Source organism: Phocoena sinus, chromosome 19 (assembly GCF_008692025.1).
Source record: "Phocoena sinus isolate mPhoSin1 chromosome 19, mPhoSin1.pri, whole genome shotgun sequence".
Classification (NCBI taxonomy): Eukaryota; Metazoa; Chordata; class Mammalia; order Artiodactyla; family Phocoenidae; genus Phocoena; species Phocoena sinus.
The window spans coordinates 10,359,685-10,479,804 of record NC_045781.1 but is presented as its reverse complement, the minus strand read 5'-3'; the positions used below and the strand labels follow the sequence as shown (position 1 = coordinate 10,479,804).

The following is a 120,120-nucleotide window of genomic DNA, read 5'->3' as shown; positions in this document are numbered from 1 at the left end:
TGCCAAAACCTAAAGGGATGCTGCAAACGCAATTCTATGAGGGAAGTTATTAGTAATAAACACCTATATTAAGAAAATAAAAAGATCTCAAGTAAATAACTGAACTTTACACCAGGATAAACTAGAAAAAGAAGAACAAATTAAGCCCAAAGTTAGCAAAAGGAAGGAAAAAACAAAGAGCAGAAATAAATGAAATAGAGACTAGAAAAAAACAATAGAAAAGATCAATGGAGCTAAGAGCTGTTTCTAAAAGATAAATAAAATTGATTAACTTTTGCTAGATGAAGAAAAAAGAAGTACTCAAATAAAATCAGAAATGAAAGAGGAGACCTTACAACTGATAACCACAGAAATACATAGAATCATAAATGACTAGTATGAATAATTACATGCAAACAAATTGGATAACCCAGAAGAAAAGGATAGATTTCTAGAAACATACAACCTACAAAGACCAAGTGAGAAAGGAATAGAAAATCTAATTAGACTGCTAACAAGTAAGGAGGTTGAATCAGTAATCGAAAACCTCCCAACACAGAAAAGCCCAGGACCAGATGATGGTTTCACTAATGAATTCTACCAAACATTAATGAAGAATGAACACCAGTATTTCTCAAACTCTTCCAAAACTTAAAAAGCAAGGATCACTCCCAAACTCATTTTACAAGCCTAGAAATGCCCTGATACCAAAGCCAGATAAGGACACTACAAGAAAAGAAAACTACAGGCCAATATCCATGATGAACATAGATGCAAAAATTCTCAACAAAATATCAGCGAACTGAATTCAATGTCATATTAAAAGGATCATACACTATGACCAAGTGGGATTCATCCCTGGGATACAAGGATGGTTGAACATACACAATGTGGGGACTTCCCTGGTGGTCCAGTGGATAGTGCTCCCAATGCAGGGGGCCCAAGTTCAATCTCTGGTCAGGGAACTAGATCCCGCATGCATGCTGCAAGTAAGGAGTCTGCATACCACAACAAAGATCCCGTGTGCCGCAGCTAAGACCCGGCACAGCCAAAATAAATAAATATATTTTAAAAATATGCAATGTGGGGCTTCCTTGGTGGTGCGGTGGTTAAGAACCCACCTGCCAATGCAGGGGACACGGGTTTGAGCCCTGGTCCGGGAAGATCCCACATGCTGTGGAGCAACTAAGCCCGTGCACCACAACTACTGAGCCTGCGCTCTAGAGCCTGCGTGCCACAACTACTGAAGCCCGCGTGCCTAGAGCCTGTGCTCCACAACAAGAGAAGCCATTGCAATGAGAAGCCTGTGCACCACAACGGAGAGTAGCCCCCGCTCACCGCAACTAGAGAAAGCCCGTGCCCAGCAACAAAGACCCAACACAGCCCAAAATAAATAAAATAAATAAATTTATAAAAAAATTAAGGATTTTTAAAAAATGCAATGTGTACCACATTACATCACATTAACAGTATGAAAGATAAAAATCATAGGACCATCTAAAGAGATGCAGAAAAAGCATTTGACAATACAACATCCTTTCATGATAAAAACTCTCAACAAATTGGTATAGATGGAACATATCTCAACATAATAGAAGCCATATACATCATTCCCAGAGCTAACATCATACTCAATGGTGAAAGGTTGAAAGCTTTTCCTCTAAGAACAGGAAAAAAACAAGGGTGCCCTCTCTCACCACTCCTACTCAATATAGTACTGGAAGTCTCAGCAGAACAATCAGAAAATATAAAGAAATTAAAAGGCATCCAAATCAGAGAGGAAGAAATAAAATTGCCTTTGTTTGCAGATGATATGCTTATATATATATAGAAAATCCTAAAGACTACACCCCAAAACTGAACTGATCAACGAATTCTGTAAAGTTGAACAACACAAAATTAATGTGCAAAAATCAGTTGCTTTTTTATACAGTAACAACAAAGTGTCTAAAAAAGAAATAAAATAATTACATTCACAATATCATCAAAACAATAAAATACTTAGGAATAAATTTAACTAAGGAGATGAAAGACTTGTATACTGAAAATGATAAGACTTTGATGGAAGAAATTGAAGACACAGATAAAGAGAAAAATATCCTGTGTACTTGGGCTAGAAGAATTAATATCATTAGAATGTTCCTACTACCCAAAGCCATCTATAGATTCAGTGCAATCCCTATCAAAATTCCAATGGTATATTTCACAGAAATAGAAAAAAGAATTCTAAAACTTTCTGTGGAACCACAAAAGACCCCTAATAGCCAAAGCTATCAGCGGAAAAAAAGAGCAAAGCGAGAATCATCACACTTCCTAATTTCAAACTATACTACAAAGATATAGTAAGTAAAACAGGGTGGTCCTGACATAAAATTAGACACATAGACCAATGGAACAGAATCAAGAGCCCAGAAATAAGACCCTGCATATATAGTCAACTAATACTTGACAAGGGAGTCAAGAACACTCAGTAGGAAAAGTATAGCCTCTTCAAAAAATGGATAACCACGTGCAGAAAAATGAAATTTGACCTCTATCTTAGACCACTCACAAAAGTTATCTTGAAATGGATTAAAGACTTAAATGTAAGACCTGATGCCATAAAACTTCTAAAAGAAAACACAGGGAAAAATTATTTGACATTGGACCAGGCAATTATTTTTTGGATATGACACAAAAAGCACAAGCAACAAAAGCAAAAATCAACAAGTGGGACTACATTAAACTGAAAAGCTTTTGTACAGGAAAAGAAATAATTTTAAAAATGAAAAGGCAACTTATGGAATGGGAGAAAATATTTTCAAAGCATATATCAGATAAGGGGTTAACATCCAGAATATGTAAAGAACTCATACAACTCAATAGCCAAAAAACCCAAACAGTCCATTTTTTTTAAAAGGGCGTAAGAATTAAATAGACATTTTTCCAGGGAAGAAATACAAATGGCTAACAGGTACATAAAAGATGCTCAACATCACTAATCAGCATGGAAATACAAATCAAAATCTCAATAAGATATGACCTCACACCTGTTAGAATGACTATCATCAAGAAGGCAAGAGATAACAAGTGTTGGTGAAGATGTGGAGATAAGGGAACCCTTGTACACCGTTGGTGGGAATGTAAATTGGTGTATCCATTATGGAAAACAATATAGAGTTTCCTCAAAAAATTAAAAATAGAATTACCATATGATACAACAGTTCTACTTCTGGGTATATATTCAAAGTAAATGAAAAGAGGAATTTGAAGAGGTATATGCACTCCCATGTTTATTTCAGCATTATTCACAGTATGGAAACAACCTGAGTGTTTGTCAACAGATGACTGGATAAGGAAGTTGTAGCATATATACAGTGGAATTTATTCAGCCATGAGAAAGAAAGAAACGCTGATATTTGCAACAACGTAGGTGGACTTTGAGGGGATTATGCTAAGTGAGATTAATTCAGACAAAGAGAGATACTGTATGATATCACTTATATGTGGAATCTTAAGGAGAACTCATAAATACAGAGAGTAGAATGATGGATATTAAACGTTAGGGGTTGGGGAAATGGGATACGTTGTGTAACGGTACAAATTTGGAACTAGGAGATAAGTCCTGGAGAGCTAGTGGACAGCATAGTGATTATAGTCAATACTACTGTATTATAAACTTCAAAGTTGCTAAGGGACTAGACCCTAATTGTTCTGGCCACAAAAAAGACATGAAAATTAGGTTAGGCGATAGACGTGTTAGCTAACACTAAGATGGTAATCATACTGCAATAAATAAATGTATCAAATCAACATGTTGTATACCTTAAACTTATACAATGTTATATATCAATTATATTTCCGTTAAAAAGGAATACGAATTACATGGTGTGATTTCTTAATTGGAACTCAAAGAATAACTTCTTTGAAATATTATGTAGGGTGGTATTAAATACTGTAATATTTTCTCCAATTACCTAACCATGCAAGAAACCAAAGCAAAGGAAAAGCGGAGAATTTTGCTGCTTCTCATGTCCCATTGGTTGCACCTCCTTTTTATGGGTTCTTGGTCAAAGGTGACTCCAGGTCCAGGTAGTAAAGAAGATTGTTCATTACAGCTCAGCCCGTCCGTTTTACGATCTCTATTTTTACCTCACGCATAGCACGCCTTTATAATTATTTTCCATTTACTTTTCCATTTATATTTCCAATTTCTGTCAGGGAACAATGAGAAAAAGGAAACGCAAGCCAAGTTCTACAAGCGCCCCAAGACTCCACCTGCTGATTCAAAATAAAATTGCAGACAGGCGGGAAGCTCAGCCCTACAGAGGATTCTGGGACGTGTAGTCTCGACGCTTCCCGTGATTGGGGCACTTCCGCTCCAGGAAAGCGCGGATGTGTTAATCGAGCCGCTGGGGAAATAGAAGAGTACAATCCAGTGCTGTGCGTGTTTGGAGGCATTTCGGATACCGGAGGGCGAGAATACGAAGCCGCCCCTTTCGTGGATTCTGGGAAATTGGATTCAGGCCGTCGATGTTGGAGTCGGCACTTTCGCCACGGGGGGCGGGGCAGCGGCTCTTGTTCCTCTCGGGGATGCTGGGAAATGTAGTCCAGGAGCTCCGCGTAGTCGGAGGTATTTCCGCTTCAGGAGGTTGCGATTGCGGCCTTCGGTTCTCTCTGGGAGGTGAGTGATCTTCGGGAGCCTGCGGTTTCTTTTAACTTTTCTGATCTGGTCCTGGGATCAGCCGGGCTTGGTCCTCGGTCACAGGGCAGAAGAGCCTTGACCTGCGGCAGAGGGCGGGGTGGAGGGGCGGGGGCGGCCGCTTGCCTTCCCCTCGCCCGATTCTCTGCGTTTGCGGCGGTTCGCAAGTCCTCGGATTGTAGGCGGACAGAAATCGGCAGTTTGTCTCCCGGGCTCCTTGCCGTCCAACCCGCCTCCCCCCAGTACCTTCCTTCCACACGCTCTGTTACTTCCTAGCGACATAAGGTTGGATGAGAATTTAACCTTTCTGTGCCTTGGTTTCCTTTTCTGTAAAAAGGGATATTACGAGTACCTGCCTTACACAAGATAAATGTTTGGGACAGATCAGGCGTGTGGCAAGGTGTCAGCTGTTAATGATATGATCATCAGAAAAGCATCGCTTTCGGTGGAAACTCCTCGAAGTGCCACTGGCACTTCTTTCTGATCCCTGCCGGAAAGGAGGCTGTGCCTGGACGACTTCTGACCCGTTTTTAAAGAAACAGTGGGTCACCCACAGATACCCGCTGTAGTTTTCTCAGGACCACAAAATCGTTGTGTCTCCCAGCCTCCTTTCCTTCTCCTGCCCTGGTGTCTGAAAAGGGGGGCTGTCGAAAAGAGAGGAGTGAGCCCAGGGCTTCTGGTAGCAGAGCCCCACCGTGGCAGGACTTAGAATCTTCCTTTTCTGTTCCAGTGGTAGAAGGTATTTTATTCATTAGTAAATATTTCTGCTACAAAAGCGTTCAGTTACTGTTAAATAATTATGAAAATATGTAGATCGTGTACAAGGCATGAGTGGTAATCAAAATAGTTAAACATTGAGTCCTAAGTCTCATCCTAAGGGCTTTATAAAAATTAGTGCATTTAACCTTCACAAGGCCCTATGAAGTGAATACTTTTATTACCTCTATTTTACAGATGAGGAAATGGAGATAGAGCATAAGTTACTTAAGAGCAGTGGGATTTGAGTCTAGGGCTTGCGTTCCTTATATCCTTGGATATCCTTGGTCCCCGAGTTTAAAATCCCAAAATTGGAATTAGGAAACAAAATAGAAAAACAGTCTATTGAAATATTCAACCATAGGAAACTGGCTGCAGAGGAGGTATTTGGCATCAAATTGTGGAGGTAGGTTGGAATTTTATTGTAGAGGATTTGAAAGCAGGGTTAGTGAGTTTGGGTGTCTTTATAAGAATTTGAGGGCTTCCCTGGTGGTGCAGTGGTTATGAATCCGCCTACCAATGCAGAGGACATGGGTTTGAGCCCTGGTCCGGGAGGATCCCACATGCTGTGGAGCAACTAAGCCCATGCGCCATGACTACTGAGCCTGCGCTTTGGAGCCCGCAAGCCACAACTACTGAGCCCACGTGCCTAGAGCCCATGCTGTGCAACAGGAGAAGCCACCACAATGAGAACCCCGCACACCGCAGTGGAGAGTAGCCCCAGCTCACCGCAACTAGAGAAAGCACACGCGCAGCAACAAAGACCCAACGCAGCCGAAAATAAAATAAATAATAAAAGTAAATACATTAAAAAAAATTGAAAGCATTCTCATTTAATCTTATTTTAAATATTCATAGTTTATATTCCAATTATAGAAGAAATGCACATTCATTGTAGAGAATTCAGAAAATGTAGAGATATGATGTAATAAAAAACATTAAGAATTACCAATATAGATGTATATGTTGTAACGTATAGGATATGTATGACATATATAGGAGATAGACATATAGGATATAGATGATTATTAACATTTCAGTGCATTCTGTTTGTCAGTTTTTCAGTGTGTATTTATGTTATACAAATTGTTTATCAGATTATTCATATCCTTAAGTCTTTTTTTGTAAATTTATTTTATTTATTTATTTTTGGCTGTGTTGGGTCTTCGTTGCTGTGCACAGTCTTTCTCTAGTTGCGGTTCGCGGGCTTCCCATTGCGGTGGTTTCTCTTATTGTGGAGCATGGGCTCTAGGCGCACGGGCTTCAGTAGTTGTTGCGCATAGGCTCAGTAGTTGTGGCTCGTGGGCTCTAGAGCGCAGACTCAGTAGTTGTGGCTCACGGGCTTAGTTTCTCCGTGACATGTGCTATCTTCGCGGACCAGGGCTTGAACCCGTGTCCCCTGCCTTGGCAGGCAGATTCTTAACCACTGTGCCACCAGGGAAGCCCCATATCCTTAACTCTTAATTCTGGAAATTTCCAGACAACCCAAAGTATAATATCAATATAATAAATTCCTGTGTAACAGTCACCCTGCTTCAGTCCTTACTAATCTTGTTGCATCTCCCTCTCCCCATGCACACATTTTTCCCATTGAGTATTTTAAAGCAAACCCAGATGTTGAGTTAGTAGGACTTAAAAATTAATTATAATAAGTTGTTTATATACGAAGACCAAGGGAGGGGAGATTGTATTAGTTTGCTAAGGCTGCTGGAATAAACTATTACAGCCTGAGTGGCTTAAACAATAGAAATTAATTTTCTTACAGTTCTGGAGCTGGGAGTCCAAGATCAAGGTATCAGCAGGTTTCGTTTCTTCTGAGGCCTCTCTCCTTGGCTTGTAGATGGCCACCTTCTTGCTGTGTCCTCCCGGTCTTTCCTTTGTGTGTGTGTGCGTGCCCCTGCTGTCCCTGTTTGTGTCCAAATTTCCTCTTAGAAGGACACCAGTCAGATTGATTTAGGGCCCACCCTAATGACCTCATTTTAACTTAGTCACCTCTTTAAATGCCCATCTCCAAATACAATCATATTCTGAGGTCCTGGAGATTAGGAGTTTAACTTATGAGTTTGGGGCTGGGAGGGGTGGGTCACAATTTAGCCCATAACAGGTATTAAAAGCAACTCTAAGATTTTTCACACATGGCAACTAGGAGAATGTTATTTATATGAGAAAGTTAGAAAGAGTTGCAGTTATGGAAGGAAAATGATGAATTTCCTTTGCTCCTTTGGAGTTGCACTTGCCACAGAGCATGTAACTCTCAGTTTCATCTGTCTCTCTTGTTAGGCTACAGGGTCCTCTGATTCATGGATCTGGTCATATTCTTCTCGGAGTGCCCAGCACGGGGTCGGCAGAGAGGAGTTGTTCAGTAAGTGTGATTCATGCAGCTGCCCAAAAGGGCTACAGCCTGTGATTAGAGAACAAAAATAGAACGACAATCTATAACCATATGCCTTGTCTGATACCTCACTTACTTCTGGGGAGATGTAGAATCCACCAACTTTTCCGGAGCTTTCAAAAGTTAATGTATGATCATGCCTAGTACCGTCATGCTCTAAAACAAATTTCCTAGAAAACAAATGAATTCTTTTAAAAAATTGAAGTCTAGTTGATTTACAGTGTCATGTTAGTTTCAGGTGTACAGCACAGTGATTCAGTTATACGTGTGTATATATACATTTAAAAAGAATCCATCTTTTTTTTCTTTTTTTAATTGAAGTATAGTTGATATACAATGTTGTGTTAGTTTCTGGTGTACAGCAAGGTTAATCAGTTATACATATATGTATATATTCTTTTTCATATTCTTTTCCATTATAGGTTATTACTAGAAACTGAGTGTGGTCCCCTGAGCTGTACAGTAGGTCCTTGTTGGTGATATATTTTATACATAGTAGCATGAATATATTTATCCCAAACTCCTAATTTTCCCCCCCCTTCCCCTTTGGTAACCATAAGTTTGTTTTCCAATCGATCTTAATGTTCAATTTTTTTGTTTAATATGCAGGGAATCAGCAACCCACCTCCACAGATTCTGATTTAATTAGTTTTAGATAAGGTCTGAGCTTTTTTGTTTTTAAATACATTTATTTATTTATTTTTGGCTGTGTGGGGTCTTCGTTGCTGCGCGCGGGATTTCTCTAGTTGCGGCAAGCAGGGGCTACTCTTTATTGCGGTGCACGGGCTTCTCATTGCGGTGGCTTCTCGTGTTGTGCAGCACGGGCTCTAGGCACGCAGGCTCAGTAGTTGTGGCTCACGGGCTCTAGAGCGCAAGCTCAGTAGTTGTGGCGCACGGGCTTAGTTTCTCCTTGGCATGTGGGATCTTCCTGGACCAGGGCTCGAACCCGTGTACCCTGTATTGGCAGGTGGATTCTTAACCACTGCTCCACCAGGGAGGTCCCAAGAGGGCTGTTTTTGACTGATGCTACTCAAATTGTGATCCAGGGACCAACAGTATCATCACCTGGCATCTTAGTAGAAATGTAGATTCTTCGTCCCCATCCTTGATCTCCTGATTTAGAATTTCTGGGGGTGAGACAGAAGACCCTCTCTCTTGGCAGGGTCCCTGCCTGGTTGATTCATGGAACATTAAAATTTGCGACACACTGGTAGTGAGAACTGACTCAGGACTTTTTAACAAAAATATTTTCTGTTTCCCTCTGGCTAAATTACTCATCTTTCAGATATCAGATACCTGCATGGTTCTGTCTGCCTTAGTTCAGACCTTAGTTCTGCTCAAAGGTGAGAAAAGCCTTCCATGACAAAAACTTACTCTGTACCAGCCCCTCCTTCCATCTCTTCCTACACCTTTACCCTGCCTTATTCTTAAAAGCATCTCTCACTATCAGTGTGTTACTGCCCTGGTACCCCATTATGCTATCAGCTCCATGAGATCAAGGTCTTTGCCTGCTTTGTTTACTGCTGTATCTTTCACATCTAGGCTCCTTGGCAAGCACAGAGCAGGCTCTCAGTAATTATATTTTGAATGAATGATTCGGGAGATAAATCACGAGGCCCTGATCTACATGGTGCGTCTTTCAGTTCTTCGTTCCAGCAGTCATTCTGTGAATCTTTGTTGAGTTCCTGGCAAGTGCCTGCAGCAGCGTTCTAACTGTCGGGGACACAGCAAGAAACAAAACTCCCCGTGGGACAGATGTGATGAATATAAATGAGCAAAATACCTAGTAGGATGTTAAAGAGTGATACGTGCTAAAGAGAAAAGAATTAAGCAGGGATGGGAGGGGTCAGAAGTGTTGGGATGTCATTAGGAGATTGAAATTCTCTTTAGGGAGGAACTGTCTGAGGAGGTGACATTCAAATAAAGAAGGACGTGATTCTTGGTGTGGCCCTGGTAACAGTCTCTCTGGCCCCAGCCCCTTCCCCCTCAGATCTCCCGTTTGCTGGGAGAGTGATCTGTTTCCAACACCAAAGGAATCTTCTGACTCTCCCGTCCTTTGCTGCTTTCCTGCTGACTTGCCGATAAACTGGGACGCCCGTCATTATGGTTTGAATCCTGCCTTCCTGCCCAGCTTTTTCTGCCTCTTGTTTGTGTTCACTTATAGTCGTAACATTTGTTCTCTTGAGGTTTTTCAGAGATTCTGCTTCTCTCTGGCTAATAGAACTCAGTCATCCTCCAGGGCTCAGATCAAGCCACATTGATGTAGAACCTGCTCCAAACAAGTGTGGTCCCCAAGGCCCATAACTTGTGCTTCTAAAGTACCCAGTTCACTACCCTGGTACTTAGCAATGTGCAGGGTGATTGCTGGTTTCCTAATCACTGGACTGTGAACTTGAGTAGTCATATCTTTTAGTCTGATTTCCATAAATGTTCATTGAATTAATACACTCATTTTTAAATGAAGAGTTAACAAGTTATCCTCTCTAGTGCTAATCATGCAGGCAATTAAATAGTTGTCATTCTCAGTGTTTTGATGGACACGCTCTGTGGATTTTGTAACAGGAGTCTCTTTAGACATTGACTTTGAAGGGTGGGAAGCACCTTCCTAAGGCAGTATTAAAAATCCAGAGGCCCTTTTCCTTCCAAAGATGACCTTGATCTTGCAAATATTGTGGAAGACCTAGAAGAAAAGCTTGGAAATAAAACCCCCGCTCTCCCAATCCTCCCAAGTGGGAGCAGCCTCAGAATTTTGCCTCTCAAAGAGACCTTTGACCAATTAGTCTAGTCTTTTTATGTGCCTCTGCTGGAATGAACCTGTATGGGGGGGGCTCATGTGTCAGGACACTGACATTGACACTGACTGCTGTGTGATCACTGTGTTACAGGCACTGCTTTAGGTGCTTGGGATGTAAAGCTGAGTTACTATTAATCCCCAGACAGTGATTTACTGATTATCCCCTTTCCACAGAGGTAGCGGAAAGATCTCCCTGTAAAGTACTTCTTACTGAGCAGAAGTCACTGGACAAATATAGAGTCAGAACAAGGTGAATTACAAATCCTGAAAGGATATCTCTTCTAAGATTGGAAAGTGTTCTTCTATCTGGAGTAGGACTAGCTAATAATAATAAACTAATAAGTAATTAATGAACCAATAATTAACTAATACTGATCTCTTAAGCTGGATCTCTTACTCTCAATTTGCACACTCCCCAGAATCAATCATACTCTGACAGCTACGAGAACTTGTATTAGGGCCACTGTGTGTGGTTGGGCAGGTCGTTCACTGCATCAGGGCTCTCGGTTGAAGGCATAAGTGGCGTCTGGAATCCTGCCCACGTCTGCTCATCAAGCCGTGTGCGGTTGCAGCCACCCCAAGGAAGAGCTTCCTTGACTATTTCATGTAAAGCAGCCCTAGTGAATGTTTAAGCTGCCAGATACTGTTCCACATGTTTTATGGAGAGTCACTTAGACTGACTAACCTTCCTATGTATTATTATAATTATATTACTATATTATACATAATTATATGAATATATTATCTATATAATATATAATTATAATATATTGTATTATAATTATAATAATTATTGTTATTATTATAACCATCCGTAATTTATAGATCAGACCTTGGGTCTAAGTAGTAACAAGTTGGAGGTGGCAGGATTCAAATACTGGGGGTCTGATTCCAGAGCCTACACCCTTCCCAACCCTGTTCTCATCTCCTTCAAGCAGATCATCTGGCTTCAGAGTTCTTTCCCTGTTTCTATGTCAGTCTTTTATCCCTAGCTGTCAAGCTCTCATTTCTCTTTGCATGAGACCTCAGACTCCCATCTGTTTATTTTTTTCTTTAGAAGCAGCAGAGAGACAAGATCTAGAAGACTGGCTTCTTTGTGAGAGCTGGATTCAGGTTCCGCCCCTGCCCCTTGACCTCACCAAGCCTCAGCTTCCTCATCTGTTACGTGGGAACAACAGTCATCATCGTCATCATTTATTGAGAACTTGGTAAAATGCCAGGTACAATGCCAAGGGCATTTAGCTCATTCATCCACCACAGTAACCCTAGGACTGACCTTTTTTTTTTTCTCTCCTTGTTATAGTTGAGGAGAGGCACAGAGGTGGAGGTGATCAGACTGGAGTCACACGGCTAGTACACCCCTAGCTTCTGCACAGGTATGTGGGAGGTACCTGAGTGGAACAATGCGTGCCAAGTGCTTCTCAAGGTCCCTAACACATACTTAGTGCTTATGTAATGTTAAACATTGCCGTTTTTGTTGTTTTCATCATTGCTATGATTAGCTTGTTCATTTAAGTGGCATGTTGACTAACTGACTGTTAAATCACAGGATTCTATTCATTTTTCTTCATCTCCATGATGATAGTGTTTTTAAGGCCCTACTGTTAACAAAGTCAAATTGTCAAGGTCTGGGGCTACCCTGGTGGCGCAGTGGTTGAGAGTCCACCTGCCAATGCAGGGGACACAGGTTCGTGCCCCGGTCCAGGAAGATCCCATCCGCGGCTGGGCCCGTGAGCCATGGCCGCTGAGCCTGCGCATACGGAGCCTGTGCTCCGCAACGGGAGAGGCCACAGCAGTGAGAGGCCCGCGTACCGCAAAAAAAAAAAAAAAAAATCGTCAAGGTCTTACATCTTTGAAAAAGCTGTCATCCACAATATCAGATTCATAGAGAAAGTAGAATAGTGGTTACTCGGGACCGAGAGGAAGGGGAATGGAGAGTTAGTGTTTAGTAGGTACAGAGTTTCAGTTTGGGATGGTGAAAAAGTTGTGGAGATGGTTAGTGGTGCTGATTCACAACAATATGAATGCACCTAACGAGCTCTACACCTAAAAAATGTTGAAATGGAAAATTTTATGTGATGTGTATTTTACACAGGAAAAAAAAAAATCAACGTAATCTTAAATATTACTGCAAAGGCATCAAATTGAATATGGCAAACCAAGAGAGAATAACAGATATTGCAGAGGTTAAAGGTGATTTTCATACAACAAAGCAACAGCCTTTTCAGGCTCCATTAAAGCTATTGGTGAGGACAAGTTTTATGTAACTGAATATTACCTGCTTTCTGATGCTACTGAGAAATAAGGTGCCCTGAAAGTGTTCTTTGAACTTTCTGCCTACTTATTTAATTCTTACAACAATCCTATGAGACAGCTGTTGTTAATCCCTCTATTTTTACAGATGGGAGAATTGAAGCACAGAGATAATAATAGTTTGTCTAAGATTTCACAGCTAATATATCACAGTTTCATGAACCTAGACATTTGGCCCCAGAAATTACTCTCTTAACCTGGGTACTTTACTCTCAATTTCCACCCTCCCCAGAATCAGAATCATACCCTGAGAGCTACACGAACTTGTATGAGGGCCTGTGTGTGGTTGGGTGGCTTGTTCACTGCCCAGGGGCTCTTGGCTGAAGGGGTGAGTAGCATCTGGAATCCAGCCCAGGCTTTGCTCATCAGGCCACCCTGAGGAAGCGGCACTGTTGCTGCTTCACAGTAAGCAGCCATATGGGTCAGTGACACCCTTGGCCAGACTCTGACGGCTTTTTTCTCCTTCCCCCATCGTGCCTGCCCAAGACTCAGCGCTTCCCCAGAAGGAGGAGGACAAAATGACCAAGCTCAAGGTGAGTTGGGCTTGCCCTTCTAGGTGTTAACTTGTCACCTCATTTCTCAGTGATAAGACACATCCTATTTCTCTTTCTTGGGAAAGATTAAAGAGAACAGTAGGCATTTGGAAAACTCTTCCCAAGAAGAGGGCCGAATGATCCCTACTTTTTATTTTTGTTTGATTTATTTTTGTTGTTTTATCACCTTTTGTAATTTCACAAATAAGAGTAGAACAGAAAAAGTCAATTGCAACTAAAAAAATCTCTCACGTTATTACTGTTTCCCTTACAAAACAACTGTCTTCATTTTCCCATGTTCTTTTCCTCATATGCGTTCATAACTGTATATTTGTAATTCCTGTAGCATAAACTTCTCAAATTATACCTTTTCTAATTGATATTATATATCCCACATCTTTAATGGCAATATCATATTCCCTTGAATTTGTGTGCATTGTGTGTGTGGTGGGGTGTGTGTGTCTCGTAACTTTTCCCCATTCATGGACATTTAGGTAGTTTAGAATTTTTATCATTTTAAAGAGCACTGAAGGGGCTTCCCTGGTGGCACAGTGGTAAAGAATCCACCTGCCAGTGCAGGGTACACGGGTCCGATCCCTGGTCTGGGACGATCCCACATGCCGCGGAGCAACTAAGCCCGTGCGCCACAACTAACTACTGAGCCTGTGCTCTAGAGCCCGTGAGTCTCAACTGCTGAGCCTGCATACCAAAACTACTGAACCCCGTGTGCCTAGAGTCTGTGCTCCGCAATAAGAAGCCATCGCCGTGAGAAGCCCGTGCACTGCAACAAAGAGTAGTCCCTGCTCGCCGCAACTAGAGAAAGCCTGCACGCAGCAATGAAGACCCAACACAGCCAAAAAGAAATAAATAAAAATAACTTTTAAAAACAAAACAAAACACTGTAATAACAGTTTTCCTAATACAACCAATTTCCTCAAAAGGGAATTTGGAAGAATTTGCTATTCTTTGGTCTTAATGTTCTAGGTACTCTAAATTGACAAAGTACATTTGCTATGCAGTACCTTGGGTATTTTGTATGTAGAATATTCCAGAATGGCAGAGTGCACCAGGATCTAACTAACACTTCACACAGAGGAAATATTATTAGATATTTTCATTTAAGAAAGCTAGATTGTTTCTTACCCATGTCTGAATCATATCATGTGCATGTTTTATTTATTGATTTATATTTTTTATTCACATATTAATGAATTTTTTCAAAGTACTAATGTACTTAATTTTAAAAGTACAAAAAGACCTGTACAGAGACTTTTCATTTCTTAACTGCATTTAGTCTCAGACCAACCTTATGAGGCCAGACTTGGTCTCCTCTGCATTTTAATGACAAAGAAACAGGATTGTAGAATTTCAGAAAACTGCTCAAGTTCACATAGGAAACCAAAGATCCACCTGATCCAAAAAAGACTCGTAGGATTTTTACTTGGATAAAGAGAGTGAGACAAGGGAAAAGAATTCCGCACCTGGGACTTAGCCTATTCTGTGGGGTGCCTAGTTGTCCTGGTGGGTGGAAGACTCCATAGATGATACTGTCCCTACCATAGATCACTCTCGGTGGCCCCTTCTTCTCCAGGACCTCTGTTGCTCATATAAGGCACTGGATGTGCAGGGCTCTGGCACTGAACACAGTCTTTGTACGAAAAATTTTAAAAATGCTGTATACGAGTAATTCTTAATTGTGGGCGATCTTACCCTCAGGTTACATCTGGAAACATTTTTAGTGTCACAGCTTGGGAGTGCTACTGATATCTAGTGTGTAGAAGCCAGGGATGCTGCTAAACATCCTACAGTGAACTCAGCAGCCCCCTGCCCCACCCCCAACAAAGAGTCATCTGTCCTCAAATGTCAGGAGTGCCAAGGATGAGAAAGCATGCTGTACCCAAAGCTGTACAAGAACAATAGAAGAATGTGGGTAAAAATATTTATAATACACACCCCCAAAAAAAAAAGCTTAAAATCTCTAATAGGAATTTTACAGAATCCTAAGATAAAACCCCAATTGGAGTATGAGCAAAGAACATTAACAGGCAAGGTTCTGAAGAAAAAAATGAAGATAGCTAGTAAATATGTGAAAATATGATGAGTTTATTATCAAATAAGTACAGATAATCCAAATAAGTTGTTTTTTACTGATAAAATTGCCTAGGATTTAAAAATATGGTTATACTCAATGTGTATGGTTTAGAGAATCAGGGATACTTATATACTCTTGGAGGAGGATAAAATAAGGGAAAAGTTGAAAAGAAAATCTGCTGTTGTACATAATTATTTTGAAGCTGCCTATTCTTTGACATTGCAGTTTTCACTCTTTGGAACTTATCCTAAGAAAATAATTGGACGGGAAGCACAAATCTATGTAAAAAGTTGTTCTTCTCCGCATTTATTGTGAAAAGAAGAAAATCTAAAACATAAATGCGTTATGGGGAATGTTTATGTTACGGTAAAATTGACTCTGGTCTCTCAGAATCTGGAACCACTTCGTACACATCGTCCCCACTTTCCTCAGTGCTGCCCTTTCATCAGGGGACCTGCATTGCAAGGTTCAGGTGGAGTGTGTTTGATGTCTTAGGAGGTGGTGACCTTCAAGGACGTGGCCGTGGTCTTCACGGAGGAGGAGCTGGGGCTGCTGGACTCTGCCCAGAAGAAGCTGTACCAGGAAGTGATGCTGGAGAACTTCCAGAACCTGGTCTCAGTGGGTGAGGAAGGGCACTCTGGGACAGAACATCGCATCAGCCCCTGTGGTATTTATTTACATGTCCTTGAATGGGCAGGGCTTTGGAGCTCTTGAACTGGTTTCCTGTTTTCTAATCAGCATGAGACTCAGAGATGGCGTTTTCTAGTCTTTCTCCCCAGGCCAAAGTGTGTTTGTAAACGAACTGTTAATTGACCACGTGACTGCTGTATGTTTTCTGCCTTTTCAAATTGTGGTCGTCTCCAATTAGTAGGTCATGACACTCTTTAGGGAATCGAAATAAAATAGGGTAGAAGATACCAGAGCCCTTGGCAATAACTGCATGTTGCAGTAAAAACTGTGGCCCATTGCCAAGAATAGTGTGAGAAATGGTGAAAAGGGTGCGATGAAAATAATGTTTTCCCAGAATTTATGCTTATGTCTACCTATCCTCGGTTTTTGCATAAAATGTATTTCCTCCCATGAGTCATAATTAAAAGAGTTTGGAAAACACTGATTTTGATGTCCTGAAGACAGTGCAGTGGGAACCACAATTTCTCTTAATTTGGGCATCTAACATATTGATTTTAAATGTTTTTCCTTGCCTTTTTTGCAGGGCATCAATCATTCACACCAGATGTAATATCCCAGTTAAAGAGAGAAGAAAAGCTTTGGATGATAAAGATAGCAACCCAGAGCCGTCGCTCCGTGGGTGAGAGCCATGTGACCCTGAGTCTGTCCTGCTTCTTGTTGCCTCCACAGCTGTGACTCTGGTCCAAGTCAGCACCTAGACTGTGGATTACTGCCTCAGTCTTTGTAATTCTCTCTCTTCTGCTTTGCTCATTCACAGTTAATTCTCCACTCAGAGTGACTCTTTTTTTTTTTTTTTTATAAATTTATTTATTTATTTTTGGCAGTGTTGGGTCGTCGTTTCTGTGCGAGGGCTTTCTCTAGTTGCGGCGAGCGGGGTCCACTCTTCATCGCGGTGCGCGGGCCTTTCACTGTCTCGGCCTCTCTTGTTGCAGAGCACAGGCTCCAGACGCGCAGGCTCAGTAGTTGTGGCTCACGGGCCCAGTTGCTCCGCGGCATGTGGGATCTTCCCAGACCAGGGCTCGAACCCGTGTTCCCTGCATTAGCAGGCAGGTTCCCAACCACTAGCGCCACCAGGGAAGCCCTCAGAGTGACTCTTTTAAATTCAAATCTTGTCATTTCTCTGCTCAGAACCTCTTGTAGCTTCTTACTGATTCAGAAGAAAATCCCATCATTGAAAGTGGCTTATGATATCCCATATGCCCACCAGTTTTTGCCATGATTTTTTTTTTTTGGCCACACCGTGTGGCTTGTGAGATCTTAGTTCCCTGATCAGGGCTCGAGCCTGGGCCCTTGGCAGTGAGAGTGTGGTGTCATAACCACTGGACCGCCAGGGAATTCCTTGATTTTGTGATCATCACGATTTTCTCATCAGTAACATCCACGTAGGTTAGCCCTGCATCTAGTGAAGCCTTTCAGCTTCCCAACAACATGGCTGTTTCCACTTTCTTTCCTGTTATGGGTAACTTACTTGAAAACCTCTTTTACTTTTGTAACATGGCTCTAACTCTCACAGAGATGTAAAACTGGGATTTATTTATCCATTCAACATGTACTTATTGAACACTGACTGTATCAGACAGGGTTCTGGGAGTGGTGATAAACCAGTGAATAATACAAAATGCTTGTCCTCATGGGTATCACATTGAAGTGGGAGATGACATAAAATGAAAAAGATCAAGGATGTATGTAGTATGTCAGATAGGAATATGTGCTGTGTAAAAACAAAACAGGGTAAGGCAAATGGAGATTGCCAGGTGCGTAGAATGGATAGGGAGAATTTACTATATGATATTATATGGTAAAAGATGCCTCACAGGGGCTTCCCTGGTGGCACAGTGGTTGAGAGTCCGCCTGCCGATGCAGGGGACACAGGTTCGTGCCCCGGTCTGGGAAGATCCCACATGCCGCTGAGCGGCTGAGCCCGTGAGCCATGGCCGCTGAGCCTGCGCATCCGGAGCCTGTGCTCCACAACGAGAGAGGCCACAACAGTGAGAGGCCCGCGTATTGCAAAAAAAAAAAAAAAAGAGGCCTCACAGATAAGGTGTTATTTGAAAAGACACCTGAAAAGAAGTTAGTAGCAAGTTATATGGCTAATCGGTGGAATAGAGTTCCAAGGAGAATGTGTAACTCTTCCGGTCCACTGTTGATTTCAAGACTCTGTATTATGCCCTATTTATTTCCTCCTCGCAAGTTCTAGCTCTATTGTAAAAGATAACCTTCTAATTTTTCACTTTGTTTTTTAACCCCTGGTGGTTGTAGGAACTTTACTGTTATGAGGTTTTAGAATAATGTATGTTATTACAGTAACATACTAATTCCAAAACTTGGCTTTGATTTTTTTTCCAGCTAACCCTTTCAGTGTTGCGAAGAACTGGCTCTGTGGCCAGGGAAAGTAAAGTTTACAGCCCATTTGTAAGGATAGTTCCCAGGAGGAGGCAAAGAACCACTCTCTGCTTATACTCTGAACTTTAGGGCCTTAGGTGATAAGGTATTTCTCCCAGACATGTATCTTTCCAACTTATTTATTGCCTCAAAGTCTCCTTCCATTGGAGTAAACTTCCATTAAAATAAAGCAGAGGTTTTTCAACATTGCCTGGGGACATCCTCTGATAATCTGTCTAAGGGTCTTACTAGACATTTTGAGCATTTTGGTCAGATGTGCATGCAGTAGGCAGAATTATGTGGAAGCTGTTTATTAGCCACCTGCTAGAGCAAAGAAGATAAGGCTTTGAGTAAGGTACAGCTTTGTCTTTGTAAACATTCCCTAGGAGGTATTTTTCTTGCTCTGTAGCCATCATATTTCTAATTTATATCTCACCTATGAAACTTACTATGATTCTAAATGGATTCCACTAATGTGTAGTGAATGACAGCCTGGTGGGCCGCCTCTTGGTGTCTGGAGGCATGTAAATCAGAGAACATGATACATGATGTTAAAGAAAAACAGAAGCTTTTCAAGGTTCAGTAAAGCCTTAGGGTGTGGGCCTAAGTTTATAACCTTGACATCTCTGAGCAAAGCATTCACATGCCCCATCTCTAAATTCTATTTATCCATTTAGGAGACAAGAATCTAAATGGCATGGAGACTCTTCAGGAAGTTGGATTAAGGTATCTGCCACATGAAGAGCTTTTCTGCTCACAAATATGGCAACAGGTTACAAAGGAATTAACCAGGTGTCAAGATTCCATGGGAAATATTCAAGGAACTGGCTCTCAGATGGAAAAACAAGGTGGCACACTCAGTAAAGATGAGGAGTTTGGTAAAGACTTCAATCAGACTTCACATCTTCAAGTTCACCGCAGAGACCACACTGGAGAAAAACCCTACAAAGGGGTAGAGTGTGAGAAAGGTTTCATACGGGACTCTCACCTTCAAATGAACCAGACAGCCCACGTAGGAGAGAAGCCCTACAAGTGTGAAAAATGTGAAAATGCCTTCCGTCGGCTTTCAAGTCTTCAAGCCCATCAGAGAGTCCACAGTAGAACAAGATTGAACAAATATGATATGTTGTGTAAGAGTTTCAATCAGAGGTCATATCTTCGTCATCATCAGAGGGTCCCCACTGGAGAGGATCCACACAGATTTGAGGAGTGTGGGAGGAGTGTCGGGAAAAGCTCACATTGTCAAGCTCCTCCCATAGCCCACACATTGGAGAAACCCTATAAATGTGAGGAGTGTGGACTGGGCTTCAGTCAGCGCTCCTATCTTCACATCCATCAGAGAGCCCACACAGGAAAGAAACCTTATAAATGTGAAGAGTGTGGGAAGGGCTTCAGTTGGCGTTCGCGCCTACAGGCTCATCAGCGAATCCACACTGGGGAGAAACCCTACAAATGTGAGGCATGTGGCAAGGGCTTTAGTTACAGCTCACACCTGAACATCCACTGTAGAATCCACACAGGCGAGAAACCCTTTAAGTGTGAGGAGTGTGGGAAAGGCTTCAGTGTGGGTTCCCATCTCCAAGCCCATCAGATAAGCCACACGGGAGAGAAACCATACAAATGTGAGGAGTGTGGCAAGGGCTTCTGTCGGGCCTCAAATCTTCTGGACCATCAGAGAGGCCATAGTGGTGAGAAACCATATCAGTGCGATGCATGTGGAAAGGGCTTTAGTCGTAGCTCGGATTTTAACATTCATTTTAGAGTCCATACAGGAGAAAAACCCTATAAGTGCGAGGAGTGTGGGAAAGGTTTCAGTCAGGCCTCAAATCTTCTGGCCCATCAAAGAGGCCACACTGGAGAAAAACCATACAAATGTGGTACATGTGGGAAGGGCTTCAGCCGGAGTTCAGATCTTAATGTTCATTGTCGAATCCACACGGGAGAGAAACCCTATAAATGTGAGAAGTGCGGGAAGGCCTTCAGTCAGTTCTCAAGCCTTCAAGTGCATCAAAGAGTCCATACCGGAGAGAAACCATACCAGTGTGCAGAGTGTGGGAAAGGCTTCAGTGTGGGCTCACAGCTTCAGGCCCATCAGAGGTGTCACACTGGAGAGAAACCGTACCAGTGTGAGGAGTGTGGGAAGGGCTTCTGTCGGGCCTCAAATTTTCTGGCTCACCGTGGAGTCCACACAGGAGAGAAACCATACCGATGCGATGTGTGCAGTAAGCGCTTCAGACAGAGATCATACCTTCAAGCCCACCAGAGGGTCCACACTGGAGAGAAACCATATAAGTGTGAGGAATGTGGTAAGGTCTTCAGTTGGAGCTCATACCTTCAAGCCCATCAGAGAGTCCACACTGGGGAAAAACCATACAAATGTGAGGAGTGTGGGAAAGGCTTCAGTTGGAGCTCAAGTCTTATAATTCATCAGCGAGTCCATGCTGGGGATGAGGGTGACAAGGACTGTCCCTCATCAGAGAATACGTACCGCAAAGAAGCTCTATAAAATTACATGGTTTAATACCTCAAATGGGTGCTGAAATAGTCCTGCTGTAGAAGACAAAACATCTGTTTGATAAAAGAGTATTTCTGCCAGAGCTCGACATGTCTGTGTGGTTGGGCGACCACACGGCAGAGAAGCCTCATAAGAGTGGAGACATAAGCACTTCATTCAGAGCCTTGACATTTAGCAGATATGACAGAGAAGAGAGGCTTAAGAAGGATGAGCCTGAGCTGAAGGTAACCAAAAGTACTAAGACGGAAATGCCCAAATCTCTTCCACCAGAATAGAAGCTCTCGGAGGGCTGGGACTTTGTTGACGGCCAAGTCCACTCTGCCTCTTCAGCGCTGAACACACTGCAGGTCTCCAGTAATGTTAAATGAATAAAAGGGAGAACAGTCACTTTTGAAATTTTCTTTCAGTTCCTCTCTAAAAATTTCTATTAAATTGTAGAAGGAGGAATTCTTCAAGGCTTGGAGGATTAAATAAGACACTTGGGCTCATTTCCCCAACCCTGCAGGTCCTGTGAACTAGTGCTTATCAAGCTCAAGGTTGTAACCCAGTAGTGGGTCCAGAAGTCAGTTCACCAGGTTGTGGCCAGCACTTTTCTATGCTGACAGTTCTTTATGGAGATGTGATTCGCATGCAGCCACATGCATAAATAAGTTTACAGCTTCATGAATTTTGACAAATGTATCTACTTGTGTAATCATCACCAAGATCAATATATACCATATTTCTATTAAACCAGAATGTTTCCTTGTGTACTATTCTTGTCATTCCCACCTCCAGGGGCAACAAGTATTATGATTTCTATACCATGTATTAATTAGGCCTGTCTGTTCTTGAGCTTCCTGTGTGTTTGGTATGTACTCTTTATGTCTGGATTCTTTTCATCAAATATATGATCATCCTAGGTTCACAGAAGGCAATTGACAGAACTCAGTATCCATGATAAAAATTCTTCAGTGAGATAAGAGGCATCTATGAAGATCCTGTATGCTCATGTTCTTCTTTTATTATTAAGGAATAATTTATATACAGTAAAATCGACTGGTGGATCATTCTGTGTTTTGGCAAATGCTTACTATCATATTACATCACCACAATCAAGATATTTAACAGTTCCACCAGCCCCGGCTTTCTACTTTTTTTTTTCATAACTTTATTTTATTTATTTATTTTTCACTGTATCGGGTCTTCATTGCGTTGCGCTGGCTTCTCATTGCAGTGGTGTCTCTTGTTGCAGAGCATAGGTTCTAGTCGCGTGGGCTTCAGTAGCTGTGGCTTGTGGGCTCACTAGTTGTGGCTCGTGGGCTTTAAGAGTTCGCATGCCACAACTAAGGAGCTGGCGAGCTACAATTAAGGAGCACTCAAGCAGCAACTAAGGAGCCCACATGCCACAACTATGGATCCGGCGAGCTGCCACTAAGGAGCCTGCGAGCTGCAGCTAAGACCCAACACAACCAAATAAATAAATAAATATTTTTTAAAAACTCTGTTGGGGAAGGATAGAAGGTTTGGCAGAGAGCTTTCTTGTAGCCTATAGAATAGCCTTCTGGTGGGGGGGGGTCATGGGTCCTCACTTCTCAATGGGTTTCACTCTGTTACCTGACTTAGAACTGAGTGCCAGTCTGGCACACACTGTGCGAGAATCTTTTCAGTTCTCCTCTTAGATTAGGTGAGTGGAGAGGTGTCATTAATTGGGAAAGGGAGTTCTGTCTGGGTATTTTAGAGAGACTAGAAAGAGGAGGGGATGGGTCCCTTAATTGCATTTTGACAGGCTGTCTTGGGACCTACAGGTTGAAAGTTCAGGGTAAATAAGGCAGTGTGTAAAAGAGCCATTTGGAAGCCACTATCCATTTTGTAATTTTAATAGGGCATCTTTCAGTAGATCATTGTTTATCTGTAGATGATAGGACAAATGAAAATTGCAAGTGTTGCTTTCTTGTAAGGTCTGTGCCTAAACTGAATGAGCACTGAAGTGTGTATCCTGATCGGAATCCATGATATCTGGGGGCCCAGAGGAAACCAAGTTCTAATGAGGGCTATAGTGGTGAGGTTAGCACCCTGGAAAGGATAAGCCAAGAGTAGACCTGTTTACGTATCAGTCATTGTGAGGACAAAATGGTTTGTGTCAGCACATTGGCACAGTGGCCCAGTAAAATCAATTTGATGGTGAGAGAAAGGTCATTCACCCTTTGGTATAGACCTTCATGGGCTGTGCCACCAATAATCACGTTAGGAGGGTAGGGTTTGGGTTAGGGCCAGTGACATGGGGATGTCATGAATTTTGGCCCCAAATATAAGCATCTGGGGCCCAAGATGAGGGTAATACTTGAGCTTATTTGAGAAATGGGAGCAAATTGGACAGATACGACATTTAAATGAGCCACCTCTGGGAGTCAGGGTAGGAGCTGAGATGGGAAATTTTCATTGTAATACATGAGGTCTGAGAGGTAATATATTGCCAATGTGGGAGGCCCTGTCATAGGGGATAAGCCTGAATGTGAAATCTATTTTGAGCCCATCAACTGAATCAAACAGTCTAGGAGTCTGTAGAAATATGAAAAAAAATGACATAATTTTTTGATGGTGTCCTCCAGTGTCAACGTGACTACAATTAGCTCTGTGAATTTTCTCATCCTTTATTCGGGATGTCCCAGTCGTGGGATGGAAAGTGGTAACTCTCCATTGGGCTCCATCACGAATGATGTGGTGCTGCTGACTGAAATAGATGGACTCCCTTTCCACTGGGACTTGGTTATCCCAAGAGGCCCCACGGATGGCCAATGGGGCCAGGAGGGGGCAATGTCTCCTGGATTTGTGGACTTAGGCAAAGGACAGAGGGTGGGAAAAGCCACATTCTCCTGTAGTTTGGATATGCCTGAGGGTTCAAGCCGTATCCTGTAGATACCATTTCCTTTTAATAAGGAGGCTTCACTGCCTGTTCCAAGCCTGTGGGGTGTTGTTTCCTTTCCATAACCTATGGTAAAATAGGCAGCTGCACTTAAGAGACATGGGCTCAGGGCCTATGATGGCTTTTTTCTCAAGTAGGGCCCAATCAGCACTAAGATTTGTCTTTTAAGAGAAATCTACCTCAGCCACTGAGGGTAGTTTGTATCTGAAACACATGGGGAGTTGTTGGCTATCATGTGTGGTCCGAAGACTCCAAGGGGCACAAGACAGTTGCTAGGACTCCCACCATCCCACCAAGGGGTCACCAGGCAGATGTGGCATCGCTTGTTGGATGGTCTTTTCAGATGGGCCTGCTGTTGGGGTGGCCCCCATTCAAATTGAAATGATTTTTCCCGTGACTTTTGTCAATAGATTTTAAAAAGACTATTGTAAATGAATTGTTGCAACCAAATGTTGCAGGCCATGGCCTGACAGTGTGCTGCCAGAATGGAGCTCACGGATTTGGGGTGACTCAGACTCATGTAGGAGACACAATAAAGAATCAATCAAATTACTCTACCTCTCTTGGGCCCATGAAGGTTGTAATACAGTTTTTCTGTTTTGTTTTGTTTTTGCCACGCCGCATGGCTTGCGGGATCTCTGTTCCTCGACCAGGGATTGAACCCCAGCCACAGCAGTGAAAGGACAGAATTCTAACCAGCAGCCCACCAGGGAACTCCTTGTAATACAGTTTTTTTTATTGTAATACAGTTTTAAATTAAAATATTTTATCAACAGTTCTGCTGTGTAGATCTCCAAATGCGCAGCTTTTTGAGCCTTCATCTTGTGCATTCTTCAGAGGATCTGAAGTTCACCAATGGAGTTTGAACTAAACTTTCCAATGATATTATCTAGGTTTGCTGTTCTAACAGAGACAAAACGAACAGCAGTTTAAACAACATACAATAGTTTTCGCTCACGGATTCAGGTTAAGGTAACACTAGCCCCGGTAGGAAACCACCTTACTGCCCAGGAACTCGGCAATATGAACTTTGTCCCCAAGTGATTTGTGTGAACTGTAGTCCAACAGTTCCGAAGTGGCTCAAGTACTTCCGGCGGAAGAGGGTGGGAACTCGGGCTGTGTTCTCCTCTGGCTTTCTGGGAAGTGTAGTTTACAAGTTCCGTAGAGACTCGGACGCTTCCGCACAGGCGCCGCTGGGACAGGGGAATTGTGGGAAGTGTATCCCCAGCGAAGCCTGGGGGCGGGGTTTCAGGCCCTGCCGCTCTGGGCGGTCAGGTAGTCTCCCTCTCTTCTTTCGCGCTGGTGAGTTGCTTCCGCGTTTTGCGACCCGTGGGAATTTCCCTGGGAACCTGTCCAACCCAGCCATCAATTTGGGGGAAAGAGCTGCTTCAGAGAGCAATGGTTTGAGGGCTGGGGCGTGGGCGGTTGTTCCTTTGGGCGGAGTCCTCTGCGTTTGGGGCGGTGTATGGGATCGTTCCTGGCCTGGTTGGAGGGGCACTAGGGCTCTCGCCTTGAGGACCCATCCCCTAGGCCGTGCACCTAATACCCTGCTCTGTCATTTCCCGCAGTAGAACATTGGATGAATTACTTAAATTTCTGTCTCTGATGGTTTCTTGTAAAATTGGGATGACATTACTACTCTTAAAAAACAAAATTCAGGGAATATTCCGAAGGTCCAGTGGTTAGGACTCCGAGCTTTCACTGCCGAGGGCCGGGGTTCAATCCCTGGTGGGCGAGGTAAGATCCCACAAGCCACATGGCGGGGCCAAAAACAAAACAAAATCAAACAAAATTCAACTGTGTAAATTTGAAGATCTAATTGGCTTTATGCAACAGTTGGTGAATTGAGCAGCATCCCATCTAGTAAATAGAAGGGTTGTACAAAATGGAAAGGTTTTTTTTGTTGTTTCAGGCAGAAAAGTAGGGCAAAGGAATTATTAGTAAAAGAAAAGAAAGGATTCTTTTTAGGTCAAGATCTCTTTTTGTGGGGAATGGAATGGCAAGGGCTTTATCGTGAAGATTGCCTCTTCTCTGGGGGATGGAAATGGGCTTTGTAATAGATTACCTCGTTAGTGCTGGCCAGAAAATACCAGCCTGGTTGATTAACATTATATTTCTGTGTAAGGTGGAAACTGCAGTTAAGTCTTGGTTTGCTGTCATGGGGCGGGGTGTAGCAAATGACTCCATTTTGGGCCTTTTTTTTTTTTTTTAGCCGCCTCCGGGCATGCGGGATCTTAGTTCCCCCCACCAGACATCAAACCCTTGCCCCCTGCACTGGAAGCACGGAGTCTTAACCACTGGATCACCAGGGAAGTACCGGGCCTGTTCTTTCTTTTTTAACACTACCTTCCTAATACGGTGGTTTGAGAATTAAACGGGATGGTATGAATAAAAGTCTTGATGGAGAAAATGTTCACATATCGAGGTATGGGGCAGTCATTTTAGCTTATACATGGTTTGGCCTGAACTTTGTGTGAGCCAAAGCAGCCTGACTCATGGCCTGTCAAACACACACAGCACATCTGCTTTAACCATTGAGGTAAAGACTGTCCATCTCAAAGATAAGGATAAATAACTCCCGTCCTGTGGCATCTTCCTGCATCTCTCCTCTACCTGAGTATCTTTCCCAGAACAACATAAAACCGTGTTCATTGCAGCTTCCCATATAATGGCAAATCTAGTACTCATCAGGGATTGTGCCAAAATGCTTATTTAATTCATCCAGGAACACAGCAGTGGTTTGATAAATCGGGTTTATTCGCTGCGGTGAGAGATTACACCCACCTTGGGGAACCATGAGGTGCCACGACGGTAAGAGGGTGTCAGAAAAAAAAATCTATTACAGGATTTGGGCTTCATTTAAGTGTTTTGGGAGAGGGCCTAAGGACGCAGGGTTCACTCCGGATTGGATGCCGCCAGAAAGCAGGAGCAATTTTAAGATTTAGTATCTCAATAAATGTTATATTTGGGGAGAGCAGACTAGAACAAAGATAAAGCTCTAAGTGGTAAAGAAATAGCATCACTCTTTTAGCCAAGAGGAGGATGTTTGGCATTGTGTGGGTGGCACAGTGACCTTGTTTTTGTCTGTCTAAAAATTACGAAGGGGGCCTTCTTTTGTCTCACTTTACCGTGGTCTCAGAGAAACCTCATTTGAGGATGGTAGTCTGTGATTTATGTCCCAAAAGAGAATACTATTGGCCTGTGAGTGCCATGTCAGCTTTCAGATGTCAGGAGTATTTTGTTTTTAATTCTCATTACATTCAACACACCATTATATAGCCATCTTTTGGAAGGAGTTAGATTTTCAGTGGCTGACGTTAGAAAATGACTAGCTTATATTGAGTTTAGAAAAATAGATACAGAACACAAGATTTCATTTAAAAAAAGATGTATGTTGATAGGCATATGTGTTGACATGTTTACAGAGAGAAAAAAATCTAGTTATCTTCAAGGGGAAGGAATCTAGGTGCATCCCCCTCTCCCCCATTTTGCTTTATACAATTTTTAATTGGCTTCCAATAACATGTGTTTTTATTTTTTTTAATTTATTTTATTTATCTTTGGCTGTGTTGGGTCTTTGTTGCTGCGCGCGGGCTTTCTCTAGTTGCATCTAGCGGGGGCTACTCTTCATTTTGGTGCACAAGCTCCTCATTGCGGTGGCTTCTCTTGTTGGGGAGCACAGGCTCTAGGCGCACCGGCTTCAGTAGTTGTGGCGCACGGGCTTAGTTGCTCCGTAGCATGTGGGATCTTCCGGGACCAGGGCTCGGACCTGTGTCCCCTGCACTGGCAGGCGGATTCTTAACCAGTGCGCCACCACAGAAGTCCCAACGTATGTGTTTTTAAATTGCTCATTATAATAAAGATATTTTAACCAGAAAATATAAAGGAAAAAACTCAGTACAAAACATCCTCCATCAATAGAATCCTCCCCAGTGCTCTAGCATTTTGGCTTTGGGAGTCAGAATGACTCCAGTGCCAAGCTCTTCAGCCTTCATTATGCTTGCTTTGAGATAGCAGACAGTTTCTTAACGTCTCTGAAATTTTGTGTTTTCACCTCCAAAGTAGGGATCATAACTTCAATGAAAAGTTTAAATGAGGGAAGAGCACTTTTCCATGAGGACAGGCTTCCACTTTGGCCCTCTCAAGTTGTTTTTCCTGAGAAACCAGTGGTACCACAGGGTCTGGTACCTTCTTCGATCCTCCTGGTCCCTCCCAAATCCTTCTACCTTGCCTATTCTTTGACCTCTCAGTTTTAGCCTCATATTGTCAGATTATATTCAAATCAAACTACTTTCAAGCACCTAGTGTTCCCTAAACAGTCATCCCCCCTTAACTTCTTTCTTTTTTATTTTAAAAAAAAATTTTGGCTGCGCCCTGCGGCATGCGGGATCTTAGTTCCCAACCAGGGATCAAACCCTTGTCAAGGCCCTGGAGTGGGAACGTCCAGTCCTAGGCACTGGACGGCCAAGGAAGTCCCCCACCCTGTTAATTCCTTGAAGATTGCATCTCCTCACTTGTTCCCTTTCCAACAATACTCCTGCCATAATTGGAGGCATTTCGACTTCAGAAAGTCGTGTCTGGAACATTTTCGCTGGAGGACTCGGGGAAACGTAATGCTGACTCTCAGTGTAGGAATCCGCCTTACCACCCCGGAAGTTGGGACTTGGCGGGAATCTTTTCTCTCTGGCATTTTGGGAACCGTAGTCAAGGAGCTTCCCGTAGTCTTCCTGGAAAGTGAGCCTCTGGACTGTTTTCCTCGGCATTCTGGGAGATGTAGTCCAGGCACGGTGTAGACGCTCGCACTTCCGCTCAGGAAGGCGGCTCTGACGAATTCTGGGAAGTGTAGTCCAGAAAGCCCGGTGGACTCGTAGGCACTCCCGTTCCCGGAGTGGGCGGGTTGCCGTGTGTTTTCTGTGGGCCCGTGCGTCTGTTCCGCGTCTCGCTGGCCCTTGCGAGCTTCCTGTGTCTCCGCTTGGGACGCGCAACCACCTGGCAATCGATTTAGGGGAAAAGAATCCTCGGCGGAGAACGCAGGTGCGGAGGGGCGAGGGCGACCGTGTGCGTGCCCCTCGGCGGAGCCTCTGTGCGTTTGGGGCGTTCTGGAAACCCCAAGAGGGCACTGGCTACGCTCGCGTATCCCCTGGATTGGGAATTTCCGCGGCTCTCACCTCGCCCAGTCCGCCTCCCTACACTTTCCACGCGCGCTTCCACTTCCTCGCGTAGGGAGTTAATCTCCCTGTGCCTCCCGTTGCTTTTCTTTAAAATGTTAGGACCTTCCTAGAAGAATTGTTTTGGGAATTGAAAAAGGTGGTACAAATAGAAATTTTAAGTTCCTGGCACGTAGTGAATGATGATCTCTCCTTGGTGTTAATTTCTCGAGGAGCGGTCAGGTCCCCGGGTTAGGGTCAGAAATCCAGCTTCAATGACACTTGCCCTTCTCTCTATCTCTGCGTGACGCTGGATAATCCCGGACCCCTTCTGACTCTTTTGGAGGGGAAGGTTCCGGATTGCTCGGGATTGCTTCTAGATTGCTCGGAGGGAGGGGAAGCTTTAACTTTTATGGGGACAGGGACTCAATCGTGGCACTTCATAGCATTCTTTCTTTCTCCAGCGTGATTTCTCAAAAAGGACCACACGGAGGTAGAGGGAGTGACCCTGAGCTACATGATAGCAAAGCTCCACGTGAGTGGGACTTGACAGTTTTGTTTTACAATGATCTTCACATCAGTCAGAGAATGTGTAGGATGTGTAATTGGACATGAGTATTGATAGTAATTAATCCTTGACTGTTAACTTAAGTGATGAGGGCTTTACACAAATAAATACATTATGTCACGCCATGCCTCCGTGAAGAAATATTGCTCTTTTCCTGTTTTGAAAAATGAGATTGAGACCCAGGGAGCTGAAAGTTATTTGCCCATAGTCACCCACCAAGTAAGAGGCTGAGGTGGGGTTGGAATTCAGGCAGTCTGAGTCCAGAGCTTGAGTTCATAATCTTTTGGATGTGATTCTCCTTAAGCTTTAGGAACTAGGTGGAATCAAGCAGTTTAGTCAGAACCTGATTGTGAGGGACCTTAACATCAAATAAAATGGGCTTGGACTTTTCTATGAGTTTTTCAAAATATCATCAACTATTTTGTTTCACTTGTTACAAATAATATTTCTTATTCTCATAGTACTGTATCATTGTGGAACATTCAGAAATTAAAGAAATTTGAGAGAAAAAAATTGTTTAATTACTTATTAATCCAGGGTGTAAAGTTAGCAACAGTTAAGCTTCTAATGCGTCTCTGTTTAGTGATTCTTTTTGTGTATTTGTTTATAAACATTTTACAGATTTTATTTTATCCTACCTTTCTCAGTGATTTTTCCCTTATGTGTTTTAAGTATGGAGATTTCCAAACACTGACAAGAAAGAATAAACTAATGAACTTCCATGTAATTTAATGATCAGTCTTACTATTTTCATTATTATTGTTATTCCTGTGACTATTTCCTGATTTTTAAGAAAGTTTTATTTTTATATAATTTTAAACCTATAGCAAAGTTGCAAAAGTAGTATAAGGAACTCTCCTATACTTGTTACCCAAATTCACCAGTTGTTTACATTTTGCCTATCGACTCTGTTCCTCCATCAGGAATGTACCTATATTCAGTGACAGCTCATCTTAGCTTTCTGCATGAAGGAAGCCCACGTACCATGAGTAATCAGGAGGTGTCTTGGTAAGAAGGATTTAGGAAAGGCTGACTATAGGATTTTAGCATCACATACTTGGTAATATTAGACTATTATACTAAATGTATTTTTTAATTAATTAATTAATTTATTTATTTTTGGCTGCGTTGGGTCTTTGTTGCTGCACGTGGGCTTTCTTTAGTTGCATCAAGCGGGGGCTACTCTTTGTTGCAGTGCGCGGGATTCTCACTGCGGTGGCTTCTCTTGTTGCAGAGCATGGGCTCTAGGCACGCGGCTTCAGTAGTTGCAGCACGCGGGTTCAGTAGTTGTAGCTCGCAGGCTCTAGAGTGCAGGCTCAGTAGTTGTAGCACACGGGCTAAGTTGCTCCGTGGCATATGGGATCTTCCCGGACCAGAGCTCAAACCCGTGTCCCCTGCGTTGGCAGGCGGATTCTTAAACCACTGCGCCACCAGGGAAGCCCCTATACTAGATATTATACTAGAGAATAGTGTTTATATATTAGATATCTATTAAGTTATTTCTAATCATAGTTAATAGGTAACAGTAGATAATACCAGATAGCATATTAGGTAACATACTGTTATATAATCCACGTCCTGTATTTTGTTCTGTTTTTCATTGGAAGTCTTCATAACTGGTTTTTCCCTCAGTTTAAAGTCCAATTTTATACCCAGCTCACAGATACAGAGAACAGATTGGTGGTTGCCGGAGACAGGGTGTGGCGGGGGTGGGTGAAATGGATGAAAGTGGTTAAAAGGTTCAAACTTGAAAGTATAGAGTAAATAAATCATGGAAATATAATGTACATCATTATGACTCTAGTTAATAATACTGTATTGCTCATTTGAAAGTTTCTAGAAGAGTAGCTCCTAAAATTTCTCATCACACAAAATACATAAATTTGTAATTATGTATGGTGATGTATGTTGACTAGATTTATTGTGGTAATTATTTCACAACATATACAAAACTAGAATGATTATGTCGTACACCTGAAATTAATATTATAACCCAATTATACCTCAATTTAAAAAGCAATAATAAAGCTCATGCACTTGATCATTAAAAAAAATTCCAATTTTATGCCTTGCCTTAAGGTGTATATTTGTTTATAAACATTTTATAAAATTTTTTTCATACTTTTCATAATGTTCTTCTTTGACATGGAATGATTCCACAGCCTTTGTCTTTTTTGTTCTTGATGCTTTTAGGGAGTATAGAGGCAAGTTATTTTGGAGGACCATTTGAGGTTCATCTGATATATTCCATGTTTAGCTTCAGATTACGCATTGTTGGCAGGGATTCCACAGAAGTGGTGAAGTGTCCTTGTCACTGCAACATAGCAGGAGCCAAAGAATATCAGTTTGTCCCTATATTGGTAAACTCAACTTTGTTTACTAGGCTAAGGTAATGTCTGTCAGATTTCTCCATTGTAAAGTTACTCTTGTTTTTCGGAATTAATAAAGTTTTATTATGGGGAGATACATTTATTAGTGGGCATTCTACTAGAAAGAGAAGCTTCTTCTCTCCCACTTATTTATTTAGTCATTTAAATATAAATATTAGTATGGACTCAGGATCCATAAATTAGTATTCTAAATGACATGTAGATTAATAAACATTTATTTTTACCAGCTTGAGGTATATTGTACATATCATAGAATTCACCCACTTGAGATGTACAAATCAATGATTTTTTAGTAACTTTGCTGAGTGGTGCAACCATTGCCATAATAATTTGGAACATTTTCATTTCCCCAGTTGGATTCCTTAGTTAATCCCCATTCTCTCCCCAGATACCCAGGCTACCACTAACCTACTTTCTGTCTCCATAGATTTGCCTATTCTGGACATTTCATATAAATGGAATCATACAATATGTAGACTTTTGTGTCAGTCTTCTTTTGCTTCCCACACATTTGCAAGGGTTCATCCACGTTGTAGCATAATCAGGACTTCATTCCTTTTCATTGGTGCATAATATTCCGTTGTACGGATATGCCACAATTTGTTCTTTCACGCATAGGCCAACATTTTGGATGTTTCCAAATTAGGTTATCATGAATAATGCTGCCGTGAACGTTCATATGCTCATTCACAAGAAGCATCTGCATGGGTGAGCGGCGACCCAGGTCACTCTTTCGTGTCTTTTTTCTGCCTTCCCAGACACTCTGCCAGGTGCAATTCTGACCTCCCAGGATCTGTGTAACTCAGGACTGTGCCCATCCCCAGACACAGGAGGAAACATGACCATGTTCAAGGTGAGTAGGGCCCGCCTTTCTCACTTTTAAAGTTCCATCTCATTACTCAGACTGTTGCACGTTTGTCTTGGGATGACTCAAGCAGAACGAGAGACATGGGAGGGCCTGTTCTCCTCCCAGCTCTTAAGTTGTCCCTTTTGAGTTTTCATTGCATTTGTTTTTATTGTTTATTTTGTGTTATTATTATTTATTTTATAGAGTAGAAAAATGACTAGAAATGAACAACTCTCTCACTTCACTACTTCCCTCCTGACAAACAAGCTGTTTTTATTTTCTCTTACTCTTTTTCTCATGTGCATTCATAACTCTTTTGTATTTATGATGTACATTTAATTTTAAATTGTAGCTTCTTTCCTTTAATATTAGATAACGTTCATTTTTTTAATGGATACAACATATTTGTCATTGAATTGATGTACGTTTTTATTTTTTTGTACCCTTTTATTTATAACTGCTTCCCACTTGTAGCCATTTAGATGGTTTAGGAATTTGACTGTTCTAAGCAACCCTGCAGTGACAGCTTTCCTACATTAAACCTTCCCCCCCCCAAATCAGTTCTGAAAACAGTCTCAGTTTTTTCTCCTTACTGTACCGTGAGCTCAGTATAGAAAGAGTACATTTGATATGTGTCATGTTGGCTGTTTTCTAGGTAGAATATCCAAATACAAGCATGGCGCAGCCCTAACTTGCTTTGCACAAACATATTTGGAGGTTTTCACACAGGAAGAGCTGGATTCTGACTTCCCCAGGCCTGAGTCATGGCTTGTGTATATTTTATTTACTGGTCCTTTTTTGTTCTTTTATGTATTAACCAGTTTGACTAAAGTAGTATGTAACCTTAGCTTAAAATGTCCAGTGATACTAGATTTGCCAGTAACTTGACTTCTGTTTCTGCATTTACTCTTTAGAGCAGCTGCGTGAGGAGATTTTGTCTCATTTTCTTCTTAAACACTTGAAATATGAGACACCTGCTCACGTTGACACAGGAAACCAAGGGTCTGGAATGCTAAGCAGTCTGCTTAAGTGAAAGATAAACAAGAAGAAAGAAAGAGTTCATTTGAGACCTGTGTCTTGTTGTCTGGAGGGCCTTTTGAGTGATGATTTCCACAGTCAGTAGGTGGCGCTGCTCCTCCCCGACCCCTTTCTTGGGTTGCATCTCTTCTCTTTCTGCATCTCTCCTCTACCTGAGTACCGCCGCAGGTACTGAGATGCTCAGCGCTCCAGGCACACAAAGACAGCAGTTAGCACAGTCGTTGTATAAAATCTTTAAATTCCTCTGTGGCAAAAGATACCTTACATGGTATTACCAGAAAAAATAGCAACCTGGGGCAAAAGTATTTACCAAACGGATTCCAAAAAAAGACAAAATCCAGAATAAAGAATCTTATACATAGGACAAAGGAAAAAATATAGCGGAATATGAATGGGGACATGAACAGGTATGTTAAAGAGGACAGATACAGATGGTTAATAAACATCTGGAAAGGTATTAGTATTAATTTATAATCAGATAAGTGGGAATACTAAAGCAAATTGTTCTTCCAAGTCAGATTACAAAAACCGTGGGAAAATTTATAACCTGCTCCTGGCCAATATATGGAGATTCAGGGTACTTGTACTCTCTTCAAAGATTAGGGAAGTAGGAAAAAAAATTGGGAAGAAAATCTGCCATTATATAATTTTATAATTTATATATTTAATATATAATTTAAAATATAATTTAAAATATGCCTATTTTGACATTTTAATTTTCATTTATTTATTTATTTAATTTTGGCCACGTTGGGTCTTCGTTGCTGCGTGCGAGCTTTCTCTAGTTGTGGTGAGTGGGGGCTACTCTTTGTTGCGGTGCACAGGCTTCTCATTGCAGTGGCTTCTCTTGCTGTGGAGCACAGGCTCTAGGCACACGGGCTTCAGTAGTTGTGGCTCACGGGCTCTAGAGCGCAGGCTCAGGAGTTGTGGCGCACGGGCTTAGTTGCTTCGTGGCATGTGGGATCTTCCCGGACCAGGGATCGAACTTGTGTCCCCTGCATTGGCAGCTAGATTCTTAACCACTGCACCACCAGGGAAGTCCTGCAAGTATTTTTAAATAGTGAGGGAAATAAGATCTACAAAAATGATGTTCTTTGCAGGATGGATTATAAAGAGAAAAATATGTAAAATTAAATATGCTTTATTTAGAACAGGTAAATGTAGATAATCAGTTCTCTGGAATAATACACAGCCACGAAATGGGGTGAAATAGGTGTTATAATATGAAGGAATAATAAGAGTAATAGCAAATGTTTATCAGGCGCTTACTCTGTGCCACATACTCTTCCAAATGCCATAGATATTCCCTTGTTTAATCGTTGAAAGAACTCTGTCATGTAAGGACCATTATACAGAGAGGAAACTCAGGCACGTAGGCAAGCTTGTCCAAAGTCACACAGCTAGTAAGGGGAAGGGCCACGCAGACCTTTGGGAATCATGCCAAGGCATGTTGGATCCAGAGCATGACACTGAATGCTGCAATTAAGAGATGTAGTGTGGGCAAGATGGGAACCCATGTCTCTAGGAAGATCCTGGAACCAAGACTCTTCAGTCTGTGGGACTCAGAGAATAGAAATATCGCTACCAGAGCCCTTTACCAAGCAAGAAGTCCTTCAATAGGAAAATCTGGCTTCTAGCAGCATGAGTAGCTTATATGCACTCTAATTCAAGTCTAGCCAGTCAGCTTCCAAGTTTGAAATTCCCCTGACCCCTGGATCGAGGAAACAGACTTGAGAGCCTTGCTTCCTGTCTCCTTGTTGGTTGACCTCGCCATAAAGCTTTTTCTAAAAAAAAAAAAAAAAAAGTGTACCTTGAGGTTACATAGGGTGAACTACATCGATGTCCCACACAGGTTACCAAAAGCTTGTTAGCTTGGCAGACAGTAAAGAAAAGTGGTAGCTTTTCTATCACAACAGGGTTCGTGTGTGTGAGAGGAAGAAGGCCATTGCTGTCAAATATGTTTGGACTAAATTGCGAAATTCTTCTCAGGACAACTGGCAATATTCAACAAAAAGTAAAATGCATGTAGTCCAGGATATATATTTAGGGTTTTGGGAGGCTTACTGGTAAGTAGACCCAATGAGGGCACAAAATAAATACAAGGACGGTTGTCACTGCCACACTTTCGGTGAGGCTGAGGAAAATCAGTGTGTGACATTGGCAGGATGAAAGGAGAAGGTCTGGGAAGTCTACAGATTTGACTGAAGTCCCTCAGAATCTGGGCTCACTTCCCTCCCATCCTCTCCATCTTTTCAGCACTGTCCCTTTTCTTTCTTTCTTTTTTGTTTTTAAAATATTTATTTATTTGGTTGCGTTGGGTCTTAGTTGTGGCAGGCGGGCTCCTTAGTTGTGGCATGCGAACTCTTACTTATGGCATGCATGTGGGATCTAGTTCCTGGACCAGGGATTGAACCTGGGCCCCCTGCATTGGGAGCGTGGAGTCTTAACCACTGTGCTACCAGGGAAGCCCCAGCTGTCCCTTTTCAAGTGGCCATTGGTTTTAAGATTGAGGCTACATGTGTTTGGTGTCGTAGGAGGTGGTGACCTTCAAGGATGTGGCTGTGACCTTCACGGAGGAAGAGCTGGGGCTGCTGGACTCCACCCAGAGGAAGCTGTACCAGGAAGTGATGCTGGAGAACTTCCGGAACCTGGTCTCAGTAGGTGAGGACAGGCACCCTCTCTAACCTAATGTCAGCTCCCCAGTTTGGCCTTGTGTCTTCAGGTGTTGAAGGCTTTGGGGATCTTGAAACGGTCACCTGCATTTGGGCACCTCACTTTTCTACCAGCAGTTTTTTAACGAAATCAAATAAGGTAGAAAAATGCCAGGATTTGTTGGGAAGAATGGAATACATTGCAGCAAAAACTCTTACCAATTGCGTGAGTGATGTAAGAACCGATGGGAGGAGATTTAATAAAGGTGGACATTGGCAATAAATCGGTTTCTGTAATACTTACTACGCATATGTGTCTGGGTCTTGAAATACTGGTAGTTCTTCAAATAGGTCATGTTTTTTGTTTATTGTTTTTTTTAAATACACTGGTTTTGATTCATTGATCAACATTTAATTCAGGAATCTAAATTTCCAGTAAATTGTACCTTTAGTGTGTTCCTTTTAAGTATGTGACTCTGCATGTTCACAGGGTGTCACCCCTTCAAACGTGATATATTCCACTTAGAAAAGGAAAAAAGGCTTTGGGTGGTGAAGACAGCAACCCAAAGAGAAGGGACATCAGCTAAGAACCAGGCAGATAAGAGTCCTTGGAGATGCTCTTCTATGTGTTTTTGCTTTTCTCCAGTCCTTTGCTGTCATCTGGTCCAAATTGCCAGACTCCTTCTTTCACATGCCTTTGTACTGGTTGCCCTGCTCCTACCCTTCCCGTCCTATAGTCTGTTCTCCCCGTCACAGCCAAAAGTGATGCTTAGGAAAGATTGCCATTCCTCTATTCCAAACCTTTTATGGCTTATTTTTCTCAAAGTTAAAACCTCTTCAAGTGGCTTCTGGAGTCCTCCAGGGTCCGCTCATGGGCCCCTGCTGCCTCTCCAATTCCTCTCCTCTGCTCTCCTCTCTCGCTCCATCCCTCCCACCCCTGCCGGCCTCCGCAGTGTTCTCAGACCTGCTGGGGATGCTGTATCGCCCGTGGCTGCCCTAATAAATCACCACAAACTTCATGGCTTAACACAACACATGTTGATCATCTTACACTTCCAGAGGTCAGAGCTGTAACGTGGTTCTCACGGGGCTGAAATCAAGGTGTTGGCACCATTGCGTTTCTCCTTGGGGGCTCTAGGGGATAACCTGCCTTTCCAGCTGCTAGTGGTCACCCAAATCTCTTAGCCTGTGGCTGCCTGCCTCCATCTTCACAGCCAGCGACATCGCTTCTCTCTGCCCCTTGCTGTGTATTTGCACGCCCCTCTCCCGCTCTTCTTCTGCATCCCACTTCTTCTTTGAAGGGCCCTTTTGACTGCATTGAGACCCCACGCCCACCCCATATTAGAGGATCATCTTCCCTTTTAAAGTCAGCTGATCAGCACCTCAATCCCATCTGCAACCTTAATTCCCCTCTGCCACATAACCTAACATATCTTAGGTTCCAAAAATCAGGACGTGAGTTCCTTGGGGGACAGTTACTCTGCCCACTGCCGGGACTTCTGCCTCTTAGCCCTCACCTTGCTCTCTCTCTTCCTTTTACCTCAGATCCTCCTGTTCCTCCCTTACTGCCTTCAGGTCTCCGCTCCGTTCTAACAGCACACGAAAGGCCTCCTCTGACCACCCTGTCTAAAATCCCATCCTCCCTGTACTCTCCTTGTTCTGCCTTTTATTGGGTCTCACAGACTTTGGTTTGCTTGCTTATCACTTCTCTCTCTGCACTGAAGTGTGATCCACAGGAGTGAGGAGTTTTGTCTGTCCTGTTTAGTGCTCTGTCCTCAGTACCCAGAGCATCCTGGTATGTGGCAGGTGTCTGTAAATACTTGTTGACTTAGTGAGCGTGTTGATGGATGGAACAGGAGACCCCCGTGTCTCCGAGGGTCATGGAGATAACTGTTAGTCATGTGCAAACCAGAGTGAATGAAGGAGGTTGCAGAACATTTTTGTCTTTTGATGAATGTCTATCCGATTACTTTCATTTTTTTTCTTATTCGTTTTTTAATTTCATTTTTATTTATTTTATCTTTCCAATTACTTTCTGTTTCAATTACTTTCTTTTTTTAGTTGAAGTATAGTTGACTTACAATGTTGTGCTAATTTCTTTTTTTACAAATTTATGTATTTTATTTATTTATTTTTGGCTGAGTTGGGTCTTCGTTGCTGCACATGGGCTTTCTCTAGTTGCGGCGAGCGGGGGCTACTCTTTGTTGCAGTGCGCAGGTTTCTCATTGCCGTGGCTTCTCTTGTTGAGGAGCACAGGCTCTAGGCTCGTGAGCTTCAGTAGTTGTGGCATGTGGGCTCAGCATTTGTAGCTCACGGGCTCTAGAGCGCAGGCTCAGTAGTTGTGGCGCACGGGCTTAGTTGCTCCACGGCATGTGGGATCTTCCCGGACCAGGGCTCAAACCCATGTCCCCTGCAATGGCAGGCGGATTCTTAACCACTGCACCACCAGGGAAGTCCCCCACATTCTGTTTTCAAAGAGGTAGTCCAAAAGATTCAGAAGGAACTAGTGATGTGCCCTCTTGCTTTCTTTTCACCCCAAGGGATTTTTGCCACCTTTGATTTTCTTTATTAACAGCATGCTTGGTGTACCCTGGTCTCTGGGACAGCTTTTCAGCTTTCCAGCAAAGCTGAGTTCTCTGTCCCTTTGATATTTCAAATAACTTACTTGGAAAAGATGTTTTCCTTGTAGGACTTGGCTTAAGCTCTCATAAAAAAGTCAAACCGAGATTCATTTATTCATTCAACATGCATTTGTAGGGTACTCACTGTACTCCAGGCATGATTCTGGACAGTGATTATAAAGTAGGAACGTGTAAAAATGTGTTCCATGTACAAAGTGTGAAATGCTTCCCGCTTTGATGCATTGCAGTGGGAAAGAGGCATATTAAACAACAAATGATTTAGTGAGTCACGTGGGGAAAAGTGCTGTGTAGAACATAAACAGATTCAAGGAGGATGGACCTTGCCACAGGTAGACTGAGTGAGGGCAGGATTGGTTATTTTACATTAGGTGGTAAAGAGGCCTCAGTGGTGGGTTGACACTGAACAGAGGCCTAAAAGACATGAGGAGTCACCCAGGTGTCTGAGAAGACTTCCTGGCAGAATTTAACTCCCATTTTAGGATTAGCTTTCAGAGTTTATACCGTGACCTCACCTTTTCCCTTTCTCAATATCTGTCTCTGAGTAAAAGATTACCTTCCACTTTTAACTTTTTTTCTTAGAGGTCTGTATTAATATCAGGTTTAGGACAGTGTATGTTATCTGTTCAACTTGGTTTCCCTTTTGTCCTAATGGAGAAAACCTGCCAGTAGGAGCTGAAGTTCTATCCTCTGCTTTCACTGTGTTTTAGTCGGTGTGTGATTAGATATTTGCTGCCAAACCTGCAAGTCATTCTGACCATTCCAATCACCTCAATGCTAAAGTAACTTTCCAATAAAGCGACCCAAGGCAGAGCTGTAGAGAGGCTGTTTATCATATGTCTGCTGGATCAAAGAGGAGGCACCTTAAAGGGAGGGGGGTGAATTTCTCCTTTGAAACTTGTCAAAATTTCTTCACAAGTATTTTCTTCCTTCTTCTCCTTCTTCTTCTTCTTTTTCTTGTGTATGAGGATTCCCTGGTGCTCCAGGGGTTAGGACTCTGTGCTTTCACTGCTGAGGGCCTGGGTTTGATTCCCTGTTGGAGAACTGAGATCCCACAGCAAAAAAAAAAAAAGCCTGTTTTGTTTTGTTTTGTTTTTAGAGCAGTTTTAGGCTCACAGCAAAATTGAGAGGTAGGTACAGAGATATCTCATATATCCCTTGCCCTCCCGACACTCACAAGCTTTAGCATCATTGACATGTCCTACCAGATACAACTGATGAGCCTACACTGAGACGTCGTTATCATCCAGAGACTATACTTTACATTAGGGTTCATTCTTGGTGTTGTACATTTTATGGATTTGGACAAATGTATAACGTCATGTAGCCACCATTATTAATATCATACAGAGTATTTCCACTGCCCTAAAAATCTTCTCTGCTTTGCTTATTCATCGCTCCTTCCCCCTAACCCTTGGCAGCCACTGACCTTTTTACTGTCTCCATACTTTTGCCTTTTCCAGAACATCAAATAGTTGGAACCATACAGTATGTAGGCTTTTCAGATTGGCTTCTTTCTTTCTTCTTATTTAATAATATGCATTTACGTTTCCTCCACTTCTTTTCCTGGCTTGATAGCACTTTTCATTTTAGCACTGAATAATATTCCACAGTGTGGAGGTACCACAATTTATTTATCCATTCACCTACCGAAGGACATCTTGGTTGCTTCCACATTTTGTTTATGGAAAAGTTATTGCTTTTCCTTAAAGTTCTAGTTGATTCAGATTTTATTATCTATATAACTTTTTTGTCTACATCATTTATTAACTATATAGTTTACTATCCAAGATTGTAGGCTGCCTTTGAAATTCAGTAGAAATGGCCATAGGTGAACAATTGGAATCTAGTTATCAATTTTTTAAGTTAAGTTTTTGATGTCTAACTTGCGCCTCACATAGGAAATTTGCACCAGTGGGTTTTGTTATGCTTAGTGGATAGGAGCCAGCTGGACCACCTCTTGGTTTCCTTTGGCACGCAAACCAGAGCCCATGACATACAATGGAAGAGGTGAACTGAACATTCTCTGGATTCATTCAAGTCTCACACTGTCTCCTAAATGTGAAATCGTGACAGCACTGAGCAGAGCCTTCAGTTGTCCACATCTCTGAACTTTATGTCTTTGCAGAAGGAAAGATCCAAAGTGAGATGGAGACTGTTTCAGAAGCAGGACCACGTGAAGAGCTTTCCTCCTGGCAGATCTGGCAACACATTGCAAGTGACTTCACCAGGTGTCAAGACTCCATGATAAAAAGTTCTGAATGCCACCAACACGGTGGCTCATCCGGCCAGGTTGGGGCAGGATTCTCTGAAACTCACACAGGCCAGAAACCTTATCAGTGTAATGAATGTACAAGATCTTTCAGTGATGTCTCCAACTTTGATCTTCATCAACACATACACCCAGGAGAGAAGTCTCATACATGTGGTGAGTGTGGAAAAAGCTTCTGTTACAGCTCAGCACTTCGCATTCATCAGAGAGTCCACTCGGGAGAGAAGCGCTATAAGTGTGATGAGTGTGGCAAGGAGTTCAGTCAGAGCTCACAGCTGCAAGCTCATCAGAAAGTCCACACCGTAGAGAAGCCATTCAGATGTGAGCAGTGTGGGAAAGGCTTCAGTCGTAGGTCAACACTTACTGTTCATTGTAAATTACATATGGGAGAGAAACCTTATAATTGTGACCAATGTGGAAGGGCCTTCATTCATGCTTCACATCTTCAGGAACATCAGAGAATCCACACTGGGGAGAAACCGTTCAAATGTGATATATGTGGTAAGAACTTCCGCCGTAGATCAGCCCTTAACAGTCATTGTATGGTCCACACTGGAGAGAAGCCATACAAATGTGATGAGTGTGGGAAGTGTTTCACTTGTAGCTCAAATCTTCATATCCATCAGAGGGTCCACACAGGAGAGAAACCTTATAAATGTGAGGAGTGCGGTAAGTGCTTCATTCAGCCTTCACAATTTCAGGCCCATCGGAGAATCCACACGGGAGAGAAACCGTATGTCTGTAAAGTGTGTGGTAAGGGCTTCATTTACAGTTCAAGTTTTCAAGCCCATCAGGGAGTCCACACAGGAGAGAAACCATACAGATGCAGTGAGTGTGGGAAGCACTTCAGGATGAAAATCCATTATCAAGTTCATCTGGTCATCCACACAGGAGAGAAACCCTATAAATGTGAGGTGTGTGGGAAAGGCTTCCGTCAGAGTTCATATCTTAAAATCCATCAGAAGGCCCACAGCATAGAGAAACCTTACAAGTGTGAGGAGTGTGGGCAGGGCTTCAATCAGAGTTCACGACTTCAGATCCACCAGCTGATCCATAATGGTGAGAAACCATACAAATGTGAAGAGTGTGGGAAGGGATTCAGTCGTAGAGCAGATCTTAAAATTCACTGCAGAATCCACACCGGAGAGAAACCGTATAATTGTGAGGAGTGTGGGAAGGTTTTTAGTCAGGCGTCTCATCTTCTGACCCATCAGAGAGTCCACAGTGGAGAAAAACCATTCAAATGTGAAGAGTGTGGGAAGAGCTTCAGTCGGAGTTCACACCTTCAAGCCCATCAAAAAGTCCACACTGGAGAAAAGCCATACAAATGTGAGAAGTGTGGGAAGGGCTTCAAGTGGAGCCTGAACCTCGACATGCATCAGAGGGTCCACACAGGAGAGAAACCATATAAGTGTGGAGAGTGTGGGAAGCACTTCAGTCAGGCCTCAAGTCTTCAGCTTCATCAGAGTGTCCACACTGGAGAGAAGCCGTACAGATGTGATGTGTGTGGTAAAGTCTTTAGTCGGTCTTCACAGCTTCAGTATCACAGGCGAGTTCACACAGGGGAGAAACCTTACCAGTGTGAGACGTGTGGTAAAAGCTTCAGTTGGCGCTCCAATCTTGTAAGTCATCACAAAATGCATACTGGGGATACATTTTATGAAAGCAGCGAGAGTGGTAAGAACATCAAGGAACTGTCAGAGGAAAGAAGTTCTACTAAATGATGTTTTCAAAACACTCAAGTGCAACGTGAATTCTTGCAAGCGTCAGGTCTCATAGGAGAGAAAGTATTTTAGGTTAGTTGGTGTTGAAGCAGTAGCTAAACAGATCCTAGTGTTCACCAGACCACACAGCAGAGATCCCTTCTGAGTGGTGCAGTAAGGGCTGCATTCAGAACTTTGACATTTATCAGATGTCACTTAGGAGACAGCACTTAGAAAGGAAATGAGTTTGGTCTGGCCTTTAATAAAAGCGTAAGGATTAGCTAGTCAAAATTGATGTCCATGAGAATGTGCGCTCCATGAGGGCAGGGACTTGGCTGCTGAATCTACACAGCCTTAACATTGACTAGCGCTTTTAGGTGTGCTCAGTACTTGTGTTTTAAATAAACCAAAAGGGGGAAATGTATAATATATGAAAGTTGTATCCAGAGGAGGAAACCTGCAAAATAAAATTAATTCAGGACATGACCATTTGTTGAAATACTGAAAACCACTGCAGAAAACCAATCTTCAATATATATATTTTTAATTTATTTTTGGTTGCGTTGGGTCTTCATTGCTGCACACAGGCTTTCTCTATTTGCAGTGAGCAGGGGCTACTCTTCATTGTGGTGCTTGGCTTCTCATTGCGGTGGCTTCTCTTGTTGTGGAGCATGGGCTCTAGGCATGCAGGCTTCAGTAGTTGTGGCATGTGGCTGAGTTGCTCTGCGGCATGTGGGATCTTCCTGGACCAGGGCTCAAACCCGTGTCCCCTGCATTGGCAGGCAGATTCTTAACCACTGCACCACCAGGGAAGCCCCCCAATCTTCAATATTAATATGCTATTAGCCTATCGCAACTGGCTCCTTGCCTCCTGCAACTTCTGTTCTCAAGTTGGGTGGTTTTTTGAGGCCCCGTCTAGTTTTCCAAGGACTGTGTTCAGTAGAAATTGAACTATCTTGTGATTTTTTTTTCTGATGGTACAGACTGAAAAAACATGATTAACTTTACAACAACAGTAACTGCATAGTATACAATTGATTTTTTTGTCTGTCAATGTTAAGGCAGGGTTTACTGTAACACTTTGAAAGTGTCAGAAAGATTGTTTGTCCCTAGAAAAAAATTTTTTAGTTGACCTGGAACTTACTGATTTCTAAGTCTCTGCATTTTCATCCAGACTTTGAAATGTTTGCCTTCTAATTATTGTAGCATTTCTTCTATCAAAACTTCTCAGGTAGGGGCCATGCCGTATTCTTCCCCCACATCCATGAGGCAAATACCCAGAAAACTTGTAGGAATTTGATAAAATTATCAAATGTATTATTGAGACAAGACTAACATTTATGTGCTTTTCCCTACTAGTAGCAGTAAAGCACGGTTTCAGGAAAGGAGTATATATCAGAATATATTAGATTGTACATCCCTTTGATCTAGAAATCATAATTGGAAGTTATTGATTATGAGATTAAAATATCAAAAAATGAGCACCACCTCAATGATGTCACTGAATTTTTTAATGGAAATTAGTGTACAGCTGTAAGAATTTGAGTTTTGATATATTCCTATATTAATCTGAAGCCATTAAAATGATGACAGGAACTTCCCTGGTGGTGCAGTGGCTAAGAATTCGCCTGGCAATGCAGGGGACATGGATTCGAGCCCTGGTCCAGGAAGATCCCACATGCTGTGGAGCAACTAAGCCCGTGCGCCACAACTACTGGGGCCTTGTGCCACAACTACTGAAGCCTATGTGTTTAGAGCCTGTGCTCCGCAACAAGAGAAGCCACTGCAATGAGAGGCCCGCGCACCACAACGAGGAGTAGCCCACACTCACTGCAACTAGGGAAAGCCCGCACGCAGCAACGAAGACCCCACACAGTCAAAAATAAATAAATAATTTTATTAAAAAAAAGAAAATTATGACAGATACCATAATGGCAGGAGATACACAATATGGGCTTTGAGAGATCACAGATTGTAGCCTTCATAGTATAATCAACCATAAATCTTTGTTAGTGTTTGTGTATGTGTGCGCGTGCGTACATGTATGTGTACATGCATAAGATCATGTGTAAAGGGATACTCTTCCAGAGTGGTTTTCCTAAGCAAGGAGCATTTTGTGGTATTTTTCCGTTTTATAACTTCATGTTATATTTTTTTCATTGAATAGTGAATATTGCCAAAGCAGGAAATTATTACGTTAGAGTTTGAGAAAGTACTAAATAATTATCCCTTGCAGTTAAGACCTCATAATATGATTGTTCTATATTGTCATAAGGCATGTAAGATCGAAATTACGGTATGAACTCTGGAAGCCAATTTCAAAAACAAAACAATTCTCAGATTATTTTGCGTACACAGAAAAATTGATGAGTTTCAACAATTGAAGCTTTATTATTTATGCTGTGCTTTAACTACAGATCCGTAATAGGGAGAGGGAAAATCTTGGAGCTAGAAACAAAAGTGGATATACCTACATTGTGGAGGTTAAAAAAAAAAAAAAAGTTTCTCTTGTTGAAAAGATGTGCATGAGGAGGGAACTGAGCATAATAGCAGAGGACCCTCTGCATGGGGAACCAGTAAGGACGAAGCAGGTTTGGATGCCATTCCATACTCAGACCAATGGTGGTATTTTTAGTATAGTTGGATAAAGGGCTTTATTTAGCAAGTTACAGTTGACCCTTGAACAGTATGGGTTTGAACTGGGCAGGTCCACTTATATGCAGTGTTTTTTTGTTTGTTTGTTTGCGGTACGCGGGCCTCTCACTGTTGTGGCCTCTCCCGTTGCGGAGCACAGGCTCCGGACGCGCAGGCCCAGCGGCCATGGCTCACGGGCCCAGCCGCTCCGCGGCACGTGGGATCTTCCCGGACCGGGGCACGAACCCGTGTCCCCGGCATCGACAGGCGGACTCTCAACCACTGCGCCACCGGGGAAGCCCAGCAGCGTTTTTTTTAAATAGTAATTACTACAGTACTACGTGATCTGTGGTTGGTTGAACCCATGGTTGCAGAATTGCAGATACAGAGGAACCACGCATATGGAAGTCGGACCATAAGTTATTTATATAGATCTGTCTATCCATCCATCCATCCGTCCATCCATCTATAGAGAGAGAGGGAGTGAGTGCACGTGCTAGGTATTTACAGAAGTAGATATGGAAGTGTGAGGACATACAAACACACACGTGTATGTGGTGTATATGAGCATGTATAGCCACGTTTCTATTTCAGGGCTGGAGCAAGGAAAGTATAGAATGATCCTGGAGAAAATTTGCTGTGCCAGAAAGTAGGAAAGAGTGGTGGGACATGTAAAAAGATCCAGTTTGAAGAGACTCACACTGGGTAAATCTGAGCAATTTGAACATAAAATAAATAATTATACAGAATATGAATAAAAAAGAGAAAGGGAGGGAAGGAAGGGCTCTCATAATCGCATGCCAAGCCATAAATATATAGAAGGAATGATGTAATGTAAAAATCATTATTTACAGCCATTATAGGAATTATAGGTTCTGGCAAGGATAATCAATGAATTATAAAACTACTGGTTGAAAGTTTATGAGGAACAGGATGCTACAAAACCCAAAATATCTCTCCACAAAGTAGTATTAATCACAACAGGAAATACAGTAGGTATAAATTTGGTGAACACTACCTTAGCCAAGAGATGAACATTATCAATAACAGAACAAACCAACATTTTAGATCTCTGGGATACGATGTAGTGAGAAGGACGCAACGTTGCTTCAGTATTATTACTGACAGAAATAAACAACCACATCTTTTCACAAGGAAGCATCCAAGTTGAGAGTCTCCTATTTCACAGTTATGACCACAGGGAGCATAACTGACCAAAGGTCCCAGCTGCTGCTCTTAAATCCGTCACCACGTTCGCATGGAGGCCAGTCTTGCCCCGATTGCTCCTAGTCAACACAGCAGGGATCCTAAGGCAGGCCATTTCTTGGAGACCAGGATTCCTCTGTCCAGTGACCTTTTTTCAAGGACTCCCTGACAGCCTTGAAGGATTTTACTTAAATTACAAGGCAGTCTAGGATGATTTACCAAATCTTTCTTCCAAATCTTCACTCAGGGTCAGACTTGCACCATGAGCTCAGTTCTGCCAGCCTCCCAGAGCCCCCTGCCATTTTCTCTCCGATGTTTTCCCTAATAAAATATTTGTTCATTAAAGTCTTTCTCAGCACTTTGCCATCTAGTTCTTGGACGACCAGGACAACCCCCAAACCCTAGAAACATCCCTTTTTGGCTCTTTCTAGTAACCTTCCTTTCCATATGGTAGCCACTAATTTGTAATGGTGTAGATTCACTTAGCCTATTTTGTACTTTATGTAAATGGAGTCATGTAATAGGTACTATTTTGTGTTGGCTTCATTTGCTCAACAGTATATCCATGACATTTATCCATATTGTTGGGAGTGGATAACTTTGATTCATTTTCATTGGTGGATATTATTGCAGTGTGTAACATATCAACATCTATTTATTAATCCCATTATTGGTGGGTATTGGGTACTTTCCCATTCTTCGCTATCACAGTTAGTGGTGATGTGAGCAACCTAGAACGTGCCTTGTGCACTTGTTTGAGGGATATTTCTGTGGGTGGAACCAAAGGGTTATAGGGTATATGTTCAACTTTGGTAGATACAGTTGACCCTTGAAGAATGCATGGGCATGAGGGATGCATCTGAGTCTTTTATTCCGTAGATGTTTTTAAAATATCTCTCACTTTTGGCCCATTAGTGGTGCGTTTGGATTTACAGTGTTTCTTAACCTTAAAATAGTCCAATTTTCCGATTTTTTCTTTCACGGTTTGTGATTTTTTTGGTCTTAAGAAATTCTTCCTACTCCAAGGCAAAAAGGCTGTTATCTTACGTTTCTTTCCTAAAGCATCATTGTTTACATTTCAAATTTAAGTCTGCAGATCTTCTGGAATTTATATTTTTGTATCCTATGCTGTAATGATTAATATTTTCCCATATGGATATCCAGCTGACTGAGAACCAATAGTTGACCCTTGGACAACATGGGTTTAAACTACACAAGTGCACTTATACGAGGATTTTTTTCAATAGTAAATACTGCACTACTACACGATCCAAGGTTGGTTGAATCCTCAGATGCAGAATTGCCGATTATGGAGAAACCATGTACGTACAGAGGACTGACTATAAGTTATACTTGGATTTTCAACTTAGCAGAGGGTTGGCACCCCCAACCCCCTTCAACCCTAGTTCAAGGATCAACTGTATTAACAAGACTTTTCCCTCTCTGCTGCAGTGTTCTCTTTCTTTTTTCTTTTGGCCGTGCTGCGTGGCTTGCAGGATCTCAGTTCCCCGACCAGGGATTGAACCAGGGTCACCACAGTGAAAGCGCTGAATCCTAACCACTAGACCACCAGGGAACTCCTTGCAGTGTTTTCTTTTTACACGTTGTTATAATGTCTGTTTCAACATGGATTTTGATGTCTATTATCTTGTCTATCCTTGAGCAAACACCAGACTATCTTATATTGTAGATTTATAGTAAGATTTAATGTGACTAATATCTTTCTTTTCATTCTTCTTTCAGATTGTCCCAGCTCTTCTTTTAGCTCTTTGCTTTTCCACATAATATTTATAAACATCTCATCAATCTCCAAGGGAAAAAATGCTGATATTTTTATTGGGGTTTGATTGAACCTATAGATCATTTTGGGGATTGCTGATATCTTTGTAATATTGAATCTTCAAGCCATGAATATCATTATTTTTAAGAATTTCTCTTGGAGAAAAATTAAAGTGGATCCCATGTAATAAAATGTACATAAATAGACTCCAAAATATTTAAAGGACCTACATGTGAAAGGTAAGTCTAGAAAGTTAATTTTTAAAAGGTAGAAATATATTTTTTCATCTGAGGAGTTTCAGAAGCACAGATATTAAGAAATTATTTTTTTATTATCTTATATTTTATAATTAAAGATTTCTATTCCATGAAGAACACAATAGAAAAATGTTAGAAACACGTGCCCAATTAGGAAAGGATACTTGTAATTGGTAAAACTGAAAAGGTATTAATAATCAGAATATGTAATAGAAATGAGGAAGAAAATGATAGCATCCACATTAGAAAATGGGGCAGAAGGTTTAAGTAGACATTTATAGATGAAGCTACCAAGCATTTGAAAAAAAGATCAAACTTATTTGAAATCAGAGAAATTTAACTAAAGATACTACTATACATTTAATACACTAGCAAAACAGGGTGATGAGTCGTCCAAATGAAGGTAAGTGGTTGCACAAAAACCTGACGTGCAACTCTTGGTAATCTGGACTTGGTGTAGCCATTCAGGAGGTCAATCTGGCTATATTATTAAAGTATACACATTTGCTATGAAATAATTTCACTCGGGTATGTATTCCAAAGAAATTCTCAGATACGTCTATAAACAGAAATGTAAGAAGATGTTTATTTTATTGTTATTGGTGTGGCAGTTGGAAGAGTACAGGTAAAATGTGGGTGCAGAAAGTGGAATTCTACGAAACAGATGGATGGGTGAATCTTAAAAATATACTCCTGAATGAAGGAAATAAACACCAGAATGAATTTTATGACACAATATTATTTATATAAATTGAAAATATACACAAGTGCACATTTTGCACAAGAACACACCCAAAAGAAAACACATCAAACAAATTAGAATGGTAGCTTACGGGGTAGAGAAGGGAGTGGAGGGTGCCATAGGGAACAGGAGGTGAATAAAACTTTTAATCATGTTACCATATTTCATCATTCTATATCCGAGATTTCAATTTACTTGTAGTGGAAAGAAATCCTGTGTGCTATGTTGGCTTAAGTCAGGAATAGTTCTTGGAGGATATTTTCCTGAAAGAATTTGGAACAAATTTTTGGAAAAATCTTTGTTTATACCATGGATGATCTTTTTTGTTTCGTTTTTTGTTTAATTTTTGTTTTTGTGGGTGTGTGTGAGATCTACTTTATTTTGTTTTGTATTTCATTAATCTGATCTTATTTTTTTCCATCTGCCTTCTTCAGTTTTATTATTCATTTATTAACTTCCTGAGATGGATGTTTTCCGAATCAATTTTCAACTTCCTTTCTACTTTAATATATGCTTTTGAGGCTCAACATTTCCCTCTATATATGTGTTAAAATCTCCAGATCCAATTATGAATTTGAATGTTTCTCTTCATGGTTCTGTCAATTTTTGCTTTATAAAGTATGAGCTGAAGTTATTAGTTTCTGATAACTTGAAACTTTTATGACTGTGAAGTGTCCCTCCGTATGTCAAGTAATGCTTTTTTTTCCTCCTTAAAGTTCACTTGGTCAAATATCAATGTCACAGATTTTATAATTACAGAAATAACTTGAGACCTAGGATGTTGATGTCTGTCTCTAGAAAGGATTTTCACTTGCTTCTGCACGGGTTGTAAGATACTAACAAAACACGTTCACCTTTACACAATTTCAGGGAATGAGGTGTTTTGGCGTTTGGCTTCAGTCCCTGCCAAAGAAAGCCCAGCTTCCTTCTCCCCTTATTCCAATGGTGAAGCTCTTTGGGGTTTACCAGGAAGCGTCTGTAGCTGGTAATGCCTTTATGTCGCTTAGCCTCTTGAAGACGTCCAAAATTCTACTGAGCTTGTACGCCTTTCAATGAACAGAATCTACACTCTTCTGAGGCCGACACAGTAGACGTGTACACACACACACACACACACACACACACACACACACACACACACACACACACACACACACACACACACACACACACACACACACACACACACACACACACACACACACACACACACCCTTCCTTGTGGGACATGTAGTCCAGAGCTCGTGCCGGTAGACACACCCGCACCCACCCTTGCATTCTGGGACATGTAGTCCAGAGCTCGTAAACTCGTGTAGTCCCATATACTGCAGCTACAGTAACGCCTCGCTGTAAACGTTTCCCCGCGGAATTCTGGGAAATGTGGTCCAGGAGCTCCGGGTTAGTCGCAGGCACTTCCGCCCCAGGAGGCCAACGTAGCAGCCATCTTTTGCCTGATTATGGTGTTTCAGGTCGGCTCTTCACGACCCATTCAAGCTTCCTCGACATGCGCCTGGGGCCAACCTTTCCAGACCTTTCATTTGTGGAGAAAGAGGAGGAGCGGCTAAAAGCGGAGGTTTGAGGACCTAGAGTGGTGATATACGTCCCCCGGGCGGAGCTTCTTTGCGTTTGGTAACGTACTCGGGATGGGGTGGGCTCAGGTCGTGCCTCCTGGGGTTTGAGGGTCTCCCCGGTTTTCTTCACCCCTTACCTGACCCCGTCCCCCACGTATGAGCTAGCCCTACCACTTCATACGAGCACATTGGGTGAGTTGCTTAACTCCTCTGTGCCTCCGTTGCTGTTCGGTAAAAGGGGGAAAAAAGGAATGCTTTCTTAATATACTGTTGTGAGAAAAAACGAGATAGCACAAGTAAAAGGTCTACAACTACCTGATACATTGTTGTTATTAATACTACTCTAATAAGGGAGGCACCCATTTCGCAGCGGGATTCTGTGAGCCCAGGAAGCTGAATTGTCCTGGACTCCTGGCTTGTTTTGGAAGGAGAGGACTTCTAGCTGGTACGGGGGCGGAAGGGGCTGCGGTATGAATTATTGGGGATGGAAACACAGCCCTGGTATTTCACAGTCTCCTTTCCTTCTCCAGCCCTGACTTCTCAAAAAGCACTGCACGGAGGAAGAGGCAACAGAGCCCTACGTGAGTAGGACTTGGCATTCTTCTACTTATGATGTTCATATAAATTGTAGAACGTATGGGACGTGGGTAACGATTATAACTGAGCCTTGGTCACTAATTTCCATTCTAAAAGCTTTATGCAAATGAACACATTTCCATCAGGCAGTGGCTCTGTGAATTGGTACTGCTGTTTTCTCTACTTTAACGATGAGGAGATGGGGGCAGGGAACACAACCCTGTTGGCCCATCCTCCCCCGGATGGTAGGAGGCAGAGCTGGGGTTGGGACCCAGGCAGTTTGAGTCCAGCACCTGAGTTTGCTAATCCCTTTGGTATATTCTCTTTGAGCATAGGGTACTGGCTAGAATCATATCATGAAAGTAGGTTGGGACCTTGAGAGCAAGATTTAGGCTATTTTATGAGGTTTTTTTTTTGTGGTATGCGGGCCTCTCACTGTTGTGGCCTCTCCTGTTGTGGAGCACAGGCTCCGGACGCCCAGGCTCCAGATGCGCAGGCTCAGCGGCCATGGCTCACTGGACCTAGCCGCTCTGCGGCATGTGGGATCTTCCTGGGCCGGGGCACGAACCCGTGTCCCCTGCATCGGCAGGCGGACTCTCAACCACTGCGCCACCAGGGAAGCCCTATTTTATGAGTTTTTAAGATAGTTTTCTCAACTGGGTCATTTATTTTATTTCAAATAATATGTATGTCATAGAAATAGTATAATCATTATGGAAAAATGCGGATAAATACATAAAGAAGAATTTTAATTATCTATAACTTTAGGTTGTAAAGATAACAGTTGTTAATGTTTTAGTGCCTTTTTGTCTGGTTACTCCTTGTGTATGTTTCTGTGTAGTGGAGGCTGTTTTGTGTGGGACTGATGTTACACTGCAGTGCTACTCAAATTGTGGTCCACAAACCAGCGGCACTGGCGTCACTTGGATAGAAATCCAGCCTTGAGCCCCATTCAAGACCTTCTGATTTATAATTTCTGCATAGGGGGCCCAGGAGGCTGCGTTCCAACAAGATCCCGCAGTAATTCACATGCACGTGAAAATTCGAGAAGCCCAAGAGAGGGTCTTTTCTGGAAACTGAGGCCGAGCAAATTGACCCTGCTGGGTGTCACAGATAAAACTGAGCTGGATTCACCAAAGCCCTACTTAATTAGTCCAATGATTTTATTCCCCAACTAGTTATTGTCAACTGTCAGGGCCCCTTTCAAAATCCTGAATTGAGCAGAAGACAGCTAGCAAGTGTAGAGTCAAAATGCAGGTCATTAGAAGTTGTGAAGATATATCTCTCCCAGGCTTTGGGGAGTGGAATCATTGCCATCTTTTGTACTAGATCGAACCCCGGCCCCCTGCATTGAGAATGTGGAGTCTTATCCACTTGATTCTTATCCACTTATTTGTTAAACTCCCATTTATTTCTTAAACTTTCCTATATTTATTATGATATAATTACAATTCAGATTCCTGTCTCTGTTAATTTGAATTAGGTATGGACTGTCAAACTATTTTTTATTGTTGTTGCAGAATCCTGGCTTTTATTAGTTCTCTTTACCTCTGTGCATAATTGTCAAAACGGTACTTCCTGTTTAAAAAGAAACAACGTATTTTTATACCTTTTGTAAAAAGTTGTCCACGTCAATTTAAATATTGTTGTTGCAGTAACAAAATCTTTAGGAAGACAAGCAGAGCTTTTCAGAAGTCTAAAGACTCTCACATAACAGGGCAACAACTGTGACCTCCACATGTCTGACAGTGTTCTGCTGGTAGAAATCACATCTCTAAGGATAATTTCTAACTAAAATATCATCTGCTTCACCGCAGTTGCTAAGAAATAAGAAACCCTGACGATGGTATTCTCAGAGCTTTCTACCTTTCAACGATCTCACGAGGTGGATGCTATTGTTCTCCCCCACCTGCAGATGACAGAACTGAGGCGAAGAGATGTTAATAACTTGCCCAGGATGACACTGCTAGTGAATGGCGTAGCCTGATCACAACCCATGCATATTGACTCCAAAACCTACTCTTACTTACATGGTCTCTGTTTACACCATACCCAGAATAAGAATGACTACTGTGGAAGCTGCAGGCACACTGTGAGGGGGCCACTGTGTGTGGATGGGCAGGTCATTCCTCACACAGCCACTGAAAGGGGTCACGGGGGCATCTGGTATCCGTGTGGGGCTCTGCTCATCAAGCATAATCAGCTGTAGCCACCCCGAGGACTGGGAGCCTTGGTAATTCACAATGAGCACCACGTGGGTTAGTGACTTTTTTTTTTTTAACCAGTTTCCATTGACTTCTTTCTTCTTTCCCTGTCTGTCTTGCTAGGACTCTGCACTTCCCCAGAAGGAGAGAGAAAATGAGCACATTCCAGGTGAGTAGAGCTTGCCTTTCTTGCTGTTAAAAACGCCATTTTTGTACTCAGACTGGACACAGGTTTTCCTCTTTTTTTTTTGATTGGAGTATAGTTGATTTACAATGTTGTGTTAATTTCAGGTGTACAGCAAAGTGATTCAGTTACATATACATACACATATATTTTCAGATTCTTTTCTCTTATAGGTTATTACAAAATATTAGGTATAGTTCCATATGGATTTTTCTCTTTCAAGGAGAGTCTAAGCATATGAGGACCTGAGTATGCCATGTGTGCTTTTTAAAAAATTTCTGTTACATTTAATTGGTTTCGGTTTTAATTTTTGTTTTATTTCATCATTTTTTTATTTCACAAGTAAAAGAAAAATTAAGGGAAATGAAGGACATCTTCCACTTTACTGCTTACCTGCTTACAAATTAGCTGCTTTTATATTTCTGTAATCTCCTCATCATATGTATTCATAGCTGTGTATTTATAACATAGATACAGTTTTAAATTGTTTTTTTCATTTAATACTAGCTAACATTCACTTTTAATTGCTTTATCATGTTCCCACAAACTTATACACCTATTTTTTAAACTATTCTTTATTCACAGACATTTAAAGATTTTTACTGTTTTAGGAACACTACAGTGACAGTGTTCCTGATTTAACCTTTTTACCAAAATATCTGTTCTGAAGAATATTGCCTCTTTTTGCCCTTAACATACTAGGTTTAGGTATTCAGAATTGAAGAGGTATGTTTTATATGTGGTGCCTTGGATGTTTTTTGGTAGAATATCCAAATACAGCACAGCACAGCACAGCACAGCAGGATCAAACTGCTGCTTCACGCAGAAAAAATAACGTATTGTTAGAAGTTTTCTCATGACCAGAGTTAGATTCAGTCTTCCTCATGTTTGAGTCAGACCCTTTGTGTATTTTATTTACTGGTTTGTTTCTTTTTCCATCTTATTTTTTTTTCTAATCAGAGTAATACATGGCCTTAGTTTAAAAAGTCCAGTGGTACTTAAAGCACTTGTCACTGCATAGACACCTCAGAACAATTGTATAAAGAGGTGCTTGGTTTCATCTTTGTTTTAAATATAAAGAATAGGGGTTGTGAAAAAAGGAGGAACCAACTCAGACTCACCCAGAAAACCAAGGGTCTGGAGTCAGAGTATTGCATTCAAGCAAAAGACAAACGGGGAAAGAGAGTTTTCATTCAGAGACCTGGCATGGCCTTTTGGTTAATTTCCACCTATAACACTCCTTCTCAGCTGGTTCCCACCTCAGTGAGAAAGCAGGTGCCATCAAATACTGCCGGGACTAAATTGGTAACTGTTTCTGGGGCGCTTGGCAATAATTATTAAAAAGTGAAAGCTTTTTAGTTCAGGATCCAGTGGTTAGAATTCTAGGGAGTTTACTTATGAGTTGTCTGAGAGCCCCAGGTAAATACACAAAGCTTTCTGTTTCATAGCCGCACGTCTGGTGAGGCTGAGGAAAGTCAGTGTGTGGCATTGGCAGGATGGAAGGAGGGGGTGCTGGGGAGTCTGCACACCGCACAGGAGCCGGAGCAACTTCCCACCCTCCTCCTCTCCTCGGGGCTGCCCCTCTTCCACTGGCCACTGGGTATAAGATTGAGGTGGTGGTGTTTGTCGTAGGAGGCGGTGACTTTCAAGGACGTGGCCGTGGCCTTCACAGAGGAGGAGCTGGGGCTGCTGGACTCGGCCCAGAGGAAGCTGTACCAGGATGTGATGGTGGAAAACTTCCGGAACCTGGTCTCAGTGGGTGAGGACAGCCTTTCTCTGCGAGTGTCTTTGTGACCTTGGTGTTTCAAGGCTTTGGGCCTTTTGAGATGGTTCCCTGAGTTTGGGGACCTGACTTTTACAATTCCTGTGGGACACGAGAGGATGTCTTTGGTCTTTCTAAACAGTGTGTTTCAGGTCCTTTTCATTTATTTTGTAAAAGAACTGTAAATCGACAGTATGTTGTTGTACCTTGTGTATTCTTTTTCAGATTTCCCTCCCTGCCATTAGTGGATTATAAAGCCAATTTATTGAGCCCTACGTGTGATTTTTTAATGAAATAAAATAGTATAGAAAATATCAGAGTTTCTTAGGAAGAGTACAACACATTGCAGCAAAAACTGTGGGCAATGGCATGAGTGGTGTGAGAACCAGTGGGAAGAGATTTCATGAAAATAGACATTGGTTAGAAATAGGTCATTCAAGGTTTGTTGTAGTAATGTATACTTCTACGTGTGTATCTAGGTTGTGAAATAAATGCTGTTTCTTCAATGGGTCATGATACAAAGTTTGAAAAGCACGGCTTTCAATATCTTGAATATGCAGTTGGAACTCAAATTTCTAGTAAACTTTAGCTCTAGCCCGTTCATGTTAACTTGTGACTTTGCATGTTCTCATTCTTCAGATGAGATACAAAACATATAGAAAGAGAAGAGAGGCTTTGGTTGATGAATTCAGCAACGCAGATAGAAATTTAGGTAAGAACCAAGCAGTTGTGAGTTCTTGTGGTTAGCTCGCTATCTGTTTTGCTTCTCACCAGCCCTGTGCTGTCCATCACCTGGTCCCAGTTGGAAATCTCTTTCCAGGATTATTGCATAGTCTTTGTACTGGTCACCTGTTCCCACCCTTCTCCTCCCACAGTTTGTTCTTTAAGTGGCAAAGTGATCTTTTGTAACTTTAAGTCAGGTTATGTTCTTGTTTCAAAATTCTCTTGTGGCTTCTTTTACTTAGAATAAAAACCAATTAAAGTGGCTTCTAGAGTCTTCTGTGGGTTGTTGTTCATTCCCCACCACCTCCCTGAATACACCACCTCTCCTCCCTCTTACCCTGTCTTTTCCAGACCTGCAAAGGATGCTCCTCCACAGAATGTTTTCCTTGTCCTTCTCTCTGCCTGGAATACTCTTTCACCTGTAATCTTTTAGGCCTCTTTACTTCTTTCAGTCAGTCACCTTAAAGATGATGAGAGGGCTGTCCTCTGACCACCCTATGAAAAATACAGTCCTCTCTTTCTTACTCTCTCTGCCCTGTTTTGTTTTGTCTCTAAGCGTTTCACTCATGTACATTTTTGTTCACCTGTTTCTCACCTCTCTTTCTTCCACTGGAGGGTTAATCCAGGAGTGGAGGAGGAATTTGGTCTGTTATGTTTATTGCTCACTAGCCTCAGTGCTTAGCATAGTCTTGGTACATGACAGGGACTCTTAAATATTTCTTGAATAAACGAATGAGTTAATGGATAGAGAAATTAGCCTTCCATGAAAATAGCTAGTAGGCGGTGAACAAATCTGAGTGAATAAGGGATATTGCCAAATGTTGTTTTGTCTTCAAATGAATTCCTAGCCTAATTCTAACTTCTCAGGTGCCCATGATGTGTGTATGTGTGTGTTTGCCTTTCTGTACAAGTTGGCCCTCATCAACTTGCACAAAAAACATGTATAGAACCTGTAATTATAACCAAACTGAGTAAAATGCTTTCCCTGTGACTTTCCTTGAGCTCTTAGTAGCAGAGCATATTCATTTGGGGAGGAAATACTGTTTTTTTGTTTTTTTTTTTTTTTTAATTTATTTTATTTACTTATTTTTTTGTGGTTCGTGGGCCTCTCACCGTGTGGCCTCTCCCGTTGCGGAGCACAGGCTCCGGACGCGCAGGCTCAGCGGCCATGGCTCACGGGCCCAGCCACTCCACGGCACGTGGGATCTTCCCCGACTGGGGCACGAACCCGTGTTCCCTGCATCAGCAGGCGGACTCTTAACCACTGCGCCACCAGGGAAGCCCGGAAATACTGTTTTGAATGAGGATTCTTATGTCTACTTCTTAGGTAGCTCTCCCATAGAAGGAAAGAAAATTCTATTTCCTTATCCTTTATACCAGGGGAGAACAGGTCTCAGAAAACAGCCAGCTGGTGAGTTAGCCTTTCCCTTAAAAGATTTGCCCCGATGCGTCCCATTTGCTTCCTCCAAAGCCCACCTCACTAATAAGAAATCGATCTTTGTTAGCTCTACAAATATTTTCTCTGTGTGTGTATGTGTGTGTGCGCATTTGTATGTATCTTGTAGAAGGCATTTTAGATAATGTCACCTTGAGTGCTTTGATCATTCTTTAATAGTTTCTAGTCTGTTTCTTCTCAATACTTCTCACAAGCTATGGAATTTATTCCCAGCTCACTCATAAACCCCATTCTTCACTTTGGAACTCATTCTTGTTAAAGACCTATGTATCTGTGTCCAAAAATTTTCCATGCTGTTTTTAAAGAGACAGCATTCTTCCCTAGCCTCTAAATTTTGACTCCTACTTGGCAGGGGGAGTGTGGGAACGTATTAGGCAGCACAAATGCCTCAGAAGGATCCAGTGCATAGGTCTTCATGCTTTTTTTTACCCCCACTGATTCTTATAACCTTTTTTAAAAATTAATTAATTTATTTTTGGTTGCATTGGGTCTTCGTTGCTGCACATGGGCTTTTCTCTAGTTGTGGCGAGTGGGAGCAGCTCTTTGTTGTGGTGCGCAGGCTTCTCATTGCAGTGGCTTCCTTATTGCAGAGCACGGGCTCTAGGCATGTGGGCTTCAGTAGTTGTGGCACACGGACTCAGTAGTTGTGGCTCACGGGCTCTAGAGTGCAGGCTCAGTAGTTGTGGCTCACGGGCTTAGTTGCTCCGTGGCATGTGGGATCTTTCCGGACCAGGGCTCGAAACTGTGTCCCCTGCACTGGCAGGCAGATTATTAACCACTGCGCCACCGAGGAAGTCCCGATTTTTAGCACCTTTCATATTTTCCTCAGCACTAACCCCCTTGGTGTACTGCCACCTCTGGTGCAGCCTTTCAACTTAAGCAAAACTGTACTTTCTAGTCCTTTTCCTGTATCTGATACCTGACTTACAAAAGCTCTTTCGCTTCTCTCACTTGGTTCAAACTTAACCTGGGATTCAGAATTGTAGAGAATCCTAGAAATCAAACTGAGTTCACCTGTGCATGCATTTCTTGAGCCCTGACTAACTGCCAGGCACTGTTAAAGCTGTGAGCACAGCAAAATGCTTGTCTTCATTGAGACTGTATTGTGGTAGGAATGACATGTAATTTTTGAAAGATGATTTAAATAGTATGTCAGATGGTAGTCATTTGGTTTTAAATGGGTTTCATTAATGCTAAGTATTTAGGAGTTTAATGGACCATCTCTTGGTTTCTGTTAGTATATAAACCAGAGAACTTCATTTGTCATGTGAAAGATAAGCTGAACCATCCTGAGGTTCATTAAAGTCTCATACTGTGTCTTAAGTGTAAAATCTTGAACCTTTGAACAAAGCTTTCACGTGTCCACATCTCTGAATTCTCTGTCCTTATAGAAGAAAACAATCAAAGTGAGTTGAGGGCCGTTCAAGACAGAGGATCACGTGAAGAGCTTTCCTGCCGGCAAATCTGGCAACAAATTGCAAATGACTTAACCAGATGCCAAGACTCCATGATAAATAGTTGTCAGTTCCACAAACAAGTTGATTCCCCCTGCCAGATTGGGGCAGGACTCTCTATTCAAATTTCTGAAGATGAGAACCATATATTAAATGATAAAGCAGGTGATCCCAGTAATACTGGAAATCCAAGGTTTGCCACTTTGAGAGCCCAAGATTCTTGGAGGAAAACTTCATTGACTGAGTCACAGAATTATCAGAATAGACACCAGCAAATTTCCATGAAAAATAAACTGTGTCAGTGTAAAGAGGATGTTGACACCATCAGCTGGATTTCACATCACCTTGATGCTCACGGAGTACACAAGGATCAAAAATCTTATGGCTACAGTGATTATAGAAAAGATAGCATGAGGGTTTCAACACTGGATCAGAATACTATGATTCACACAGGACAAAAACCTTACCAGTGTAATGAATGTAAAGAAACTTTCACCGATCTCTCCACCTTTGATCTTCACCAGCGATTACACTCGAAAGAGAAGTCTCATATGTGCAGTGAGTGTGGAAAAGGCTTCCGTTACGGCTCGGTTCTTCATATTCATCAGAGAGTTCACGTGGGAGGAAAACACAGTGAGTGTGATGAGTGTGGCAAGGAGTTCAGTCAGAGCCCACAGCTGCAGACTCCTCAGAAAGTCCACACTGTAGAGAAACCGTTCAAATGTGGGGAATGTGGGAAAGGCTTCAGTCGTAGGTCAGCACTTACTATTCATTGTAAAGTCCACACGGGAGAGAAACCTTACAATTGTGAGGAGTGTGGGAGGGCCTTCAGTCAGGCCTCTCACCTTCAGGACCATCAGAGAGTCCACACTGGGGAGAAACCTTTCAAATGTGACAAGTGTGATAAGAGCTTCAGTCGGAATTCACACCTTCAGTCCCATCAGAGAGTCCATACGGGAGAGAAACCATACAAATGTGAGGAGTGTGGGAAGGGCTTCATTTGTAGCTCAAATCTATACATTCATCAGAGAGTCCACACAGGAGAAAAACCCTACAAATGTGAGGAATGTGGGAAAGGCTTTAGTCGGCCTTCAAGTCTTCAGGCCCATCAGGGAGTCCACACTGGAGAGAAATCATACATATGTAATGTGTGTAGTAAAGGCTTTACTCTGAGTTCAAACCTTCAGGCACATCAAAGAGTCCATACAGGAGAGAAACCATACAAATGTAACGAGTGTGGGAAGAGCTTCAGGAGGAACTCCCATTACCAAGTTCATCTGGTTGTCCACACAGGGGAGAAGCCCTATAAATGTGAGGTATGTGGGAAGGGCTTCAGTCAGAGTTCATATCTTCAAATCCATCAGAAGGCCCACAGTGTAGAGAAACCTTACAGGTGTGAGGAGTGTGGGCAGGGCTTCAATCAGAGTTCACGACTTCAGATCCACAAGTTGATCCATACTGGTGAGAAACCATACAAATGTGAAGAGTGTGGGAAGGGATTCAGTCGTAGAGCAGATCTTAAAATTCATTGCAGAATCCACACCGGAGAGAAACCGTATAATTGTGAGGAGTGTGGGAAAGTCTTCAGACAGGCCTCAAATCTTCTGGCCCATCAGAGAGTCCACAGTGGAGAAAAACCATTCAAATGTGAAGAGTGTGGGAAGAGCTTCGGTCGGAGTTCACACCTTCAAGCCCATCAAAAAGTCCATACTGGGGAAAAGCCATACAAATGTGAGGAGTGTGGGAAGGGTTTCAAGTGGAGCCTGAACCTCGACATGCATCAGAGAGTCCACACAGGAGAGAAACCATATAAGTGTGGGGAGTGTGGGAAGCACTTCAGTCAGGCCTCAAGTCTTCAGCTTCATCAGAGTGTCCATACTGGAGAGAAGCCGTACAGATGTGACAGATGCAGTAAGGTCTTCAGTCGGTCTTCACAGCTACAGTCTCATCAGAGAGTGCACACAGGGGAGAAGCCTTACACGTGTGAGACCTGTGGTAAGAGCTTCAGTTGGCGCTCCAATCTAACAATTCATCACAGAATCCATGCTGCTGATAAATCCTATAAAAGTGATAGGAGTGGTAAGACCATCAGAGAGCCCACACACGAAAAAATTTCCATAAAATGATTAAAAAAAAAACAAAAAAAACAACCCAGGTGTCATGTGAATTCTTCCAGTCATCAAGTTCAAAAGAAAAAATCATTTGTTTCACTAAAGTCAGTGTTTCAACCATAGCTCAACATGTCCCAGTAGTCAGGAGGCCACACAGCAGAGAACCCTGGTAAATGGTGTAGTAAGTTTGAACTTTGACCTCTATTAAATATTAGGGGAGAAGCCTTAGTATGAGTTTTAGCAGGCCTTGTACAAAAAAAGTATGATGGACGTGCCAAAATTTATGCCCATTACAACATAAACTCCACGAATGCAGAGATGTTTGTTCTGAATCTACAGTCTGAACATTGTCATCTACTTCGTAGGTGCTCGATATTTGTCCAATTAATGAGGGAAAACTTTTTGAAAATTATGTTGCGGGGCTTCCCTGGTGGCGCAGTGGTTGAGAGTCCGCCTGCCGATGCAGGGGACACGGGTTCGTGCCCCGGTCCGGGAAGATCCCACATGCCGCGGAGCGGCTGGGCCCGTGAGCCATGGCCGCTGAGCCTGCGCTCCGCAACGGGAGAGGCCACAACAGTGAGAGGCCGGCGTACCGCAAAAAAAAAAAAAAAAAAAAAAATTATGTTGCAATCCCCTCCAGAATTTCATAAAAATTTGTATTCAGAGCAGTTAACCTAAATGTGGCCTTAAAAGTAATTCAGGGAGACAAAAAGTTGAAGTGTTAGAAAACCACTCAGTATTGCAATTTGTAATATGAATGTGGCATCATCCTGTTACGATTAGCTCCATTTGTCTCCCCCCAGCCTCGCTTCTAGTTGGATCTTATCTTGGATTTTGTCTAATATTCTGTTAATTTTTTACAGTACAAATTCAGTTATCTTTTGTGACAGTATAGACTTACTGAAAATGGATTGTTCATCTTGCAATACAGAAAACATACTGTTGACCCTTTTATCAAGAATGTCAAGGCAGAGGTTTAAGTGTCAGAAAGAGTTACTAATGACAGTGATAGAGGACAAACATTTCTTAGTAAATGAAATGATCGTTGGTTTCTTATTCACCACATTTCCATCTAGGTTTTGATGTGATTGTCTCCCAAGGGTTTTAGCATTACTTTCATCAAGACTTCTTAAGTAGAGAAAAGAGGCTGTTTGAAGTATATTACTTTTGTCAAGTTCTGTATCTCCTTACTCCTCTCTGGCCTGAGATAAAAATTATTTGTTGAAATTTGGTAATTTCATCAAACATTTATTCAGTGACTGATGTGCACACTTTTTCCTAGTGGTGGATTGAAAAATTGATTTTCAAAGTGAAGTTGGTGAGTACATATCAAAATATAGAACGTGCGTCCCTTTGATATAGAAATCATAGAATAGGACCTTATAATTAGGAAATTCAAATAGAAAAGGTGAGTAGCACGTCAGTGTTACTAAGTTTTGTAAAAGTGAATATTCAATAGGAATTTCTTTGTATTTTAAGATACTTACGTAATAACAGATCTGTTAAAATGATGGCATAAACTTAATGACAGAAGCATGTAACAGTTTAATGTATTTTAGGTACATCACATACCTTAATCAAACACGTATGTGTGTGTGTTAATGCATCCTATCATCTGTAAAGGGATATTCACCCTTATGTAAACAGTGGAAAGATTTTCAGGGATTTTTTCCACATTTAACTTCCATATTGAAAATTTTTCATTGAGCATCAATTTTCCAATAAAATACTGTTATTTTTATAGTAACATAGGTAGTAAAATATATTAAAAATTACTAAGAACATATTAATCCCTCAGTAAAAAATCCTGTCGTCATGAGGTATATATATATGAACAAAATTAAGGAATAGACTTCTAGAAATCAGTTATAAAAAGAAAAAATTTATATGGTTTTTCAAAGATACAGAATATTAGTCAGTGTAACTGTATATTTATAATTAATGCATTTGAAGTTTAGCATAAATCCATGCAGCCCAGAATATTCTGTTTTAATTCCAACAGTAGAAATTTACACATCCTAGTTCTCCCCGTCAGACTTCCTTACTGGGTGAATGGATGGAGAGCCTGGGGTACCAGCTTGTCCTTTCAAGTGCTTCGTCTGACTGGGGAAGTAGTTGGGTCATTCCAGACACTATGACACAGAAAACCGTTAGCTGTGGGAAAAAAGGAATTTACCCCCCACCAAATTTTTTTAAATTGTTTACAAAGTAACAGTGATTGGGCAAATCCTGAAGATAGAGAGTGGAAATAGGTAAGTTTTAGAGGTAAAATTTATCAACGATTCCCTAAGGAAAAATGTGCATAGGGAAGAAACCGAGAATGATGAGAACAAGTTGCTAAGGAGGAGGTTTGCATACCATTTCCTACTTCTTAGTCATTTCACTGATGTTTAACACTTACTTGGTTAAAGGGCTTTACTCAGCAAAAGATGTATCTAATGTGAGAGGCAGGTTTCCAAGATTGGTTTCCTAGACCACACCTTCACATGCGTATGTAAAGTCCATGCTACTGCAAATTGCATTGCATTAGATGTCAGAAATCCTAGGCCTTTCATGTTTTGTTTTGTTTTGTTTGGTAGATATCAGGGTAGCCCACCAACTCTCAAGGTAATTTGTAGTTTAGTGAGTTAAGTCAAGGGTTGGAAAACTACCTCCTGTGAGCCCAATCTGGCTCATTGCCTTTAAAGCTTTATTGGAACATAAAAGCTCTTTATTGGCCCATCCATTTATTTACCATCTTTGAATGTTTCCCATTGTGCTGACAGTGTTTAGTGGTTGTGACGAGCACTGTGGCCCACAAAACCTAAAATATTTACTTTCTGCCCCTTCAGAGAAAAAGTCTGTCGATCCCTGTGGTAAGCCCAAAAGGTTTGTCTCTGTAAGTGAAAGACCACAAGTAGAGCAGAACTTAGACTTGGTTCAGTGAGGATTCCAGAGAGGTTTCCTTCTTGATTCTCATATCTGCCCTTCTGGTTGACCTTGTTCTTTAGTTTGGTTCAAAGGCAGTGGTAGCAACTAGGGACTACCTGTTTCTTTCTTCACATTCAGTGAAAGCTGCTCTTCCATTCTTAGGGTTGAGTACACTACTCCCAGTGCATAGCTTCCTCTAACCTTGACTCCCATCTATGCTAAAGACTAAATCTTTAGCTTTGTATCCAGTTCCATTGCCCTTTGTAGGGCCTTCAGTTTCAACTCCCACTTGATAGCTTGAGCTCGAAATCTGTTTTTACCGCTGGGGATTTTCTGTCTTAGCTTTGAGCTTGGCTACATAGCAACACTTTGGGGGACTTGTTATAATCAGCATTTCTTTCTTTCCTTCCTTTTTTTTTTAAAAAGGGGATCCAAAGTCAAATTCAGTCAGTGGCTGATGACAACACATTGATTCACAACCTTGTAGATTCTCTTAATGTCATAGGGCATCAGTGGGAAGGAGTAGAATCCTGGAAATTTGAGGTGGAAATATATGGGCAGATTCCAACAAAGCTGAGGCCTATGACCTCTGACCTGTGACCTCTTAGTTGAGCCTCCTGTGCTATTAGAAGAAAGTCTGCCTCTACTCTGAGATAGTTTCCTTGCAGGGGACTGTAGATCCTCAAGACTTGCCTCCACTACCTCTCGTATTTCTAGACCTAGTAATCAGACTAGAGTCCTTGAAATGGGGAAGGGAGCAGGGGAGGGGTGGGTACCCACCGGGTATAAAGTATGACCATGAGGAGACACTGTATCTGCTAAAATAAGGAATTTTATAATTTATATCAATAGAAACCTCAGAAATAATGTGTGATTGTGAATTTTGTAGGTATTGAAGCAGGTGGAAGTAATGTAGTATTGGATTAGGCTGGATTTGTTGATACGAGTGCATTCAACACCCATTCCAGACTCAGCGTGTTAGCTTGGGTACCTGGGAATGCCTTCCACAGTTTGCTCAAATGACTGAAACCTGTACCCAAAGTTAGCGTATGCTAAAGTCAAAATGCCAGAACTTTCTAAGTATGTTGTAGCAAAACTTCTTGACGTTGGCATGACTGACGTTTTGAACTGGATAGCTCTTTGTTGTTGGGAGCTGTCCTGTGCAATGTTAGATGGGCCAGTGGCACATGTTCTTCCCTGCCGCCCTAGTTGTAACAATAAAAAGTGCCTTGAGGGCTTCCCTGGTGGCGCAGTGGTTGAGAGTCCGCCTGCAGATGCAGGGGACACGGGTTCGTGCCCCGGTCCAGGAAGATCCCACATGCCGCGGAGCGGCTGAGCCCGTGAGCCATGGCCGCTGAGCCTGCACGTCCGGAGCATGTGCTCCGCAGCGGGAGAGGCCACAACAGTGAGAGGCCTGCGTACCGCAAAAAAAAAAAAAAAAAAAAAAAAAAAAGTGCCTTGATACCTCCGTGTGCACCAGCCACGTGGGGCTCATTCATAACACAGCTCCTTAAAAAAGTCACAAGACACTGCCACATGTTTCCTGGGAGGGGGGACCAAAAGTGTCCCCAGCTGAGAACCACCGCTCTAGAAGGTTTACAAAGGCATAGGAATGCCAGACCGCTGGAATGGATTTATCCCATAAGATCTGCTCACCCAAACCCCCTATGTGCCCTGGGAGGGCTCAGAGGACACTTCCTTTGCCAGAGGTTTAAGAACCGTATTGGTGAGGGGAGCATTAGCAGTCTTGGAATGCTCTGTAGCTACTCTTCTCTGCAGGCCAGGAATGAGAGAGGGAGATTATGTCATCATAATGGGCTCCCTAAATTCAGTGAGGCTAATGGGACCGTGGGGCATCATCGGTCAAGTGGAAACACTTCATTGGCAGAGATAAAGTGAGCGTGTTTTTCACAATGAACAGCAAAATGAAAGGGGTCATTAGAATGGTTTGGTACACAGAGATTTTTTACATTTGCTCATGTGCTATCTCTAGGGCTGAAATAAATGGGAAGGCTACTAATACCCTACTTGATTTGAATCAGGAGAGAAGCTCTAGGTCTGATGAACACGTCTGACCTGAATCAACATGAGAGTTGTGGTCCCTCAGCCAATTCCATAACATGAGTCAGTTCCCATTTCCAGAGCATCTTGAATGAAGGGCAGGCCGGGTCCCCTTGAGGGAGGATATACCCTGGTATACTACCGATACCATAAATCATCCCTAGACTTCTTCAACATGACTTCCAGCCACATTTTATGGAGGTTGTGCATTAGGTAAGTGGAAATCACCAGAAGATGAAGGAAGCACTAGACACTAGAGCTGACATTAACTCCTGGACCCCAAAATGGCATTGTGGTTTACTGGTTAGTACAGGGACTTATAAGTGACAAATAATTAAGGGATGTTTTTGCTTGGGTCCATCCACATGAGCTGGTCTAAATGGATCCCTGCACTCATCCTCTGGTTATTTATGAAGTTCCAGAATGCAGAGTTGCAATTGGAGTAACCAGCTGGCAGAATCCTCACCTTGGTTCTCTAGCCCATGGTACAAGGGCAATTTTGATAAGAAAGGGCAAGTGAACGTGATATCTGTCTTGTACGTACCAAAACAGACCACCAAAAGCAGTAGTATATTACTGGAAGGACTGAAGAGATTAGGGCCACTAGCAGTATCCTGAAAGCCGCAGGGGTCATGATTTCCATCATATTCCCATCCAGTTCACTCATGTGACCTGTGCAGAAGACAGGTGAATCTTGAAGAATGACATGGGATTATTGTAAACTTAACTAGGAGTTAATGCCATTTGCAGCGCCAGATGTGGCTTTATTGCTAGAGAACACATCTGCTGGCACCTCATATGCAGCTACTGAACTGACATGTGCTTTTTTTTCTCTATACCTATTAGCAAATATCATCCATTGAAGTTCAGTTTCATCTGGTAGGGCTGTCAGTACATTTTTATTGACCCAGCTCCAGGCTACATCACTGTCCAATCTTGTTTCACAGTGTAGTTCAAGGATTGGCAAACTACAATCCATGGGTCAAATCTGGCTGCCACTTGTTTCTGTAAATAAGATTTTATTGGAACAACCATGACCACTCTTATATATTGCCTACGGGTGCTTTCGTGCTAAAATGGCAAGTTGAGTAGTTGTGACCGAGATTGGTCTGCAAAGCCTAAACCATTTGCTACATGGGTCTTTACCAAAATAATTTTATGATCCCTGATAATGTCTGTGTTGCATGTACCTGGTAATGTAGGCAGTGTCTGTGACAGGTAGGGCTGCTGCATGGAGATCACAACACAAATATTTAGGATTTGGGGAGCAGAGCTATGTCATCCTCTGCATGTGACATTACTCCTTCTGTGAAAGCAGCTTCTGGCTTTATTGGTCCCTAGTGAAAACTAAATACATGGCCATGAGTCAGAAAGTTATGCAGTGAAGTCATAAATCCGGGCATACCAGCAGCACTTCATCATCTAGTGGAAGTGATACGTATGAGACTGGGCTCAGAGTCACAAGTGAGTTGCACAAGCAAGTGGCTCAAATTCCCAGAGCTCCAGTTCCTTCTACAGCGACTCCCATCTCACAGCCCATGCCTGTGACCTCATGAGGAGTTCTGTGTGATCAGCTGAGTGAGGAGGAAGATTTGGGTGCTGTTCTCCCAAGGAGACTCCCCAACCCTGCTGGGAATTTGATTACATGAGACCGCTTCCATCATGGAAGGGACAGCACTTTCTTTTCAGTGGAGAAACCAGTTGCTGTAGATATGGAACTGCCTTTCCTCTTCCAGCGTTCTGATAAAAGTACCATCTGTGGACCTTACAGAATGCTTTATTCTCTGTCACTGTATTCCATCCATCATTGCTTGTGACCTGGGAAGTCATTTTACAAAAAACGAATTGTGGCAGTTGGGCTTGTGTTTACAGAATTCACCGATCTCGTACCACGCTTCCGCTTAGATATGCCTGCATTCTCAGAATTCCGACAAGCTCTGATTTCTCCTTCCACATTTGTGTATGGTCTAATTCCTATTTAAAAATTCCCTTATCTCTAAAATCATAGTGACGTGGCTTTCCTAAATGAACCCTGACTGGTATTGAACCCTGTAGTGTAAATGCCTGACATTAAGCTTTTGATCGCCAAGACATCCATTTAAAAAGACATCTATTTTTTTCTGTTTTTTAATTGAAGTATAGTTGATGTACAATGTTGTGTTAGTTTCTGGTGTACAGCAAGGTTATTCAGTTATACATATATATATATATATATATATATATATATATCCTTTTTCATATTCTTTTCCGTTATAGTTTTTTTTTTTGTTATAGTTTATTACAAGGTAAATATAGTTCCCTGTGCTATAAAGTAGGACCTTGTTTATTTCTTTTATATATGGTAGTTTGTTAATCCCAAACTCTTAATTTATCCCTCCCCCCCTTTCCCCTTTGGTAACTGTAAGTTTGTTCTCTGTGTCTGTGAGTCTGTTTCTGTTTTGTAAATAGGTTCATTTGTATCATTTTTTTAGAGACCACATATAAGTGATATCTTGTGATATTTGTCTTTCTCTTTTTGACTTACTCCACTTAATATGATAATCTGTATGTCCATCCATGTTGCTGCAAATGGCATTATTTCGTTCTTTTTTATGTGAGTAGTATTCCATTGTGTATATGTGTGTGTGTATGTATATATATATATATATATATATATATCTCACATCTTTTTTTATTTTTTGTGGTATGCAGGCCTCTTACTGTTGTGGCCTCTCCCGTTGCAGAGCACAGGCTCCAGATGTACAGGCTCAGCAGCCATGGCTCACGGGCCCAGCCGCTCCGCTGCATGTGGGATCTTCCCGGACCGGGACACAAACCCGTGTCGCCTGCATCGGCAGGCAGACTCTCAACCACTGCGCCACCAGGGAAGCCCTATCACGTCTTTTTTTATCCATTCATCTGTCGATGGACATTTAGATTGCTTCCATGTCTTGGCTACTGTAAATAGTGCTGTGAACGATGGGGTGCATGTATCTTTTTGAATTAGAGTTTTCTCTGATATATGCCCAGGAGTGGGATTGCTGGATTGTATGGTAATTCTATTTTTAGGTTTTTTAAGGGACCTCCATACTGTTTTACACAGTGGCTGCACCAATGTACATTCCCACCAACAGTGTAGGAGAGTTGCCCTTTCCTCCACACCCTCTCCAACATTTATTATTTGTAGACTTTTTGATGATGGCCATTCTGACCGGTGTGAGGTGGTACCTCATTGTAGTTTTGATTTGCATTTCTCTAATAATTAGTGATGTTGAGCATCTTTTCATGGGCCTATTGGCCATCTGTATGTCTTCTTTGGAGAAGTGTCTATTTAGGTCTTTTGCCTATGCTTTGATTGGGTTGTTTTGGGTTTTTTTTTCTTTTTCTTTTTTTTTGTTATTGAGTTGTATGAGCTGTTTGTATATTTTTGAAATTAAGCCCTTTTCAGTTGCATTATTTGCAGATATTTTCTCCCAGTCTGTAGGTTGTCTTTTCATTTTGTTTATGGTTTCCTCTTCTGTGCAAAAGCTTACAAGGTTGATTAGGTCCCATTTGTTTATTTTTTTCTTTTTTTTCTATTGCCTTGGGGGACTGACCTAAGAGAATATTGCTACGATTTATGAAAAGACATCCATTTTGTATAAACATATTGCCGCTGTGTGACACAGCTGCTAGCAAAGCAGCCAGATAAGGGTAACCACTAGTGGATAACCACTAGGCCACCCACACCCATGAAGTTCCCATTTCAGAAGCCCCTGGCAATCTAGATACCTGACCACTTGAGAGAGCCTGCCTCCACTCTCCCACACCTTAATTCTCACTCTTATGTTTCACGATAATGAGTGAACCTGCGTGAAACCCCACACACCCCACCCCTGAAGCCTAATAAAGGCAGGGCCCCAGAGTCGAGCTCTCTCTACCAAGTAGGAATTCTGAGAATCCAGGCATATCCAGCTACCGAAGTGGAACTTTTAACGGGAACATGGTATAAGATCAGTGACTTCTGCATGCCCAAAGGCCACACAGCAAGGTAGAAAGTAGAGAGTATCTGTGAGTAATAGATCTTGTTTTTCAAAGTTCTCTAATGTTTTTTTAAATTTATTTATTTTATTTATTTTATTTTTGGCTGCATTGGGTCTTTGCTGCTGTGCATGGGCTTTCTCTAGCTGCGGCGAGCGGGGCTACTCTTTGTTGCAGTGCGCAGGCTTCTCATCGCGGTGGCTTCTCTTGTTGTGGAGCACAGGCTCTAGGCACATGGGCTTCAGTAGTTGTGGCTTGCAGGCTCAGTAGTTGTGGCGCATGAGCTTAGTTGCTCCGTGGCACGTGGGATCTTCCTGGACCAGGGTTCAAACCCGTGTCCCCTGCATTGGCAGGCGGATTCTTCACCACTGCGCCACCAGGGAAGCCCAGTGGTTTCCCTGATGGTTTTTTGCTGAAGTGTGTCTTGTGATAATAATAAGAACCATAAAGGCTGGCCCAGCCACAACACTGGCCCCAGTGGGGGAAATGTCTGTGGGGCTCTGTGTGAGTAATTCGGAGCCCAGATGAGTGCTTCAGGCATTTGTAGCTAAGAGCATTACCATCAGTAGGCTGTGGCTTACAGGATCTTAGTTCCCCAACCAGGGATCAAACCCGGGCCCGCTGCAGAGGAAGCACAGAGTCCTAACCACTGAACTGCCAGGGAATGCTCCTGATTTTCATTCTTGCAGGTAAAAATTTCAACATTTTATCACTAGGTATTATGTGTAATTTTTGTGTAATTTTATTTTAGTTTTAAATGTGATCATTCTAGGAATTTATAACCATTTCACATATATTTTCAAATTTATCATTATAATATTCCTCAAAATGTTCTGTTAAAATCTTTAGTGATGTTCCCTTTTTAACTTCTGAAATTGGTAATAATGCCATTTCTGTCTTTTTTTTTTTCTTGATCACTGTTACTGGACTTTGTCAATTTTATTGTTTTAGTCACAGAATGTTCTTTTGGCCCTTTTTTAAAAAAATCCACTTATTTTGTTTTCTATTTCATGAATCTCATTTCCTTCCATATACTTACTGTATTTTTTGTCATTTATTTATTAAATTCCCGAGGGGGATGTTTTAATTTTCAGATTCAGCTTCTCTTCTGTTTTAGTAGATGCTTTTAAAGTTCCACATTTCTTCCTAAATATTGAAAACTCCCATTCTAGCTGAGAATTTTGCTTTTCTCCTTGTGGTTCTGTCAATTTTGCTTTTACATTATGTGAAGCTGTTATTCATGATAATTTGAAACTTATTGTTTCTTTGTATATCTTAATAATGCTTTTTTCTTCAAGGACTACTTTGTCCAATATTAATATGTTTTTAAATTATAGAAATAATTTGAAGCCTATGATGATGCTCTCTCCCCTAGAGAGTTTTCATTTGTTTCCTTTAGATGCTTGAAGATACTAACAAAAAAGCTTCACTCTAATCCAATTTCAAGTAATTGAGGTAATTTGGAGTTTGGTTTCAGTCTCCGCCAAAGGCGACCCATTACCCTTTTATCCTTATTCCTATAAGCAGCTCTTTAAGGTTTTACTACGGACTCTTCTCCCTACCCTGACCTCCTCTCAAGCCCCTTGACCATGGTTAAAGTGATGCTTAGCTTTCAATAACAGAATGGGTAGGAGCCACCAAGAAAGACAGTAGCAGCGCCAAATTGGACAACTTTGCCAAACTCCGCGCTGGCATTTCTTGTTGTAAGGCGTGAGGGGCAGCAATTGCGGTTTTTTTAATGGTGACACAGATGTATATTTTGATAACAGCAATTACAGGCTCAGTATTGTAAGGAGCATGGCAGGCCGCTGCCGGCTTGTAATACGGAGAGAACTGAATTAAAGCAATTTTATAACAACAACAACAACAACAACTAAAAATAGCTCTTAAAATTCCTCTAGCCTGAGTGTTTCAGGAACCCTCTACAACAACTCAACTCTGCCTAGAAGCTCAGGGTACTCGGAAGTACTTCCTCTTTAGAGGGCGGGACCGTGGCCGCAGTTTCTCTTGGGCATTCTGGGAGGTGTAGTCTGAGGTCCGTGCAGCCCAGAGCACTTCCGCTTCTGGACGGCAGGGCTAGGGAATTCTGGGAAGTGGTCAACGGGCTCCCTCTAGTGGGAAGGCGGCGATTTCGCTGTAGGAGGGGTGGGCTGCTGCCCACCTTCCCCTCAGGTAAATGGGTCTACAATCCCCGGGGCTCCTCCAAGCCTGGGCTCTCCAAGTCTGGGCGGGGAGCCAGCGAGGCCCTGGCCCTCGTCCTCGGGGAGAGTAAGAGAAGCTGCTGCCGGCTACAGAGTATGGGATTGGAGGAAGTTTGTGTTCCCCACCGTTGAGCCTCCCGTGTGTTGGGGGCAGCCCAAGTCGCTCGTCTCCTGGTTTGAAGGTTTCCCGTCACTCCAGCTGGCTTCCCTCTCCTACCAGTCAGCTCTGCCACTTCCTAGCGGTATAACATTATGCGAGTTACTTAATCTGTCTTGGCCTCATCCTCATCACTAGTGTCATTAATCATTGGTAAGTCCCTTATCATTTTATACAAATTAACTTCATTAAATGACCGCAACAGCCCTATGAGGTAGGTAAAGCTATTAGTCTTTTTTTCTTTTTTTTAACAGATAAGGAAACGGAGGTATTGTTTGGGGGAAATAAAGCACCCGCCTAACACACAAAGTCCTCTCTACACAGTGTCGAAAAGAAAGCAATCTTATTACTGAATAAGCATTTCCAGAGTACAGTGTTGTAGATAATCTGTGGAAATAGATTACAGAGGAAGAAATTTAACGCTATTTATACAGTCAAGCAATTACGTGCTAGTCTATTTTTGACGACTTGGTACATACATTCTCAAGATTAACGGTATCTTATTTTCCTATAAGAGGAAGTGACTGCCCCCATTTACTGCAAATTCTTTGATAAATTTATCTTAAATTTACTTGGGAATGTTTTGTTAATTGACTTTCTCTGAAGGAATAATAAAATATATCTGATCTCCCCTGCTAGAAGATTTACAACTCACTGAAAGGCACCTTTGTTACACTCCCACAGTGACTGGGACACTTGGTTATTTTCTAAGATGTTTACATTCTAAAGGGAAAACCCCCAGGACTTTGAAAAACGATTCTGGGTTGTAAACTTGGTAAGAGGCTTCCTTAGCCTCTAACAAGATTTTCATGCATATGGAAAAGTTAAAGAAAGGATCCAAAAGTCCTGGGTTTTTTATGGAGTTGCTCCAAGAAAAAGGACAGGAGAAACAGACCCTTTGGACAAGGAAAAATTTTTTTTTAAAAAAATTTACTCTTGTGAGTTTATCTTATTTGCCCAAGACTTAATAGCTAGTAAGAGGCAGAACTACCATTTGAACCCGAGGAGCTGAAGTCTCAAATCTGGATTTTTAATCTCTATGCTGTACTTTTTTAAAAAAAAAATCATCAGAAATAGTCATGTGAATGGTTTAAAGAAGTCTTTTTTTCTGTCAGGTTTGGAAGTGGTTTGGGGCTTTGTAATTTATATCCTCATTATAAAAGGAATGTATGCCCACTATAGAGAGATTAGGAAATACAGAACTGTAAAAAGGAGAGAAACGAAATTACCCATAATCTCAAGGTTTAGAGATAACACTGTTAACATTTTTAATGCATTTTGCATTGGAGCTGTACTACTCATGGTATTTCTTCCTAAATTTTTATTAAGGAAAGGCCCAAACATACACAAAACAGAGAAAATAGTGTAATGAAACCTGCTCACCACCCCATCAGTCATCTGCAACCCTTGTCAAAGTTTTCCCTATCTAATTTTGTCCATTCCCCTTCTCACACAAAATACTTTTGGGGAGATTGGGAGGAAGAGAAGATGGAATAATTTAAACTAAAAACAAACCCCAGTCATGGAGTCACTAGAATTGAAAATGCATGAACATAAATTGATTATATATGAAGAGCAAAGGAAAGCAACTGTTAACTTCACGGTTTTCATTCCTGGCAGCCAGGAGGATGGTAGTTATGTAGGTAAGAAAGTTTAGGAACATAGAAACATTGAAAGTTGGAGAGGAATAATTATGAATTTGGTTTCTCTATTTTGAAGTTTGACTTGAAACAGTCCAGTCTTCTAAATCTTGGTTTCTGATCTGTTTCTCCCTTTGGCTGTGTGCTACTTTGTTTCAGGGAGAATGTCATATTCTTTAAAGTGTACTTAGCACCAAAGACTGGCAGGGAGAAATTCTTCAGTATTTGTGGCTGGTGTAGCTGCCCAATATCCTGAAACAGAGGCCTGCAGCTCAGTTAGATTTTATTTAAAATTCCTGAAATGGACTTAGGAAACAGTAAAGGAGAAAAATATAAACTTTAGTGATCCTTTATCTCACTTTCAATGGGTTGCAGTATCTTCTAATTTTTTCCACAGCATTCAAAAGTTGATATACATTAATTATTGATAATATTTTAATGATCTAAAGAAAACTTATTTAGAAACCAACTGTCTCTAATTTATGTGTCCTGTGTTTATCATCTGAGAATATTTGCTAACTTGTTGTAGGTGGTCGTGAGCCAGGCAGAGTTTCCAGTGCTTTTACATGTATTTATTACATGTATCTTCCTCACATCAATCCTATTATTTCCATTTTACAAATGAAGAAGAAGGGACAGAGTTCACAGAGTAAGTGGCAGAACGAGTATTTTAACCTAGGCAGCCTGAGTCCAAGTCTGTGATCATGGTTATCATACATGGTTTGTATTAGTCTGCAAGACAAGAACTCACAAGAAGTCTTACTGGAGCAGGGAATATTTAAGCTATGACCTAGAAGTGAAGAGAGCAGCAGTATATGAAAAGAAGGAACTGCAGATACAAAAAAGCTTTTTGTAGGAGTACAAGCGATCCACTATGGCTGGACATGTAGTGTGGAAAGCAGATTTGAAGAGGGAAACAAGCATATGGAAGATTCCTGTTTGTGAGGCTGGCCAAAGTATTTGGACCTTCCCTTAAGGGCACTGGATAGGCATGCATGTGAAAAGGATTGAATTTCCATGTTAGGCTACAGCTTTCTGGCATCAGGAAGGAGAAAAAATTGATTGAAGTTAAACATTCTGTTCATGTTGATTATACAAGATGTGGTTAGTGTAATGGTTACCTCTCAGGCTGTGGTTGTCAAATGCCAAATTTTGAAACCTGGCTCTAGTACTTACTAATTTAGTAACATGGGCAAATTACTTAACTCTCTCTGCCTCTGGCTCTATTGTAAACTGCAAAATAGAGGAAATAATAGTATTTACCTAAAAAAAGTTGTGAAGATGAAGTGAGATCCCGGAGTCTAAAGAGTTGGGAGTAGTCCCTGGCACACACTAAGTGCTCCATAAGAGATAGCTGCTAAGAATAACAGAAAAAGGAATATATGCTCAGAAATGAGAAATGCAAAAATATATTGTCATGGATATATGGATAGTTGTAGGTATTCCTCTCTTCTCTCCAGTCTCATTTCTTTGAAACATCAATTCTGTCATACTGTTAATGGAAATAATCAACCTATAATAAGAATAGATGAGAGTTTTATTTGAGCCAAACTGAAGACTGTAGCTTGGGAGGCAGCCTCTCAGATAGCTCTGAGGAACTGTTCCAAAGAAGCATAGTTTTCAGCAGTTTTATATCTTGTCAGAACAAAGAACATCAAACATGACAGGAGTATATTCTTTCAAGGTTTCAAAAAAGACATTAGCACTCACATTACGAGTCAGCATGGCCTCAGCTCCAGGGAGCCTTATCATTGAAGGAAAGCTAGCATTGACGTCCCAGAAAGGGAGGCATTTTTCTCTCTTCAAAACAGGCATTCTTTTTTTTTTTTTTTTTAATTTATTTATTTTATTATTTATTTATTTATTTAGGCTGTGTTGGGTCTTTTGTTGCTGTGCACGGGCTTTCTCTAGTTGCGGTGAGCGGGGGCTACTCTTCGTTGCAGTGCACGGGCTTCTCATTGCGATGGCTTCTCTCGTTGCAGAGCACGGGCTCTAGGCACATGGGCTTCAGTAGCTGTGGCACACGGGCTCTAGAGCACAGGCTCAGTAGTTGTTGCGTACTGGCTTAGCTGCTCCGCAGCATGTGGGATCTTCCCAGAGCAGGGCTTGAACCCGTGTCTCCTGGATTGGCAGGCGGATTCTTAACCACTGCGCCACCAGGGAAGCCCCAAAACAGGCATTCTTTACTTCTGGACACTGCACACTTTTTATTTTTATTTTTTTTAAATAATATATTTTTATTTATTTATTTATGGCTGCATTGGGTCTTTGTTGCTGTGCGCGGTCTTTCTCTAGTTGCGGCGAGCGGGGGTTACTCTACGTTGCGGTGTGCGGGCTTCTTACTGCGGTGGCTTCTCTTGTTGCGGAGCACGGGCTCTAGGCACTCAGGCTTCAGTAGTTGTGGCGTGCGGGCTCAGTAGTTGTGGCTCGTGGGCTCTAGAGCACAGGCTCAGTAGTTGTGGCACACGGGCTTAGTTGCTCCGCGGCATGTGGGATCTTCCCAGACCAGGGCTCGAACCTATGTCCCCTGCATTAGCAGGTGGATTCTTAACCACTGGACCACCAGGGAAGTCCTGCACCCTTTTCCTTAATGGTTAAAGCAGATGTATGTTTACTAGGCTACAAAACAGGCTGTTTTAGTTAGTGTAAAGTGTAAAGTTAAATGACGTAAAAGCCAGAATGACTTCCCCATACCTCAGTATGTGCAGATTTCTTCCATCAATATATTTGAACAAACAACAGTCTTTGAAGTGACTATTGTAGAAACACCTAATTAACAACAACGTGCTTGTCTTTCAAGTTAAGAAACTCCCTGAGGATTGATTACAGTGGCCCTGATTTGAGAAACTGATCACACAGTCCATGCTGAAGCTTGTCTTTTCACTCCATGTGGTGTTGTCCTCAGCAGCCAAGTTCTGAATTATTTGACTGTTCTGTTAACAATAGTGGAAATCGACAATACAATCTGCCCCTGGTGCATTTTTTGGGTCTTTCACTCATCTAAAAATCGCCTAAAACTGCATTTTAAGCCTATCATTTCCCTTCTCCCCCCCTTTTTTTCCTCTGGTAGAGGGGGTGCAGTTCTATTACACTGATCTGTTTCTTTCAGTCTTTTAAGATTCTGACTCTTCAAATCATGTTTTGTTTGTCAGTGAGATAAAGCTAAGCTCTACCGGCGTCAGAGAACTGCTTCACACGAAGGGGATCCTGGAAGTCGTTGGCCGAGAACTCCCAAGAGTTTGGGTTGTTTTGTTTTGTTTTAAAGCTCCAACGGGGAGGACAAGGCCCTTCCTCCTCTTGGGGCTCTGGGAAGTGTATTCCCCTGGACTCTATCCGGAAACGAGGGGCTGTGGCGTGTCTCCGGGGCTTCTGGGAAGTGTAGTTCCGAGCGCTGTGTAGTCAGAGGCACTTCCGCTCCGGGAAAGCGAGGCAGCCACCATTTTTTTGATCCGGGAGGTGAGTCGGCCCTGCACCCCCAAGACCCCTGCGAGCCTTTTCGGCCTGAGCGTGGGACTAGTCGCTACCTAGCCGGCTGTCTTAGGATGGAGAAGTCGCGGCCGCCGGCGGAGGCTGAGAGGTGGAGGGCGCAAGTGCGGCATTCTTCTGTTCTCCTCCCCCGCTTACCAAGCAGAGCTGCTACTTCTATCGGTACAATATATGGCGAGTTGATTATCCGTGCGTCCTACTTTCCTCCTCTGGAAGACAGCGGGAGAGACGGTCACTAGTGGGTAGGGTTGTGATTAGAATCGAGTGAGACCATACGTGTCAACAGCTTCGAACGCGGGTGTCACAGAACGGGTTGGCTCTTGCTGTTGACGCAGTTCATTTTCTCACGAGCGCCCTTTTGACTGGACGCCCGAGTGAAGGGAGAGAGCGAGGAGCGATGGCACGGTCCTTCTGTCAGACATCGGGAGACAGCCCTTCCCGAGCTTTTCCCGAGCTTTTACTGATCTCGTTTTTTAGGAAGCACGGAGTCACCCCGCGCTAGTGCCTGGGGACGTCCCGCGGCAGTGTATCCGGCAGACGGATACAGTCGTGCTCTTCCACCACATCTTTTTCTTCGCCAGTCCTGAATTCGGAAACGGGAGGAAGGACGGACCTCTTGGCCCCTCACAGCATAGCCCCAGGTACACACTACTGAAAGGTCTTTGTTGGTCCGTCATCTGTTTTCAGTTAATCAGGTTTCCTTCACTTAGTAAATTACCACTAGGAAAAAGATCAGTTGTCTGTTGACTACACCTGAGAATGTTTAATTGCTTGTTAATATGTACATGTGTTTTTCTACCACACGTACGTGTGTTTTTAAAATAAATATTTTTTAAAATATAAAATGTTTTATTTACTTTAAAATATGTTTTAAAATATTTAAAAAAATTTTATTGAAGTATAGTTGATGTACAATGTTGTGTTAATTTCTGCTGTACAGCAGAGTGACTCAGTTATATTCTTTTTCATATTCGTTTCCATTATGTGTATCACAGGATATTGAATATAGTTTCCTGTGCTATACAGTAGGACCTTGTTGTTTATCCATCCTTATATATAATAGTTTGCCTCTGTTAATCCCAAACTCCCAATACTTCCCTCCCTCAGCCCCCTTCCCCTTGGCAACCACAAGTTGTTCTCTATGTCTGTGAGTCTGTTTCTGTTTCGTAGATAAGTTCAAGTGTGTTGTGTTTTAGATTTCACATATAAGTGATATCGTATGGTATTTGTCTTTCTGACTTCGCTTAGTATGATAATCTCTAGGTCCATCCATGTTGCTGCAAATGGCATTATTTCATTCCTTTTAATGGCTGAGTACTATTCCATTGTGTGTGTGTGTGTGTGTGTGTGTGTGTATATATATATATATATATATATATATACACTACGTCTTCTTTATCCATTCGTCAGTGGACATTTAGGTTGTTTCCATAAGCTTGGCTATTGTAAATAGTGCTGTTACTAACACTGGGGTGCATGTATCTATTCGAATTATAGTTTTGTCTGGGTATATGCCCAGAAGTGGAATTGCTGGATCATATGGCAACTCTACTTTTAGTTTTTCGAGGAACCTCCATACTGTTTTCCATAGTGGCTGCACTAAATTACATTCCCCCCAACAATGTAAGAGGGTTCCCTCTTCTCCACACCCTCTCCAGCATTTATTATTTGTAGACTTTTTAATGATGGCCATTCTGACCAATGTGAGGTGGTACCTCATTGTAGTTTTGATTTGCATTTCTCTAATTAGCGATGATGAGCATCTTTTCACATGCCTGTTGGCCATCTGTATGTCTCCTTTGGAGAAATGTCTATTTGGGTCTTCCGCCTCTTTTTCGATTAGGTTGTTTGAGTTGTACGAGCTGTTTGTATATTTTGGAAATTAAGCCCTTATCAAGTCCTATCATTTGCAAATATTTTCTCCCATTCCATAGGTTCTTTTCATTTTGTTTATGGTTTCCCTTGCTATGCAAAGGCTTATAAACTTGATTAGGTCCCATTTGTTTATTTTTTTCTTTTATTTCTATTGCCTTGGGAGAGTGACCTAGGAAAACATTGATATGATTTATGTCAGGGAATGTTTTGCCTATGTTCTCTTTTAAAAGAGTTTTATGGTGTCTTGTCTTATATTTAAGTTTTTAATCCATTTTGAGTTTATTTTTGTGTATGGTGTGAGGTGTGTTCTAACTTCATTGATTTATGTAAAATATTTTTAAAATATTTATTTTTAAATCACTATGCTCTACATTTCTTCCTTTTATTCTCTTTTATTATCTTCAGTTCAGTTTATTCCTTTTATTTACCCTCAACTCATTTGAAAATTGTGTGGTCTTATATTTTAACTTTTAAAAATGATATGTCTCAACAAACACTAGATTTGATCAGCATGTATTCTCATTCTGAAAAATATAGAGACTAAATAAAAATACACTTGATATTTGATGATGGCTCCCTCATACCACCTTTTTTTTTTTTCACTGCAGGCTAGGTTATAGGTTTACTTTTTATTAAAACCACCCTCAAAATTTGTCATATCGTTCTAGGTTATTTTTTCTTTTAACAAAGATATTACCAACATATTTACATGTTTCCTTACCATCAGTTCTTTTAGGATTCATTTCGTTATAAATTTTCTTCTTTTTTTAAGCAGCTAAAATGTCTTTCTTCCTCTCTCCTATAAATAACCATTTAGTTGAGCATAGAAATCAAGATTCACGATTTTTTTTCTTCATTTTGGAAATATTCATGTGTTTTAGATCTCCATTCTGCTTCCCTGTTTCTGTCAACCTAATTGTCATTTTTATTAGGTAAATTATATTTTCTTTCTGGGAGCTTTAAGGATTTTTGTTGTTGTTTTTAGTTATTTATTCTTTGCCTTCCTGAGTTTCACTGTCATTTGTTTAGGAGTATATGTATTTTTATTTATACTGTTCAGAATTTCTATATGTGAACTCAGCAGTTATCTCTTGAAATAAAACCTCTCTGTAGTTGCTTCCATTCCCTTCTTACACTCCTATTAGACAAATGTTGGAGCCTCTCAAACTATCGTCCATGTTTCTTGATTTTTATTTTGCCTCTTTTTCTTTTCTATGTGTTTTTCTGTATCTCCATGCACATAGGATGAAAGGCTTTTACCAATAAGCCTTTTCTGGCCTCAGTGAAATAAATTGACCCGAAATGATACTTTTTTAGAAAACTAATACAAGTGTGAGTAAAATACTATTAACTGGGCAACAAATTATTAAGTAAGGAGAAATTTTATGTCAGAATCAGGGCTTTCAGAAAATACAGGTGACTTTCATAGGAGAGAAGCCATATACAAAATCCACATGCCTTTCAGGTCTCTTTTGTTGTTATTGTTAGAAAAGACATTGGCAGATACAGTTTCTGATGCAAAGGATCATCTGCTTTTTTGCAGCTGCAAGAAAAAGGGACTCCTATATTTTTAGAACTTTCCATCTACTCCTTGAATCCTTGGAACAACTCTACGTGGTGGGTATGGTTTACGAGGAGTGGCCAGGTGCATATCCTATCCTCATTGTGTAGATGACTGAAGAGAGGCACAGAGAGGTTTTTTGTAATACCCCTACATTACATGGATGCGTAGTATCTTTTCCAGGATTTAAACCTAGGACTTTGACTCCAGAACTCTTTGTTTTATTCTTTTCTTTTTTTTTTTTTTTTTTTTTTTTTTGCGGTGCGCGGGCCTCTCACTGTTGTGGCCTCTTCCGTTGTGGAGCACAGGCTCTGGACGCTCAGGCTCAGTGGCCATGGCTCACGGGCCCAGCCGCTCCGCAGCATGTGGGATCTTCCCGGACCGGGGCACGAACCCATGTCCCCGGCATCGGCAGGCGGACTCCCAACCACTGCGCCACCAGGGAAGCCCTTTTCTTTTTTTTTTAAACCCACATTGTTGTTGCGTTGCGTTTCATTTCCTGCCACCCTCAGGATCAGAAATCTTTTTTTTCTTTAGGTTTCATTTTCATTATTATTCTTTTTTTTTATTGAAGTATAGGTAATTTACAATGTTGTGTTAGTTTTAAGTGTACAGTAAAGTGATTCAGTTTTTTATATATATTCTTTTCAGATCCTTTTCCATCATAGGTTATTATAAAGTACTGGGTATAGTTTCCTGTGCTATACAGTAGATCCTTGTTGTTTATGTTTTATATATAGTAGTGTCTATATGTTAATCCCAAACTCCAAATTTATTCCCCCTTCCTCCTCCCTCCCTTTTCCCCACTCACTATCCCCTTTGATAACCACGTTTGTTTTCTGTGTCTGTGAGTCTATTTCTGTTTTGTAAATAAGTTCATTTGTATCATTGTTTTAGATTCCACATATAAGTGATATTATATGATATTTGTCTTTGTCTGGCTTACTTCGCTTAGTATGATAATCTCTAAGTCCATCCATGTTGCTGAAAATGGCATTATTTCCTTCTTTTTAATAGCTGAGTAATATTCCATTCCATACCACAACTTCTTTATTAATTCATCTGTCGATGGACATTTAGGTTGCTTCCATGTCTTAGCTGTTGTAAATAGTTCTATGAACATTGGGGTGCATGTATCATTTTTAAAAAAAATTTTATTGGAGTATAGTTGCTTTACAATGTTGTTAGTTTCTGCTGTACAGCAAAGTGAATCAGCCATACGTATACATGTGTCCCCTCTTTTTTAGATTTCCTTCCCATTTAGGTCACCACAGGTCACTGAGTAGAGTTTCCTGTGCTGTACAGTAGATTCTCATTAGTTATCTCTTTTATACATAATAGTGTGTATGTGTCAATCTGAATCTCCCAATTTATCCCACCCCCCTCTTCCCCCCTTGGTATCCATAAGTTTGTTCTCAACGTGTGTCTCTATTTTCTGATTTGCAAATAAGTTCATCTGTACCGTTTTTCTAGATTCCACATAGAAGTGATACTATACGATATTTGTTTTTCTCTTTCTGACTGACTTCACTCTGTATGACAGTCTGTAGATTTATCCACATCTCTGCCAATGGCACTATTTCATTCCTTTTTATGGTAGAGTAATATTCCATTGTATATATGTACCACATCTTCTTTATCCATTCCTATGTTGATGGACATTTTAAAAAAATATTTATTTATTTATTTGCTTGCATGGGGTCTTAGTTGCAGCAGGCGGGCTCCTTAGTTGCAGCTGTAGGGCTCCTTAGTTGCGGCTGTAGGGCTCCTTAGTTGCGGCTTGCCGGCTCCTTAGTTGCAGCACACAGGCTCCTTAGTTGCAGCACACAGGCTCCTTAGTTGTGGCATGCGTGTGGGATCTAGTTCCCTGACCAGGGATCGAACCTGGGCCCCCTGCATTGGGAACAGTCTTATCCACTGTGCCACCAGTGAAGTCCCATGTTTTATGTAATTTTTATTGGGCCGTTATTTCTTATTACAAAAATAACTTATGAGCATTGTGCATATGTCGTTTTGAATTAGAGTTTTCTCTGGATATATGCCCAGAAGGGAGATTGCTGGATCCTATGGTAGCTCTGTTTTAGTTTTTTAAGGAACTTCCATACTGTTGTCCATAGTGGCTGTACCAATTTACATTGGCACCAACAGTGTAGGAGGGTTCCCTTTTCTCCACACTTTCTCCAGCATGTATTATTTGTAGACTTTAATGATGGCCATTCTGACTGATGTGAGGTGATACCTCATTGTAGTTTTGATTTGCATTTCTCTAATAATTAGCAGTGTTGAGCATCTCTTCATGAGCCTTTTGGCCATCTGTATGTCTTCTTTGGAGATGCCTATTTAGGTCTTCTGCCCATTTTTTGATTGGGTTGTTTGCTTCTTTGATGTTAAGCTGTATGAGCTGTTTGTATATTTTGGAAATTAGTCCCTTCAGTAGCATAATTTGCAAATATTTTCTTCCAGTCCATAGATTGTCTTTTCATTTTTTTTTTATGGTAGGATCAGAAGTCTTTATGGTAGGGATACTGTGTTTGGTTGTGCTGGTTGTTCACTGTCCAGTGGCTGCTGGCTGACAGTTCTGCTAGTAGCTGCAGTCTACTCCAAGCTCTGCTTACCCAGCTGTATGTGAGCACCTCTGCCTGGGAGTACGAGTGCTCATGTGTAATTTCTGCAGAGATCCACATGGGCTCCTGACAGCCCTGGCCTGCATCTCATGGCTTCTTTGTCCTTCCCCAGTTATGCCTTCTCAGGAATCTGACCTTCCCCGGAAGGAGTGGGAGAAAATGACTGAGTTTCAGGTAAGTAAGGCATTGCTTTCTGACTCCTAAGGGATTTTATTTCTCAAAGATTGGACACACCTTTTTTCTCTTCCTTGGAAAGGTTAATGAACACGACACACCTTGCGTGCATGTTGTGTGCCAGACTGTGCGTTTTGTTTGGTTTATTTTATCATCTTTATTTCACAAAGCAATCTTTGAAAAATTGTGGAAACTTGGAATAGAGAAAGATAATTTATCCTACTACTCTGTTTACAAACTACCTCTTTTTGCTTTCTCATATTCCTTTTCCCTCAGGCATTCACAGCTATATATTTGTAATATTTGAATTGATGGGACGTACTTATAAACATTAGATAAAGGTTTAATATCTCTAATTCTCATTAAAATTAGTAAAATAAAGTAAGACCCAACTGGAATATGAGTAAAAGAAAGAAAAGGAGCGTCACAATAATGGAAAGTAAATTTATGAAGAAAATAATTTAATAACTAAATGTGTACAAACGTTAATGAAAGCTTTCTATTTATTTATTTCACTTAGATTGTTGAAGATTTTCTTTTTTTAAAAAAACGGAATTATGTCTTATTTGGCCAGTGTAGAGATTCAGGAACATTTGTACTCCCTCATATGAAAGGTGAATTGGGAAAACCTTTTGAGGCGGAAATCTGCCATTATGCTTTCAAAAATGTTAAAGTGCAGTTGCTACTTCTTGGTCGACATCTCTGTGAAAGGATCTTTACAGCAGATGATGATAAGTAAAAATCTGTAACTAATTGTGCTTTATTTGGATTGATTAAAGCTACATCATCAATTCTAAGGAATACTATACTATGCAGTCACAAAATGGATGCAAGAGATTTTAATGATACTGCTTGCTCCAATTTATTGAGCACTTCTTATGTGCCAGGCGCCATTGTAAGTGCTTTACACATGTTCATTCGTCTAATCCTTTCAAACACCTTGTGATTTAGACACCATTATAGAGAAGAGGAAATTAAGATAGTGAGAGGTAAAGGAATTTGCCCAGGGTCCTGTCATTAAAACCTTGAAATTTGAACTCACCCTGTGCCTTCACCAGCTGTGCATGTGGCAGCAGGTGGTTATGGCTTTTGCCTTGAAAGCACAGGTGAGGAGCTGTGTACCTGTCCTGGAGGGTTGCGTAAGGCCTGTGAACTTTGCGAATATTAAAAGCAGAGATAGAGTGGGACAGCGGGGAGGTGACATCACTGTCACTGAGAGGGGCAAGTGTTGGGACTGAAAACTGCCTGGAGTCCTTCCAAATCGGTAACCATTTTTTGGGTTAATCTTCTTTATCCTTCTCGATGCTGCCCTTCTTCCAATGGAGGTTGTGAGATTGAGGTGACATGTGTTTGATGTCGTAGGAGGCGGTGACCTTCAAGGACGTGGCCGTGACCTTCACCGAGGAGGAGCTGGGGCTGCTGGACTCTGCCCAGAGGAAACTGTACAAGGATGTGATGGTGGAGAACTTCCGGAACCTGGTCTCAGTGGGTGAGGACGGGCACTCTCTGACCCTGAACCTCAAGTCTCTTGAGAGTGTCTGGTCCTCAGCTGTTCAAAGCTTTGGACCTTGTGAAGTGGTTCCTTGACCTTGAAGACACAAGTTTTTCCAATCCATAGGTTTTTCTGGTCCCTCTCTGCTCAGGCAAAATTCCATCCGGGGTGATTTTGCCTCCCTGGGGACATTTGGCAATGTCTGGAGACAGTTTTGATTGTCACAGCTGAGGGAGGGGTGCTGCTGGCATCTAGTGGCTAGTGGTGCTGTTAAACGTCCTGCGATGCACAGGACCACCTCCCCCCACCACACAGAACTAGCCAGTGCAGAATATCAGTAGTGCCTCAGCTGAGAAACCCTGTTTTAGATGAACTATAAACGGGCAGCTTAGCTTCTATACTTTGTCTTTCAGATACTTTGGTGGATCTTGGAGTCAACTTAGTTCATTGTACTGGCATTATTTTTTTTTTCAGTGAAATAGAATAAAATGGAATAAGAACAGAAACTGTCAGAGTTCCTTATCAAGACCCCCTCACATTGTAGCAAAAACTGTGACCATTTGCAGTAAGTGGTATGAAAGTGTGGGAAATATGATAAAAACAGACATTGGTTAAATCTAATTTTATCTATATGTAGACATGAACTAGGTTGTGACCTCAATTTGCTTTTCTTTTTTTGATTGAAGTATAGTTGATTTACAATGTTGTGTTAGTTTCAGGTGTACAGCAAAATGATTCAATTATATATATATTCTTTTTCAGATTCTTTTCTCTTATAGGTTGTTACAGAATATTGAGTATAGTTCTCTGAATTCATTTCTTATTACAGTTTGTGATCACTTGAGGGTTAAGAACTTGGACAAAGATCTATTTAAGCTGTGTGTTCATCTTAAATATATATATCTGCCTTTTCATAGGACATCTTCCCTTCAAGCCAGATATGGTGTCCCAGTTGGAGACAGAAGAAAAACTTTGGATGATGGAGAGAGAAACCCAAAGAAACGGGCATTCCAGTGAGAACCGCAAAGCTATTATTTCAGGTACCAGCTAATCTTCTCTCCACGTCCGTGACGACCACTCTTGTCCACGTGCTGTCATCTCTTGCCTGGACTGTGACAGCTTCCTCCAAACTGGTCTCCATGCTTCCGCTCTTGCACTCCTGTAACCTCTTCACATGGTAGCCAGACTGGTTCTTTAGAAAGCAAGTAAGATCATACCATTCCTCTGTCCAAAACCCTCCCAAGGCCTCCCCTTTCACTCTGAGTCTTTACAGTGGACTGCAGGGCCCTACCTGATCTGGCCTCCTCACTGAGTTCCTCTTTGATCACCCATCCTTTTACCCTTTCTTAGTTCATTCATGCCATCCTGGCCCCTTTGGAGTGTTTTCTTGTTTCCCAACCTTCAACTAGCTCTCTGCCTCAGTGTAGAGGCCTGCAGCCACTCCCTTACTCACTCAGGTCTTTGCTCAGATTTCATCTCATCAGACAGACTTTGTGTGTCTGCCCCATTTACAGTGCCATTCTCTCTCCATTCTCCGTGCCCTCATCCTGCCTTATTTTGTATCGAAGCACTGATAACCTCCTGACCTCGTAACTTGTCTTTATTTACTTGTTCCTCATCCGTCTCCCCTTGAAAGTAGGAATTTGGGCAGTTGTATTTCCTGTCTCTACCCAAAGCCTTCAATGAGCCTTCTGCATAGTAGATGTGCAGTACGTAATTGTTGAATGAAGATATTACTTTAAAAATTACTATTTTTGGGCTTCCCTCGTGGCGCAGTGGTTGAGAATCCGCCTGCCGATGCAGGGGATTCAGGTTCGTGCTCCGGTCCGGGAAGATCCCACATGCCGCGGAGTGGCTGGGCCCGTGAGCCATGGCCGCTGAACCTGCGTGTCTGGAGCCTGTGCTCCACGACGGGAGGGGCCACAACAGTGAGAGGCCCACGTACCGCAAAAAAAAAAAAAAATCCTATTCTTTTGAGTGAAAGTGAGGAAGCTCTCCTCACAGCTCTTCCTGACCTATGACCCCAGCCGCCTTCATCTGTGAAGACCACCTCATCCTCTGGATCCCCAGCCATTGTTTCACTTTTCTCCCCAGCCTTTCAAGGCCCTCTGTTCTCCTGCCTTTGCTCAGATCCTCACTGTTTACTTCACTGTTTGACCTCCTCTTCCTTTCTCTCCTCTTCCTTCCCTTCTCTTTAATTTGCATATTCCTCAGTTCTACCCATTTAAAAACATCAGATATTCCTAGAGAATGTAAATGTATATACTCTCCCTCTGCCTGAAAAACGAAGGAGAGAAGCTTATCTGCAAACATGATAGATTAGGCCCTGAATTCTGAGAGTGGTTAATGGATATAACCATCTGCATTTGTCCATCTCCCTTCTCATGTCTACATGTTGCTTCACGTTTGATGCATTCAGGAATATTACTGGAAAGGGTCTCATCCTCTTTTTCTTTTTCTTTTTTTTAATTGAAGTGTAGATGATTTACAATGATGTGTTAGTTTCACTGGGGTTCATTTTTATATGCAAACTGAACCTCAGGAATCATGATCCTACGTATTGTTACACTTCAGTTTTGTGTCATAGACCAAGTCTTTTTTTAACAAATCTGGTAGCATTTTCTGCCACCCTTTCTCAGAGGTTTTTTTGACCTCGTCAGCATCAGCATGTTTCAGGATTTTGCAACCATGCTCCAGGTACAAATACTACCTAAAATGTCTTTATAGGTCACTGGAGTGCAAATAAAGAGCTTGTTTTTGTAGGGATTCTTTTTTTTTTTTAATGTATTTATTTATTTTTGGCTGCATTGGGTCTTCGTTGCTGCGCATGGGCTTTCTCTAGTTGCGGCGAGCGGGGGCTACTCTTTGTTGCGGTGCACAGGCTTCTCATCGCCGTAGCTTCTCCTGTTGCGGAGCACAGGCTTTAGAGGCATGGGCTTCAGTAGCTGTGGCACGTGGGCTCAGTAGTTGTGGCTCACAGGCTCTAGAGCGCAGGCTCAGTAGTTGTGGCACGCAGGCTTAGTTGCTCCGAGGCATGTGGGATCTTCCCGGACCATGGCTCGAATCCATGTCCCCTGCATTGGCAGGTGGATTCTTAACCACTGCGCCACCAGGGAAGTCCCGCGTCTCCTTTTTTTTTATGGACCCTTGTGACTTTCTTTGGGCTCATCTCAAGATCTTTAATTTAATCAAATCTGGAGTCCCTTTTGCTGTGTACATTAACATGTTCGCAGGTTGCAGGGATTAGGGCATGGACATCTTTAGGATGTTCAGTTAGCCTACCATACCCTGAAATGTGCACATACCTGTTGGGACTTGTTCAGTTTATATTATTTGAATGTAACTTTCTATTTAAGCAAATTAATCATTCAGGACTTGGTACCACTTTAAACATTTTAAGCCAGTGGCTTCCATACGTTTTTAACTATGACTCTCAATAAGAAATATTTTCCATTCCGACCAAGTATAAATGTAACATATGTGCATATTTATGTGTATGTCTACAGCTGAAACAAGCATTTTATATAGTGTTACCCTTACTGCTTGTGATATGCTTTTCATATTTTTATTATTTTTTCCACATAATTTCTTTATTTATTGTTTTTTTATTTTTATTTTTTTTATTTATTGTTTTAAATTTAATTTTTATTTTATATTGGGTATAGTTGATTTACCATGTTGTGTTAGTTTCATGTGTACAGCAAAGTGGTTCAGTTATACATACACACATATCTATTCTTTTTCAGATTCTTTTCCCATATAGGTTATTACAGAATATTGAGGGGTTTTTTTCCCCCTCCTTGGCCGCACCACGCAGCTTGTGGAATCTTAGTTCCCCAACTAGGGATCGAACCCGGCCCTGGCAGTGAAAGTGCTGAGTCCTAATCACTGGACCACCAGGGAATTCCCACTTCTTTTTCTTTGAAGTGTCACAATGTATGGAATGGATTTCACAGTTCACGAGTATATGCCAGCAGTTTGAGAAATTCTGTTACAGTGGGGATGAAACAATGAAGAAATCAAAGTGCTTGTTTTCCTCATGATTGTTACATCCTAATTCTTCTAAATGGGCAGGAAAAAATTAAGGAGTACATAGTAAATAATAAGTGCCATGGGGGAAAAGAAAGCAGAGTAAGGCAGATGGGAAGAGTGGAAGGTGTGTTGGGGTGGGAGGAATTGTTTTATACTGGGTGATAGGAAGGCCTCACCCAGTTGAGTGACATTTGAGCAGAGAGACCTGAAGGGAATGAGAGAAAAAGCAAGGTTCGCAGCTTCCTGGGCAAAAGCTTTCCAAGCTGAACATAACTCTCCCTCTCCTCCATTCAGGGTTGCCTTTGAGAATCTGTTCTCTTTCTTCTCCTCCCAGGTTCTTTCTCAGCTGTCCAAGGTTAGTTTTCCCTTTCCCCCTTCTTTTTACAGAGACCAGAATCACTCCCATAATAATGTTATTATCCCAGCCGCTTCCCAAATTTACTCTTAGAAGATCATATCTACCAGGACCTAAAGTACTGTTTAATGTCTACAGTCTGTGCTTTCCTAACCTAATTCAGTAGAAGCCCACTTGTCATAAGCCTGCTAAGAAACAAGTGATTAGGCTTTTAATTGACATTGCTGTAGGTTGGAAGGTGGGTTGTCTTTGTTGCCCTGCAGCCATCCGATTTCAAACCTACAGTTCTTCTATTAAACCGTTAGACCTGTGGTTCTAAATAGGTCACATTTACAGAAAAGTCTCTTGACCCTGTTCTTCGCTTCCACTTACACGAAAAAGCATAACAAAAGGATAAGTGGTGTGGTACAGACATGACCCTTTCCCTGGTTTTTTTAAGGCCTTATCCCTGAGTGTGAAATCCCAATGTTTCTGAACAAAGCATTTACTTGTCCTCACCTCTGAATATCGCTTTTTCTTTTAGGCAGCAAGAATCCCGATGAGGTGGAGACTCTTGGAAAAGTCGCATTAAAATACCTTTCACGTGAAGAGCCGTCTTGCTGGCAAATCTGGAAACAGGTCGCAAGTGATTCAACGTGCTGTCTTCAGAGGAGGACTTCCCATTTCCTACAAGGTGATTCTCTTCAGGTTTCTGAAAATGAGTACCATATGATGAACCACAAAGGCGATAGTTCCAGTTACCTTGAAAATCAAGAGTTTTTGATTTCGAGAACCCAGGATTCCTGTGGGAATATGTATGTTAGTGAGTCAAGGAATCAGAGTAGAGGTAAGCAAATGAACGGGAAAAACAACCCATGTATATGTGAAGCCTTCATGAAGAAATCACCCCTGAGTGATCCTGTTACAACTGACACAGAAGAGAAACCCTGCAAAGGAGACACACTGTATCCCTGTAGAGAGTGTGGGAAAAGCTTCAGTGATAGCGAAGTGCTCCCAATTCATCCGAGGGTTCACCTGGGAGAGAAATGCTCCCATCTGCAAAGTCATCAAAGAATTCACCCGGGAGGAAAAGTCGATAAATGCCGTGAATCCGGCAATGGTTTCAATAGGAATTCCTTTCATCCCCGTCAATCTAATCACACGGGAGAGAAGTCCTATAGGTGTGACAGTTGTGGCAAGGGATTCAGTAGCAGCACAGGCCTTATCATCCACTATAGGACACACACAGGGGAGAAGCCTTACAAATGCGAGGAGTGCGGTAAATGCTTTAGCCAAAGTTCAAATTTTCAGTGCCATCAGAGAGTCCACACCGAAGAGAAACCGTATAAGTGCGATGAGTGCGGGAAGGGCTTCGGCTGGAGCGTTAACCTTCGTGTTCACCAGAGGGTCCACAGGGGTGAGAAACCCTATAAGTGTGAGGAGTGTGGGAAGGGCTTCACACAGGCCGCGCATTATCACATACATCAGAGGGTCCACACCGGGGAGAAACCCTACAAATGCGATGTCTGCGGCAAGGGGTTCAGTCACAATTCCCCTTTGATATGCCACCGGAGGGTCCACACTGGAGAGAAACCGTACAGGTGTGAGGCGTGCGGGAAGGGCTTCACCCGTAACACAGATCTTCACATCCACTTCCGTGTCCACACGGGGGAGAAACCCTACAAATGCAAGGAGTGCGGGAAGAGCTTCAGTCAGGCCTCCAATCTTCAAGTCCACCAGAACGTCCACACCGGGGAGAAACGATTCAAATGCGAGACGTGTGGGAAGGGCTTCAGTCAGTCGTCAAAGCTGCAGACCCACCAGAGAGTCCACACAGGGGAAAAGCCCTACAGATGCGACATGTGCGGTAAGGACTTCAGTTACAGTTCAAATCTTAAACTGCACCAAGTCATTCACACTGGAGAAAAACCGTATAAATGTGAGGAGTGTGGGAAGGGCTTCAGTTGGAGATCAAACCTTCATGCTCATCAGAGAGTCCACTCAGGAGAGAAACCCTACAAATGTGAGGCGTGTGATAAGAGCTTCAGTCAGGCCATAGATTTCCGGGTCCATCAGAGAGTCCACACAGGCGAGAAACCCTACAAGTGTGGTGTCTGTGGGAAGGGCTTCAGCCAGTCCTCTGGTCTTCAGTCCCATCAGAGGGTCCACACTGGGGAGAAGCCCTACAGATGCAACATGTGTGGAAAGGGCTTTCGTTATAGTTCACAGTTTATATACCACCAGAGGGGCCACACTGGTGAAAAGCCTTACAAATGTGAGGAGTGTGGGAAAGCCTTTGGGCGGAGCCTGAATCTTCGCCATCACCAGAGGGTCCACACAGGAGAGAAACCCCACAAGTGTCTGGAGTGTGGGAAGGCCTTCAGTCTCCCCTCCAATCTTAGAGTCCATCTGAGTGTTCACGCTCGGGAGAAACTGTTTAAATGTGAGGAGTGTGGGAAGGGCTTCAGTCAGAGTTCTCGGCTTCACGCCCACCAGAGGGTCCACACAGGAGAAAAACCATACAAGTGTGACATATGTGGTAAGGACTTCAGTCACCGTTCACGGCTTACATACCATCAGAAAGTCCACACTGGCAAGAGTCTTTAAAAGTGAGAAGTCTGTTAGACTTCAGTCAGGATGCACATCTTCAAGGTTTTGGAGAGTCCATGCTGCTGATAAACTCTATGAAGTATTGAGAGTGGAAGGGGATTCCTTCAGATGGAATCTTCCCAGCAAATCCATTAAAATGGTGACATAGAACCATACGTAGTAACGGGAGAAATAGGTTGTAACCCTCTTGGTAAGATCCACATGATATAAATGATCTCTCAAAGTGAATATATGCCTAAAGACAGTGTGTGAAAAGGATATTTGCCATATACTAACTAGTTTTTTTTTGAGGGGGGATGTCAAGGAGGGCTTTGGGGTTATTTTTCCATCAATTTCCATTTTATACTTGTTTACAGTGACCATTATTTTTACTAAAGCTGTAAAACTATGAAAAATGAATAAAATTACTAAAAATTTCCTGTAGCCAAGAATTTGTAATATGATTGCTTTATTTCATATGATACATTGGATTAAAATTAAGGAATAGATCCCCAGAGATGAGCCTTTGATCTTCAGAAGTAAATACATATCTGCCGTAGATGTATATAAAGGAATGTTCATTGCATTATTGTTTATAATAGCAAGCATAGAAATAATCAGTTGGGTTGCCAAAGTATTTTATGATTTACTTATCCAGTGCAAATTGTTGCTATGGATGTTGGAAGATGTCCAGAATACATTAACCTGGAAAAACACAAAGCATGGAATTTTTGTGTGATCTCATTAAAAAAGAACAAAAAAGTATTTATTTTTACTTATCTCTAAATGATGGGATTTTGCTTGACATAAATTTTTACATTTCTTTAAACTTCGTTTTGAAATAATTTAAAACTTTCCAAATATTGTAAAAATTATATAAAATCTCTCATGTACCCTGTACTCAGATTCACCAGTTAACATGTTTAAGTCATTATTCTCTTTATGTGAACGTGTATATATGCACACACATATTGACATATGCTTTTTTTTAACCATGAGTATGTTCCAGATCTCTTAGCCTTTGCATCTGAATACTTAAGTAATACTGTAAGAACAAGGATATTTACTTACCTATCTACAGCACAAGTATAGCATTCAGGAAAATTGAATATTGATGCATAACGTCTAACCTCCAGATCTTATTCAAATTTTAGCAGTTGTCTCTCTCTCTCTCTTTCTCTCCCTCTCCCCCTCCTCCTTCCCTCTCTCTTTCCTTTTTCTTTATTTTTTTGGTAGGTGACAGGATTAAAATCAATTTATTAACAAATCTTCAAAGAAAGGTCTATATTTGCCTTCCACATAATTTGATTATTCACCATATGAATATCCAGTTGTTCCTATACCAATTACTGAACATTTCCCTTATTCCCCACTACTATGCAGTGCCACTTTTGAAGAAAATCAGTAATCTGTATATGATTAGATGGATGTCTTGACTCTCAATTCCCTTTGATTGGTCTACTTTTCAATAATTTTGCCAATACCACACTGCTTCAGTTACCATACCTTTGCAACGAGTCTTGATATTTGGTAGAAAACATTTTCTCATCTTGCTCTCTTTTTAGGTGTCTTGGCAGCTTCCAGTTAGGGTAATAGGAGATACAAACAGAACCACCCATGAAGTATGCTTTCCAAAAAAAAATAAACCTGAATCAAATTGAACCTCTAATTCTAACCACTGGTACACAGGAAATACATAATGGAAAAATATTTGTGACAACATGAATAAAACTGTAGGGCATATGCTAAATGAAATAAGAGAAAGAAAAATAATGCATGGTATTACTTATATGTGGAATCTAAGGGGGAAAAAAGGTCAAACTTAGAAACGTAGTGTGATGGTGGTGGTTGCCTGGGGAATGGGGGGGAGGTTGGTTATAAAAAGGGTACAAACTTTCAGCTTTAAGATGAACAAGGTCAGCGGATCTAATCTATGGTGACTATAGTTGATGATGCAGTATTGTACAGTTTAAATTTGCTAAGAGAGTAGATATTAAAGATTCTCACTCCTCTCCCCCCAAACGAGTTAGCTATGTGAAGTGATGAATGTGTTAATTCACTTGTGAGAGTCCTTTCACAATGTATATCAATTCATCACATATACTTTAAATATATTACAATTTTACTTGTCAATTATACCTCATAAAGCTGAAAAAAGTTGAATTTGTTACCGTTATCTGAGCAGGATACCCCACTTACGCACCTACGTTTTGAATAATTGTGGCTCATTGATTTAGACCATCCTGAAAAATAAAACATACTGTTGTATTTACTTATTTTCCTATTGTGTTTATGGCGATTTTATTTGTTATGGTAACTTTACAAATTGAGGGTTTGTGGCAAACCTGTGTCAAGCAAGTCTACTGGTGCCATTTTTCCAACAGCATTATTTTTATATTAAGTTGTGTACATTATTGTTTAACAATGTAATTGCACACTTAGATTACATTATAGTGTAAACTTATATGCAGTGGGAAACTAAAAAATTCATACAACTCAAGTTTATTTCGATATTTGCTTTATTGCAATGGTCTGGAATCTAACACCAGAGATCTCCGAGGTATGCCTGTATTCTAGACTTTTCTCTTTCAAAGTACAGTATTTCCTTCACTTCTTGCTAATTCATCTTTCGTTTGCTGGAAAACTCCAGATTTCAAAATGAGCAATTAAAACCAACAAAAGTGGTAACGTCGTTATTTATATTGTGGCTTGATCAAAGGTTACTTTTCCTTCTCCTGAGTCTTTAGCATCTTGGAATGAATAGCTCATGCTAGGTAAACATTGTCGGGGTCTACATGTATCCAGGCACAAGGAGAGTAAAGAAGGCAATAAACCGAGTTTGAGATCCTCTCTTCGCTTTTCTTTGCTATACAGCCACATTTACTTTTCAGTCGCACTTATTAGTAATGTAATTAAAACAACAACAACAACAAAAAACCCTCCAGAAGAGAAGAAAGGAAGGAAAAGAAAAAGATCAAGCGCTAATAGCGTCTCCAAACTGACTGAACTGAACCGGCTTATATTTAAAAACAAAACAAAGCAAACGAAAAAAACGTGGCATTACTTTGCCGAGGATTCTGGGGAGTGTAGTCCAGCAGCGCCGGGTAGTCAGAGCCACTTCCGCTCTCGAAGGGAAGAGGTGTAGCCCTTTGTTCCGCTGAGGGATTCTGGGAAGTGTGGTCCAGGAACGGCGTGTAGTCCGGGCCTTTCCGCTTCAGGAGTGAGAGGCCGCGGTTATCAGTACCTGCGGGGAGGTGAGTCAGTGCCTAGAACTCGAGTCTCTTCCGAGTCTGCCTGGGCGTGGAATCTGCAGGTGCCACCCTCGCCCTTGGGGAATAGAAGCCGTGGAGGGCAGGGGCGACGGTTTTCGTCACCTCGGTGTTTGGGGCTGTTCGCGCGTACCCGAGTTGTAGGCGGACAGGGGTCGCGATCTCCGGGTTTGAGAGTCTCCGGACGCTCGGTTTCCCTCGCCTCCGCTACTTTCTGCACGCTCTGCGGTCTCTTAGGGATGTACTCTTCGTAGAGTTATTTCACTTTTCCATTTCTCGTCTGCAAAGTGGAGTTAATAGTAGTGCCTCCCTAGTAGGCATGTGGTGAGATTTACGTGATGTGAAAATGCTTAGAACCGGTCGCTGGCACCTGCGAAAAGGCGGTCGGTCGTTCTCAGTCTTTTATTTCTTTTGAGAAGCGCTCAGTCCTTGAAAGCCTCTGTGAGCCCGCGGTGGGTTCTGAGCTCCAGCTGCAGAGCCACTGGCTCTTCTCTGACCCCTGCGGGAAGAGGGGTTTTTCGTGGATTCCTAATGACCCCACGACCTTTCTTATTTTATTTATTTATTTATTTATTTATTTTTTGCGGCACGCGGGCCTTTCACTGTTGTGGCCTCTCCCGTTGCGGAGCACAGGCCCCGGACGCGCAGGCTCAGCGGCCATGGCTCACGGGCCCAGCCGCTCCGCGGCATGTGGGATCTTCCCGGACTTGGGCACGAACCCGTGTCCCCTGCATCGGCAGGCGGACTCTCAACCACTGCGCCACCAGGGAAGCCCCCCACGACCTTTTTTAAAGGAAGGAGTGGGTCTCACCCCCAGCTGGTGCCTGGGGATGTCCGCTGTGATTTATCCTGGACCTGAGACACGATTATGATATCTTTCCTTTCCCGACCCTGATTTCTCAAAGAGGTTGCAGAGAGGAGGGAATGACCCATGACTCCTGGCAACATTGTCCCAAAGTGAGAGAATTTATCGTGCTGTGTCATTTCTACTCTCAGTTGGGCAACAGATTTCCTTCATTCATTAGCAGATTTTTACTCCTGGGCAAATGTCGAATGTTTACAGAATAAATGGGAGGTTGGATGAGACGTGTTGATGAATGAGTAATAATAATTTGTTAACATAGTGAATGCCAGGTACTCTTCTACAGCCTGTATATGCATTAATTAGCTTAATCTTCATAACAAAGATGTGGTTATTATCTATATTTTACAGATGAGAACACTGATAGGTGAAGAATTTAAGTAATTTTCTCAAAGTCAAACAACAGAGAAGAGACAGAACTGGGAATTTGAACCCAGGCAGCCTGTGTTCTTGACCTTTAAGCCATACTCTTGAAACTGAGCGGGACACTCTGGGGCCTTCTTGGGGACAGGCCTCCCCTACCCACCGTGTGTCCCTCACCTCTTGTTTATAAAAAAAGCTTTAGTCTCCTAGGCCTTCCCTGAGTTCCAAAGAGCAAATTTAGTCAGAGAAGCGAGAAAACGCAGAAACAAAGGAAAACAGTCAAGCAAGACAAAAATAATAGTTTAGCCGTAAAGCAAAGTCAAGGAGGACCTTTAGTTCCTCCTCAAGGGCTAGGGATAATATCCTGAGCCACATCCTTGAGTTGTTTTGCAGATACTAAACCCCCCACCACGTGGAGGAAGTTAACTGCATGCTGACCACCAGCAGGTAGATCCCAGATGTGTTGGAACCAGGTTGATGATTGAGATTCCCGAAACAGCACCCTGTTACCTCACCATCAGCCAGTCAGAGAATTGTGCATGAGCTGATCACACACCTGTGATCCCCTCCCTCACACTGTCTTTAAAAACCCTTCGCTGAAATCTATCAGAGAGTTTGGGTCTTTTGAACATGAGCTGCCTGTTCTCCTTGCTTGGCGTCCTGCAGTAAATGCTATACTTTGCTTCACCACCACCTGGTGTCAAGTAGACTGGCTTTGCTGCATGTCGGTTGGGTAACACTCTCCTTCAGTTCTAACATGGTAAATAACCCCTGTGAATGAAGGATGGGAGGGTCATTTGGTAATAATTTAGGATCTTAGAGGACCTGAAGGCTGTGCTCATTTAATTATTTTTTAAATTTACTTTATTTAGTATTTATTTATTTTTGGCTGTGTTGGGTCTTTGTTGCTGTGCGCAGACTTTCCCTAGTTGCAGCGAGCAGGGGCTACTCATCGTTGCGGTGTGCAGGCTTCTCACTGCGGTGGCTTCTCTTGTTGTGGAGCACGGGCTCTAGGTGCACGGGCTTCAGTAGTTGTGGCACATGGGCTCAGTAGTTTGTGGCTTTTGGGCTTCTAGAGCGCAGGCTCAGTAGTTGTGGCTCACAGGCCTAGTTGCTCCCGTGACATGTGGGATCTTCCCGGACCAGGGCTTGAACCTGTGTCTCCTGCACTGGCAGGCGGATTCTTAACCACTGCGCCACCAGGGAAGTCCTAATTAATTTCTTGTAATTTTATATGATTGTTACATTCATATTCTGATTATAGAAGTAATTTGTGCTCTTCATAGAAAATACGAGAAATAGATGAAGAAAGCCAATAATTATCCATAACTATCCAGAATGTAGAGATAACTGTAAACGTGTTAATGTATTTCCTCTTTAGTTATTTCTTTGTATATATGTTTTTCTATGCTTCTCAAAAATTTTTATCGTACTTGTAGTACTTTTATATTTGGTAACTTGTAATTATGAACATTTTCTAGCAAAACGTACAGAAAATAATATAATGAATTCTCACATAGCCATCAACCCTTGTCAAACCTTCAACTGTTGTATACTGGTTTGTCAGTCTTACATAATACACCCTCTATTTTTTTTTTTTTTTGCTTGGAGTATTTAATACAAAATCCAGACCTTAAGTGAAGAGGATTTATACTAGATTATCGTAAATATATAGAGGTCAAGAGAGAGAGAGGACATTAACAGTTTCCAAAGTTTTCACATAGTAACTAGGAGAATGGTGGCTAGTGAGAAAGCTAGGGGCCCCCTTGAAAGAGTTGCAGTTAAAGAAGGTTATGGATTTTGTTTCTCATTTGGAATTTAATTTGCTCATGGTTTCCAATCGGTCTTGATTCCTATGTTTGTGGGGACTGTGTTGTATTCTTTCTAGTGTGCCCAGCACTGTGACAAGGTTTACAGAGAGAAGTTATTCAGTTAAGTGTTTGTGGCTGGTACAGGTGTTCAGTTGGTAGATGGCTGCAGGGGCCTGCAGCTCTGAGCGATGGTTATTTGAATTCCTGAAAATGGATTAAGTGACAAAACAATAAAAACGATCCACATAGGTAATTACTTCTCCTTTATCTCACTCACTCTTGGCTATACTCAGAAGCCACAGCTTTTGAGAGTATTTACAAGTTGATATATAGTTATTGGTAATGCTTTTCATGTCCTAAAACACATTTACTTAGAACAAACCAGGAGTAATGCACCATTTCTGTATCATCACGAAGTCATAACAATAACCTGGTAGAGTTTATTGGGAGCTTATTACGAGTCAGGCAGAGTTTCCAGTGCTCTTCACGTATTAACTCATTTATTTCCTCAAAATATCCCTGTTATTATCCCCAATGTTATTACAAATGAGGCACAAGAGGGTAATTGATCTGCACAAGCATCACTCACCCAGGAACTACAGCACTAGAATTGAAACCGTCCTTCCTAAAATAGCACCTCCCCATCTCTCTCCATCCCCGTTTTCCCTGCCATATTTTTCTTAGCAGTGTCCTACCAGTGGCTAGCATATTATATACTTATCTGTTGGTTGGCTTATTACCACCATCCTCTACTATAATATCAGCTTCATGACAGCAGGGATTTTATCCACCGCTGTATCTTTAATATAAGAATTGTGCCTGGTACAGGCTAGATAATCAGTAAGTATTTGTTGAATGAATGAATGAAAGATCCTGGTGAATAGTAATGAAGTGGTCAGCTAATATAATACAGGATGTATCTTTATCAACCATTCATTCAGTAATTCACCTTTTTTGGCCACCCCTTGTGGCAGACAGAATCTTAGTTCCCTGACCAGGGATCGAACTCGCGCCTCCTGCAATGGAAGCATGGAGTTCTAACCCTGGACCACCAAGGGAAGTCCCCTCAGTCATTCACCTTTTTTTTTTTAAAACAAATCTGTGTTGAGTGCCTGCTTCATGCCATGAACTATTCTAGGCACTGGAGAAAGAGACTAAACAATGCGGCCTACACTGCAAAATGTGGATTGATAATAAGCAAGATGAATAACTAAAATGTACATTAGGGGACCTTCCTGTTGGTCCAGTGGTTAAGACTCTGTGCTTCTGCTGCAGGGAGCCCAGGATCGATCCCTGATCGGGGAACTAAGATCCCACATGCTGCGAGGCATGGACATAAGAATGTACATAATAAGATAGAGAGGGATGACCCTAAATATAAAAGGGCAGTGAACTGGAGAAGAAGGGAAGTGGTGGAGCAGGGGATTTAAAGTATATAAAGCATGTCCATGGAAGAACTCTGAGGACTCTCTGAGGAGAACTCTCAGGTATTTGAGTAAATACCTGATCATGTTGAATGAATGAATGTTTTTAAAATAATAAATAAATAGGATTTGCCTTATCCAGGCCCATAATTATTCCTTTTTATCAATATTTTACTTTTTATTTATTTAATTTGGCTGTGCTGGGTCTTAGTTGCGGTACACGGGATCTAGTTCCCTGACCAGGATCGAACCTGGGGCCCCGTCATTGGGAGCGCAGAGTCTTAACCGCTGGACTACCAGGGAAGTTCTTGAGCATTTTACTTTTAAGAATGACCTTAGTGTTGCTTGAGCAAAACCAGTAATTAGGACTCCGCGCTTCCACTTGCACGGGGCACAGGTTCAATCCCTGGTGGGGAACTAAGATCCCGCAAGGCGTGTGGCATGGCCAAAAAAAAAAGAAAGAACCCAGAGGAAAAAATTGGAAGATACAATTCATCCTCTCCTCCTCCCAATCAGAAACAGCCTCAGAATTTTACAGCTCAGAGGAACCTCTGAGATGCACCAGTCTGATCCTTGCCCGACAAAGTGTGTCTTCGGTCATCCTTTGATTCCATGTGTTTTGAGCACTCATTATATTCTAGGCGCTGGGATTAAAAAAGTGTGTTAATCATCTCAGAAGTAAAACAGATGCTTCACCGCTCACCATCCCCTCAACCGCCCGCAGGCGGTAGAAGACTTCTGGGGACTGGGATTTGAAGGGTGAGAGGCGAGCAGAGCTGAGGCAGGCACCCCAGACCCCACTTGCTTTCTCCTTCTAAATATGGCGAAATGTCAGGTCTGCTTGCAAAACCGTGTTGCTGAGCAGAGCAGAGCAGGAAAGTGCAGCAAATATAGGGCCAGCGCAAGGGAGTTGGGGGTTATGAATGATCTGTCTTCCAAGCTTTGGGGAGCGGATACATTGCTCTCATCCCTACGGGAGTGCTTCTGCCTAAAGCAGCAGGACCCACGAACATGAGGTGCTATCATACATTTAACGCTTATTCGCACGTATTCACTGAAACCTCTTGTCACCCCTATAAGCTCGATATTCTCCTTATCCCCGTTGTATAGATGTGGAAATAGACGCAAAGAGCTGTCGAAGAGTAGAATCCTGATGCCTGGCTCCATATCGCTCAGCAGGTCACTTCAGCAGAGATTGTGTACCCTCCAACTCCCCTTTCTCTCCTCCCCAAGGACACCCCTCCCATCTCTTCTGTGTGTTTGTGCTGAGAGACACAGTGACTAGATAAAGAGCACGAGCTCCGGAGTCAGAGTTGGATTTCAGGTTAGTCAGTCCTCACCAGCTCTGTGATTATCAGTTAACTCAATCTCATGAATCCTCAGCTTCCTCGTCCATTAAATGGGAGCAATAATCATCATACCATCACTTACCGAGAGCTTGTATTATGCGCCAGGCACTGAGCCAAGGCTTTTTTCCCCCCTATTTTTTATCTTGAGATATAATTCACATATCATAAGAGTCACCCTTTAGTATACTAAAGTATGCTTTAGTCACCCTTAAAGTATACAACTCACTGGTTTTTAGTATATTCACAAGGCTGTACAGCCATCACCACCAGCTAATTCCAGAACATTTTCCTCATCCCCAAAAGAAACCCCATGCCCCTGAGCTGTCACTTCTCACTTGCTGACCTCTCAGCCCCTGGCAGCCACTAATTTACTTTCTGTCTGGATGGACTTGCCTGTTCGGGGCTATTGGACTTGCTCAGTTAATCCCCAAAGCACCCTTATAAGTTAGGATCTGTTATGGCCACTACAGTATTGTTCATTGAGACATTCTGTCGAACTTGTTTAAAATGAAAAAAAACTAGCAGTCATATTTTAAAATAGTTTTTCTGGGCTTCCCTGGTGGCGCAGTGGTTGAGAGTCTGCCTGCCGATGCAGGGGACATGGGTTCGTGCCCCGGTCCGGGAAGATCCCACATGCCGTGGAGCGGCTGGGCCCCTGAGCCACGGCTGCTGAGCCTGCGCGTCCGGAGCCTGTGCTCCGCAACGGGAGAGGCCACAACAGTGAGAGGCCCGCGTACAGCAAAAAAAAAAAAAAAAAAAAAAGTAGTTTTTCTTTACTACAGTCAGCATGGCAGAGGGGGATGTACCATTAAGACTCTTCTGGCTGCATGAAGAAAATTCGCATTTATACTTTTTACAAAACCAGATACTGGTATCAATGAATCATCATTACAGGGCCAGAAATTATTAAGTAATATAGCCAATCAGAACTATAGACTTGTCAGAGATAAAGGTGAAATATGGATGTTAAAAAAGACCCCTTGGTGCTTCCCTGGTGGCACAGTGGTTAAGAATCCGCCTGCCAATGCAGGGGACACGGGTTCAAGCCCTGGTCCAGGAAGATCCCACATGCCGCGGAGCAACTAAGCCCGTGCACCACAACTACTGAGCCAGCGCTCTAGAGCCTGCGAGCCACAACTACTGAGCCCGCATGGCACAACTACTGAAGCCCACGTGCCTAGAGCCCGTGCTCCGCAACAAGAGAAGCCACTGCAAGAGCGGTTTTGTGATGTAAAATATCTACCTGCTTTTCTGAAGTGGAATCAGTTATAAGTTTCCATCTGTTCACACTTTGACTCGCACATTTGAGCAATCCGGTAAGGAAGCAGTGTTCTCATTTTGCAGGTGACAGATTTGAGGCGGAGGGAGGTTAATTTAAGCAGCGTTAGTAGCTCTGCAAGAACAACTCGGTCTTCCTCCTGTGTTCCTCTCTATTCTCACACTCCCAGCACCGTCACAACGCTTCTGACACCAGATGTGGGTGGGGTTTTCCCCACGCCGAGCAATTAATTCTACTTTACCAGCTGGGTGCCCTACAACTTAGCTCAATTCAGACACTCTTTTCCTGGACATAGCTTCAGATCCCACAGGTTAAGGGCTCAGTCCCACGAGATCGCCCTCCCCCACCTCAGATGCCGTTTGCAAGTAGAAGACCCCCAGGTTACCCACAACTTCTGTCTGACTTGGCTGCAAATCAGAGGTTTGCAAGACTCTTCCACTTCGGAGTCAGTTATTTGCTGGTGCGGCTCACAGAACTCAGAGAAACGCTTAACATTTGCTAGTTTGTTAAATGGTATGACGTAAGGCGAACCCCATACTATTGGGATTTTATGGAGGCTTCCTCACTTGGGCGTGATGAACTCTTAACTCCATTTCCAGCCCCTCTCCCCTCCCTGGACAGTAGGGGGTGCGGCTGAACATTCCAAGCCATCTAATCAAGCTTTGGCCTTTCTGCTGACCAGTCCCCATCCAGGAGCCCCTCAAGAGTCACCTCATTAGAACAGAAGACACTCCTAGCAACCAGGAAATTACGAGGATTTCAGGAGCCCCGTGTCAGGAGCTGGGGGCGGCAACCAGTATATTATGTCACAGTAGAAGTACCCGGATTGACCCCAGACCTGTTGGCCCAGAGTGCACTCTCATACCGGTACATTCCACTGCCTTTCATTTTCCCCTGATACCCAGGGCGAGAATGATGACCCTGAACCCTGGGAGCCACCACAAGGGACTCTTGTGTGAGCCTCACTGCTTAGACTTGAGCAGCTTGTTCACTGCACAGGGGCCCCTGGCTGGGGGGCTAGTGATTCACACAGAGCCACCACTTGGGCTTGGACCTACGTCTCATGGCTTCCTTCTCCTTTGCCAGTTGTGTCTTCCCAGGACTCTGCCCTTCCCCAGAAGGGGCTGGAGAAAATGACCAAGTTCCAGGTGAGTTGAGTTTTATCTCTTAAAATTACATCTCTTTTCTCAAAGATTAGATACATACTTTTTCTCTCCCATGGGAAGGGTAAAGGAAGAAAACATGTGTTCGTTATATGCCAGGTACTTGCCTTTTTGGGTGGTTTTTTTTTTTTTTTTTTTTTTGGCTGTACCATGCGTGGCTTGCGAGATCTTAGTTCCCTGACCAAGGATAAAAGCCGAGCCCTAGGGGCTTCCCTGGTGGCGCAGTGGTTGAGAGTCCGCCTGCCGATGCAGGGGACACGGGTTCGTGCCCTGGGCCGGGAGGATCCCACATACCGCGGAGCGGCTGGGCCTGTGAGCCATGGCCGCTGAGCCTGCGCGTCTGGAGCCTGGGCTCCGCAACGCGAGAGGCCACAACAATGAAAGGCACGCGTACCGCAAAAAAAAAAAAAAAAAACCCGAGCCCACTGCAGTAAAAATGCTGAGTTCTAACCACTGGACCACCAGGGATTTCCCAGGTATTTGCTTTTTTATTGGTTCTAGTTTTTATTTTTGGTTTTGGTTTGTTTTATTTTATCATTTTCATTTCAAAAATAAGAGTACAGAAATCCATAGATATCAAGAAATTTTGAAAACCCAAACTACTACACTGCTTATGAATGAGTTATACTTAATATAATTATAATCACAGTATATGTGTAATTTTCAATTTTATTTTTTCACTTAATGTTAACACTAGAGTTTTTATGACTCAGCATTCTTCTGTGTATTGTCTGAGAAGGCTTTCTATTTTTTGTCTAACATTTCAGAAGCTACAGTTAAGCATACAGACTGCTGTACCTCTAAGTTTTGCTTTGATTCATAACAGTTTTGCATAGGGCTTTAAAAAATGGAATATAATTTACTTACAAAAATTACAGGTCAATGACAGTTGTATACCCCATTTTGCAAGTTGTATAATTGCATTAACCCACTACACAAAACAAGAAATAGAACATTTACATTACCTACATTACCCCAAAAGTTTCTCTCATGTCTCTTTCAAGACAGTTTCTTACCCCCGGGAGGCATCTACTGTTCTGATCTGTCATTATATCACTAGATTTACTTGTTTTCAAATTAAATATAATCAGTGAAATCATAGTGTATGTACTCTTGTGTCTGGCTTCTTTCACCCCGCATAAAGTTTTTGAGATTCATCTGTGCTGTTGCAGGTGTCAGTAATTCATTCCTTTTTTATTATATTCCATTTTATGAATATATCAGTTTGCTTATCCTTTCGAAGGACCTTTGAGTTGTTTGCAGCTTTTAATTGTTAATGCATAAAGCTCCCATGAGCATTCTGCGCAGGTCTGGAGGACATATGTTTTCATATCTCTTGGGTAAACATCTAGAAGTGGTAGATGAATATAAACTGTTTTCCACAGTGCTTGTACCATTTAACAACTTATCAGCGGTGCATGAAAGTTCCAGTTCGTACTACCTCTTTGCTGCCATTTGGTGTTGTAGATCTTTTTTATTTTAGCCATTCTAATGAAATGACATCTCACCGTGACTGTAATTTGTATTTCCCTCGTGATACATGACGTTGAATACTTTTTCATGGGTTTTTGCAATTGGCATGTCCTTTATGAAAAGTTTGTTAAAGTCATTTGCCCATTTAAAAATGTGGCTTCTACTTTTTATTATTGAGGAGTTCTTTAAGTTTTGTGAGTTCAAGCCCTTTGTTAGATATACGTACTATATTTTTTTTCCATTCTGTGATTTGTTTTCCTAATTTTGTCTTTTAAAATCATCTTTGAGGTGAAATTTACATGTAATATACACATAAAAATGTATTTGATCAATTTTGACAAATATACATACCCACGTGACCACTGCCACAATCTAGATGTAGATCATTTCCATCACCAAAAAGGTTACCTGGTGCCCCAGTTAATCCCAATCCCACATCCCTTGACTGTAGGCAATAACTGATTTACTTTATGTCACTCCAGATCAGATTCATCGTTTCTTGAGTTTCACATTAATGGAATTATACAGTATATGCTCTTCTTGTGTCTGGCTTCATTTGTTCATCAGAATGTTTTTGAATACAGGTCAATAACCTGTTCCTTTTTATTGCTGCATAGTATTTCATTGCGTGGATATACCACAATTTGGTTATTCATTCACCTCTTGGTGGACGTCTTTTATTGTGGTAAAATATACATAACAGGGACTTCCCTGGCGGTCCAGTGAGTAAGACTCCATGCTCCCAATGCAGGGGGCCCGGGTTCAATCCCTGGTTGGGGAAGCAGATCCTACCTGCATGCCGCAAGTAAGAGCCTGCATGCCGCAACTAAAGATCCCATGTGCCACAACTAAGACCCAGTGCAGCCAAAAATAAAATAATTTCTCTCTCTCTCTCTATATATATACATAACATAAAATTTACCATTCAAACTATTTTTAAGTGTACAGTTCAGTGGTATTAAGTACATTCACACTGTTGTGCAACCATCACCACCACACATCTCCAGAACTGTTTTCATCTTCTCAAAGTGGAATTTCATACCCATTAAACAGTAGTTCCCTACCCCCCACACCCCCCAGTCTCTTGCAAACATCACTTTACTTCCTGTCTCTATATATGTGACTACTCTGGGTATCTCATATAAGTGGAATCATACACATAATCCTTTTGTGACTGGCTGGCTTCACTTAGCATAATGTCTTCAAGTTTCATCCATCTGATCAGGATTTTAAAGCAACTATCATAAGGGAATTCCCCAGCGGTCCAGTGGTTAGGACTCTGCACTTCCACTGCAGGGGGCACAGGTTCCATCCCTGGTCAGGGAACTAAGATCCTACATCCTGCGTGCCGTGAGGCATGGCCAAAAAAAAAAAAAAAAGTCAATGATCATAAATATATTTCAGTATTTAGCATGTGGCATTGACATGCGGACTGGAGAAGAGGAGGAAACTACATAAGGTAGACTCAAGGTCCCCAGGATCTAGAACAACTTCCCACCCACCCTCTCCACCCACTAAGTGCCGTCCCTCTCCCGGTGGCCACTGATCATAAGATTGAGGCTGTGTGTGTGCTTGATGTCGTAGGAGCCAGTGTCCTTCAAGGACGTGGCTGTGACCTTCACCAAGGAGGAGCTGGGGCTGCTGGACTCCACTCAGAGGAAGCTGTACCAAGACGTGATGCTGGAGAACTTCCGGAACCTGGTCTCAGTGGGTGAGGACGGGCACCCTGTGACTCAGTGTCAACCCTCAGAAGTGCCTTGGTTTCAAACGTTTAAGACTTGGGGCTCTTGAAAGGCTTCCCTGAATCTGGGGCCCTGAATTTCCTCATCCCAGTGGGACATCTCATCTCTACCTTGTCTATTTTCTCAAACTGTAGTTGTGACATCTTGGTGGGGTTTTAAAGTCAATTAGCAAATTGCGTCATTATTGCATTTAATGAAATAGGACGGAATAGCATAGCTTCTTGTCAGGAACTGCATATAGTGCAACAGAAATTGTGAGTTAAAGACAGGAAAGGAGATGTGATAAAAGTAGATAGTGGTTAGGATTGAGTCATTCGATCCCTTGATTCGGTGATGTACATCTGTGTATTTGTCTACCAGATCACAGCATAAGAGGTATTTAGTACAACAGGTCATGATCAGAATTTGGAAAAATACTACTTACAGTGCATGAAGACTGTAGAATTGGAATTAAAAATTTTGCCTTTAGTGTACTCACCTTACACATGTGCCATTTCTTTTTCACAGGATATCTACCTTTCAGATTAGATATGATACTACAGCTGGGAGAAAAAAAGAAGCTTTGGGTGATGGAGCAGAAGCCCAAGGAGCTGGTGTTCAGGTGAGAACCATGCAGGTCTGAGTCCTTGCAGATCACAGAGAATGATGCTAAGTGGTGTCTCACTGCCCACTCCTCCTGCAGACAGCTCATGAGTGGAGAATATATCAGTATGATGAAAGGATTATTTCAGAACACTGTAATCTTCTGATGAATGCCTAATCTAATTTTAATTTCTATGGTACTTGTATTAGCCATCAATGGCTGTATAACAAATTGCTCTTAAACTTTGCAGTTTAGAGCTACAGGCATTATAGTTTCTGTGAGTCAGGAATCTGGGGCAGCTTAGGGTATAGTTCTGGCTCATGATCTCATAAGATCTCAAGGAGTCTGCATGAGCTGCAATCCTCTGAAGCTTGATGGGCCTCAAGGGATGTGCTTCCAAGATGGGCTCATTCACAGGGTTGTGTTGACAGGAGGCCTCAGTTTCTTTGCCAAACAGGCCTCTCCCTAGGGGCTGCCTGAATGTCCTCAAAACCGTGGCAGCTGGTTTCCCCAAGCTAGGTACACCCAAGGGAGTAGAAGGCAGAAATCAGAGTGTCTTTTATGACATAACCCTTGGAAGTGACATACATCACGTCTGCCATATCCTGTTGGCTTTGCAGGCCCAATCCTGAAAGGTTGTGGAGGGGACTTCAATATGGTGTGGATACCTCCTGGAGATTGTCTTGGATGCTGGCTACCACAGCGACTTTTGGTATTTGCAGATTCATATCTACAAACCCTGAAGATAATATTAGCCATTCAGGCTTATCAGAAAATTCAGCCAAATTAAGTGGCAATAATTATCATAGGATTTTTTTACTCCCATAGGATGTGTCAGTTAAGGGAATAAGTTTTCTAGTTTTTATTCCCAGTTATAATGTTCACTAGTTGAATATGTATATTAGGACATCATTGAAAATAAAGAGGAATTCTCTCAAATCTAGCTATGTATTAACATGTGCATATAATGGCTGAATTAAGGAATAAAGTTATCATCTCATGGGTTCATTATCAGGACAGAGGAGATGTTTCCCTTTGCAAATCTTTTCTTTTCACTTTTGCTGAGCAAGTCCCCTGCCTCGGTAGCACTGTATTTCTAATTTTGACCTCATACATCAGTCTTGGTACATTAGTTCTAAAATGAGTCTCATTAAACACGTAGTGAATAGGAGGCTACTACTTATCGCTCTTTGTTTCCGTAAGCCTGAAAAAACAAAGACAGAGTCCAGCTGAACTCTCCACTGTGTTGAATAGGGTCTCCCAGCACAGTCGACCTGTGAAATATTTTTTTTGTCCCTGAACTTGTCCTGACTTTCATCTCTGAATTCTCTTTATCCTTCCAGGACACGGAAACCAAAATGAGATAGAGACTCTTCAAGAAGCAGGATTAAGACAGCTTTTACATGAAGGCCTTATGTGCTGGCAGATATGGGAACAGTGTTACAAGTAAATTAACCAGAACTACAGGACTCAATAATAAATCTGCAAGGCAAGAAGTTGCCAAAACAAGATGATTCCTCCTGTGAGGCGTGGTTCAGGAGAATCTGCTCAGCTTTCTGAAGATGAGAACTATGTAGGAAAGCTTCAAGGAGAGAGTTCCACAAGTATCAAAATCAAGAGTCTCCAACTCAGGACATCCTGGGATTTCTGGAGAAAAATGTATCTGAGAGAGTCACAGAATTATCAGAGTAGGTGTCAAGCAAATTGACATAAAAGATAAACTGTGTCAGTGTGATCACTGTGTCATGAGAAGGATCTCTCATCACCATGGCCAATCAGGAAGTACACAAAAGCGAGAAAGCTTGTGGCCACAATAATCATGGAAAAGACTTTTGTGAAGAAACACATCCCAGCATAGTATCATCCACTCAGGAGAGCAGACCTCTGATGAGACTGGAAAAGGTGTCAGCCTTGGCTATGATGGTGAACTTCATCAGCAGTTGCGTGTAGGAGAGAAGCCCCACGTGTGTAGTGAGTGTGGAAGGGGCACTGCGTATAAACTCAGTGTTTCACATTCATTACAGTGTTCACAGAGGGAGGGAAACGCCAGTGGGAATGATGAGTGTGGGGTGGGACTTGGGTCAGAGCTCACATCCGGAGGACCCATCAGAGAGTCAACCCAGGGGAGAACCCTACAGATCTGGGGTGTGTGCTGCTGAGAGCTTCAATCAGAACTCCTCCCTTCCACTCATAGCCCATTCACCCGGGGAGAATCTGTGTAGGGGTGGCAGGTGTGGGAAGGCTCCAGTCATAGCTTAGAACCTCAACAGTCACTGTGTAGACAACACTGGCGAGAAATCCTGGAAATGTGAGCTGTGTGGTAAAGGCTTCAATGAGACATCACAAATTCAAGCCCATCAGACAGCCTACCCTCAAGACAAAACGTCCAAATGGAAGGCATATGACAGGATATTCAGTCAGAGCTCTGGTCCTCTTCAGAGAGTTCATACTGGAGAAAAACCATATAAATGCGAGGTATGTGGGAAAGACTTCAGTAAGGCTCCAACCTTCAAGCCCATCAGAGAATCCACACCGGCGAGAAACCCTACCCAATGTGATGTGTGTAATAAGAGCTTTAATCCGGGAATTCCCATCTTCAGGCCCATCAGAGAGTCCCACCACGGGAGAGAAACCCTACAGATGTGACCACATGTGGGAAGGATTTCAGTCAGATTTCCCATCCTTCAGGCCCATCAGAGAGTCCACCAGGAGAGAAGCCCTACAGATGTGACACATGTGGGAAAGGCTTCAGTCAGAGCTCACATCTTCAAGACCACCAGCGGGTCCACACTGGAGAGAAACCCTACACGTTGCGATGGTGTGTGGGAAGGGTTTCAGTTGGAGCTCCCATCTTCAAGCCCATCAGAGAGTCCATACAGGGGAGGAAACCCTACAAGTGTGAGGAATGTGGGAAAGGCTTCATCTGGAACTCGTACCTTCACGTTTCATCAGAGGATCCACACGGGAGAGAAACCCTATAAGTGTGGCATGTGTGGGGAAGGGCTTCAGTCAGACCTCCCATCTTCAAAGCCCATCGGAGGGTCCATACAGGAGAGAAACCCTACAAATGTTTTGACTGTGGTAAGGGCTTTAGCAAGAGTTCATGTCTTCAGGTTCATTCAGAGAGTCCATAGTGGTGATCAATCCAGTACATGCAGAGTGTGATAAAAGTGTTCTTCAGAATTTAGACTTCTCATTTTCATCAGAAAACGCCCACAACAGGGGCTGTTTATAAAATGTTGTATTTTAAGCATTCAGGAGGGAGCTGCTTTTTTTTACAGTCATCCGAATTCCATTGGAGGAGACCTATTTGTTGTATGAGTATGGCCAGTGTGTCCAGCAGAGCCCAACAAATGTCACAATTCTCAAGAGAATGCACAGCAGAGAAACCTTTTAAGGATGGTGCAGTAGGTTTCAGTCAGAACTTTACATTCAACAGAATCTACGTGGGGAGAAGCTTTAAAAATGAGAAGTACCGTCAGGACTTCAGGAAAGTATAATGATGGACATGACAAAATCCATGTCCACTAGAATGTAAGCCCATGGGGGCAGGAGGTCTGTTTTACTGCTTGTATGACCGTGACCTGGAACCAGTGCCAAACAGAGCAGGTGCCCTGGACTTTGTCTCACTTGAAGGAGAGGAATAGGACAAACATTTGAAAATGTTAGTGAGCTCAATCCCAAGTAGTCACGATAAATTGTACTAGGAAAAGGATTCTTGGAAGAAACCTTAAAATTAATTCAAGGAAATGATAATTTAATAAAAATATGTTAAATCATGCAGTCTACAATTTGAGTGTTAGATTTTTTGCCATTGGCTCCTATCCTGCTCAGCTCCAACTTTTCAAGCAGTAAAGGGCTCGATTTTTTTATCGCATCATTTAAGACTTTCTCTGGACAGTGTACCATCAGTTGTGTATAGTGTAAGTTTCACTATTTTTCTTTTGTTGGGTCTTTGGTGACAGAAAAAGACTGAATGGAAAAAGAAAAAACTTGGTTTTCATTCCATAAAGCTTCCTGTCAAAGGTCTACAAAGAAGGGAGAACATATTATAATATGCATTTTGGATGTTGAACTAAGCTGTTAAGGCACAGAGCGTTTTGGACAGCACCCCATGCTTTCTCAGATGCTTCTGTATTTTTCAAGGTTTGCTTGTTTGAACCGTTTACTCAGGTGTATATTTACTGGAGGTAGTGGACAGTTTCCTACAAGCTGTTTTGCTTTGTTGTTTTTTTTTTGAGTATAGCTAATTTGCAATGTTGGTTAGTTTCAACTGCCACAACAAAGTAATTCATATATATATAATATGTATATATATGTGTATATATATATTCTTTTACAGATTCTTTCCTTTATAGGTTATTACAGAATATTGAGTAGAGTTCCCTGTGCTATACTGTAGGACCTAGTTGTTCACATTTTTTTTTTCTTCTGGACCTTACCTTCCAGGACACTGGTTGCTTAAGTTCTATGGTATCTCAAGTTTCATGTTACCATCAGAAATCCAGGGCAACCACCATACCACTGGGGTGGGCTACCGGAGCTCATGGATGTTTATAACCGTTAGGATGTTCTCAGTTTGTAAGGAAATAGAAAACCCCAACTCAAACTAGCTGAGACAAAAAGGAGGATTATGTAATTACTTCAAAATCCTTTTCAGATAATCCAACATCTAAATTGTCTTGGTATTGATGTCTGTGATTGTTTTTTTCTCATTCAAATTCTGATTGTCCTGGTTCTTGGTATGATGGGTGATTTTTTTTTTTTATTGTATCCTGGATATTTGGGGTACAATGTTTGCTAGACTTGGATCCCATTGCTCTTTTTTGTCAGGAAGTCACCGTTTAGGTGTAGTACACAGGTCAAATGGGAATGGAAGTTCACCTTCACTTCTGGCCCCTTTTGACACTGTGTGTGTGGGAGTGGGGGCGCTGGTGGGGGGGTGGCAGAGGGCCAACTGCCTCTACCTCCTTGCTGCTGAAAGTTCAGCTGTCCCGTTCAGCCTAGTAGGGGCATTAGAGCACTGCCTAGGACTGCTCACCTCTGTGGGTGGTGGGAGTGAGGTGGGGAGGTGGGGAGTGGGGAATCAGCTTTCCATTCATCCCCACTGACCTAGTATTATGGGCTCTCTGTCATATTTGCCTTCTCCTTTTCCGGAAGGGGGATAGTTCAGTAAATTCCAGAAAGTAGTATTTCCTTTCTTGGTTAAACATCTTGTCCATTCTCAGAAGGGATATGACTCTTACAAAGAGAGCTTAACATCCGTGAGGGATACTTCAAGATCACCATTCCTACTATGTGAAGCCTCAGTGAGGTAAGTGATATTATTCCCATTGTAACATGAGGAAGGGTTTTAAACCATTGCCCTAGTTCATACAAGTGGCAGTATTGGTAAAATTCAGGCTTTAAAATTCAAGACTTTAATTCTTAATTATGAAAAACGTCCCAGAATAGTCAAAAAGAGAAAATAAAATGGACCCCATATATTCATCACCCAAATTTAACAATGGTCAAGATTTTGCCACATTTGCTTAATCTATCCCCTTTTTCCTTTTTAACTTACATGCTGAAATAATTTAAAGCAAATCCCTGATGGCATCTCTTACACCTATAGGCATCTTTCAAATATAGACTATTTTTTTACAAGATCAGAAAGCTATTATCACACCTAACATAACTAACAGTCACATTTCTATGATTGCTTCAAGTTTTCACTTAGCTACAGACTAAATAAACTTCTTTCTTCCTTTCATTCTTTCTTTCTTCCTTTCTTCTGTACTGTCTCTAATTTTGGTATCAGGATAATATTGGCTTCTATTTTCTGGAAAGAGATTGTGTATAATTGGTGCTGATGCTTCTTCAAATGTTAGTAGAATTCTCCAGTGAAACTATCTGGACTTAGAGATTTCTTTTTTTGGAAGTTTTAAAAATTATGGATTACATTTCTTCAATAGTTATAGGACTATTGAGATTATTCATATTGGGTGAATTTGGGTAGTTTGGTTTTCAAAGAATTGGTCTATTTCTCTTAAGTTGTTAAGTTTACCTGGATAGAGTTGTTCATAGAAGTCCTTTATTAAGTTTTTATTGGCTGCAACATCTGTAATTATATCCCCAATTTTATCCTTGATATTGGTAATGTCTTTGTCTTGCTAGAAGCTTATCAATTTTATGGATCTTTTCAAAGAATCGGCTTTCTGTTTCATAGATTTTCCTTTATTTTTATGTTTTTAATTGTACTTATTTCTGCTCTTTATTATTTCCTTTCTTGTGCTTACTTTTGATTTATTTTTCTCTTTTCCTAGTTATCTGAGTGGGATTTTGACTATTGTTTTGAGACCTTTCCTCTTTACTAAGGTAAACATTTAGTGGCATGAATTTCCCTTTCAGCACCCCTAGATTTTAATATGTTGTATTTTATTTTCATTCCATTTCCAAATGTTTGGAGAGTTTTCTGTTTTTGCTCTTAGTTTAATTTCTAGTTTGATTCCATTATGATCAGAGAACATAGTTGGTACGATTTTGATCAGCTCATATATTCCCAGACATCAATTTGTTCTCTCAGGGAGAAAACAGTATAAATATGGTAAGGGCTTTAGAAGGGAGTCATCTCTTACAGACACCATTGAGTTCCACATGGGAATAATAGTTTTACACGTATAGTGTGCATGGTAAGAGATTTGGCTTTAGGTCACTTACTTGTGTTTCAACAGTATAGGAAAGAAATTCTAAACAAGTGAGGAATGTGGAGAGGGATTTGACAGGAAACTCCCATCGTGTCCACTAGAGGGTGAACATTGGAGAGAAATCCTAAAATGCGGCGAGACTGGAAAGTGTTTCTTCAAGTTCAGTTCAAGCGATATTCCTCAAGTCCACTTAGTTTTCACTCAGGAGGGAGGACTTACTGTGAATAGCAGTGGAAAGAGCTTCAGAGAGAGCAAATACCTTCATATTCACTGGAGTCCATAAGGAGGAGAAACCCTACAAGTGCTATGTGTATGGAAAGGATTTTGCATATAGCTGAGTTTTCACACTCATCTGAGTGTTCTCTCAGGGGGTGAATCCTGTAAGTATAATGAATGTGATAAGAATGAAAACAGCCATGAATGGGATGAGTGGAGTAAGGGCTTATTTGGAGTTCACATCTTCGTGTCCATCTCAGAACCCACATGGGAGAGAAGCTTCCATATATAGGAAAAAGATATTAAGGACTTCATGTGAAACTCATCTTATTCATCAGAGGTGCATGAGGAAAAGAAAACCATATACATGTGAAGAGTTTATTATTTCGAATAATAGTTCAGACTTTCTTACTCATCAGAGTCTGCACAGGAGGACAGAAATTCTATACATATGGTCAGTACTTGACCTGTCAGGGTTCAATAGAGAACCAGATGCCACTCTGTATATTCTAGGCATGAATGCTTTTTTTGTGGGGGGGGGGGGGGGCGGGGAGTAATAATTTTATTTTGCCCTGCCACATGGCATGCTAGATCTTAGTTCCCCAACCGGGGATCAAACTCGTGCCCCCTGCAGTGGAAGCACGGAACCCTAACCACTGGACCACCAGGGAATTCCCATGGAGTAATAATTCTTATTGGAGTATAGTGGACTTACAACGTTGTGTTAGTTTCTGCAGGCATGAATGCTTTTAATACAGGCAATAAGAGGCACGCACACGTTTGGAAGAGCTAAGGGAACGTTGACCAGGGAAGCCAACACCAGCCTGCAGCGCCAAACTGGGTTCTCAAGAGCTTTCTTAGAAGCTGCTGACAATCTCAAGAATCTCAGTCTACAGCAGCAACATGAGTGATACTCAGGGGATTTCTCTGAAGCTGGTGAAGATGCGGAAAGCCCCATAAGCTATCTCAGTCTATAGTACCAATATGGGTGATATATTTTTTTAAGTATTAAAAGCTTTATTTATGATTGGAATCATTCAACATAAAAGCAAAAGCAAATGAGCCTGAAAAAGGAAATAAGCTGTCGTCTAGAATAGCCTCAGTAGCTAAGCTGCCTTTGCACCTGGCTGGCATGACAGCTGTGGCTCAGCATACACAGCAGTTACACTCACAGCAGCATCAATATGGATGTTTTTTTTTTCTTTCTTTTTTTTTTTCGGCCGCACCGCGAGGCCTGTGGGATATTAGCTCCCCGACCAGGGATTGATCCCGGGCCCTCAACAGTGAAAGCACAGACTCCTAACCACTGAATCACCAGGGAATTCCCTGGATGATTCTTAAGAAGCTCACTTGGATGCTTGGAAGCTCGTGCCTGTCCACGATTCCTCCTGCAACTGCCTCCGGAGAATAATGCCTTTTCTTCCTATGCTTCCTAAGTCTCATGTGAGTGCCTTTTCAATGGCCAACTGTCACCAAGAAACACCTGGGGAAGGGGATTCTGAGCTATGCTGTTCCTGTCTTCTCTTTTAATACAGGAGCCCTTAACAGATTCAGTCGTAAAAAGAAGTGATGATGCCCATATGACCAACAGACAATATAGCACAGTGTTGTAGGGGCCTCATTTGCACCTCAAGTGTTAGTAAACAGCATGCACACTTATTTATGTCCAATCCATGAAGGTCGTGCTACAGGAAGGGCTACAGTTAGCACTTCACTCTTGGAAGACATCAGTTTTCCTACACCGTTGATGGACTCTATTGGTATCATGCATGGCAAGGATTCCAGAGATACCTCCGGTCTCCCCAATCATTAAACATCTATGCAGAACAAAATCCATAAATGTGATGGTTGTAGCCACGGCTATCGTCAATGCTCAAACTGCTACCATACCTTCTACACAGGAAGAAAATTGTAATTGGGGTGAGTCTTCAGATTTATTAAACAGACCGTATTAGAAAAATAACCTAATGTTCTTTTTCTAATGTCAGGTCATACAAGTTATCAGAGAGTGTATTCATAAAATAAATAAAATGTGGTGAGAACTTTAATCAATGCGCAGGCCCTTAAGTTCATTAGTCTCCACCACATGAGAGAAAGTTTATTGAAGTGATGTTTTAAGAGTATCACAGAAACACTCCTATATGGTCAACACACTCTTTTCTCTTTATGGGGACATGAGAAGACTATGTTCACATCCTCCAATATGGATTGGAGCCATATGATTGAATTCTGGCCAACGGAGTGAGGACAAAAATTATGTGCACCACTTCCTGGCATTGCCCCTAAAAACATTCCAGGTGATTCTCTCCTTCCTCTTCCACAGTGATCTCTAGCCATGAATTATGGGTGCCACCTGTTCCATATATGTAGCCACAAGATGAAGGACTGCCTGACCTCTGTTGGACATCACTTGAGTGAGAAATCTTTTTTGCACTAAGACACTGAGATTTCAGGGGTTATCTGAAGTATCGAGTCTATCCTAACCAGTACAAAAGTCTTAGTAGCAGCTAATTTCATACTTACACAGGAAGGTAACTCTACAATCCCCCCCCCTTACATCTTTGAAACAATTATTTTCAAACTTACAGAAAACTTACAAGTACAGTAACAAGGGATTTTCCTTCCCTGAACTCTGAGACTGTCATGATGCCCCATCACCACTGGATACTTCAGTGTATATTATTACAGATACGGATTTTTTTCTACACAATCACTTTGTAACAACGAACATCAGGAGATTAATATTTGTACATTACTACTATCTAATCCACATATTCCATTCACATTTCATCAATTGCCCCAACAATGTCCTTTATAGCAAAATTATCCAATCTAGGATCGCACGATGCGTCTAGTCATTACAGCACGTTAGGCTCCTTCAGTATGGAATAGTTTCTCAGACTTCCATGAGCTTGACGCTTTAGAAGATCACATGTTATTTTTGTTCTTGTGTAGAACATCCCTTGATTTGGACTTGTCTGATACTTCCTCGTGATTAGATTCAGCTTATGCATCTTTGGCCAGAATATCACGGAAGTGATGATGTGCTCTTTTGGCATGCAATTTTATTTATCCCATTTGTGGTGATGTTAATTTCGATTACTGGACCCATATGATATCTGCTAGACCTTTCACTGTAAAGTTCCTAGTTTTTTCCATTATAATCAGGAAGTAGTGTGTGGAGTGGTACTTTGAGTTCATGAAAATATCTGCTTTTCATTGAACTCTCATTAACTGATTTATTAATATAATCTAGACTCTTGGATTTCTAATCTATTCAATGTGTTATGATCAGTTACTGTCACTTATTTTGATCCTTAAATTAACCCAGATTTGGCCATGGGAGCCCTTTAGGCTGGCTTCTGTGTCCTTTTAATTTGTACCCATCATTCTTTAATCACCCCCTTACTTTCTGGCACAAGACATGTGAGGCTCACCTTGTACTTTCCCAGCCTGTTGGTTTGCACTCTTGGGAGTCTCCTAGGTGAAATCTGAAACGGAAGCTCCAGACACAGAGGGTAGGGAGAGACTGAAGAAAGAGGCAGATCACTTCAGGTTGGGAGGTGGCAGGTTTAATAAGGGAACTCACATACAAGGCTTGTCTTTGGTGACTGCAAGACAAATAGATCTCTGCACCCGCCTGCCAGAGTCTTAAAAGTTTATATAGAGGCCCTAACTGGGTTCAGTCATGTATTCAATCCAGATGGTCTTAACAACACCTTACTGTCTCAAGGCTGTGTCCTGGGGGCAGCTTCTAGTGGGGAGCGGGCAAGTGGACTGCATATTCCAAAGACAGGGGAGGGGGCAAGGAGCCTCCAATTGCCCAAGTCCAGCTCATGGATCAACCGGTGGTCACATCCTCGAAATGACCTTCTCCAACTTAGCCCCTCCTTTTAACAAGGAGGCCTTCTTCCGTGTAGTGGAGAATGGTGATTAGAGGCCAAAATATGGGTACTAGGTGTACTCGTTACTGTAGAGTCACTGCTCCCGGGCTCTCTCATACCCAGAACCGGCAGGGGATGAGTGTGTGATTGCGTTTATACACATTTTTTTTTTTTTTTTTTTTTGGTTTTTGGCCATGCTGCACAGCATGCAGGATCTTAGTTCCCCAACCAGGGGTCGAACCTGTGCCCCCTGCAGTGGAAGCAAGGAGTCTTAACCACTGCGCCACCAGGGAAGTCCCAATACACATTTTTCCCCCATATTTCTTCATACAGTTGACCCTTGAACTTGGGTTTGGACTGCATGGGTCCACTTACACGTGGATGTTTTTTTCAATAGTAAATAGTACAGGAGGGTTGGAGTTTTGGCGAGAGTTTGTGGAAGATGGAGCCTGTGCTTCGCAATGGGAGAGGCCACAACAGTGAGAGGCCCGCATACCGCAAAAAAAAAAAAAAAAAAAAAAGAGCGAGGGGATCAAACAGTACTTATTCTTCATGCAAAAGCTGCATAGAAGTCATATGGAAATGGAAAAAGGTTGTTTTGCCCTCCTCCTTATGTGTATCTTATGGGCAGTGGATGGAAGGGAAAAAAAAGAACAAATGGAACGCGATGGTTGTTCTGAACAAGAGTCTCAACTATGTGCATTTATTGGAATAGGAAATAGTGACCAAGAAATGCAGCAGCCGAACTTGGAAGGAAAGAACTATTGCACGGCCAAAACATTGTATATATCTGATTCAGACAAGAGGAAGCGCTTCGTGCTGTCTGTAAAGATGTTCTGTGGCAACAGTGATGACTTTGGTAAGTTCCTCAGCAAGCGGATAAAAGTCATCTCCAAAGCTTCCAAAAAGAAGCAGTCATTGAAAAATGCTGACT

General features: G+C 42.0%; 5 protein-coding genes and 1 pseudogene across 29 annotated transcripts; all 6 read left to right on the top strand.

Annotated features, from left to right (window-relative positions):
• Window positions 1-4,390: 4,390 nt before the first annotated feature.
• Window positions 4,391-21,879, top strand: ZNF45 (zinc finger protein 45). 9 transcript variants are annotated; one of them, XM_032614132.1, is made up of 9 exons: window positions 4,391-4,642; window positions 7,697-7,778; window positions 10,777-10,852; window positions 11,660-11,822; window positions 11,906-11,978; window positions 13,402-13,448; window positions 16,036-16,207; window positions 16,754-16,849; window positions 19,290-21,861. In XM_032614132.1, the coding sequence occupies exons 6-9, from the start codon at window positions 13,434-13,436 to the stop codon at window positions 21,116-21,118; spliced, it is 2,112 nt and encodes a 703-aa protein (XP_032470023.1). In that variant the 5' UTR covers window positions 4,391-4,642; window positions 7,697-7,778; window positions 10,777-10,852; window positions 11,660-11,822; window positions 11,906-11,978; window positions 13,402-13,433; the 3' UTR covers window positions 21,119-21,861. The 9 variants fall into 9 exon arrangements, with proteins under 9 accessions (XP_032470023.1, XP_032470022.1, XP_032470026.1 ...); XM_032614131.1 differs by lacking the exon at window positions 10,777-10,852 and having other exon boundaries at window positions 19,290-21,879; XM_032614135.1 differs by lacking the exon at window positions 10,777-10,852 and having other exon boundaries at window positions 11,660-11,810.
• A 3,395-nt stretch (window positions 21,880-25,274) lies between these two features.
• On the top strand, window positions 25,275-43,770 carry LOC116744419 (zinc finger protein 234-like). Of its 5 annotated transcripts, none has more exons than XM_032614165.1 (5): window positions 27,813-29,066; window positions 29,644-29,714; window positions 32,896-32,990; window positions 36,557-36,683; window positions 41,441-43,770. In XM_032614165.1, the coding sequence occupies exons 3-5, from the start codon at window positions 32,976-32,978 to the stop codon at window positions 43,306-43,308; spliced, it is 2,010 nt and encodes a 669-aa protein (XP_032470056.1). In that variant the 5' UTR covers window positions 27,813-29,066; window positions 29,644-29,714; window positions 32,896-32,975; the 3' UTR covers window positions 43,309-43,770. The 5 variants fall into 5 exon arrangements, with proteins under 5 accessions (XP_032470055.1, XP_032470056.1, XP_032470052.1 ...); XM_032614161.1 differs by having other exon boundaries at window positions 29,644-30,755; XM_032614163.1 differs by lacking the exon at window positions 27,813-29,066 and adding an exon at window positions 30,671-30,755 and having other exon boundaries at window positions 29,075-29,714.
• Window positions 43,771-46,230: 2,460 nt separating this feature from the next.
• LOC116744412 (zinc finger protein 226-like) lies at window positions 46,231-62,405 on the top strand. Of its 6 annotated transcripts, XM_032614120.1 has the most exons (6): window positions 51,331-51,535; window positions 52,008-52,058; window positions 54,381-54,426; window positions 56,074-56,200; window positions 56,843-56,915; window positions 59,774-62,405. In XM_032614120.1, the coding sequence occupies exons 5-6, from the start codon at window positions 56,843-56,845 to the stop codon at window positions 61,960-61,962; spliced, it is 2,262 nt and encodes a 753-aa protein (XP_032470011.1). In that variant the 5' UTR covers window positions 51,331-51,535; window positions 52,008-52,058; window positions 54,381-54,426; window positions 56,074-56,200; the 3' UTR covers window positions 61,963-62,405. The 6 variants fall into 6 exon arrangements, with proteins under 6 accessions (XP_032470013.1, XP_032470008.1, XP_032470011.1 ...); XM_032614117.1 differs by lacking the exon at window positions 56,843-56,915 and having other exon boundaries at window positions 51,318-51,535; window positions 59,774-61,964; XM_032614121.1 differs by having other exon boundaries at window positions 51,333-51,535; window positions 56,077-56,200; window positions 56,843-62,405.
• ZNF227 (zinc finger protein 227) lies at window positions 51,334-94,345 on the top strand. 8 transcript variants are annotated; one of them, XM_032614110.1, is made up of 10 exons: window positions 51,334-51,535; window positions 52,008-52,058; window positions 54,381-54,426; window positions 56,074-56,200; window positions 78,879-79,042; window positions 81,820-81,893; window positions 84,574-84,635; window positions 85,998-86,124; window positions 87,045-87,167; window positions 91,038-93,529. In XM_032614110.1, the coding sequence occupies exons 7-10, from the start codon at window positions 84,576-84,578 to the stop codon at window positions 93,098-93,100; spliced, it is 2,373 nt and encodes a 790-aa protein (XP_032470001.1). In that variant the 5' UTR covers window positions 51,334-51,535; window positions 52,008-52,058; window positions 54,381-54,426; window positions 56,074-56,200; window positions 78,879-79,042; window positions 81,820-81,893; window positions 84,574-84,575; the 3' UTR covers window positions 93,101-93,529. The 8 variants fall into 8 exon arrangements, with proteins under 8 accessions (XP_032470001.1, XP_032470003.1, XP_032470005.1 ...); XM_032614112.1 differs by lacking the exons at window positions 51,334-51,535; window positions 52,008-52,058; window positions 54,381-54,426; window positions 56,074-56,200 and adding exons at window positions 71,225-71,606; window positions 78,068-78,575 and having other exon boundaries at window positions 91,038-93,525; XM_032614114.1 differs by lacking the exons at window positions 51,334-51,535; window positions 52,008-52,058; window positions 54,381-54,426; window positions 56,074-56,200 and adding an exon at window positions 71,225-71,606 and having other exon boundaries at window positions 91,038-93,525.
• A 1,927-nt stretch (window positions 94,346-96,272) lies between these two features.
• ZNF233 (zinc finger protein 233) lies at window positions 96,273-112,179 on the top strand. Its single transcript, XM_032614239.1, is given in 21 exon segments — window positions 96,273-96,336; window positions 104,526-104,587; window positions 107,660-107,786; window positions 108,325-108,433; window positions 108,471-108,472; window positions 109,744-109,862; window positions 109,865-109,933; window positions 109,935-110,099; window positions 110,101-110,181; window positions 110,183-110,242; window positions 110,245-110,482; window positions 110,485-110,529; window positions 110,532-110,897; window positions 110,900-110,949; window positions 110,951-110,977; window positions 110,980-111,210; window positions 111,213-111,284; window positions 111,286-111,345; window positions 111,347-111,394; window positions 111,396-111,428; window positions 111,430-112,179. Coding segments are annotated over 20 exon segments (2,022 nt in total). The 5' UTR covers window positions 96,273-96,336; window positions 104,526-104,572; the 3' UTR covers window positions 111,535-112,179.
• A 7,615-nt stretch (window positions 112,180-119,794) lies between these two features.
• Window positions 119,795-120,120, top strand: part of LOC116744440 — a 1,295-nt pseudogene continuing 969 nt past the window's right edge.

Coding starts and splice junctions, on each gene's coding strand:
- LOC116744412 (XM_032614117.1), top strand. Junction 56,201..59,773: donor CCGGAACCTGGTCTCAGTGG/GTGAGGACAGCC, acceptor CTGTCCTTATAG/AAGAAAACAATCAAAGTGAG.
- ZNF227 (XM_032614108.1), top strand. CDS start 84,495: ATGTGTAATTTCTGCAGAGATCCACATGGGCTCCTGACAGCCCTGGCC. Junction 84,636..85,997: donor AGAAAATGACTGAGTTTCAG/GTAAGTAAGGCA, acceptor TTGATGTCGTAG/GAGGCGGTGACCTTCAAGGA. Junction 87,168..91,037: donor CCGCAAAGCTATTATTTCAG/GTACCAGCTAAT, acceptor TTTTTCTTTTAG/GCAGCAAGAATCCCGATGAG.
- LOC116744419 (XM_032614164.1), top strand. Junction 36,684..41,440: donor CCGGAACCTGGTCTCAGTAG/GTGAGGACAGGC, acceptor ATGTCTTTGCAG/AAGGAAAGATCCAAAGTGAG.
- ZNF45 (XM_032614131.1), top strand. Junction 16,208..16,753: donor ACATCGCATCAGCCCCTGTG/GTATTTATTTAC, acceptor CCTTTTTTGCAG/GGCATCAATCATTCACACCA. Junction 16,850..19,289: donor CCAGAGCCGTCGCTCCGTGG/GTGAGAGCCATG, acceptor TTATCCATTTAG/GAGACAAGAATCTAAATGGC.